General features: G+C 56.0%; 1 protein-coding gene across 1 annotated transcript; it reads right to left on the bottom strand.

The window, feature by feature from the left end:
- Positions 1-39678: 39678 nt before the first annotated feature.
- RUNX3 (RUNX family transcription factor 3) lies at positions 39679-98946 on the bottom strand (the record flags this gene model as incomplete). Its single annotated transcript, XM_079778245.1, has 6 exons — positions 98874-98946; positions 65169-65440; positions 63091-63247; positions 54680-54784; positions 45257-45415; positions 39679-40223 (listed from the first exon to the last, which is right to left on the bottom strand). The coding sequence occupies exons 1-6, from the start codon at positions 98929-98931 to the stop codon at positions 39679-39681; spliced, it is 1296 nt and encodes a 431-aa protein (XP_079634371.1). The 5' UTR covers positions 98932-98946.
- Positions 98947-132722: the final 33776 nt, after the last annotated feature.

Raw genomic sequence — 132722 nt, 5'->3', positions numbered from 1 at the left:
AAGAATGAGGAGTGACTGCTAGCGAGTATGGGGTTTGTTTTTGGAGTGATGAATATGTTCTGGAATTAAATAATGGTGATGATTGCACAACTTTGTGAATATACTAAAAACTACTGACTTGTATAGGTTGGAAGGGTGAACTCATGGTATATTAATTATATCTTTAAAAAAGTGAAGGGGGCAATTCTGCCTTGCTAAAGGTTTGGATAATCAGTGTATTGAGAGGTTGATTGGCAAAGTTAGTGATGTGTCTGAGTTAAAGTTCAAATTAAATGCCATTCAAAATATGTTCTTAAAAGGAAAAAAGCAAAGAAAGAATTATGCTAATGGTTGCTCCACTATAAATTTACTAAAAATCATGTAGTTTTCTTCACCTAAAATAGGTGAATTCTCTACAGATTATAAATTATACCTCAATAAAGCTTTCTTTTTAGAAAAAAAAAAGCACAAATCGGAAATTAAAGAGTTTATTGTATAGGTTTAAAAGAATGGACACAGCAGAAGACAGGATTGGTGCTTGAAGACAGGTCAATTGAAAAAATCCAAACTGAAGCAAAGATAGAAAAAGATTGCAAAAAACAAAACCACAACACATACTACAAGAAAAGAGCATAAGAGACAATGTGGAACACAATCTTAAGATACGCAATTGAAGTCCTGGGCAGAAAGTAATGGGGCAGAATCGATATTTGATGAAATAATAGCTGAGAATTTTCCAGAACTGTTGATAGATATTAACCCACAAATTCATAAAACTCAGCAAACTCCATATGGAATAAAAAAACCAAAAACCTAACCTAAAGAATATGATAGTCAAATTGCTAAAACCAGAGAAAATTCTAAAGACAGCCAGAGAGAAAAGACACATAAATTTTTAAAAATTTTAATTTTTTTGTTTCAGAGAGAGGAAGGGAGAGAGAGAAACATCAACGAGGAGAGAGAATTATTGATGGGCTGCCTCCTGCACTTCCCTTACTGGGGATCAAACCTGCATTGAGGGCACGTGCTCTGATGGGAATCAAACCGCAGTTTACTGGTTCATGGGTTGATGCTCAACCCCTGACTATCATACCGGCTGGGCATGGATACATAACTTTTGAAGGAGAAATAATAAAACTTATGTCTGGCTTTTCAGCAAAAACTTTGAAAGCCAGAGAACAGGGGTATTTTCAAAGTGCTGAAAAAAAAATCTGCCAACCTAGGATTCCATACTTAAATGAAAACATTCTCAAAAGTCAAGGCAACATAAAGGGATTAGAATATTGACTATTTAAATAACAACAATAATGTCTTGAAGACATACACTGTTACAAAATATATAATGAGGAATTTATAACAGTGGTAGAAGGATGGGAGGAAGGTAAGGGGAGTTAAGTACTTGCATGACCCTTACATTATTTAGCAAGTAAAATTACCAATTTAAGAAAACTATAATAAATCACAAATATTGTAATTCTAGAAAAGCAAAGATCATTACAAGAATAAATAACTTTAAAAATCTAATATAAAAAATAACAAATCTAATATTCAAGGGGAAATGGTGTTTAAAGACATATCTAGTGACTCCAGAAGAAAGCAGGGCACGAGGACTAGATGAACAGAGGGTAGGACAAACTGGAAAACTAGCAAAAGGCTCGCTATGAACCCTACACCGTTAGTAATTACACAAATGTAAGTGGACTAAACAACTTGGTGACAAGCCAGAGAGTGTCAAATTGGATTTAAAAAAAGCTAAACCCAACATATGACATTCACAAGGCACAAACTTTAAAAGGACACAGAAAGGTTGTAATTAAAGGATGACAGAGTCTATCCATTGACTGTAAACAAAAGAAAGCAGATGTAACAATTTATCACACAAAGCAGGCTTTGAAGCAAAAAGTACTACTAGAGATGAAGGACATATAGTGCATCTGTAATGTCCTTTTATAGTGACCAAAGTTTTATTCACTAGGAAGACAGCCCTGAAATTATCTGAATCTAGTAACACAGCCTTGAATACAGACAGCAAAAGTTAAGCTAAAAGGAGAATTAGGCAAATACGTCGTCACAATTGGAGATCACAGCTCTGTCAGTAACTGATCCAGCCAGCAGGGGCGCTCCTGCCCTGCACACACCCCGGAAAGGAAGAGCAGATGCGAAGAACACAGCTAACCGCTCTGACGTGACACTGGAACACTACATCCAACTACATCCAACGACTGCGAAACACACATACTTTCCAAGTGCACATGGACGTTTTAGTAGGCAGACCATATGCTGGCTCACAAAGCAAGCATCCACAAATGTCAAAGGAATGAAATCATACCAAGTGTGTTCTCCGATCACCGGGGAATTAAACTAGAAATACATGATTGAAAGCGAGAACATCCCCGGAACAAGGAATCAGTTATAGCAAATGCAAGAAGCCCGCAACCTGAACTGAAATTTAAAAAATGTAATAAACGTGATAAAGCCAGAAACTAGTCTAAGCACTTGACATAGAACTCAGTCTCTAACACTCCTGGTAGAGACTATGATTCCCATCTTATGGATCAGGAAACGGAGGCACGGGAGGGGAAGAAACTCGCTCAGGGCCACACAGCTAGCGACGGAGGCGAAACGAGAGCCCTGGAGCAAGACGCAGATCGTGATGTGCAAGCTTGAGAGGTGCTTCTGCTTTTCTCATGGGGGCGGGGGGGGGGGGGGGGCTTGGCTCTCTGACCCCTGACAGCCAAGGCGATTGGATTCCAGGTAAGCAGAGCTCCAGCGGGAGCAAATACATGCTCGTGTTTGTCCTACGGGGCAGGTGACCTTGCAAGGAGCAGAAGGCGAGGGCCCAGGCTCACCCAAACCCTGCGTCTCCCAGGCCCCCTACCAGCTGCTGCAGGAGGCACCAGCCCGCCCGGCCCCCCATGGCCAGCAGGGGGCAGGCGCCGCTCCTTTCGCCTCGCGGCTGCAAACTCCGGGGACAGCTGCAGGCCTCGCGTCGGTTTGGGGAGCTGTCAGCTCGGTTCCGCGGCCTCGCGGGCTTCCTTCCTCTTTATCAGATCGGCCGGGGCTGCTGCGCGTTGCGAAGGCACCTCCGGCCTCCTTCCCTCCTTCCCTCCTTCCGGTGCCGAACGGACGCTCTCCGGGCGCAGCACCCAGCGACACCTTCGCTCCGGCCACCGCCGCGGGCCAGTGGCAGGGGCAGGACCTCCCCTCCCTGCCCCCCCCCCCCCCTCACACACACACACACACACACACACACACACACACACACACACAACGCGCTCGCACCCCTTTATTTGGGAGGCGAGCGGGGCTTCTTTGCTTTGAGGTCTGCACGCCCTGGGCTGTGGCTTGCACGCCGGGGCGCCTGGTTCGTGCAGACCTCGACTTCACACCCTCCGTTCTCGCCGCCAACCGGGCGGCGGGGGAAGCAGACAGGTCCGGGTGGCAGTTGGGTGAGGAAGGGCGAGGGGCTGCGCTGCGGTTAGTCCGGGCTCCCCCCGCCCCGGCTCCCCCCGCCCCGCCCGGCGGCCGCGGAGGCGCCTCATCGCCCTGCGGCTGAGGCTGTGCGCCCAGGGCCCGCAGGGCGCCGCCGCCCGGTGCGGGGTCGCAGAGCGGGATCAGGATGCACCAGGAAGCCCCCGCGGGCTTGGCGCCGTGGATAGAGCCTCAGCCTGCGGACTGTAGGGTCCCAGCCTCAGCCTGCGGACTGTAGGGTCCCGGGTTCGATTCTGGTCAAGGGCACATGCCCTGGCTCATCCCCAGTGGGGGCGTGCAGGAGGCAGCCCATCAACGATTCTCTCTCATCACTGATGTTCCTATCTCTCTCCCTCTCTCTTCCTCTCTGAAATCAATAAAAATACATTTAAAAAAAGATCCACCAGGAGCTCAGGAGCCAGGGCTCTGCTAGGAGCCTGAAGGTGACCTGTCTCTGGGAGAGGGGTCCCCTCTGCAGACTCCCCGGGCCGGCCTTGGGGTCCTTTGGTGAAAACTAGGGAAAACCAGTGACCCCATTTCGTATAAACGGGTCAACTTCACTGTCTTCAAGTGCTCCCTCTTCCTCTGATTTTCTCAGTCAAATAAGAATAATTTTCTTTAAAATGTTTAAATTTTTTAAAATTGATTTCAGAGAGGAAGGGAGAGGGAGAGATAGAAACGTCAATGATGAGAGAGAATCATTGATGGGCTGCCTCCTGCACGCCCCCCACTGGGGATAGAGCCGGCAACCCGGGCCTGTGCCCTGACTGGAGTGGAATCCGGGACCTGATGCTCTATTTACTGAGCCAAACCGGCGGAAACAATAAATAATTTTCATTTAACACTATCTGTCAGGTAATGTACTAAGCTTATATACAAATATAGCTCCCCTCCCCAACCTCTCTCTCTCTCTCTCTCTCTCTCTCTCTCTCTCTCTCTCTCTCTCTCTCTCTCTCTCTCTTTCTCTCTCACTTTAGTATAGAGAGGTTCAATAATTGGCCCAGCGAACCGAGAGGCCGCCTGGCTGCACAGCTCACCAGGATGACACTGGGCCTCCCCCATGTTGGGAGGGGCTCCCCCGGGCATGGGGAAGGCTGCTCCCGGGAAGGCTGTCTGGTGGGGGGTCAGGAGGCTCACGCTGTGCGGTGCCCAGCTCCAGCCCCGAGCACACAGTGGAGCGGGGGCGATGCAAGCAGGGCCAGGCGGTGCCCTGCGCCAGGGCACGGGCCTCTGGTTTCTGTGTCACAGGGGGTCCTGTTTGGTGAGGGGGTTCTGGGGGACCAGGGAGAGCAGAGGGCCTCTCCACAACCCTGGCTCAGAGACCACGTGCAACTCGGGCTGTCTGCAGAGGTCGCTGTAAGCCAGCAAAACCATCGCTGTGGGCAAACCAAGGCTCCCAGTTCAAGGAAGGGGCAGGAGGCGCCCAGCCCGGCCCCTCTCGGTTCCCTGTCTTCCCTGGGAGCGGCTATTTCAATGATGTCACCGCACCCCCCTAAACAGAGTACTGCGGAGGAAGTGTCCCGAGTTTCTTCCAACGCTCCAAGAATTCCATGGTGCTTGCCAGAATCCAAGGTTGCCGGTTTTAATTATTTTTAAAATCGGGGAGAAAGACAAAAGTGGAAATAAAGTCAAGTGGAGTCCAATCAGCATTGCTGTGATTATTGGTAGAGTTGTGTGTGTGTGTGTTTTTTTAAAGAAAAGTTCTGCAATGTTCTTTTAAAAAAATATATGTTTTTGTTGATTTCAGAGAGAGGAAGGGGGAGGGAGAGAGAGAGAAACATCAATGATGAGAGCGAATCATTGATCAGCTGCCTCCTGTACCCCTCACACTGGGGATCGAGCCGGCAACCCGAGCGTGTGCCCTGACCGGGAATCAAACCGTGACTTCCTGGTTCGTGGGTTGAAGCACAACCACTGAGCCACACCAGCTGGGCAAGTCTCTGCAGAGTTCTAAAAACACCATCCAACCTGATCTTCTAAACCAGCTTTCCTTACCGGGCGCTTCTTAGACACCCTGGTGGCAGCGCTTGGCTCACCAATGAAGGAGCGAAGCGTCCGTGGCCTGCCCAGGGCCCCGCAGGGAGGCAGCCCCAGAATGGGGCGGCGAGGAGAGGACAGCGTTCTCAGGATGAGGTAGCAGGTGTGGCATAAACGTGTGATGACCAGCAGGGAGGGGCCGAGGGGCCACTGGAACCACCTCTTGATCCCCTCCCCTTGGCTCTCAGGGAGTTTTCTGACCACATAAGGAGTGGATGTAACAGTCCTCGGCACCCACAATCTTCATCTCATGCGAAGACGCCCTGAACCAAACGAAATGCCTAATTCCTTAAAAAAGAACACTGCGGAGCCACCTCCCGGGTGCAGGCCCTGGCTGGATGTGAGGACATGGAGAGGAGTGAATGTTGCCTTCTAGGAGCTTCCAGGATCACAAGGGAGAAAAAAACACAAACACGAATAACAGGCAAGAAACGCAGGTCAGAAACAATTCATAAAAGACCGAAAAGCGCTATTCCGTCACTCACGCGAGGAAGTGCCAGTCCGGAAGGGGACAGTGTGTCAAGGAGGAGGAATTTCTACAGTTTTAAAAAACTGTTTACCAGAGTCACTCTGCTCACTGTCGACATTTCGGAAAGTACAGAAAAGGGTAAAGACGCACACATACATATTCCCCCCAAATTCACCACCAGAGGCAAAGCATTGCGTTTTTCAGCCCGTTGGCTAGGATGGTTTCCTTTAAGAATCCGAGCTTACTTTCCATGACAAATCTATGATATCAGAAGCATTTTCCCTCCTCCTCTGGAACTCCTGATTCTCAGAGGCTGTTTACCCAACGCTGTCAGCCACATGGACGCATCATAATTGACTCACCCCTTCCCCCGATTACAGGACGTTTAGGTTATTTCCAGCTTTTCATTATTACTCAGTGGCCATCTCTGCCCATACATCCTCTGCCGTATTTCAGCTTCTAGGTTTCAGAGGAAATAATCAGAAATGTGAGCTGAAAGTGTGAACATCTTAAGATTGATAAATATCACCAAATTATTTGCCAGAAAGTTTTTTTTGTTTTTGTTTTTTTTAATATATATATCCCAAACCGGTTTGACTCAATGGATAGAGCGTTGGCCTGCAGACTCAAGGGTCCCAGGTTCGATTCCAGTCAAGGGCATGTACCTTGGTTGCGGGCACATCCCCAGTAGGGGGCATGCAGGAGGCAGCTGATTGATGTTTCTCCCTCATTGATGTTTCTGACTCTCCCTCTCCCTTCCTCTTTTTTAAAAAAAAATAAAATATATATTTAAAAAATATATTTTATTGATTTCAGAGAGGAAGGGAGAGGGAGAGAGAGAGAGAAATATTAATGATGAGAGAGAATCATTGATTGGCTGCTTCCTGGATCGAGCCTGCAACCCAGGCATGTGCCCTGATCAGGAATCAAACCGTGACCTCCTGGTTCATAGGTCGAACACTCAACCACTGAGCAACACTGGGCTGGCTATCTTTGCTGTTTATTATGCCTTTTGCCCTTTTATCCACCGGCATCTTTGTGGGGTTTTTATTGATTTATGTGGGTTCTTTATAAATTAAGGGTTCTAACCACCTATCTGTGGTATTAGCTGCAAAGGTTTCCCTCTCCAGCTGTTTGTCTTTTAATTTAGCTTGTATTTGTTCATCGCACCGGGATTTTTTGTTTTTCTGTAGCACGGATCTGTCCAACAGTTTCTTTGTGGTTTCTTCCACAGCTCTGAGGCTTAGAAAGCCCTTTGCGGTGTGAAGATCAGCCAGTGAGGGGAGCTCCCAGGTGAGGGGTACACTGGGAGTGTGGCCTGGAGGCCAGAGCTGACCCAGTCTCAGGTACATGGATTGGGTTTGTAGTTTGGGGCCAGATCAATGACACCTTTTAAGGCTGTGCTGTGGGGTGCCAGGTGGGAGCCACTGACAGAATTTTAAAAAAAATGTATTTTTTATTGATTTCAGAGAGGAAGGGAGAGGGAGAGATAGAGAAACATCAATGAAAAGAGAGAATCATCAATCGGCTGCCCGAAACCCAGGCATGTGCTCTTCACCAGAATCGAACCCAGGACCCTTCAGTCCGCAGGCCGATGCTCTATCCACTGAGCCGAACCAGCCAGGGCGCCACTGACAGACTTTGAGCTGAGTGATGGCCTACGGAGGGGCTGCCAATAGATTCTGTGTCTTCAGAACAATTTCTGATATTGGGATGTTCAAGTTCTACCCAGAACGACAAATCTATTCTGGGGAGATATTATGGAAATCCAGCGTTCAGAGCTCAGGAAACTGGAAGATTCTCTCCCCGTCCTTCTGCGTCTGCAGGTGTTTGGGGTTTGAGGGTGATGCTTCTGTCTGATCCTGTTACTCTGTCACTCCGGGCCCTGCACTGCCTTCTCCTGTCACAGCAAACGGCTGTTTGCCCACCATGTCGCCGACGCCTTCTCCCTCTGCTTGGCGTGGCTCCCTGGTGGGACCGGGGACCTTGGGAGCGGGTTCCACTTTCTGCTTCATGAACGCGATGCAGCTCCATCACCGCTCTGCCTGAGAAACAGCCCTTGACAACGTGTGAAATCTCCGGAAGGAGCTACTCCGGGGGCCAAAGTTTTGGTGAATAAAAAGCGTACTCCTTAGAGGGCTGTGTTTTTGTTTCTGGGTAGACACCCTTTGGAAACATATTATACCTCTGAGCCTTTAAAAAAATATATGTTCTTATTTACTTTTAGAGAGAGAGGAAGGGAGAGTGATAGAGAGAGAGACAGAAACATCAATGTGAGAGGAACATCATCCATCGGCTGCCTCCTGCACGCCCCCTACTGGGGATTGAACCCACAACCCGGGCATGTGCCCTGACTGGGAATCGAACTGGCGACCCCTTGGTTTCTGGGTCGACGCTCAGCCCCTGGGCCACACCAGCCGGGCATCGGCCTTTTTAAAATTCTCCTTGACAAGCCAGTCTATTACATTCTTTTAAAAAAAATTCTTTATTGTTGAAAGTATTACATATGTCCCCTTTTCCCCCTTCTAATACATTCTAAATGAAATACTTAAAGATTTTTAAATGACCTGGAATCCCTGTTTCCTAATATGAACATTTCCGGTTTTTTCCATCCTGCCTTCCTGAGCGCGTGCATTTTATTTTATTATTTAAAATATGCTTTTATTGATCTGAGAGAGGGAGGGATGAAGTAAACAGCCCGGGCATGTGCCCTGTGGCGCGAGGATGTCTGTTGCCAAGAGGGTTCCCTCGCAGTGTGTCCCCTCGTGGGCCTCGCCATGGTGTGGCCTGGGTTTTTCCATGCGGTGGCGGCTGCCTTACCCCAGAATGAGTGACCGAGAGACCACGGTGGGAGCTGCAAAAGCTTTTCTGACCTCTCCTTGGAAGTCGCACGGGCGCTTCGACAATGTCCTGGTGCTCCCCAAGTCAGCCCTGCTCACTGCCGAGAGGGACTTCTCCTTCTCCTTCTCCTTCTCCTTCTCCTTCTCCTTCTCCTTCTCCTTCTCCTTCTCCTTCTCCTTCTCCTTCTCCTTCTCCTTCTCCTTCTCCTTCTCCTTCTCCTTCTCCTTCTCCTTCTCCTTCTCCTTCTCCTTCTCCTTCTCCTTCTCCTTCTCCTTCTCCTTCTCCTTCTCCTTCTCCTTCTCCTTCTCCTTCTCCTTCTCCTTCTCCTTCTCCTTCTCCTTCTCCTTCTCCTTCTCCTTCTCCTTCTCCTTCTCCTTCTCCTTCTCCTTCTCCTTCTCCTCCTCCTCCTCCTCCTCCTCCTCCTCCTCCTCCTCCTCCTCCTCCTCCTCCTCCTCCTCCTCCTCCTCCTCCTTCTCCTCCTTCTTCTCCTTCTCCTTCTCCTTCTCCTTCTCCTTCTCCTTCTCCTCCTCCTCCTCCTCCTCCTCCTCCTCCTCCTCCTCCTCCTCCTCCTCCTCCTCCTCCTTCTCCTTCTTCTTCTTTAGCTTTCTGTTTCGGCTGAAGTAGTTTTTAGGACTATATCCCTAGGAATGGAATTCCTGAGTCGAAAGATCTCAACCTGTTCATTACTTCTAAAGGATTGCACCCATTTTCAGTGTTACTGGCAACCACATGGTAAACTGAGTCCACTTCACCTTTATCTACATTAGCCATTAATGCCACCAGATAAAATAACCCTGTCATAAAAAAAAAAAAAAGTCAAACAATAGTCCTCAGCCCTGTTCTGGGCTGCAGCACGGTGATGGCTGGAGCCGGTTGCCAAGAGCCAGTTGCTCTTCTTGAAGAGGCCCTGGGCGACAGGTCCTTCGGGTGTTTTTAAACCAAACTTGGCTTTGAAATTGCCTTTGTGCCTCCCTGTGGAAAGGTCGCATGGTGAGTGGAAAAAGCAAGTCACTTTCCTTCGACATGCCTCAGCAGCCCCATCTGTAAAATGGGCATCGAGGCACCAAACTCCCAGGTACTGTCAGGATTAAAGAGGTCACAGAGGTGGCATTGCCAGCACCACACTCACCACAGAGGGGGGTACCCAGCCAACGCTGGTCTCCTTCTCTCTCCTGGGGAGTCACCCACGGTCGCTTTGACAACGTCCTGTTGGTTTCCTTCTCGCTCCGTCTTCCTTTTCCTCTTCTTGGTTTAACGAGGGTCACACATCTTACACTCACCCACCGAAATGCTTCCTCTGATATGGCCTTGAGAAAAAAGTGCATTATTTTTTTTCTAATTATAACAGTGATGCATGTTCACTGAATAAAACTTTGGAAACTGTGGGAAAGTACAAAGAAGGAAATAAAGATTACCCGCAATTTCACGCCCCAGATCTGCCACTGCTAACACGTGGGTGTGTCTGTTCAGGGGTGATGGGCCCCTTCTTATTCTCAGAATTCTGAGGTGTGGCCCTGGGGCAGAGTGACACCTCTGTCCGGGCCCTAATGATGCTGGGGATGGGGTGAGCCTGGAGCCATCGAGTCCCAGCTGTGACTGGGGGGTCTCGGGCCGGACCCACCTTTAATGGCACGTGTGACGCAGGTAGGATTTCAACACGCAGTCCTCAGCACCTGCAAACAGCAGGCCCAGGAACCCCGCCGGTGACAGGACCGGCCTCTCTTCCCCCCAGTTCCCCAGCAAGTCCCTGGCCAAACGCACCCAGGCTTTGAGCACCTCCTGTCTCTGGGCCTCGGGGTGGCGTGACAGAGCTGTGAGGGCGCGGCTGGCGGAGAGGGACTGCCAGGTTCCAGCCCCAGCTCCGCCACTCACCGGCCCATGCCCTTGGGCAGGTCACTTAACGGTTCTGGGCCTCACTCGCCTCTACACTGAGCTCCAGGGATTGTGCCTGATAATAACAACGTGTGAGTTAAACCGTGTCGCTCAAAGGAGTTAATGTGCAGGAAGCCTTGAGAATGGTGCTTGGCACATGGTAGGTGCTCTGTGAGTATTGGGTGGCATCATCACACTGTCTGAACTGTGGGAAGTGCTGGGAGGTGTGTGCCGCTTAGCACTGTGAACAGATGCCAGAGATGCAGACGTGTCTGGCCTGAAAGGTGAAAGTTTCTCCTCCGCCTCCGCTCACTCTCCAGAAGCCAGCTCTGGGAACAGTGTGGTGGGCCATCTTCCAGACCCTTCTCTAGAAATGCACAACGACCTTAAATATCGAGTGTTTTCTTTTAAAAACATCATCTATATTATAAAAGGCCCGTGGCTGTGACGCCGTGACGCTGTAACGACCAATGAGCAGACTCACCAGGAAGTGCGTTGATGGGTCTTGCTGTGCGGTGGGACTCTGGGTCCTGGTCTGGTGCGATTTCGCACGCTGGGCCTCTAGTATTATATATATTATCCTGCAGCATCCTTGCTCACTCAGAATAGCACGGACATGAAGACGTCAGAATAAGCAGATAGATAACCGTTAAATGTACGACCCAGTCCCTCCCCATGGACAGTTAGGCTATTTCCATTTTTTAAAAAAATGCAAAATCTTTCTCTAGTTTCTCACCCCTAAGGAGCAACCTAAGCGTGAGCTGCGTTGTCACGGCTCTGGGGGCACTGGCTTCTGATTGGCTCTGGCGTGTCACCCCGGGAGGACCCCCGCACCCCCCCGAAGGGGGCAGGGGTCTGCCCAGGAGGGCGCCCCCTGGAGGCAGGGACAGCAGTGCAGGTTGGGAGAGGACAGAGAGAACGCACATGACTGGAGCCCCTGTCCACCATTTCCTTTTAAACATTTATTGTTATTCAAGTGTTTTTCTCATGAAAAAATTCAAGCATACAGGAAAGATGCAAGAATAGTCAACACATCCCTACACACTGACCATCTCAATGTGGTCATTGTCACTTGGCTGTATTTGTTTTACTTTCCATATTAGATCTCTATCTCTTCCTCTATTTTGGCTGAAACATTTCAAAGCAAGTTGTAAACATCATGATTAACAATCATTTCCTAACTATCATCTAATAAGAAATTGATTTTCAAATTTCCCAAGTTGTCCCCCAAATAGATACATATATACATACCCATATATATACATACATATCTTACCTAATAATAGACAAACATGTAAATTGACCGTACCTCCACTACGCCACCAGCCAATCAGGAGTGACATGCAAATTAACCCAACAAAGATGGTGGTTAATTTGCATACACAGGCGCCGACAGGGGCGGGATGCTTGCATCGTTGCCATGGCGATGACGCAGGCATTCTGCCCCACCCCCAGACTCTCAGGGCCTCTGGGCAGCGTGGGAAGGCGGGGCCTGAGCAGAAAGGGGCTGGGCTGGAGTGGAAAGTCGGTGCCAGCAGCCAGGGAAAGGAAAGCCCATTCTAGCATGAACCTTCTATTACATACATATGTATATATACTAGAGGCCTGGTGCACGAAATTCATGCACGGGGGAGGGTGTCCCTCAGCCCAGCCTGCACCCTCGAGGGATGTCCTATTGCCCATTTAGGCCTGATCCCGAGGATTGGGCCTAAACGGGCAGTCGCACATCCCTCTTACAATCCAGGACTGCTGGCTCCCAACTGCTCGTCTGCCTGCCTTCCTGATTGCCCCTAACTGCTGCTGCCTGCCAGCCTGATCACCCCCTAACCACTCCCCTGCCAGCCTGACTGATGCCTAACTGCTCCCCTGCCAGCCTGTTTGCCCCTAACTGCCCTCCCCTGCAGGCCTGGTCCCCCCAAACTGCTCTCCCCTGCAGGCCTGGGTCCCCCCCAACTGCCCTTCCCTGCAGGCCTGGTTGCCCTCAACTGCCCTCCTCTGCCGGCCTGGTCACCCCTAACTGCCTTCCCCTGCAGGCTTGATCGCCCCCAACTGCCCTCTCTTACAGACATGGTCCCTCCCCTTCTGGCCATCTTGTGTCCACATGGGGGCAGCCATCTTGTGTGTTGGAGTGACAGTCAATTTGCATATTACTCTTTTATTAGATAGGATAGAGGCCTGGTGCATGGGTGGGGGCCAGCTGGTTTGCCCTGAAGGGTGTCCCGGATCAGGGTGGGGGTTCCCTTGGGGCATAGGGTGGCCTGGGCAAGGGGCCTGTGTAGTTTGCAGGCCAGCCTTCCCCCCCCCTTTCCCCCCCCCCCCCCCCCCCCGGCGACCCAAGCGGAGGCCCTGGTATCTGGGATTTATTTATCTTCTATAATTGAAACTTTGTAGCCTTGAGTGGAGGCTAGGGCAGGCCAGGGTGGGCGGAAAGCTTGACTTCCTCCATCACCGGGGAAACCCAAGCCTCCTGCTCACTCAGTGGCTGCAGCCATTTTTGTTGGAATTTATTTATCTTCTATAATTGAAACTTTGTAGCCTTGAGTGGAGTCCACGGCTGGCCAGGGTGTGCGGGAAGCTTGGCTTCCTCCATTGCTAGGGAAACCCAAGCCTCCTGCTCGCTCCATGGCCGCAGCCATCTTGGTTGGGTTAATTTGCATACTCGCTCCTGATTGGCTGGTGGTCATGGCTTATGGGTGTAGCGGAGGTATGGTCAATTTGCATATTACTCTTTTATTAGATAGGATAGTACATATATCGGGCTTCTAGTACTTACATATGTATATATATAGTTTTACAAACCTAGTGGATCACCATTCTCTTCTCTTCCTACCCGAGCCTGCCCCTGCAACCTCTGTCACCACAGTGGCCATGTTGGGTAGAGACCTCAGTTTCTTCAGCCTGCAGGCCCTGTGGAGATGGAGGTGGGGTGGGGGTGGGGACAGCATTTCCCTGTTAGGGAGGGACTGGGAGCCAGACATTGGCCACCTCTTGCTCAGGGTGGCTGAGTGGGGCTGGAGGCAGAGCTGGGTAAGCATGGGTCCAGGCCCCTTGACTGGCAGTGGCTGGGCAGCTCGGCCAGGGCTCCCGAACCCCAGTCATTCCCTGTCTGGTGCTTTTGGGGACCGCTCACAGGCCAGCACCCGCCTGGCTCAGCAGGGGCCTCAGGCTGGTGTCAGCCCCAGTTCCGGCCCCAGCTGGGCAGCCTCGCGCGCCCTGGCTGGGAGGGGCAGTGTGGCCAGGAAGGCAGCGAGACTGAGATTCCAGCGCGAAAGGGGGCAGGGAGGTGTTAACAGGGCCGGCCACACAGCAGCAGCAGCAGCGATGGCTCTGGCAGGCTGGGCGCTCACGTGAGCCTGGCCTGCACGGAGAGCTGTGCCCAGTTCTCTCAGATTCTCTTCATGCCGCCTGCGGGGACTGGTGCCAGCATTGTCCTCATTTTGGGGACAGGAACAGAGGCTCAGAGAGGTTCCATTATTTGTTCAGGGCTGCACAGCTCCTAAGGGGCTGACTCAGGGCTGCATCCTGGGATTTTGGCTCCAGGGACTGTGCCTGAAGAACTGGCCCCACTGTCAGGGCCAGGAGCCCAGGTCAGGGCCGGGCACTGGGGTTCCGGTCAGCAGGTCCTGGGCGGAGCGGAACTTGATTTCAAACACGCGTGGGAATCCAGGGCCCTGCCCGCTCTCAGCCGCTGTCACTGTCGAGGGCTGTTCTCAGCCCTTCGGGTCCCCAAGCAGACGTCGTGTCACCTGGAGGAAAGGGGGCCAGGAAGGTATTGGGGTTCTGTGACTGGGGCCCCTCCCTGGCGGGAAGGAAGCGAGGTTGGGTGTGGCCCACGCGGGACCCAGCCATCCCAGCTATCCTGGCCAGGGGAGCAGTCCTGACCGGCTGGGGAACAAGACTGGCCCTGGGCTCCCCCCGAGGACGGTTGATGTCGCTGGCTCCCCTACCTTGGCTATGACTGTCAGCTTGGGCCCCTGGGCTGTGGGGCTGGATGACCTCACCGAGGATCCCCTAAAGGAGCAGGGGGTGTGGACTAGGGTGCTGGCCCTGCTGTCACCCACGGCCTGACCTTCAGACAATAGACCGCCGGCCCAGACGCTGGCTCCTGGCTCCGACCACCTTCCCGCTGGGGGAACCGGTTGTTCACGGTGACAGGTTCCCGGCAGAGGCCCTGCAGTGTGCCAGGGCTGGGTGTGCCCTGAATAACTCCAGTCTGCGCTCACCGGTCTGGGATCTGCCTGAGCACCTGTCTGGAGGGGCTGCGGCCGCCTAGAACCGGCGGGCGCTGTCCTCGGCTGGCAGCGGGGCTGTGTGTGTGTAACTGGGCCTGAAAGAGTCCAGGCCGGGCGGGAAGGAGGTCGGGCAGCAGCCCAAAGACACGCAGCCGGTGGCTCCTGCTTGTTTGTTTTGGAAGGGAAGGCAATTAGCAGGAATGGTTGGCGTTGCCCCAGCTACGGAGGCTGGCTCCGAGGTGAGGAGGGGCGGCCCTGGGTGAAGGGAGGTACAGTGGGTGGCGTCAGATGGGGCCATTGCTCTGTGACAGTGCTTCTCCACCTTCCTAACGCCGCGACCCTTTAATACGGTTCCTCATGCTGTGGTGACCCCCTACCATAAAACTATTTTCGTTGCTACTTCATAGCTGTAATTTTGCCACTGTTATGAATCGTAATGTAAATATCTGTGTTTTCCAATGGTCTTAGGCTCTACAGCAGTGGTTCTCAGCCTGTGGGTCGCGATCCCGCCGTCCCTGCTCTCATCCGCACCCAGCTTCCCTTTCTGACTGCAGGTCTGGGGGCCCCGTGACTTCGGGCCCCACAACTGCTCCCTCCCTCCGTTGCGTGGGGCCTGACCCGCGGCAGCCCCTCCCTCCCAGCCCCTCAGGCCCTGCCCCGGTCTGTGCAGGACCTGCTCGCTCTCCCTCCCTCCCTGCGGCTCCTGCTCCAGCTCCCTCCCACCCCCTCAGCACAGGCCTCATAGGTCCCTGCTGATGATAACAACGCCACAGGAAAAATAACGCTCGCGGCCCATCGACCGAGACTCTGGGGCAGGCACAGGGCTCAGTGCTCACAGCGTCATCAGGCCTCCTGCCAGCCAGGGGTGGGGAACAGGGTCTCCTCCTGCCGCAAAATGAGGAGGACCTTTTGATTAAAAAAACTTTTTTAAATTGATTTCAGAGAGGAAGGGAGAGGAAGAGAGAGATAGAAGCATCAAGGATGAGAGAGAATCATCGATCGGCTGCCTCCTGCACGCCCCACACTGGGGATCGAACCTGAAACCCAGGCATGTGCCCTTGACTGGGAATCAAACCGAACCTGGACCTCCTGGTTCATAGGTGGATGCTCACACCGGCATCCATAACTGAGCCACACCGGCTGGCCCTTTGATGGTTTTAGTAGTTGGTCAAGATGCTAGTGGTGTGTGTGTGTGTGTGTGTTTGTGTGAGTGTGTGCATGTGAGTGTGAGTGTGTATGTGTGTGTTGAGTATATGTGTGAGTGTGTTTAAGTGCGAGTACATGTGAGTATGTGTTGAGTGTGTGAGTGTGGTTTGAGTGTGCTGAGTGTGCAAGTGTGCGTGTGCAAGTGTGAGTGTGTGTTGAGTGTGTTTAAGTATGAGTGTGTAAGTGTGATTGTGATTGTGTGTTTGAGTGTGTAAGTGTGACTGTGTGGTGAGTGTGTGAGTGTGTTTAAGTATGAGTGTGTAAGTGTGATTGTGAGAGTGTGTTTGAGTGTGTAAGTGTGACTGTGTGGTGAGTGTGTGAGTGTGTTTAAGTATGAGTGTGTAAATGTGAGCGTGTGTGACTGTGTGTGTTGAGTGTGAGTGTTTGTGTGTGTCAGGCACACGTGCGTTTTTATCCACCTTTATCCGATTTCCTGCAGCTCCCCTGACTCTGTCCCCTAGACTTTCCGGAGTCCTCCTCGTTAGCGGGCGTGTGATTCATTGTGTGAGGGGAGTTAGTGCCGCTCATAAAACGCCACTTCACGTTGTTTTCTTTTCCCTCTCTCTCAGCCCCTCCGCTCCGGAGCCCGGGTCCTCCCCTCGGTTTGGCCAGATATAAAAATAAATACATCCACTGCGCAGGGGGAAGTGACCTCTGGGTTTCGGGGCCTCTTTAATGGGGCCTGAGCTGCTGACAGCTCCACGCTTCCCCTTTTACCGTTTCACGACCTGAGACTCTCTCTGCCTGGGAGTCGGCGTCTTAGATCCAGGGAGTTGGGGGCCGTCTTGCAAAGCCCTCAGTCCCCAGTTTCTCATTTGGATTCTGCTGGCTTTGTGTTTTTATTTCTTTTTAGTAACAAGAGCAATGTATGTTTGTCTCTAAAACTGTAAACAGTACAGACACGAAGGTCCTCTCGTCGTGTTCGAATCTCTCCCGAGAGGAAGGACGTGGCTTGCACCGTCTGGGAGCAGCGAGAGATTCCTCATCCTCCTTCTGGAATGTGCGCGGCTTCAGGCCGCTGTTTTGAACCCTGCCCGAGCAGGAGGCCCTACCTGTGGCAGGCCCTTGGCAAAGGTTGAATGAATGAATGAATGAATGAATGGAAAGAATGAAGCTGTGCCGAGCAATCTGTCTGGAGTGGGCAGTTCATCCCAGAAGGCACATCTGCAGCCATACCAGAGTCTGCTTGGGCATGGGCCCCGCCCCTTCCTCCTGCGTGACCTCGGGCAGGTGTCATTTCCTTTTTGGAGCTTCAGTTATTCCATCTGCAAAAGGGGGCTATTGGCTGCCAGCTCCCATCACAGACCGCGAAGGTCCGAGTAGAAGGCAGGAGGGAAGACATGGGACATCTCTGTGACAGGGCTGAGCGGGAAAATCACAGGACCGTGAGGCTTACTTTAATGCCCCAGTATCTCTCCAGATGAGGAGGGAAAGGTCTGGCAATTACTCAGCAAACCCACAGTGATTGCCAGGAGCTCTTTAGCTTTATTTGCAATGTTTTAATTTTTGTAACAAGATTGCACCGAGGTTCCACTTTTGGGTTGGAAATTATCCTATCTAATAAAGAGGGAATATGCTAATTGACCATCACTCCATCACAAAGATGGCTGCACTCACAGCTGAGGCCAAGTTCCCATAAGGAGCCTTAACCAGCAATCAGCAGGGACCTGAGGCTACGCCCTTCCCCGCCCCCGTGGGGCTTGACAGGGGACCTCAGGCTGTGTCCCTCACCCAGCAGGGCTTGACAGGGGACCTCAAGGTGCACTTCCTGTCCTGGTACTGGGCTAGGGGACCTCAGGCTGCTCCCCCCTCCCCAGCGCCAGGCCGGGGGACCTCAGGTCATGCCCCCCACCAGGTGGGGCTTGACAGGGGACTTCAGGCGGTCCCCCCACCCCCGCCCCGCACTGGCCAGGGGACCTGAGGCTGCGCCACCCTGCCTGGCTGGGCTTGACAGGGGACCTCAGGCTGCATCCCCCACCCAGCAGGGCTTAACGGGGGACCTCAAGGTACATCCCCAGTGCTGGGTCGGGGGAACTCAGGCCACGCCCCCACCCAGCGGGGCTTGATGGGACCTGAGGCTGCGCCCCCCTCCCAGTGCTGGGCTGGGGGACCTGAGGCTAGTGACCCGGTGCATGATGGGGGACCTGAGGCTACGCCCTCCCCTGCCCCTGTGGGGCTTGACAGGGGACCTCTAGTGCTAACTATATATATATATATATATATACCAGTGACTCGGTGCACAAAATTTGTGCACATTAAAAGGAGATTAATTAGAGGAAATAATTTAATATTGCTATTTGCCCTTTCTCTATAATAGAAGTGTCAGAGATGAAAGAAAATTAGTAAAATGTATATGAAAACCTTCCTCCTGTCAGAGTCTGGGGCGCACCACGGGACCCAGAGTTAAGTCCCTGCCCACCCACATGCGCCTCAAAATTGCGTGAGACCCAGACCCGGCCGGCCCCTGGCCCCATTGGGCTAGATCCAGACCTGGCCAGTCCCACCCTTGTCAAGCCCCACCAGGCAGGGGACGTAGCCTCAGGTCCTCTGGCCCAGCGCCAGGACAGGGGGCGTGGCCTCAGGTCCCCCAGCCTGGTGCCAAGGCGGGAGGCGCGGCCTGAGGTCCCCTGTCAAGCCCAGCTAGGCAGGGGGGCGCAGCCTCAGGTCCCCCATCAAGCCCCGCTGGGTGGGGGTGCGGCCTGAGGTCCCCTGTCAAGCCCCACAGGGGCGGGGGAGGGCGTAGCCTCAGGTTCCTGCTGATTGCTCGTTAAGGCTCCTTATGGGAACTTGGCCTCAGCTGTGGGTGCAGCCATCTTTGTGATGGAGTGATGGTCAATTAGCATATTCCCTCTTTATTAGATAGGATATGTGTGTGTGTGTGTGTGTGTGTGTGTGTGTGTGTGTGTGTATATATATACATATATATATACACATACATACACACACATATGTATGTATATATCTATACTAATAATAGGGTAATATGCAAATTGGTCGGGACACTGTCACAGTAACGACTGATCAGCAGGCTGCGTGCGCAGCAGGTGAGGGTGGGCGGGGACTTGTAGCGTTGAGGACGGGGGGCGGGGCCGCGCCAGAGAGGCCTCTCATCAGCTACATCGCATGAAACGTGAGTGTCCCTGTGGCTCCACCTGATTCTGGGGGGGGCGTGGAGGTTGGTGGACGGGCCTTTGCCTGCCAGTGCTGACCCCGCGTTAAAGGGAAGTTCTCTGAGGCACCTACAATGCACGAGGCCTACCAAGTGCTTTACATTATCTAATTTAATTCTCTCAACAACCCCAAAAGTAGGTTATTATTATCCCCAGCAGGAGAATCTGAGGTTCAAGAAGGAGAGTGCTCAGGGCCACTGGGCTAGTGAGGGGCAGAGCTGGGATTGGACGCAGCTGCTTCTGGCTGTGGAGGCCGAGTCCTTAGCCCTGGGGCCACGTGGTCCTGCCACGGAACAGCTGGGCACCGGGCGGGACTGCAGGAGGTTCCACGCGGGGAATGCTTTCAGTTCAGCTTTGGGTGCCTCTCCGGACCCTCTGTCCAAGCCCCCACGTCAGCCGTTTACCGACCAGGAGGCGTTCCCATGCCACTTCCCCATTCTGAAATGGCCGCGAGGCGAGGCTGGGAGGCGGGTCTAACCACGGATGGACAGATGTTTCCACGTGTGGAAGTGGGCTTTGAGCCTTGGTGCATGTTTTCCTGGTTCCCTTTTCACTCTTTCCCTGGGGTGATGGGTCCAGTCATGGTTTCGTTGCCCTGATGTTTCATGTCTATTGACCACAATCTTTGAAAAAAAAAATATTTTTACTGATTTTTAGAGAGAGAGGAAGGGAGAGGGAGAGAGAAACAGCGATGTGAGAGGGAAACATTGATCGGCTGCCTCCTGCAGGCCCACTACTGGGGGCTGAGCCCACAACCTGGGCATGTGCCCTGACTGGGAATGGAATGACAACCTTTTCGGTGCACCGGAAGATGCCCACGCACCTGAGCCACGATGGCCAGGGCTATTGCCCGCGATCTTTAGACTGCTCTTAACAATTATTTTTGTTAGCAGAGCACTTTCCAGTTTGCCTAGCGCGTTTATTAGCTCAGTGGATCTTCCCAGCAAACCTGGGACTTGGGACCATTTGATAGATGGAGACTCGGAGAGTCTAATGACGACGACGACAACATTTAGCAACTTTTATTGAGCTCTTATCTATTAAAATGGGCCAAACCACGCTATGCACCATATCTCCTGCGATCTTCCCAACAACTACATGAGGTCAGTAGTATTATTACCCTTATTTTAGAAGCAGGGAGACTGAAGCTCAGAGAGGACAACTGACTTGCTCAAGGTCACACAGCAGCAAATCCAGGCCTAGAACCCATCTCTTGAGTCTTAGGTTAATGTTCTAACCAACTCTTGAGAATAGCCATAAAACTGAAAAAAAACTACTATATTTCAAGAAATCTACAACACCATTGATTATAGACATGCCACTTTTTTATATGCCATAGGAAATAAAAATACTGTCAAATAAACTGAGACAATACTTTCTTATTTAGAAATTTTTATTAATAAAATACATTTTTATTAGACATAGATGCTAACTGTGTGCATTCATAAAAGGGATATTTATATGAAAATAAATTTATATTAAATGAAATTTATATGAACATGGACTTCTTTACATTCAAAATCTGGCTTTGACTGAGTGTGCTCATGTTTTTCACACAATGTCTTCTGTGCCATCAAGTGTTGGTTACACAGATTTCTCTCTCTGTGTTTTAAAAACATTGAGCTAGCCCTAGCCAGTTTGGCTCAGTGGATAGAGCGTCGGCCCATGGACTGGAGGGTCCCGGGTTCGATTCTGGTTAAGGTCACATGCCTCGGTTGCAGATTCTCTGGCCCTGGTTGGGGTGCGTGCAGGAAGCAACCAATCGATGTGTCTCTATCTCACGTTGATGTTTCTCTCTGTCTCTCCCTCTCCCTTCCACTCTCTCTAAAAATCAATAGAAAACTATCCTCGTGTGATGATTAAACAAACAAATAAAAAAACACAAAAAACCCCCACATTGAGCTAAAGCTGACATATAATAAAGTGCACAAACCTCAAGCATGTCTGATGAGGGTTTTTTTTTTCATGTCCATGTATATCTGTGATCAGTGGTGAGTTGATTGTTAAATAGGAATTTTGCAAGCTGGCTTTTAAACTGTCAGTCACCTAAAATCAGCTACGATAGGAATATTTACACCATGGAAATTGGCAACTGCTACAATACAGGGCTTTTTATCCCCCTCGGTGGTACACCACTGAGCTTGCTCTAACCACTGCTGTATCCAAAACTCCTTTGGGCCCTCCTCTCCCCCTCTCCACCAAAGGAGCCACTCAGAAGCAGCATTTCTTTTTTTAAAAAATTATTTTTTTAAAACATATTTTTATTGATTTCAGAGAGAGGAAGGGAGAGGGAGAGAAAGAAACATCAATAATGAGAGAGAATCATCGATCGACTTCCTCCTGCACGCCCCCCACCGGGGATGGAGCCTGCAAACTAGGCTCGTGCCCTGACCAGGAATCGAACTGTGACCTCCTGGTTCATAGGTTGGTGCCCAACCACTGAGCCACACTGGCCAGGCTGAAGCAGAGTTTCTTAAGAAAATGCAGAGCTGCACAGGGAGCCATGGCGCTGGGCCCTGACCATTGTGCAGTCCTGCCCACCTTGACACCCACGTGAGGAATGCTGCCGAACACGTCTGCTCCCCCACCTCCCCCGCCCTATACACTCTGTCTGGGTCCCAGAGGTGAAGAGAATACTCCTCTATTGTCTCCAGGATTTCCTTCTGAGCCACAGAAACCCATTCCAGAGCGATGTTTGGCCTGAGCTGGCAATGACAGCCCCATCCAGAGGCCCCTGGCCAGAAGCCATTGTAAGTAAGACACACCCCGATTTCAGAGAGAATGAAGTGAACTTGGGGCCTCTCGGAGTCGCTGAGACAGACTGCATTGCTGCCCTTCGAACGTCTTCCCAGACCGAAGTGGTTTTCTCGAGACGCAGCTCGTCTTGCTGACCACGCCCCGTTTCCTCATGGCCAGCTTGTTCCCAGACAAGTGGTGTCTGCCCATTTTTTCTGGGGTCCCCCGGGGGCCCCAGCCTGGAGAGAAGGGCCGGAACGCTGTGGGAAACCCCTGGTCCACGCTGCTGCTTCGGGACAGTCCTTTCGGGTGCAGATGAAGCCTGGGCTTGGCCCTCTGGGGGCTGATGGTTCAAGCTGTTCTTTATGGGCTTGCACCTCGGACCCACCCCTGTGAAGACTGCTGCAGGGTCAGCATGGTTTTCCCAACCTGGCTGTGACCCTGTGCAACTGGGTTTTCATCACCCATGTTCCCTGGGAGCCCAGCACCCCCTGGCCCGGGGCCAGTGGCCAGGAAATACTTGAGTGAATGAGCCCACGACAGACTTCATGAGCACATGCAGACTTCGTTCTGCGCCGCCGGACTCACTGCCCTAAAAACGTCACTTCTCCATAAAACGGACAGGAGCCCCTGAGATGACGATGCAGAATGGCTGCCCATGAGCTCGGAGGGGTTAATGCCACAGACTCTGAGGGATTCACTGCGAGTATGTCATGTGACCCCTTTGGGAACCCAGGACGCCTCTTCCTTCTGTGACTTGGTTTAGGCCGCCTTTCCTCAGCCTGTCTGCGGGGGTCAAGGCCTGGGACCCGGGGCAGGGCAGGGAGTGGCAGGGAGGGCCAGGCTGAGACCTGCTCCCGGGGCTGGACGGGGTGGCAGGAAACGGCATCCACATTGGAGTGGATCCAGACAGCAGGTTTCGATAAAACCTCAGGATGGGCAGGGAGATTGCAATGAGTTTGCGGGGGGAGGGGGGGGTTGGGGGGGGGAGGGACGGGTCCTGTGGGTGCTTCAGGGCTGTGGGAACTCAGAGGGAAGTGTGCTCCCCGCCCGCCCGTGAGGAGTCTTCCACCTGGACCAGGACGCCTGGCTCAGGTCCCAGCCTTGTCACCTCCAGTCCTCATGACTCCACGACCGCTGTCCCTGGGCCTCAGTTTCCCCAACTGGAAAACCAAGATGACGCTGGTCCTGAAAGCCTCCCGGCTATGGTTGTGGGAATAATGAAAATGTGCTCACATGCCATTGAGTCCGTGACCTGGGGCCAGGCCCAGAGCACTTTATGTGGATTAGTCCAGTGGTTCTCAGAAGCGTGGTCCAGAGGCCAGCAGAGTCCTCATCACTTGTGAACTTACCGGAAATGCAAGTTCTCGGGCTCCCGCTAAATCTGAAACCCGGGATGTGGCCAGCCTCGGCATCTTAACAAGCTCTCCAGGAGATTCCGCTGCCCCTGAAATGTGAGGAACACGGCATTAGCTCAAGAGTCAGCCTGTGCATCCTCGGAGGTGGGTATCGTTAACACGAAGAGTAAAAGCCTCAGTGGTCCCAGTGGGTCCCCATTTCTCCAGACTTGATGGCGGTTTTTTCAAAGGTTTATATACCATACAATAAACCCTTTTACAAAGTGTACAATCCAGTGTTTTTTAGTGTATTCACACCATTACCACTGGTTCCAGAATATTTTCATTGCCCACTCCCCCCACCAAATTGTACCTTTTAGTAGTCATTTCGATTTTCCCCTTCCCCGCTAGCCCTTGACAAGCACTAATTTACTTTCTGTCCTTACGGATTTGTCTACTCTGGATATCCTATATAATAAAAAGGTAGTGTGCAAATTGACCCTCATACCCTTGCATCATAAGATGGCCGCCCCCCATGTCATCACAAGATGGCCACCCCCACATTGTCACAAGATGGCTGCCCCCACATTGTCACAAGATGGCCAGCAGGGAGGGCAGTTGGGGGGGACCAGGACTGCAAGGGAGGGCAATTGGGGGTGACCAGGCCTGCAGGGGAGGGCAGTTGGGGGTGATCAGGCCAGCAGGGGAGCAGTTAGGGGTTAATCATGCTGGCAGGGGAGCAGTTAGGTGTCAATCAGGCTGGCAGGGGAGTGTTTAGGGGCAATCAGGCAGCCAGGCAGGCAAGTGGTTAGGAGCCAGCAGTCCCGTATTGTGAGAGGGATGTCCGACTGCCAGTTTAGGGATCAGGCCTAAACCAACAGGGATCAGGCCTAAACTGGCAGTCGAACATCCCCCAAGGAGTCCCAGATTGGAGAAGATGGAGACTGGGCTGAGGGACACCCCCCCGAGTGCATGAATTTCATGCACCAGGCCTCTAGTTTCATATAAATGGAATCATATAATATGTAGCCTTTTGTTTCATTTAGCATAATGCTTCGAATACTCATCCATGTTGTAGCACATATCAGCACTTCATTTTTATTGCTGAATAATAGTCTATTGTCTGGATAAACTACATTTTGTTTACCCATTTATCCACTGATGGACATTTGGGTTGTTTCCACCTTTTGGCTATTGTGAATAGTGTTACTATAAATATTCATAAACAAGTACTTGTTTGAATAGTGATTTTCAATTCTTCTGGGCATATATCTAGGAGCAGAATTGCTGGGTCATATGGTAACTTTGTGTATAACTTTTTGAGGGACTGCCAGACCTTTTCAAAGATGCTGCACCATTTTACATCTTCACAAGCAATGCATGAGGGTTCTAATTTCTTCACATTTTTGCCAACACTTGCCATTTCCTTTTTTAATTCTTTAATTATAGCCATTCTAGTGGATGTGAAGTGGTATCTCACTGTAGTTTTGATTTGCATTTCAGTAATGTTGAGCATGTTTTCATGTGCAGCTGTCTGAAGAGGCATCCTCTTTTGCTACTAGAGCTGCTTTGTTCACACAAACACCCTCATAAAATCACTTGCATAACTTCTTTGGAGAAATGTAAATCCAAGTCCTTTGCCCATTTTTTAATCAGATTGTTTATCTATTAGTTGTTGAGTTTTAGAAATTATCTATATATTCTGGATATTAATACATTATCAGATATGTACTTTGCAAATATTTTCACCCAGTCTGTAGATTGCCTTTTTACTCAGTTGATAGTGTCTATTTTTTTTTAATCCTCACCTGAGAATATTTATCCATTGATTTTTAGAGAGAATGGAAGAGAGAGGGAAAGACAGAGAGACATCGATGCGGGAGAAACACATCAATTGGTTGCCTCCTGCATGAGCCCTGACCAGGGTCCTGGCCAGGGAGGAGCCTGCAACCCAGGTAGGTGCCCTTGACTGGAATTGGACCTGGGACCCTTCAGTCCACAGGCTGACGCTCAATCCACTGAGCCAAACTGGCTCAGGCAATAGTGTCTTTTGATGCACAAAAATTTTTTATTTTCATGAAGTCCAATTTATCTATTTTTTCTTTTGTTGCTTGTGTCATATTTAAATTTATTTTTATTTTTGCCAAATTCAAGGTCATGAAGATTTAACTCCTATGTTACCTTCTGAGAGTTTTATAGCTTTAAGCCCTTGATCCATTTTGAGTTGATTTTTCTAAATGGTGTGAGATAGGGGTTCAACCTCATCCTTTTGCCTATGGATAAACAATTTGAAGAGACTCGAAAGAGGCAACGTTTTCAAGACAAATGTTGAGTAAAATACTAGTTAGCTGATATGTGCCAGAAATGGCAAAAAGCGAAAGATGGTATTTGACTGAGCGAAGTCTGGGAGATGCCATTTCTAGTGGATTCTTGTTGCTTGAGGATTTCCTCTGGCCTGGGAGATGCTCTGTTTAGTGAAAGGCAACAGAACTGAGGCGATATGGCCGCTGGTGTCCCACCCAGAGGGACAACTTGGCAAGATCCCAGCCAGGCACCCCTCCTTTGCTCTTCTTAGACCTTCATTCATGAACAAGGGGTCTCCGGGAGCAAAGGGGAGAGAACCCCTCCTTCGCTTGCTCACCTGGTACTAGCCACTCCCTCCTCTTCCCTGAACTTGGCCTTGGTCCAGCTGCCAAGCCCAACACCTCTACCATCTGGCCAGATGTGGTTCCAAAAACAACCTCAGGAGCATTTGGATATGTTTTCCAGCCCTAACTAACGGCACTCCTGGCCACAGCTTGGCCCCAGGTTCCTGTGAGCGGGGGGCAGCTCCCTCCCTCCTGGAAGACAGTGGAAGTGAGTGGTTTTCCTTTTCTCCGTTGGGAACGTACGCATCTTCCTGAGGCTCACGGGCCAAATGAAGACACGCAGGCCTTTGGCCTCCTGTCAGCCCAGCAGCGCCATGTGCTGTCTCTCGCCTGTTACCCCGATGGTCTCTCACAGCTTTGAAGACTAGAAATTTGAACTCAAGGTCTTGTCAGAGTTAGTTCCGTGCTTCCTTCTGGGTTCTGGTGGCCACTGGCAGTCCTTGGTGTCCCCTGACCTGTAGGTACATCATGCCAATCTCCGCCTTTCTCCTCACATGACCTTCTTCCTGTGTCTCTTAACTCTCTGTCTTCTCTTCTAAGGACACCAGCCATACTGGATTAAAAGCCCTCCCTACTTCAGCATGACTGCATCTTAACCTAAGTAATTACATCTGCAGTGACCCTATTTCCAAAGAAGACCCCATTCTGAAGTGTTCAGAAGGCCAGGACAGTGTTCAGAGGGGACACTATGCAACCCAGGGCACCACGAAATGCCGAGGTCACCCCATTCCTGTGAGCCCCTCCTGTGTGCCTTTGTTTCTAACAGCCTGACCTGTGGAGGCCTCTCTCCAGCTACTACAACTGCTTAGCGTGCGTGCGCGCGCGCGCACACACACACACACACACACACACAGACGCACACACACACGCACACAGAGCTAGAAGTGCCTGGCATTGGTGTCCCCTGGGGCAGCTTTAGCATGATAATGACGGACAGGCATGCATGCAGGAGTATGAAAGCCCAGCTCATTGGCCTCCCATTGGGAACAAAGCTCTGTGAGCATTGAGGTGTGTCCCACACGCCTGCCCAGTTGTCCCTTCCTCAGGCAGGCCTCCCCCAGCCACGTCATCTCAGGTCTAACCTGTCCTTTCACGCAGCTGACCAACCAACCCGGGAGTTAGTGCTGATGTGTGGCTCTTCTTCCTTCATACGAAGGGCTGACCATCGACTGCTCATTGTCCCGTGTGCCAGCCCACGAGCCAGACCTGAGTTCTTGACTCCTCTGATGGTTAGCCATCAGGAACTGTGACCCTGGGCTACCTGTGTGTGCTGAGGGATGGGTATAGATGCAACAGAAGTAGGTGACATGGGGACCTGGCTTCTCCTCGTGGAATATACTTGGATTCTTGGGACTGGCCCAGCCCCAATTCCCAATATATCATTTCCATTCTGTAATGGACTGTGGCTGTGCCCTAATATGATGACTTGCTGGATCTGATAGTACCCAGCTCACTATGGAAGGAAGCTCAGGTAGTATATCTCATGGGCAGGTGCTCAAGTCTCCATTATGACCAGTTGCGTTCCAGAAATGGTGTTTCTAAGGGAGAATAGTTCTTTGCTGTAGAAAACCCTCGGAGTCTTCGTTAGCATCCTCCTACCGGGGTTTGCCAAAGACTCCGCCCAACAGTCTTATCTGTCAGTGTGGAATCTTCTTGGTCATGTGGCTTGAATAGCAGGGCAGCTGGCACTGAAGCTTGGATCGCTGCAGAGTTATCTCTTTCTTTGTCTCAAACTGATAGCCTTCTGTGACAAATGTCGGTGAAGGTGTGGAGAGATGGGAACCCTTGTGCACCGTTGGTGGGAATGTCAAATGGTATCGCCGACTATGGAAAACAGTGTGGTGGCTCCTCAAAAAATTAAAAATAGAATTAGCATATAATCCAGCAATTCCACTTCTGGGTAGATACCCTGAAAGAATGGAAAGTGCGGTTTTAAAGAGATGGGTTTATAGCCATGTTTACAGCAATGCCATTTAAAATAGATGGATGAATGGATAAGCAAAATGTTGTATAACCATACAGTGATATGTTATTTAACCTTAGAATAAGAGAAGGAAATCCTGTCACATGCTACAACGCGGATGAACCTTGAGGGCATGATGCTAAGTGAAATCAGCTAGTCACAAAAAGACAGCAGTATGATTCCCCTACGAGATGCTTAGAGCAATCAACATCACAGAGACAGAAAGTAGAATGATGGTTGCCAGGGGCAAGAGGGAAGGGAAGTGTGTGTGTGTGTGTGGCGGGGGGAGGTTATTGCTTAATGAACATAGGGTTTCAGTTTCACAAGATGAAAAGAGTTATGGAGATGAATGGTGGTGACGGTTACGCAACAGCGTGAACGTACTTCATACCACTGAACTGTACACTTGAATGGTTAAGATGGTAATTTTTTTTTTTGCCACGTATTTTAACACAATAAAAACGGATAGCTTTATGATCTTCTAATAAGTAGGCCAGAACAGTATTCCCAAGTGTGGCATATGCTGTTCCAAAATGTCAAGAGGCCCAAGAGAGTGCTTACCATGGTAGAAATTTATTCTCCCAGAGTCCTGGAGGGCAGAGCCCGGAACCAAGGTGCTGGCAGGGCTGTGCTCCCCGGAAGGCTCGAGGGGACAAGCCATTCTGCGCCTCCACCAGCCTCTCTGGTGGCTCCAGACATCGCTTGGTCTGTGGCTTCCTTACCCCCGTCTCTGCCCCTGGGGTCACATTATAGCCTCTTCTTTCTGTGTGTCTCTTGTAAGAGCCTTTGTCAGTAAAGTTAGGACTCTCTTGGATAATCCTCATCTGGAAATCTTTAACTTCATTATATCTGTAAAGACCCACTTTCCAAGTAAGGCAATAGGCCCAGGTGTCAGGGGTTGGGGATGGGCATGCCTTTTGCAGGGGTGGGGTGGGGTGGGGTGGCCTTGCTTTGCCTCCTGTGTGGCTGAAGGTGCAAGTGCACCTGCTAGCTCCTTGCCTTTTATCTTCCAGGTGGTGGCCCGGCCTGCCTCAGCTCCGCTCCCTGGCTCCTTAATATCCTCACCCACATGGCGGACCCCTGAATCTTCACGGGGTTTGCCTTCCACCTCTGGCACACAGTTCTGCCACTTCTAGCTTCCCAAGTTCACAGCACGGAGGGAGCTTGACATTCCACGGACATCACCCCGATCCATCATGTTGACATCACGTGAGTGTTGGCTGCTGACAGCTCATAGCTACCCTTCTCTGGAGAATTGCTTTCTGCCTAATAGCAGGGATCTTACCAGGGAGGTTACACCCCTCCAGCGGGTCAGACCCATACTGTCTGGCTGGCTGACAAGGGGTGGGGGGGTGGGGTACTCAGTAGTGAACTTCATGCTCCAGAGGCCCCGGTGAGACCAGAATGAGCCCAGTCTCCAGCCCAGACATCCGCTTTCTCCCCTGCTCTGTCCCACTTCCCTCTTTTCACTTCTGAAAGCCCACCCACCAAGCCCCCAGCGCTGCTTCTGGGCAACCCGACCTCAGAGAGTCCCTGGCAATGACCTTATGATGGGAGCAGAGTCAACATGGCCCCTGGGCCAGGCCGTGGAGGTGCCCGGCTGCCCCTGCCACGGGAAGGCAAACCGCGCAGGCTCCCCTCTGCTGCTGGGGGCCACGAAGGAAGTCTTCGCCAAATCAAGAGCTGATACCACATTCCACACACTCTGCTGACTTGCCCAGTAAAGATACCGCACTTAGCCCCGTAACTGAGACTGGGCTGCTCCTGGCTAAGCTCCTGGGAATCTGCAATCCCCTCTCAGAGGGACCTTCCCTGATCACCTAGAGTCACTTTGTAACTCCCAGGCTTCCTCCATCATGTTCCCCCATTTTATTTTTATTCCTAGAGGCCCAGCGCACAGAATTCATGCATGGGTACAGTCCCTGGGCCTGGCCTGTGATCAGGGCTGTCTTCCCTGGCTGCTGGCAGCCGGCCCCACCTCCTGCCGCCACCCACTGCCACCCACACCCGGTTCCCCATTCACCATCAGGCGATCAGAGCCTGCCAGTGGAGGGGGGGGGGGAGGGGGGAAGGACCGAGAGGTTAGCCGTTCTCGCCTGCTCTCTGGCCCTGTCCCCAACTCCAGTCGCCCTCTGTGTGTGGGGCAACCAGCAGGGTGGGGGCCTTGGACTGGTGCCACCCGCATCTCCCGCCACTCACCCCCCAGTTCCCTGTTCACCATCCGGTGATCGGGGCCTGGGGGCTAGGGGCAGCTCCTGTGTTGAGCATCTGCCCCCTGGTGGTCAGTGCAAGTCATAGCAACTGGTCATTCTGCCATTTGGTTGATTTGCATATTACCCTTTTATTATATAGGATTATTATTTTAAATTATTTTTAATTTTAAATATTTTTTTATTGATTTCAGAGAGGAAGGGAGAAGGAGAGAGATAGAAACATCAATGATGAGAGAGAAAGAATTGGCTGTCTCCTGCACGCCCCCTGCTGGGGATCGAGCCTGCAACCGGACATGTGCCCTTGACTGGAATTGAATCGGGACCCTTCAGTCTGCAGGCCTAGCTCTATCCACTGAGTCTAACCGGCCGGGGCTCCCATTTTATTTCTTATAGCTCGGATTCCTATCTGACATCTTGTCACATATTTGTTTGTTTGTTTATGGTCTTTCTCCAACGGGGGTGGAAGCTCCATGGGCTGAGGACTTTGACATAATGACAGCTGCACCCCACGCCCCAACGCTGTAGAAAGCGCTTCACGGGTCTGTGTCAGACGAATACGGAAGTCGACAGACAGGCATAGAGTGCTTCCTGCAGAGATTCTGAAGTGCAGGCCATTGCTCAGGGTCCCTGGGCGGGAGAGAGCAGGCGAGGGGGGCTGTCTTCCAGGTGCTGAAAACCCCCTTGGCCCCGCCCAGCCCCTCCCTGGCTTTTTTTTTTTTTTTTTCTTGGTTGGGTCTGGCACAGACCTCAAGGAAACATAACATTTTTAATAAAACCTCAGAGTCAACAAAGCTGAATGGTCTCGGGTGACCCTCCCGCCCGCCCCAGCTGTTGACTTTAGAAGTCAAGAGGTAGGGGTGTTGCCCAATTCCTGTGTAGTTCAGGGAGATATAAGCTAGAAGGGCCTGGCCCGTTTTATATGAAGAAAAACAAAACAAAACAAAATCGCTGGGCCCTGGAAAGATTCCACCGCCAGCCAGAATCAAAGGTCCATTCAGAGCGACAGAACTCTCCACATTCGCTGCTAATGAAAACCAAACTTCTGTCCCGGAGCGTTTCCAGGGGCTGCAACTGGAAGGGGCTGCGCGGAGCTCCGGCCGCCCTCCCGCCACCCAGAGGGCCCGCTGTGCTAAAATAGTTTTATGATAATGTGGGGCTCGTATTTTTCTAATTCCAGGCGTCGGTGATTTAGGACTGAGTTGTTTTCATGGAAAAAGAACTGGAACTTGTGCGAGACGGGGAAGCCCGCCGCCTCGGCAGATAGCCCCGCGGTGTGCGGTTCCAGGCTGCGGGCGCCCCGCGCAGCGGGCCGGGCCCCTCACAGGGCGTCCCCAGGAGCCGGTCCAGAGACAGCGGTCTCTGTGTTTTGACTTCAGAATGTGTGAAATCTTAGAATCACGACTCAGAAAGGCAAACATCACTCTCAGAAGCAGAGAGAGAGCCATAAAGACTTGTGTCTTTTCTGCTTCCGCGTAAAAAAACAACATTTTCTTATTTCTCTCTCCTTTCTTTCTTTTTCCCCTTGATGACTTGTCTTTATAGCAAACTAGAGGCCCAGTGCACGAATTCGTGCATGGGTGGGGCCCACCAGCCTGCCCCGATTGGGGTGGGAGGGGCCGATGGGGGGCCGGGCCAGCTGGGGGGAGGGGCCACGGTCGAACTCCCAGTGGAGGGGACAATTTGCATATTAGCCTTTTATGATATAGGATGATATAGGATATAAGTCATGGGAAACAAACTCAGGTGTACAAGAAATTTCACCTTTTTCCTGAAGTTAACTTAATTTTTACTTTAAGCCTCTAATACCTTTAGCAAATGAGAAACTTAAACTCAGCTTCTTCAGGTATTGCTCTGCCCTTGTTAGGATTGAGAGGAGATTCTGTCCTTATTCCTCAGTTTTATCATCTGTAAAATGGGGATAATGGTAGCCCTTAATGGGCTGAGTTTAGAATGGTAAAATTTTCAACATGGGTTATCTGGGAAGGCTACCTGTAAGAGGTGACATATCAGCTAATGAGTTGGCCAAGCATGCTCTTGAACTCCACTGATTGGATATTTATCAAGATCTAGTAGTTTAATATACTATACCTCTAACAAATGTGCTCATTTTAGACAATTTGGAAAACACCAGGAAATATACTGTAAAGGACAAAACAACTATAACCCATCTTTCTAGTGATTTCATTCTAGATTACTTTTATTTCTATTTTTAAATTATATTAATTGAAATATAGTATATGCAATGTGTACCTCGCTAGAAAAAAATGTTTATTCCTATAAAAATATTTATATATGTATAGAAAATAAAGGTCTGGATGGGAAATAAAACATCCCTAAAAATATTAACAATTTTTATTTTTAGGGGGATGGGATTGTGGGTAATTCTTCTTGTTCGCTGGTTGGCAATCTGTAGTATCTACTTTTTATTCCATAATAATGTATTAGTATAGTTTTAACATGTAATATGTGAACTTGGGCACCTCAGACCCAGAGTCTTACCATCATCACGTCTCTGGGTCCCGGGGGAGAGTTGGGAGGCTGGACCGGACTCGGAGCCCTGGACCTTTTAGGCCAAGAGGCTGCATGTGGCCTCAGGTGTGGTCGGGGCTGCCATGAAGCAGGACACGAGGCTTCACTACAAATCTGTCGGGGTGAGGGCGTCAGGGAGAGGGCAGGCCTGTTGTTACTGCGCAGTCAGAAAGAGCAAAAATATTATCAAGACCTTGTCCACAATGGTTCCGTCAAATGCCAGGAACTCTGAGGAACGGAGAGACACGTAACCCTGAGGTGGGGGCACAGGGTCCTTCCTGTAACGTCAGTGCTAACGGTGCCTTAGGAACGCTGAGCTCCTCTCCACTTCGTTTGCACAAGCGCCATCCTCCTCTGCTTGGACCATTGCAGTAGCCTGTGAACGGGTCTCAGCTCTGCCGAGCGGCCCACGCTCCACTCTGCCACGGCAACCCCTCGGACACATACCCATCAGCACGTGCCTCCACCCCTCAGCTGGGCTCCCCAGTGCCCCCGGACCAAATCCAAGTCCCTCAGCTTGGCCTCAGCCCCATGACCTGAGCCTGCTCGCCTCCCCTATCCCATCGCCATGATTCCACCTTCCCCACCGTCCCCTCCAGCTCAGCCACACTCCGTCCCTCCAGGCCATGAGGTTCCCTCGACTGAGAAGGCTTCCTGCTGCCTCTCTGGGGGGTGACTGTCGGCTCACCTCTCCACCTGCCTCTCCCACCCCGTGTATCCCGGCTGAGCATTGGTTCCCGTCTGTCCCCCGTGGGCTCCTCAGGGGGAAGGCTTGGACTGCTGCGCCTCTTCTCCTGCCGTCTGGCACCTGGGGGTGGGGCACGGCTTGGGTCTCTGTTTGGTGAATGAGTGAATGAACTCTGGCCAAGGCCTCGCAGACACCAGGCCCCCAGAGCAGCGTGGGGTGGGGTGGCCCAGACCGCTGCCACCCATGGGGACACCCACGGGGCACCCTGGTCCCAGCAGTGGGCATGGGCACAGAGGGAGGGTGGCTCCCGAGAGCTGGCCCTCGGCCGGCCCCTCCCCCGCCCAGGGCTTCCTCCGAGCCGGCTGGGGCGGGCTCTCTCTGCGGGTGAATATAAATATATAAAACAAACAGTGCGCTAGCTGCAAAACTAAAAATAGGAAGCCTGGAATCCGGCCCGGCTCCGCTAGCCGCTGGACCACACAGTGCGGGTGCGAGGGTTGGGGGGTATGGCCCCTCACCTCCTCCCAGCTCCCTGCCCTCGTGGGGGGAGGTTGGGGCCCGCTGGGCTTCCATAGGGAACAGTTCATTCGTTCCCTCTGGCTCCCCCCAACCCTGTCAGTCTGACAGCTCATTTCATGAATGACCCCAAAATGAACCAACCACAGGCGCGTTCCCTGCTCACCTGGCCGAGCTGCGTGTCTGGTGGGGCGAACAGCTGCCCCCCTGCCGGCCATGCTGGGGGGACCGGGTGACTGTTTATGGGGTGTGTTCTGGGGCAAAGGAGGAGTGAGGCAGGCCAGGGCCTGGCCCCGCACTGGGACAGCCCACAGCCGTCTCCTCGGCCCTCACGGGTTCCTCCATCAGCTCAGGCCTGCGCGCCCTGCCAGGACCCGTTTCTCAGAGTCCAGGCCGAAGCCGTCTCCTTGGGAGAAGCCCAGCAGTGCAGGGCTGCTCCGGAGGCCGGGGGTGGGGGTGGGGGTGGGGGGCAGGTCCGTCTGGGGGCCACTTCACTCTTCAGGAGTGCAGGTCCCCCTGGGAGCCCCAGGGCCTGTACCACCTCTCCCAGTCTGTCTCCAGCCAGTCACGGGCTGTGGGGCTATGGGGGTGTGGGGGGGCTGTGGGGGGTGTGGGGGCTGTGGGGCTGTGGGAGTTATGGGGGCTGTGGGGCTGTGGGGGTGATGGGGGCTGTGGGGGTGATGGGGGCCGTGGGGGTGATGGGGGCCGTGGGGGTTATGGGGGCCGTGGGGGTTATGGGGGCTGTGGGGGTTATGGGGGCTGTGGGGGTTATGGGGGCTGTGGGGGTTATGGGGGTTGTGGGGCTGTGGGGGTGATGGGGGCCGTGGGGGTTATGGGGGCTGTGGGGGTGATGGGGGCTGTGGGGGTGATGGGGCTGTGGGGTTGTGGGGGTGATGGGGGCTGTGGGGGTGATGGGGGCTGTGTGGGTGATGGGGGCTGTGGGGGTGATGGGGGCTGTGGGGGTGATGGGGGCTGTGGGGGTGATGGGGGCTGTGGGGTTGTGGGGGTGATGGGGGCTGTGGGGGTGATGGGGGCTGTGGGGGTTATGGGGGCCGTGGGGGTTATGGGGGCCGTGGGGGTTATGGGGGCTGTGGGGGTTATGGGGGCTGTGGGGGTTATGGGGGTTGTGGGGCTGTGGGGGTGATGGGGGCCGTGGGGGTTATGGGGGCCGTGGGGGTTATGGGGGCTGTGGGGTTGTGGGGGTGATGGGGGCTGTGGGGGTGATGGGGGCTGTGGGGGTGATGGGGGCCGTGGGGGTTATGGGGGCTGTGGGGGTGATGGGGGCTGTGGGGGTGATGGGGGTTGTGGGGCTGTGGGGGTGATGGGGGCCGTGGGGGTTATGGGGGCTGTGGGGGTGATGGGGGCTGTGGGGGTGATGGGGGCTGTGGGGTTGTGGGGGTGATGGGGGCTGTGGGGGTGATGGGGGCTGTTGGGGTGATGGGGGCTGTGGGGGTGATGGGGGCTGTAGGGGTTATGGGGGTGTGGGGGGCTGGAGAAACTTCAGACACTGCCCAAATCGAAGCGCCTCCTGGAGCCTCTGAAATGGAGAGCTGGGTCCAAGGGCCCTGGGCTGGAACAAGGTGCCTCCTCACCTGGCCCGGCCGCTTCCTGTCTGAGCTCCTTCCTGCTGGCGGCTCCGGGAGGCTGGGGCTGCTGGGCCAGGATGCCAGCCTTCCCTTCAAGTGGAGTAAAGCCCTGCCCAGAAGCAGGACCTTAGGGAGCATGGGACCCGGCTGGCAATTCTGCTCCACACCTGGCACACAGTAGGTGCTCATGTAAGATCTGAATAAAAAGAGGCTCAGAGACGGACAGGGCCCCCACAGCCACACAGCCACACAGCCACAGGAGGAAAGAAACCCTTCCTCCACACGAAGACCTTCCCCCAGCCCTGCCAGGGGCTGGAAGTTCCAACACCCGAGCTGAATTCTGGCTGCTATGGAGGCAGCCCCTTCTCACCCTGGTCTGGAGGGGAATCCACTCTCTCCACCTGCTGCCACCTGCAGGCTGGCTGTGGTTACTGCAGTGTTTCCCCCCAGAGCCTCAAACTGTGACCTGGGGTGGGGTGGGGTAGGGGGTGGGGGGAGTCCCCGTCTTCTCTGGGCCAGTTTCCCTGAGGAAGCTGGGTGGGCTGGTCCGCGCCTGGTGGGGTGAAGGTGATGGAGCTTTGAGTCAGGGGCTCTGGAGAGCACAGCTCCTCTCCCATCAGCTGTGGCATGGAAGTGTGGCTGGGGGAGGGGCTTGAACTGTGGTCCCTTCACAATCTCCATCATCCCTACTAAGTGCCCGCAGATGAACACGTAGATGGAAGCAGAGTGTCAGCCTGCAGACACGGCTCCAGGACCAGCCCCCTCACCCAGGCCGGCGCTGCTCAGAGCACCCAGAGAGGAATTCTGCAGCCATGGGGGTCCCTCGGGCAGAGGGGTGCTGGGGCGGGGGGGGGGGGGGGGGGAGGGGGCGGGTTCAGCTGGGGAAAGGGAACTTCCTGTGGGGTGTTAGGTTTCAGGCAGACCAACCTAACCCCACAGGGCTGAATCTTGGGATGAGCTTTTGAAGTGGGTACTTTCAGTCGAAAATAAGGTCTGTTTTATGGCAACTCCCCTCCACAAGTCCTGCTGAGCCAGGCAGGCGGGCCAGGCCTCCTGCTGGCAGGGTTGTGGGGCTAACAAGGCAGGTCCCCACACCACACACCCACGGCCCCCACCAGCAGGCTGCGGCCCAGCCGCAACTCCAGGGAGATGTGAAGCCAGATGACACCCTCTCTTTGCACCTCAGTCTCTGCATCTGCAAAATGGGGGCGCTGACCCAGCTGCTCGCCGTGCAGTTGATGACTGCGAAGTCGCCGCTGTTCCAGCCAGCGGGGGCCCCAGAGTGGCTCCCACCGAGCCTGCTTTAGGCTCCACCTGCCTCTGCCCTCTCCCCAGCTCTGCGCGTGGGAACACGCTGCGAGGGGTGGTTTCTTCCATTCCCTCGTGAAAAACCACGGGCCGCTTGAGAGGGAGAAGGAGTGGTGGCACCTGAAGATCTGACATTCCCCTGGCACCCCAGGAGGCCTCACCTGCCCGGGGCGGGCTCAGTGGACATTCCCGATGGAGCGGATGCAGGGAGGCCAAGGCACTGGGGGTCTCCTCAGTGGGGGGCTTAGTCCTATTCCTGCCCAGGCCGAGGCCCTGCCCCATTCCTCCTTGGCCACAGTGTGTGTGTGTGTGTGGGGGTGGGGGGAGGGAAGGTCTCCATCCTCCCTCACCCCCTGCACACAGCCCTAGGAGCCTGGCATTGGATCCTTCAACACACCTCAGAGTTATATTATTATAAAAAACCAGTCAAAATTCCATGTTACAGTTAAATAGTACAGAAGACAGACAGTTTACTGTACAAGCAGGCTGTGCATGAAAAACAAACACACCAAGCAAATTATAGTGCAAAGCAGTTTCCACCCCTCCCACCCTCTCCCCAGCTCCGGGCGGTCTGATGGGAGATGTGAGTGTAGCAGGTACCAACACCTCAGCATGACAATATGTCACAATGGACCCACACCCACCAACAGGCTACAGCGAGGCGGTGTCCGCCCTCGGTCTCTGGGCGCTTCCGACCTCAGCGTGTCTGCCGAGCATCACTTTAAAGTAGCCTCGTCAACAAGGACCCAAGTCTACAAGCCCAGGCGGTCTGTACCCACTGTGGGCCTGAACACTCAGCATGGCGGCTGTCACTTTAAGTCAGGGGGTGGGGGAAGGGCCCATTTATTTCCTGTCCCGGCCTTGACCAGGGCTTGGAGGTCAGGAAGGGGTAGTAATCTGGGGGGACTACAAAGTGCTGGGCACTGGGGACCCGGGGGCCAGATAACCACCACCGAGAACGGGAGTGAAGACACGAAGACAATGATTTGTAGCTGCTTCCTGAGAAGGGGTGGGAGCGCCCCTGGGTGGAGGGAGTCAGCAGGACACCCCAGCAGCTCATTTGAAGAGATGGAGACTGCTTTTTCCAGTGAGGGCAGGACAGAGGGAGGAACCACAGCAGGAGGGGTTTGAATAATGAGCTCGCCAGGACTTCCTAACCTGCCACGGGTGTGTGTGTGTGTGTGTGTGTGTGTGTGGGGGGGGGGGATGGGCAGGCCAGGTGCCATGACAGAGACACATAAGGAGCCTCTCGTAGGGGACAGTTCCCATCCACAGAGGATGTGGCTGAAACGATGGCGGAAAACCACACGCTGCCGACTCCGGAGTCTTCTTGCCCTTTCCCACTCGCCCTTCTGGAGCTAAAGAACTCCGGAGCGGGAGTCCACGCGGCCTGCACCCCGGGGCCAGGCTCGCTTTCCCACCTGCGGACTGAGGGGCAGCCCGGAGGGCAGGGCGTGCTGAGCTGAGGCTGGGGAGCCCTCCCCCCGCTCTGTTCCGCCTTCACCTGGCCACGGCTCGCCCCCTCACAGCCCCCCACCGGGACGGAACACCCAGAGCATCCGCTGGGACAGACGTCCAAGAGCCACCGACGTGAGACTCACATCTCACCGGCCTTCCCCTCGGTCCCACCAGGCCCGCCGTTGGGGATGTCGGTGGGTGTTGCCAGAGGAACGTGGTGACCGCCTGTGGAGGTGCTGGGTTCACGACCACGGGCTTTACCTGTAAGAGGCCGCGTGTCTGAAAACGCTGGGAGCTTTTCTAAAATCACTTTAAAAACTGCCTTTGTGAGAGGGCTGTGGACCGCGGTTGGTTAGGCGGAGAGCTGTGTGGCAGAGGCTGGGAGGTTCGGCTGGGCCTTCCCAGGAGGCGGGGTGGGTAGGGGTGTGCACAGCCGGGCCGGCTGGGCCGAGTGGGACAGGGTCGTTGCTCTCTGAGCTCACCCAGTGCTTCCTGTCAGAACCGATCTGGCCTCTGTGCTCTCTCCAAAAACTGCAATTCTGAGACCAGCCTGGGGGTAAGGAGGGCCCATGGCCCCACCCAGAGGGCGGTGGGTGGGTGCGCTGGGCTGGGAAAGTGCACGGAGCACCCGTCTGCAGGTGCCTTCACTGGTGTCAGGAACCTGTCGCCACAGGCTGCCGCCACTGGGCCTGGGACCCGCAGGCAGCTGGATGGGGACGGGGGCTGCTTAGCTGCTAGGAATGGTGGGGGGACTGGCTAGGGGGTGCTCTCATCCCATCGGTGCCAGTGATTTTCTGGAACTCTGGACGGGCCCTTTCCCTAGAACCAGAGAACTCAGACACGGGAGTCCATGCGGCCTGTACCCTTGGGCGAGGGTACAATGAGGGGTACCCCTCTGAGGGCGGGGCACCTTCCAGTTCTGCCTCCATTTGTGTAAATGCCGAGGAAGGGCGGGGCCCATGAGGTGCAGGGGCTCTGAGGGGGGTGGGGGTGGGGGTGGGGAGGCCTGCGGCTAAGAGGCCGAAATGTGTGGGCAAACGCTGCCCCTCTCTGGAGCAGAGATGGTCTCTGTCCTCGGAGACCCGGGTCCAGTGACAACATGGGCACAGCCAGGTCACCAGGGCAGGAGACAGTGGGAGGATGCTTTTCCCACCGGGCAGTGGGATGAGATGACTAGGATCTGGGCTCGGGGTAGGGGTTCAGGGGCTGGTCCTCACCCCTCTGTACAAAGACACGGCTGGATGAGATGCTCTCGGAGCCACCCACCAGCTCCGGGCCCGGGACCTGTGGACCCTGGGCCCATGACCGCCATGCGCGTGGGTCTCACTCCGGCCTGAGCCTCGGAGCCGGGCCAGCCCCTGGCCGGGAAGGTTCCTGGGCCCCTGCCTCCATGGGGAGCAGTCCACGTCGACCCGGGAGTCAGTAGGGCCTCCACACAGCCTCGTCCATGCGGCCCGGCGTGCTCAGGGCCGTGGGCGAGTTGCTGTGGCTGCCATCGGCCTCCACGCCGTCGCTCTGGCCGCCCAGGCTGGGGTTCATGAGGTTGCCCGCGGCCACGGAGGCGGCACTGCTGGTGCAGGAGGCCAGCATGCGGGTGGGCGAGCGGTCGCCCCCGCCGCTGCTGCCGGCCACCATGGAGAACTGGTAGGAGCCGGAGGACGCACCGTAGTAGAGGTGGTAAGGGGACGGGTTGGTCTGGAAGGGCCCGCTCTGGTTCTGGGGGGCCCCCGGGTACGGTGGCGGGAGGTAGGTGGGGTGGAAGCGGCTGGTGGCTGGCATGCTGGCCACGCTGAGGCTGCTGATGCTCGTGCCCGAGGGCGTGGCACTGTAGGGGAAGGCCGCTGACATGGTCCCCGGGTAATGCATCCTGGGGTCCGGGAAGCGGCTGTCCGTGAGGGTCTGTAGCGCTGGGAAGGAGCGGTCGAACTGGCGGGGGTCAGAGAAAGGGTTCAGGTCCGAGGTGCCTGGGGGACAGCAAAGAGGATGATCAGTCACAGCTTGACACCACCCCAGCAGACTTTTTTTTTTTTAATAGATATTTTTAATTGATTTCAGAGAGGAAGGGAGAGGGGGAGAGAGAGAGAAACATCAGTGATGAGAGAGAATCACTGATTGGCTGCCTCCTGCACATCTCACACTGGGGATGGAGCCTGCAACCCAGGCATGTGCCCTGACCGGGAATTGAACCGTGACCTCCTGGTTCATAGGTCGACGCTCAACCACTGAGCTACGCAGGTGGGCCCTAGCGGAATTCTTTAAGAATGTCCTTGGTTAAGGGGGTCAAATACAGGGTGACAGAAGAAGACTGGGTTTCGGGTGGTGAGCACACAATAGAGTATATAGATGTATTATAAAGTTGTATCCCTGAAATGTATCGATCTTATTAACTAATTAGAGGCCCGGTGCATGAAATTCATGCACGGGGGCAGGGGGAGGGGCCCTCAGCCCAGCCTGTACCCCCTCCAATCCGGGACCCCTCAGGGGATGTCCGACTGCTGGTTTAGGCCCGATCCCAGAAGTTGGACATCCTTCTCATAATCCTGGACCGCTGGCTCCTAACTGCTCACCGGCCTGCCTGCCTGATCGCCCCTAACTGACCCCTCTGCTGGCCTGATCACCCCTCACTGCCGCCCCTGCTGGCCTGGTCACCCCCAACTGCCCCCCCCCACCCCCGCCGGCCTGGTCACCCCTCACGGCCCCCCTGCCAGCCTGGTCGCCCCACACAGCCTGCTTGTTCAGTCGTTTGGTCGTCCCTTACTAACCCCCGTGCTGGCCTGGTTATAGGCAGCCATCTTGTGAGTGTGTGAGGGTCAATTTGCATATCACCTCTTTATCATATAGGATGTTACCCCAATAAATTTAATTTAAAAAGAAGCTCTGGCTCTGCTCTTACTGCCTTGGCTGCTTGGGGGCGGGAGCCCTCCTGACCTGATAATGGTCCTGCCTGGGAAGCAGGTGGCAGGTACCCGGGCCGAAGGCAGCCACAGGCGCCTCCGGGCTGATAGAGAAGGGAGAGGCTCTTCTCCATCTTCTGGAATCCTCTTCACAGCCTGGCAGTGCAGAGGCCTGTCGAGGGGGTGAAGGTGGGCCCCCAGCAGGGACAGTACTGGCCTGACCAGGCAGCTTCTGCCTCCCTCTCTCCTGTTAAGAGCTGGCAAGACTGTGGGTGTGGAGAGGGTCTGCAATGGCCCTGTGAGAGAGGGATTTGGAGCCTGCTTTTACAGAAAGGGAAACTGAGGCACAGAGAAAGAATAATTTTCTGGATGCTGCAGAAAGGACTCAAACTCCTCATGAAGCCTCTGCTCTCTGCTCTGCTGGGCTGCTGTGCATGCCCGCACCTCTCCTGCCCGGTGGGGCTCGGTGAGGTTCTGTGAGCTTCTCCGTGTGGTGGGGGTTAGGCCCAGAGGAGATCTGTGTGCCCCCCACACACCTCAGCCTGGGCCTGTATCTCCAGGGCTGCCTGCTCTGCCTTGGCAGCAAAGTGAGATGCAGCCAGAGGGGCTTGGTGGTCTAGACCCTGCCCTTGCCAAAGAGACACCAGTGTCCGGCCCAGGTCCCGCCCCTGCTCCTCCAGTATGGTGTCTCACTGGACTCCAAGGCAAGCACATCTGAGCCTCTGTCCCCTACGTTTGCATTCACAGACCCCCAAAATCTCAGCATTCAAAGGGGCTCTGGGATTGAGTCTAACTCCCTCGGTAGGAAACCTGAGATCCAGAGAAGGTGAGGTACTTGCCTAAGGGTCACCTGGCACAAAAATCCTAGGATTCCAGTCCTGAGCCCCAATATGGGTCTGAGAGGCAGTTGTCCCATCCATGAGGCAGCACAGCACAAAGGTTAACTGTGTGGTCTCTGCAGCTGGGTATCTAATCGGCTTCTGACACTTACTTGCTGTGTGTCCTTAAGCAAGTCACTTAACCTCTCTGTGTTTCAATCTTCCCACATAAAAAGTGGAGACAGTAACAGATCCTAGGAATTAAACTAGTTAATGCGTGCAAAGTGCTCAGACTGGGCACAGAGTGGAGGCCTGACGAGGGCTGGCCCTGCTGTAGTGGCTGTGACACTCTTGCTCTGGGCTCCCAGGACACCTGGCCCATTGAGGGCCCTGCAGAGATGATCCTGACCCCGAGCCTTCCTTACATCCTGGCCAAGGGGTGACTCTGGCAGCGTGGGGAGGTAGGTGAGCCCCCAGCAGTGTCCTGAGGAAAAGTCTGTCTGATCCTAGCCCCTCTATGCCACCCCACCAAAGAGGATTCAGGGAGACCAGCCCCTGCCCCCAGGCAGCTCCAGGTCGGCACTGCCCACTGTGACTGGGGCTGGGCTGAGGACAGACAGCTGCAGGCGCCCTCGGGTCTCCTGCTTCCCAGATCTGCCTGAAGTGCTGGGACCTCAGGTGGGACCTGTAGGTGCTCTGGGCTCTGGGGTCTTCCCGACTCAGCTGGCGAGTGCTTCCTCAGCAGTGGGCTCGCTCTGGTCCTTGCTGTGGGTCAGAATGGAATGATGCTCCCTGCTCAAGGTGGGGGGTTTGGGGGGGCAAGGGTCCTTCTGGAATGTCTGGTACCCTCCCTACTGGGTTCCTTGGCTGGTCAGTGCTGCCTTGAAACCTAAGGGGCCAGAGGTGCCTGGCTCCCCACCCTCAGGACCCCAGAGGTCTCGTTGGCATTGCCTGGCACCCCAAACATAGCCAAGCATGAGGCTGACCCTTCAGCTCTGAGCCCAGGAAGTGAGTGCTGTCCACTGACAGGAACCCCACTCTCAAAGTGAAAGACCCCAAACAGGGACCCCAGGATGAGACACTCAGGCTGGGCAAGGTGGGCCTGGTCTGCGGTGCGTGGCCCTTGGCGTTCACATGGGCTCCAGGCTCTGAGCAGGGCCTGCCCAGACGGCCTCTGTGCCCTCCTGCCCGCCCCCCCCCCCCGCCCAGGGTGGTGGGGAAGTGTCTGCCCTCAGGACCCCTGAGGCTCCTGCCCCCCAGCCCCTCCCAGCCCAGTAGCCCCAGGAAACCGGAGCTGGCTGGCTGTCGAGCAGCCAATCCCAACACTGGAAGGAAATGTTTATTTTCTTCTCCAAATTGCCCCAGCTGCTGCGTGGTGGCTGAATGAGCCCTTTGAGCTGTTAGAAGCCCCCATTGTGGGCGGCCACAGCTGGGGGGGCTGGGGCTGGGGTATGGAGGGGACGGGGCCTCGGCACTGCCTGCCAGTGACCAAAGCCGGGGGTCAAAGCTATTAACAGGCACCAAGGGACGTGATGGTGGGGTGTCCTGAGGGGATCCCCAGGATGGAGTCTGAAGGCAGAGGCCGGCCCCACCAGAAGGGGAGGGCCGGTGAGAGGGCCCCAAACCCAGCCCTGCCAACACCCCTCTGAGGCAGGCACCTCCTTCTTCCCATTTTGCAGGTGAGAAAACTGAGCTCAGAGAGGTGAAGTGACTAGCCTAGGAACACACAGCCCGTGCCTGGCAGAGGCAGAGTTCCAAGCCCGGCCCATAGGATTGCAAAGTTCATACTCCTTCCCTGTCCTGGTTGTCAAGAGCCCTTCCGTCACACCAAAGGGGCCAGGCCTGGGAGAGGGCGGCCTGGCTGGGCCGGAGGGCCACAAGGCGGCCTGAGCCCAGTGCTGTGGGTGGTCAGGGAGGGGCTGGGGAGCCCCGCCTAGGGTGCAGCAGCAGGGGAAGGGCCGGGTCAGCTGCGTCCACACAGGCCCCACCTCAGAGCGGAGGCAGGGTCTCTACCTGCCGCCAGGCTAGACCCGGCCCTTTGGGGCTGGAGAGAGGGTGGGGAGCCTAAGGCACTGATTCCCCAGCCATGTCCACACAACTGCGGGAGGGAGAGGTGGGCTCTCCTTCCGTGGGAGCTGCTGAACAGGAAGGCACTATTCACCCCCACCTGCTGCATTCCGGGGCTCCCGGGCTGGGCCCCAGCTCTGCCCTGGCGGGGTAAGGCCTGGAGTGTTAGGCTACTGCACCCGGACAGACGCTGGCCTGAGGGAGACAGGAGCACAGCTTCCGGGCAGGGGTGGGCATGAGCCCGAGGGCAGAGCACCTCCCGCTGCCTCTTGAGGTCAGGCCTCCGCCCTGCAGCGCCCCACCCCGCCCTTCCTTCCCCGGCCCCAGAGCTGCCGACTATCTCAAACTTGCCAGCCCAGAGGCTCGGAGCAGCTGGACCTGGGGCCCCTCCCCACCTCACCAAGGCCCAGCTTCTCAGGCCAGACGAGAGGGCCTTTTCTTTATGCTACGGGGCTACGTCGTGTCTGCCACCATCACCACATGGGTTCTAATCAGGCCCTGGAGGACTGAGAAAGAGCCACACCCTCAGTGCACGGCGACAGCCCGCCCTCCTGCCTCTGTTCAGTGCTGCCGATGCGTGTAGCCGTGCACACAGCCTCCTGTGCCCAGGCGCGGGCTGACAGAGCCTGGAGAAGCGTGACTATCCGTCATCCAGGCATTTACTGAGCACATGCTCTGTGCCAGGCACCTGTCTCTCCGGAAGGCCTGCCTGAGATCTAGCTCTGATTGTGCCTGCTGTGTCCATCAGGCGATGGGGACAGAGACCCCTTTTGGGGCCTCGGCCCAGAGGCCTTTCTCCCCTGTTTGGTGGGTCCCTGGGCCACGGGACCTTTCCTAGGAGATGCTGTGTATCTCTCCGGGGCTGCAACACCCTTTACAGTTTACAAACTTTGAGGGCAGTAACAGCACTTGAACATCAGCCCACTCTCAAAGGAGAAAGCCGAAGCTTGGAGGGAGGTGTCTTCAGCAGGGACACGTCTGCCACAGGTTCCTTGGACAAGTCATACCCCAATTTCAATGGGTGCACTAGGAGATGAACCCCCGTTTCCCCAGGGATACTGAGCATGGCAGGTGGTGGGGGTCAGTAAATGCTGGCTGTGCCAATGAAGGGCCTCGCAGAGCATCACACACAGTGAATGGCCTGCGGATGGGCTTTTGGCCGGAGCCCCAGGACCACGCCCAGGTCCTGGCCCACCTCCCCCCACCGCTGGGCTGTACCTTGGATGGGGGTCTGGGCCTGGCTGTTGAAGTGGCTTGTGGTGCTGAGCGAGCCGCGGGGGCTGGGCATGCTCGGCGTCACCCGCATGCGCACCCGTTCCAGGTCCCCGAAGCGGTCGGGGAACGCCTTGGTCTGGTCCTCCAGCTTCTGCCGGTGTCCTGCAGAGCGAGGGGAGCCATCAGCCGCTGGGTCCCGAGAGTCTCGGGGGGAAAGAAACGCCTCCTCCGCCGGGATGTTCTCCCCGAGGTCGAAGCTCGGGCTTCTGCGCGGAGACCCTTCGTCACTAGCAACCTCTGCCTCGGGTCCTCCACAGGCTTTCTGACAGAAAACGGCCGGGCGGCCACACTGACCTCACCTGCCTTCCTGAGCAGGGCCACCCACTCTCACACCTGACCCTCGACAGCACACTGTTTGGCAGAAGGGGAAACTGAGGCCACAGGCATGGGCAAGGGACTCCAGCAGGCTCCCATGGGGGATCAGGGAGAGAACCCCGGAGTGCTGCCATCTTCTGCCTCCCAGCGCCCCAGGCCCCACCCCCACCCCTGGGAGGCGGCCCTGGAATGAGACTGTCACTCCATCCCGCCCTGAGTCACTCGGGACCCACAGGCCTTCTCCTGTCAGGGCCTCAGACAGAAGGAAATGGTCGCCAGGACACGGAGCAAAGGCCGTGGTGCTTCGCCGAGGGCTGGCCTCCCACCTCTGACTGGAAGGTGGGGACAGGCCCAGCGCACCTGGCCTGGGCACTGCACCTGGAGGAGCTGCCAGTGTTTCCCGTCGCCTCCTGCCACGGCCACCTCCTGCCGCGGCCACCTCCTGCCATGGCCACCTCCTGCCACGGCCACCTCCTGCCATGGCCACCTCCTGCCACGGCCACCTTCTGCCATGGCCACCCTCTGCCGTGGCCACCTCCTGCCACGGCCACCTCCTGCTGTGGCCACCTTCTGCCACGGCCACCTTCTGCCACGGCCACCTCCTGCCACGGCCTCCTTCCGCCGTGGCCACCTTCTGCCGTGGCCCGCACAGGAGGAGCCCGCCTCTGCTCCCAGGCCCAGGGTGCTGCAGGCTCAAGGTGGCCACGCCCTGCGTCGTGCAGCCAGCAGAGCCTCCCTCAGGGTCCTCGGAAGACGTGGAGCTCACAGGGACCACACGACCACACACACACACACACACACACACACACACACACACTCACACCCCACTCTTCAATGACTCACTTTACATTTCACAAGCAGCCCACGAACATCTACAAAAATAAAAGCATTGCAGACAGGGCTGCGGCTCCTGGGAGCCGCCCTAAGCCCCGTCCCAGAAGTCCCGTGTGGGGTCTTTCCTTCCAGCCTTCCGTTTCACACACATGGAAACACAGAGCGAGTTTCTCACGGAACGTTCCTGAAGGGGCTCAGCCTGGCGGTGTCGTTCTGTAATTTGCCTTCCTAGTAGCGCACCATGGAGCCCGCCTCAGTTTTCCTACCCGTCCAATGGGAGGATAAGCCAGCCCCAAGAGAACAACAGGCTTCCCACAGGAGCCCGAGGATGCCCGCTGTGCCGGGGGTGTCCTTCGCTCCCGCGCTCACTGGGCACCGAGTTCACTCAGCCCATCTGCTCAGGGGGACACTCAGGCTGTTCCCCAATTCCCTGCGTTATCCCCTCACGTGCGACACTCCCAGCACGTCCCTGTTCACACCGCGTTCCGGGGGTCTGTCCAGGCAGAGGGCTGAGCATTCCTGAGCTCTGCTGCTCAGCCAAAGGAGGTGGCCCATCCTGCTCCAGCGACCCCCGCGGGAGGGGGCCAGGCAGGCTGGTGCCCTTTCCCCTTTTACAGGCAAGAGAAACTGTGGCTCAGAGAGGTCAGAGAGGTCACAGAGCGAGGAAGGGGGAAGGAGGCCCTGGACCCGAGATCCCTTGGAAAAGAATGCGGGGAGGATCCCAGGGAGAGGGCAAGGCCTGCCTGAGTGCTTAGGTCTGCAGTGATGCGCGGAACTTTCTAGACTGACAGGGAGAGAAGAAGAGAGAAGTCGGTGGGAGTTAAGAGAGAATCCTCACCGTCCTTCCTGAGGCCTGGAAAATGGCACCTTTGGGGAAAAGTGTCGACGACCACTGGGAATGAGGGGGGAGTCAGAGGCCTAGCAACGGGCCTCACTTCTGGTTTTCAAAGTGGGGACGCAATGGGTTCCGGGACCCCAGACCCCATGCTCTCTACACCCCTGCCGCACGCTCACATGGGCCTCCGAGAGCCCCAAGAAACGGAGCAGGTGTCCTGGGAGCCACGCTGGGCTCAGCAAGACGCCAAGAGCCAGGGAACCCACTTCCTCCTCCTCCGAGGCCCCAGGCCTGGAGCCCAGGGCACACTCGACAGCTGGAATGAAACCACGAGGCCTCCAGGCAGGCCCCGCTGCTGCCTCCTAGGACCCTGGGTAACAACGGGGACCATATGGGTTTGGGGGGAGCTCAGCGGGCGCTAGGGCTGCCTATGGGGGCTGGCAAGTCCAGTAACGGAGGCACATGGGATGGGTGGGGACTGGGGCAGACCAGAGGGGATGTGCCTTGTAAGGGGGGTAGTTACCATCGAGTACAGCTGACTGGGGGTGCTCTGACGAGGGTGTGGGGGGGATATGGGCTCAGTGTTGCCAGAGCTTCCGAAACCATAAACCTGTTTTTATATGAAATCTCCCATCTTTTATATGTGGGCAATTAATCCAAATACTGAACCAAAAAAAAGCGCCAAACTCATCACTTTGTAGGATGTGTCCTGCCCAGGGGCTGCCGGTTTGTATGCTCCAAGTTCAAAACTTCATTATCTGGTTAGGTGAGTAGGCTCAGCCACGGAGAACTGGTTAACGTGGTTTCCAGGGGAGTGCCGGGAGGCTCGGCCTCACCCTGGGGGAAAGAAACACTGCTCTCGCTGCGGAAGCCACCGAAGACGGCAGCCGCGAAGTGGACAGCGGGGGGACGAATGGATTCAGAACCATCTCAAGGCAGGAAGCGGCGGTGGACCTGACAGCAGTTGGGTGCAAAGGATCCGGGTGTCTTAGCCACACGCTTGACGCGAGCCAATGGGGCTGCACAAAAGCTGGTGCAAAACCTCAGGCCTTGTTCTGATCCTCACGGCGAATCAAGTCCCGCTTCTGAGTCACACTGTGGACCAGGTGTTTACAGTAACTCTGTGGCCCCGCAGGAGGAGGGCGGGGTTCACAGCAGGCCGGGGTTCGAGGATGGGCCCTGCTGCGTGCAGCCTGGCGGCCTCACTAAAGTCACACTCCCTTCCCCCACCCCAAGCCGCAGAGTCCCCACCGTGGCACCCTCACAGGCTGTGGCGCTGGCCAAACACGTTCTGTGAGCGCGCTCCACCCACTCGGGTCTCTACCCCCGCCCGCTCCAAGGGAGGCAGGGTGATCATCCGCACGTTAGACCAGGACACCAAGGCCCTGGTAAGTCGTGTCTCTGTGTCTGGGACACAAAGCCAGGACAGCAGCGCCAGCACTGTCACCCAGAACCCAAGAACTCCAAGCGTTCTTTCTCTTGACACCTTCCCTTTTGCTCCCATTGTACAGATGGGGCCACTGAGACCTCAAGGGGAGACCTATGCTCAGTGCTTGGTCTGGGATATAATCAGGGACTCTGCCCCCCTGAGCACCTGTTCCCACCATGCGTGTCCTGCCTTCACATCGGGCAGACTTCCTGGAGGAGGGGTGTTAACACGTTGGGAATTGCTTCCTTGTTGCTGTGGAAGGCTGCAGGGAGGGGCAAAGGGAAGCCAAGGCGCTCCACATGGCCAGGGTGCCAGAGAGTCTCAGCGCCACGGGGCCCGGGCCTTCATGTCGGGAGCAGGAGGAACTTCCTGTGCCCAAGGGAGGGAGAAGACCTCTTTCATGTGGCTGCCCACAGTGGGAGCGGGCGGGGATCTCTCGCGGTGCCTCCGTTTCCCCCTGCACTGGCTGCTCACGGAGCCCCTCTGGCTCGGGAAGTCTCTGACTTAAGATCGCAGGAATCAGCCGCTGGCAAGACTGGGACCCCAGAATGGAGAAGGCAGGGCTGCTTGCTCCAGGGCAGACAGGCCGACTCCAATCACGCCCTGCTCTATCCCTCCTAGTCCCTCTTCTCCTCTGGGACTCAGTTTCCACACCTATAAATGGTTATCATATGGTCAACTCCTGAGAGTGAGGAGGGGCTGAGGACAGAGCCAGGACTGAGAAGCAGAGCACTGGGGGGGCAGGGAGCACGTTGGCGCCCAGGACCTGGCTCAGGCTGCCTGTCAGCCTCCCGAAGCTGGGCTCAAACCTCTGACAGCCCCTGCAGCGTCTCCAAGCCTGTGATGCTGCTATGCGAGACTGCTACAGTCACCCCATTTTGCAGATGGGAAAGTGGAGGCACGTGGTCAAGGTCAAACCTAGAAAGGTCAGCACATTGCATGTAACTTGGCTGCTAAGGTCTTGGCCTCCCAAGACCTCCAAGAGAGGAGAGCTGGGCTGCCTGGCATTGAGGTGTGGCTGGCAAGAGGCCAACTCAGTGTCCTGTCTCGACTGCGTGGAGGGGGCCAGGAGGCCAACACAGGCAGAGGGCAGGGAGCAGAGGAGCTGGGCAGGGCCACAGGAACGGGGTCATCTGCGGGGAACAATGTGGGCACCCAGATGAAGCCACTCGGCTGCCTGGCCAGGCTCTGGAGCGGCCACAGCCCAGACACAGCAGCCACTGTCTGCCCAGCTGAAGGGTGGGGCACCCAGGCCCTAGGCCCGCTCTGCGGCCTGTCAGGAGATTTACACCCGACTCTTAACAACCGCATGGAATCACAGGCGGGTGCTGGGCCCCGGGTGGTCTGCCGTGAATCGGCCCCCTGTGAGCAGATGAAAGCCGGTCGGTGGCTGGCGGGGGGCCAGCGGGCAGGGAGGCAAGCTTCTCCTTCCCAGGCCTGCAACTGGGGTTTCCAGCGGCCTGGGCTTGATTAGGGAGCCAGGGAGGTCTAAGGTTAACCCCTTCCCTTCTGCTGGGCACACTCCCCCGGGGATCGTGGGGTCTAGGGGGCTGGGGCCAGGAGCAGTTGGCTCTCCTCAACGGGGGCATCCCTCCGCCTCCCCACACCTGGAGCTGAGGGCAAACCCGAGGCCGCGGGAGCTTTTCCTGCCCCTGCCGCGGGAGCCTCCAGCAGCCACAGTGGCTGCTCGCTTCCTTCGGACCCCTGCTCAAGTATCACCCCTTCAGGAGGTCTCCCCTGTCCCTCACCCCTGCCATGTCTCATCCCCTACACGCTGCCTGCTCACCCCAGATTTTCTTTTCTTCATAGGACTTTATATCATCTGAACTTAAATCAGCTCATCATTTGTTTACTTCACTTATTCCATAGTATTTACCAAGCACCTACTGAGTGTTCATGTCTGTATGCCAGGGTCTATACCAGTGCCTGACAAAGCAGAGGAAACCTCCTCACCCTGTGGAACGCATGTACGAGTGGGGAGATGAGAGAGAAAAGAAATGAGTGAACTACACAGCATCTTAGAAGGTGCTCGAGGTCAAGCGAAAGCCGGGAGGTATAAGGGGATTTGGGGGGATTGCCGTGCCTGTGATTTGAAGCAGGGGGATCAGCAAAGGGCTCACTGCAAAGTTTGCGGAAAGACTTCAGGGAGGGACGCAGTGAGCCATGAATCTGGGGGTGCTGGGGGTGGGGGGTGGGTAGGGGTAGGGTTCCAGGTAGACGGAATAGCAGTGCAAAGGGCCTGAGGCAGGAGTGTGACTGCCCACTTCAAAGACCGGCCAGGAGGCCAGCGTGGGGAGATGAGGAGGAAGGCGTGTGAGAGGAAGACAGAGGAGTAATGGGCACAGATCAGGTGGGGCCTTGTTGCCATGGTGATAACAGAACTGTTTACCATCTCTCCCCACCCCTGTGTGTGAGACCCATCTGCTGGGTTCACTGCGAGTCTAGCTTCTAGAACGGTGCCTGCCTCATGGTAGGTGCCCAGGAAAATATTTGTTGAAATCCTCCATGTACGTTTTTGGGAAGGGCCCCCAGGCAAGATGCCAGGGCTGCCCTCTCTCGGCCTCGGGCAGGAGTAAGAACCTGGCACGACCCTTTCAGGGACCAGCACCTGCTAAGCCTGGAAGACGCGGAGCGCGCAGTCCCCCGTCTGCGGTCCACGACAGAGTCGCCAGGCGCTGTCCTGCCTCCTGCCCAGATCCTGGATCCCGCTCAGCCACCTGCTTTGTAACAAGCCCCCAGTGACCATGAGGGACACCAGTATCGAGAACCTCAGAAACCGAGGCCACACAGGCAGGAAGCCACCAGCCAGCCTTCAAACCCAGCCGGCCACCTGGCTGCCGATGGGGCACGCTCTGCAGGGCACTGGAGGGGAACGACCCGGCCACAGAACCCACAGCGGCCTCAGAGAGCCGCAGGCGCCACTCCTTGGCTCCCTGGACCACCTACTCCCATCCCACTCCACAAAGGCTCAGCCTCACACGGGGTCACAAAGCAGGAGAAAGGCCCAGAACGAAAATCCTGACATAAACCATGAGGGCTCCTGAGCCCTTCCTGCAGGAGGGCAGCTGTAAGCTGGGTTAATGCCCACAGGAACTCCCCAGGGGAGATGCTAACATCGTTCCCATTTTACAGATGAGCACATGAAGGTGGGAAGGCCCCTCTAAGCGGCTTGCTAGCCTGAGCCCCAGGCTGGAGCCCTGGGTGCACCGAAGCTCACCCTTGAGCAAGTGGCTTTGCCGCTTGGCCTGTCTCTTCCGGGGGCCATTAAGGGTCAGTTAACCGAGGCTTTGCACAGGGCCTGGCACTCGGGAGGGCTGGATGACCAGCAGTGGGGAAACTGAGGCCCAGAAGGTCACAGGCGGAAGGCCAGGCTGGGACTGGAACCCAGGGTGCTGGGGAGACCTGACCTGAGGCTGGGCCGGGGCAGGGGCAGGGGCAGGGGCAGGGGAGGAGGCCAGCAGGTCCTCAGCGTGGCAGACCTGGAGGACTGCCTGCCCTCCCCCCATGCCCATGGCTGCTCTTTTCCATGAATGAGCTTTTGCTAAGGTTTTATTTGAACAAGTCCCTTTAAAACCACTGATCTGGCCGGTGCCAAGGCCCAGCGAGGGCGCCATCTGCCTCAGGTCACGCAGCAAGCCTGGCCTCTGACTCCGGCTTACCTCCAGGCCTGGCTTTCCCTTCTTGCTGCCTCTTCCTGTGCCACCCACTCCCCTACCAGCTCACTCCAAGGGGCTGTCTCAGGTGTGGGGTACCCCAGGAGAGACGAGCAGGCAGGGGGAGGCCAAGTCTTCACCCTCATCCAGGGGCCTCAGTGGGGGCCGGTGAACAGCTCTGGGCTGGGCGGGCTGAACATGGAGGGCTCTGAGGGATTCCAGGTGCTGCCCAGCCCCTGGGAACCTTCCCACCAGGCTCCAAGCCCCGGCTAACACGCCTCTCCACGCTGGTGCTCACTGCTTTGTGCCGCATCAGTCACATCGAGCCCAATTGTGGCTCCCGTCCACCCTGATTCTGCCCCTGGAGACTCAGAAGAGAGTATCACCTCCTTCAACAGAAACTTAGACCTCTATTACCATGGCCCGGGGTTCTCAGCAGCCACCCCAGGGTGGTGGTGATGGGAGCCCAGGGAGACGGCCAAGTGCCAGAGATCACAGAACACAATCCAGTGACTCACAAGGAGCCTCCCTCTCTGCAGCCAGAGGCTAGCCACCTTGGGCACTGACCTCCAGGCCTGCAGGGTGGGGGGCATTATCCCGCTTCCTGGAGGAGGCAGCTGATGCCCAGAGAGGTCTGCAACCTGCCCCAGGCGCCCCCGCCAGGCAAACTGGCTTGGACTCTGCTGCCTGCACAATGGCCGGTGACACTCAAGGGCGTGCCCGCCTCTCACCCGGAGATGCTGGGGAAGCACTGACCCAGTTCCCGATGACCAAGCTGAGGCCAGAAAGGAGACATGACTTGTTGGAGCTCTGAAGCCCAAGGCCAGGGCACGGACACACCCATGTCCAATCCTAGCAGGAACCTGACCAGACCACGTGCCTGCTGGGAGCTGCCTGCCTTTGGGCCTGGTAACCGTGTGCGACAGCTCAGGGGAGGCCGCAGGAGGTCGTCCTGAGAGGCTGGAGAGAACTCTTCCAGGGCCAGCTCTGAGCCTTCCCTGGATGGGCCATGCCCGATTCCCAGTGAGGGCACCACGCACGGGGCCAGGCCTGGGCGCCCTCACTGACCACGCCCTGGTAGTCACTCTCCGTTGTGAGCCTCCTGGGCACTGAGAGACCGGGAGCTTGTCCTCCTGCCCCAGGCTTACTCCCTCCTGAGTGGGGATCAAAGGCTGTCTCTACAACCCTGGGCGCCTCCCTGAAGCTAAGACAGGGTGAGCCCCAGCCAGGATCTCAATGTCCCCAGGCCTGAATTCTCTCCTCATTGGGACTGGGTGACCCTTTGGCTCTGCTGTGATGAGGACCTTACATGAGACAATAAATGCGAGAGGGCTGTCTAAACTGCGAGGGGCCACAATTACAAAGAAAGACAAGGACAGGGCAGCTCTCAATGCACCAGCGAGTGTGTGCGCGTGAGGGGCAGTCCAGACAAGAGCTCTGCTCAGAGCTCAGGAGCAGCCAGTCCAGAGATGGCCAGCTGGTTCTCTGTTTCATTCATTCATTCATTCATTCATTCATTCATTCATTCCTCACTCACTCTTTCATCCAGTGAACACAGGTCTCTGGCCCACTCTGTGGCAGCTGCCCCTCCAGTTCCCTAATCTGAATCTGCAAACCCCAGGTCCTTCAGCAGGCAGAAGCAATGAAACACAAACTCTCTTGGATGCTAACATGCACGGACAAGGGTTCCCTACACACAGCAGGTGCTCAATAAATATCTGCAGAATCAAATTTGCTTTCCTGATCTTGACACTGGGCCCTGGGGTCAGCATGCCCTGCCTCTGGGTGCCTTGAGGAAGTCACATACTTAGATTCAAAGAGTTTCCAAGGAGGGGACCCGGCCTCCTTCAGCCACTGGCAGAGGAAGCTGGGGTGGAGCAGAGCACACCGGGCCGGCCTCCAGCTCCGAACACACACCACACATATATTCATTCTCTCCCTCCCTCCCTCCCTCCCTCCCTCTCTCTCTCCTTTTCCAGCCTCTTCCTTTCTTTAATTAAGGATGCAAGTCCATACTCCCCAGCAGGCTCCCGACCGCGTCATCCCACAGGAGCGGGTCCGCTGATCGAACGCCCTGTCCCAGCCTCCTCACTGGCCTCCTGAAGTCCAGGCCAAGCACAGAGGGGTTGGGGCTTTGCTGGCAGGCACACAGCGTGTGGGGGTGCAGAGCAGAGGACCACACTCCCCCGCCCCCAGGAGTGCTCCCAGAACCCAGTGCCATCTGTCTGACCTCGGCTGCTGCCCTTCCCCCTTTGGACCCTCCCTCCCCACCCAGGGGACTCAGTGGCTCTGGCACTTACGTCTGGGCTCCCGGGGTCCATCCACAGTCACCTTGATGGCTCGGTGGTAGGTGGCCACTTGGGTGGGGTTGGTGAACACGGTGATGGTCAGTGTGAAACTCTTCCCTGGGGGGAGCGGGGAAAAGGCAGGAGGTTGGTACCTGGAGCCACTCACAACACGGTCTCCCCAGAAGCCCCCTAACCTTCCGGAAGGGGCAGGCACTCTCCTTGGAACCTGGGCAGAAGGTGGGGCTCTGGGTGAAGTTCAAGCTGCTGGGTTGGCATTCAAGGCTCCAGGAGGTCTGGCACCAACTTTATTCTGCCCCCACCTCCCCGCTCTGCTCTGGCTTATCCCTCTCTGTTCTTATCCTGTTTGTGCTCCTTCTATGCAGAGACCCCTGTGATTTTGGGGTGGGGAGCAAGGATGGAGATATATATATATATTTCCCCCTGAAAGTAATTAATGATTTTTATAGAGAATTATGAGAACATAAGATATAAAAAAGAAGAAAATGCCCATAATCCCACTAGCCAGAGATAAACACTGTTACTACTTGGTGTTTTCTCCTCCGATCCTTTTCGTGTGGGTAGGCACATTTAAAAAGTTGCAGTGATTCCAATATATATACTAATAAAAGAGTAATATGCTAATTAGACCGGGAGACCTTCTGGACAAAGCCATGGTGGCGGGACTGAGGCAGAGGTGGTTATGGGTGATCAGGCCAGGAGGGGAGGGCAGTTGGGGGTGATCAGGCCGGCAGTGGGGTCAGTTGGGGGCAAGCAGGCCAGCAGGAGGGCCCAGTTGGGGGTGAGCAGGCCAGCAGGGGGGCAGTTGGGGGTGAGCAGGCCGGCGGGCGGTGGGGGGCAGTTGATCAGGCTGGCAGGGGAGGCAGTTGGGGGTTAGCAGGCTGGTGCGGGGGGGGGGCAGCTGGGGGAGAGCAGGCTGGTAGGCAGAGTGGTTAGGGGCGATCAGGCAGGCAGGCAGGTGAGTGGTTAGGAGCCAGCGGTCCCAGATTGCGAGGAGGATGTCCGACTGCCAGTTTAGGCCCAATCCCACAGAGATCGGGCCTAAACCAGCAGTTGGACATCCCCCAAGGGGTCCCAGATTAGAGGGGGTGCAGGCCAGGCTGAGGGACACCCGCCCTGTGCACGAATTTCGTGCACCAGGCCACTAGTGTGTGTGTGTGTGTGTGTGTGTGTGTGTGTGTGTGTGTATTTTTTTTTTTGGTACTCTGCTTTGTTTTTCATCTAACATCACATCATAAGCACTTTCCCATGTCATTAAAAATTCTTCATAAACTTCATTTTTAATGGCTGTAAAATATTTCAACTCATAGGAGCCTCATCTTTTATTCATTCATCTCCCTGCTGCTGATTTCTTATGGCGTGTGTGGCTGGGGCTGGAAAAGGGCTGATTTGGGAGCTGCAGACATTTCATTTGTAGACACAACTGTTATTTCCAGGACTCTGTTCTATTTTTAAATAGACATTTGGCTCCAAAGTCTCCATTCAAAATTCCTGAGAGGGGAAAAAACTTTTAAAATAATTTATTTTTTTACCATTTGAAATAAAACGAAAATGACCTTCTGCTTATAAGAGCCTTTGTCTGCATCTCTGCTCACTTCCTCAGCATGGATTCCAAGAAGTGGCGCCTGAGTTCATCGCAGCAGAGGGCTGGGACGTACTGAGGGCCCCGATCTCTCTTGAGAGATGGGGTGGCTCTCCAGAGAGCCATCGTGCTTGGCGTGAGGCCGCGTGTCACCCTGGTGCCATCGGCATCGTCTATTGAGGTGGAAGACCTTTTAAATGCTCCTGACTGAACTGGTCTTTTTTCTAATACTAGTGCGAATGACACTTTTTATATGTTTATTATCTGTCCTAACCCAACACAAAGTATGGCTTCATGTTCTTTTATAATTTCGTATTAAGGTTTCAGTGCCTCTAAAACATCATTCTGTAGCCCTAGCCAGTTTGGCTCAGTGGATAGAGTGTTGGCTTGGGGACCGAAGGGTCCCGGGTTCGATTCCGGTCAAGGGCATGTACCTCGGTTGCAGGCCCAGGCCCTGGCTGGGGCTCGTGCAGGAGGCAACTAATTGATGAGTTTCTCTCACATTGATATTTCTCTCTGTCTTTCCCTCTCTCTTCTACTCTTTCTAAAAATCAATGGAAAAATATCCCCGTGTCGGGGGGGGGGGGGGGGACAAAACAAAAACCATTCCTCCGTACTAGGCTTGTTAACACCTCCCTGTCCTATTTGTGGCGATCAGTTGCCCATTTTGCTCCCTGGCTCTGAGCGGGCTGGCGTTTCACTTCTTTCTCTGGTTTGTGATTTCTCCTATCGTTTTTCTGTTTAGGCAGGTTGCCCTGGGTAACAAGGCCAATAAAGGTTTGCCTCTGATGAACTGTGTCCTCTTTACTTTCTACATCTAATTCTTTGATTCTTCGGGGGATGACTGCTCTGTATGGTATAAGGGAAGGATTTTCCCTCAAAGGGCAACCCCGGTTTTCCCAGCGCCTCCCTGGAATGCGAGGACCCCCTGCCTGTTCTCCGTTACCATCAAAGCCTCCACACAGATGAGACTGGGAGGATGTGGGGGAGCTTCGCTGATCCCCCGAGTCAAACTTGGCCTCTGTCTGAGCACCCCTATCTCTGGATCCCAGTTATAGGCTTGGAGACTCCCAGGGGGCAGGGCCATTGGCTCGGGGCACCTGAGTCCCCCAGGGCGGGCTCAGGGTGGGCACTGAAGCGGCTGCCCGAATGGACCCCTCTGCTGACCCTGTGCCCCCAAGGACTCTCCAAGGCCGGCGGGCGGGTTTGACAGCCCCACCTCACAGGTGTGCGATGAAAACTCGGCGAGACTGACAGCGTGCAGTCCTCTCTACCTGGTCCTCTCTGAGTGCTGTTGGCTCAGTGCTTCTAGCCCCAGGCACAGGAGACTCCAGAACCAAGGTCACCTGCCAGCCCGCTGGGGCCACACCCAGGGACCCACGGGCTCTGAGACGTCCGGGCTGCGAGGATGGGGCTCAGTGTAAGTGACTGGAACTGGAAAGGGGGGGCCCTCGGGGAGAATTTTCCGGAGCCAGCCGGCTAAAGGCAGGGATGCAAATGCCCCCAACGGTCCCTGCCCTGGAGTCCCGGCTCAGAGGGACACACACGGCCCCTCACTCTCAGACCACAGGGCGCTTCCCTGATCTCTGCAAACAGGACGTGCAGAGGGCTCGGGAAATGCCAGGCCGGTGGGCTCAGGCTCCCGGCTCACCCTTTCCCGGGGGACCCTCCTACTGCTCTCCCTCACTCTGAGGTCACTTCCCTCCTGGGCACCCCGGCCCCCAACCCGTCAGGCACTCTCTGGGGGTCCCCGGGCCTCTCTGCCCATCGCTTCCTTGGTCCACAGGGCACCAAGTGCTGAGAGCAGCCAGAGGGCTGCCAGGCGGGTGGGCCCCAAGCCCCTGGAACCCCCCTTTAATCACCTCACCTCCCTCAGGTCTCCACTGAAAAGTCACATCCTCAGTGAGGCCCGCCCTGGTCACTTTCTCTAAAGCAGGAGTCTTTCCCTTGACATTTGCAGCCTCCTCTAGAGCTGAGTGTGCCCGAGAACTGGGGTAGGGAAGAAAAAAGCAGGCAGTGGTACTGACCCTAACCTCTAAGTGAAATTCAGCATCTCTCTCGGGCCTGAACACAGGCAACAAGCCACAAAGCATCAGAGGTCCCTGTGACCTTGTCACACAGACGTCACAGGTATCTGCGTCTCACATTACAGACGCTGCAGATTTCTCTAAATATCCTCTGCGCTCGTCACAACTTCAAAATCATGGTCGTCACTGCTAGATCTTATTGTTTAATATGCTAACCAAGTGGGCACATTTATCACAATTTTAAAAGACAGCTTGCTAACTATGTTTTAATATAATTGGGTCCCAATGTAATCTTTTGTATTTTATTTTGTTCCCTGGAAAACATTATCCCGAGGCTGTCAAAAGGGTCCACGGGGCGAAAAAAGATGCAAGAAGCTCACCCAGCAGCGTCATGAACCTTCCCTCGCTCCCCGCTTGAATTTCCCCAAATGCTTATTACTTCTAACAATTCATCTACTTATTTATCTTGTCTCCCAGTATTAGTCTGTAAGCTCCCTGGAGACCAGACTTTTTTGTGTGTTTTTCATTGCTGTTTCCTAAGCCCCTAGGACAGCACCTGGCATGTAGTAGGTGCTCAATAAATGCTTGTTAAATGGATTAAGGGCAGAGATTACTGCTCCCATTTTATAGATGAGGAAACTGAGACAGAAGGGCAATGAGTAGACCAGGTCACACAGCATCCAGGCAGAGCCCAGGAAGGATGGAATGTGATGGAGCCAGCCCCTCTACACAGATACTAAGGGCCTGTGGGAGAAGCCCCTGTCCCCATCAAGCAGCAAACCACAGGACACCCGAGGTCATCAGCCCTCCTCTACAGCTTCCTCTCAGTTTCCAGGCCTGGCACACCCTCCCAGGCACTCCCAGAGAGGAGGGAGGGGGCAGGAAGAAAGGGAGAGGCTGGGACCTGGGAGCAGGTAACAAGAGACAGGGACTCCTTGAACCAGGGGGGAGGAAAAGCTGCCCCTCTCTCTGCCTAGCAGCAAACCCATCCATCATCTCTCTTCTCCTCTTGGAGGAGGAAGCTGAGAAAACAAAGGAGGTGGACAGCTTTGTGCAGGACCCCCGGGCAAACTTGCAACCAGCCAGGAGTCTAGGAATTGTAAGTCAAGGCACTCCAAAGGCTGGCGATTGGAGGGGGAGAAGTCCTAGTGTGGAAATAGCTGTCCCCTGGGGCTCTGAGTGGCCTTAGAAGCTCCTGGGGCCCTGAACCAATCAGCACACACAACTGGGTCTGGCAGTGTGACCTTGGGCAAGTCCCCGTCCAGTCCCTCTCAGCCAGGGCTCCTGTGTGTGATGCCCCTACCATAGGGCTCTCGGGTAGTGGGAGGGGACCTGTCTCGGGAGCCTCTGGGTCTTCTCAACGTTGGCCAAGAAGCCAGCTATCTCCTCCCCACCAGTGGTCCCCCTATGCCTGCAGCTCACACCTTTCACCCCAAATCTCTCTCCACACAGTACGGCAGGATCTTTTTAACCAGTTAACGACGGTTTGGGAACGGAAGCTCTTTTCACTTTCCCCTAGGCCGGCGGCCGCCTCCTAGGGGGCTTTTGGGGGATTGTGGTGTGTGATTCTCAAGAGGTGGGGTTGGGGGTGGTGGTGTCCAGCATTGCACAGGGCCATGAAATAGTCATTCTCTCTGTGCACGAAAAACTTGCTGATAAAGACCATCTGAGCCATGAACTTAACTAAATTTTGCATAAAACAAGGTAACTTTTTTTTGGTACACTTTCAACGTCTCTTGAATTTTCCAGGAGGAAAGACATTCTTAAAAACATTTGTTCAGAACTTTACCAAGAATTGTTCACAAGTTCAGAAAATCACGTCATTGACGGCAGTGCGGGGGTCAGACTTTGAGTCATGTACACCCCACCTGCCGCCTATCAGAGGTGGAAGCACCCGTCCATCAGATGCTGTGGTCTCGCCCAATATTTACATATTCAAGTAGAGAGTTTACTACAAATCACTTTCCCCATTTTTCACTAGGGCTATGGAATTATGGAGGCTTTGAAACTGCGTAGGTAGGTGGGCTGCGTTATCTGCATGTCATTGTGAGATGGGAAAGGGCGTGAGAAATTACTGAAGCGGGTGCTGTGCCTGGGAGAGTGTGGAGCTGGGCCTTAATCGCTGCGAGAGACACCAGTGACTTGGTTTCCTTCCCTTCCTTTTCCTGTTTCACACCTTCAGGCTCATCCCCAGAGCTCGGTGCTGGTGGTGTGTGCCTGTCTTTCCTGGGAAGGCATCTCCCTGGAATTGAGAGAGAATCCAGGAATGACAGGCAAGGGAACAAGCGGAAGCTTCCATCGGGTTCCTTGGCCCCGGCAGAGGTCGGAGAGCCAGGGGCAGGCTCTGGGTCCCACATCCCAACCTGTCCCCACTCCTGAAATGGCCCACACTGTCTGTGTCAATCACTGACTCGTTCTCTCCGAGGGAATTTCCCACTGGGCAGGATGGGCAGGGCCGACCAGGGCTGCTCGCCACAGGAGCGCTTCGGCCTCCTTCCTCACAGCCACCCGCCTCCACTTCTCCCACTCAACAATTCACACCTTCTGGGTTTCCCCCGCCCCCGCCCAAACCGCACCAGAATCAGAGAATGAGTGACTGTCACCACTCAAAGGGACTTCAAAGATCTCTTCTCGTCCCAGGCATTTGAAGTAACAAAATCTCTAACATGCATCCAGCTCTCGATATCTGCCAATGGAGACACTTGTACCAAGTTCCTTAGCCCGGACAAAATCCCATGCGGTAGGTACCATAGGATCCCCATTTTACAGATGAGGAAACGGAGGCACAGAGAGATTAAGCCATTTGCCCAATGTCACCCAGCAAGTCACCAGTGGAGCTGGGACTGAAACCCAGGTCGGATGTTTTAGAGCCCAGGCTGTTGAATACCACGAGCCTCCCAGGCCTAGAAGTCCTGTCGACTCCCACAGGCATCAGAACCCCACCTGAGGCCTCTTCCTGCTTCCCAGGACCGCTGAGCCCGGGGAGAGGGGCTCAGGCTCCTGCATCTATTTTCCAGAGCCACAATGCAGCCTCCGCGGTGCCCGCTCTAAGAGCGTGCTGCCCAACAGTGCTTTGGAAGTCCATCTCCCTCCCAGCAGGCCCTGCGGGTGGGCACAGGTCTGTGGGCATCCACGCCACAAGGAAATCATTTCCAGCAGCAGAATGGCCAGGCAAGGTCTCAGGAAACTCAGAGAATCATCATCTCTTCTCTTTCTATATTGCACCTCCCAGAAGAGGGGGTACGAGGCCACGTTCCTGATGCCGTGCTGGGCCCCAGGGACTGAGCGTCCCTTCTGCCTGCCCCCAAGGGGATGCAGCCAGAGTGGGCCTCCCTCTCTGCCACCGCCACCTGAGCTGACAGACTGGGCCACCGCCCCACAGCCGAGCTGCCTCCGAGCGAGCAAGCTACCGCCAGGCAGTGGCAGCTAGCTAGCGACTCTCCGCTCAGGGCTGGGGCTGGGATTAAGTTGCAAAAGGCTTGAGATATTGGGGATGACAAAAGGGGCTTGGAGACTAATTAGGAGCAGCAATGAAAGCTTAATTCATAAAAGCAAACATTTTCCATCCATCAACCTGCAACCAGTTAAGGGCAACGTTTGAAAGAAATCTGTGCATGGGGAAGGGAGCCAACAGGAACAGGAAATGTTTGAAAGAATGTAAACTATTTCAGTTTCATAAAAAGTAACAAGTAAACAGTTATTACATGCAAATAAATGCCCTGGTTTTAATTAATGCTGAAAAGTCAAAATATGTTTGACATTTGTATGTATACATGGAACGGCTGAAGAGGAAAAAATGGTGCCCAGATGCCCACTTCCGAGCAGGGCTGGCGGCTCAGAGGGAGCTAAAACCTTGAAAAGGCCTTGTTTATTGGTGATGAAAAGTACAATTCTGCCTCGGCCTCTGTGGAGACTGGGACCAGAGGGAACCCGGCTTCCTTTCTTCCCAAAGCTGGATGGGCAGGCCAGGTGCTCAGGGGAGGGCACTCCCCAATTCTCAGCAGGCTGGTCTTAAAGGGCCAGCGAGCCCTCAAGTCTCCATTCCTCCCCTCCCCCCGCCCCCCCCCCCGCAGCCCCCCCCCCCCCCTCTCATGGCAGGGTTTCTAGGACTTCTGCATCCAGAAGTGGTGATGGGTTTCAGGTCCTCCTACTCAACAGCCCCTGGTGGCAGCCACAGCTGTGCCTGATCCTGCCCCCAGGTAGGTCAGGCAGGTAGGGTGGCACAGGGGCCTGACTCTGGGGTGGGAGAAGGCAGCCTCTGAGCTGCGCTTTCCAGTACTCAGCATCCTGTACTGCATTCGTTTCTCTTCTAAACCACGTTAAGGCTCAAAGGGCTGGGGAAATGGTGGCTTTGGGAGACCACAGCTGCGGGGAGGCAGCCCCAAAGTGTGGGGGAGAGTCCGCCCCAGTGGGGAGAGTGGCTGGGGTGCTGGGTCCCTGAAGACCAAGGATGTGTCCTCTAAACCGCCTGCCGACAGACCTAAAAGGCCCTTTTTTGAGCCTGTTCATTTCCCCCAGCATCTTTTGTGAGATCAGTGCACTTACTCAGGAAAGAGATGCGTGGTGGGCTCCAGGGGTTAGGAAGCCCCAGAGACTGGGGGGAAATTACAGCTTTTCCCCCCACATCTTCAAGGGGGTCTGTAACACCCTAAGGGGTTGCAAACCGCTGTTTTAGACAGAACTGGGCATGGACCTGTTTCTGGGGCTCCCACTGGGACCCCTCATTCTCAGCTCCCCCCTCCCTCCAACCTTTGCTACGGCCAGTGCTGGGCTGGCGCAGTCTCCCTCCCACTCACCTCGCCCACTGCGGCCCACGAAGCGAAGGTCGTTGAACCTGGCCACCTGGTTCTTCATGACGGCAGAGGCATTGCGCAGTTCGGCAGAGTAGTTCTCATCGTTGCCTGCCATCACCGTCACCACCGTGCCATCTGGCACATCCCCCAGCGCCACCACCTGAGGGCATGGAGCAAGGGGACAGCTTAGAAAGGTAGCGGGAGGCAAGGGGAAGGGGGGAGGGGCTGGGGCAGGCAGCTCCCCGAGGTCCCAGGCGCACTGCGGATTTCTCAAATGTGGAGTGGAGAGGAGGCTTACAAACAATAGAGACACCCCCCCAACACACACACACACACACACACACACACACACACACACACACACGCACGCACACATCTCTACCTTCCGTACCAAAATCCTAGACACACTGGTTAAGCCAGGCCCTGGGAAATCACCCCTTCCATTCAACTGAATCTGAGGGAGAGCTGGGCGCGAGCTCAGTCACTACGATGTAGGGAGCCGTTTCGTTTCCTTCTTCCCTTTGCTTGTGAGCAAAAGAGGAATCAACATTGCCTCTAGCAACCAAGTCTCTACGTTAAAAAAACAACATCAACAACAGTCATTAGGGGACTCAAATAGCGCAAGAGCCGTTTGGGGTATGACATGTGGCCCCGAAATGTGGCCTCAGCCCAGTGTGTCGGCCTCTGCATAGCCCGAATTCGTTATGCAGGGAAAATGCAAAATGCAAAACAAGCTGTCGTTTTGAGAGGGTTTGTCCAGAAAACCCCTTTAAAGTGCCAGAGGGGCTTTTGACAGCAGGAGGATGCACCTGCTGGGAAGTGCGGGGATTGGGGGTGGCGGTGCCCCCTAATATGTCTCCCCCCCAAGCCTCACCCCGTGGCAGAGCACGGAGAGGCAGATGCCTCTTGAGAAGGAATCCGGCTGCAAACACAGTCACAGCCATGTATTTGAACGTGGCCACCGCGTGCAGGGACGAGGGATCCAGATGGTAGAAATTTCAAGGAGAAAATGTTTGGGGTCTGATTAAAAAGGCCAGATTTCCTGTCAACATCCTGTCTTCTTTTAATTTCAAAGATTCCTTTTAAGCTCCAAGTGACAGTAAAACCCTCCGATCTGAGGATTAAAGTCACACGGGCCTCCGCCGGCCCCTCCCCAGGACAGTCTCCCCACTGGTGTTTTAAGATGTCACCCGGGAGACCTCAAAGAGCCACTCATCCTTTTTTTTTCTTTTTCTTTTTCTTTCTTTCAATTTGGAGTCGGGGACGGCCTCCGCTGCCAGAAGCCGCTGCCTGCAGCCACCTCGGGCGCCGCCACCCCCGCGCCGGCCCTGCCCGCCCAGCCCTTTCTCACGGCAGCTGCGAGAGGTTTAGGGGAAAACCAAGCCGTTTTCGTTTCATCTCGCTGCCCCCCTTAAAAAAAAAATGAAAATGAAACAGTCGCCTACTCCCCGGCAAAGAGAAGGTCCTCTGAATGACGGGGGGCTGCCAGGGGTGGGAGCACCCCCAGACTTTGCCCAACCTTTGGGATCCCCGCCGCGGCCGGTGAGGGACAGCGGCTCCGATCCCGGCCGGGGCCGCGCGGTGGAACGTTTCCGAGCGGGAGGCGGAGGGTGCGAGCAGGAAGTGTTTCTGAGGCCGTGCCGGAGGAGGGGTGCCGGCAGTGCCGGGGAGGCCCACACCCTCCGCACCCCACCGCCGGGTCCTCGCCCGGGTCCCCGGGCTCCTCTCCTCCCCTCCCCGCAGGGCTGCGTCCGAAGGATCCGGGTTGGAGGGGAGCCCCAGCGGCCCGCTTCCCTGTCCACGTTTCTCCGAAGGGCTCCCCGAAGGTGGAGGGGGCATGCCTCCCTAAAAGTCACCAGCGCGGGGTGCCCCCAAAGGAAACGCCTGAGGCTCCGGGGGGAGCGCGCCCTGAGACCCACAGGGCTGGTGGCCCAGTTGCCCGGCTCTGGCTTCGGGGTCGCGGGCGCGTCCCCTCCCCACCCCTCCCCTCCGAGGGTTCCCCGGCCCCGGCTCCGGCTCCGGCAGCTGAGACGCCCGGCGCCCCAGGGGCCGTGTCCTCCCTCCCCGGGCCCCGAGCTCACCTTAAAGGCGACCGGCAGCGTCTTGTTGCAGCGCCAGTGCGATGGCAGCACCGAGCAGAGGAAGTTGGGGCTGTCGGTGCGCACGAGCTCGCCCGCGTGGTCCGCCAGCACGTCCACCATCGAGCGCACCTCGGGCCGGGCGCGCCCGCCGGGCCCCACGGCCGCCTGCACGCTCAGCGCGCCGCTGTTCTCGCCCATCTTGCCGCCGCCGCCGCCGCCGCCGCAGGGGAAGGCCGTGGAGGGAGGTGTGAAGCGGCGGCTGGTGCTCGGGTCTACGGGAATACGCATAACAGCGGCCGTCAGGGCGCCGGCCGGGCGGCGGCGGCGGCGCGGCTCCCCCGGGGCAGCCGGCGCGGGCGCCTCCTCCGCCGCCGCGGCCGCCGCTAGAAGCGGGAAAGCAGAAGCGCCCGACCCGGGCCTCGGGGCCCAGGGGGCGGCGCCCGGGGACGCCCCGCCGAGCCCGCCCGCAGCGAAGCCTCGCAGCCCCGACGGCCGCGCAGCCAGCCCGCTAGTCCCGCATCCTGGGCGCGCGGCCCCGGTGCGGCCGCCCGGCGCGCCGGTCCCGGCAGCTTCAGCCGCGGCGGGGCCCGCGCCGACCGTGCCGCCGCCGCAGCCTCCGCCCCCGCAGCCCGCTCGCGGCCGCAGCCCCACAACAAATCCTCAAGAATCAAGTGGCGGGGCCGCGGCCGCCCGCGCGCGGGGTTAGTACCCCGGGCCCGCGGGGCGGGGCCGGCCGGAGCGACGCGTCGCGCAGCCAATCGCAGCCCCCATCGCGGGCACCTCGGCGCTCGCGGGGGGAGGACGGGGACCGCCGAAGGCCGCCCCACCCCGAGGGGCGGAAGGCCCCGCCCCGAGGAGGACGCGCGGGGTCGGGTGCCCCCACGCGATAGCCCAGGGCCCCTCGAGGGTTCCGGGGAGCGGGGCCGAGGCTGGAAATGTGTTTAAAGCACCCGAGTCCTCCCGAAGCCTCATTTGCCGCTGTCTCCGGGGCCGCGCCTCCCTTTCTGCCCCCCTTCCCCGCTGCTGGCCTGCGGTCGGGCCGCCCCAACTCCAGCTGCTTTCGGCCCGTGCAGCCCGCACCCCAGTGGGGAGCCGCGGGGGCCCCAAGGCGGGTGACATCGCGCGGGGAGCTGCCCCCCAAAAGGCTCCTCACCGCCCCGCCCGCCAATTATTTTGACCCAAGAGCTTCCACAGCGCAGGAGACGAAGCGCGCACCGGCGGCCTCTGCAGCTCTCAGCCCCGTGCGGCTGTGATGCCGGCCGGGGAGGCCCCGGTGTCAACCCGGGGACAGAGGGAAGGGTGCCCCCTCGGGCCCGCATCCGGCTTGGGGGCGACTAACCCTGCTCCTCAGCGCTCTCCTGCCACACAACCGTGGAGATGCGCAGGCCTCGCTGAGTCGTCCTTCGTTGTGGAGGCCAGCGGCTTGTGGAAAAGCAGGATGGGCCTGGAAAATGCGAGTGCTTTTCCCTGCTCCCCCCCCCCCCCCGCCCCCCAACACCAGTCCCCGTGCTGGTAACTGCGGTCCTGCGTCCTGGAAAAGGACGCTAGTTTGTAGCCAGAAGAAAACTGGTGCGGAGAACGGGAATGGCTGCGAAGTTAGGGCCCAGGCTTCCAAAGGAGGGAATGTACTTCCTCCACGTGGGTGCAAACTGGCTCCCGCGGGTCCAAGCCCACGTCTTCCCGGACGGTGCGCTCCGGCCGCCGCGCCCAAGGAGTGCAGGCAGCTCTGCCGAGGCGCGGTCTGCACGCCGGCCCTGGCTAGTCGCTCCCACTCCCCCGGCGCGGCCCAACCATTCCCGGGGCTTCACGTCAAACAATCCCTTCCTCTCCTGCCTCCTAAGCCAGGCGAGCGGGCCCAGGGACCGGCTACAGAGGAGAGGGGAACAGGAAAAGATCCAAGACCCGTTCACTCTGGATTACCGCCCGGATGCGCTCCCTGGAGGGTGGGGAACGAACTCGTGCCGGCGGACCCCGCCGTTTTGGAGACGGGGGTGAGTATTCGTTGCTCCCGGCCCCCCGACAGGTGCAAAACGACGAATTTCCAAGCCTCAGGAGCACAGCAGCGTAGACTCCGACGGTGACCGAGAGATCCCGCCCTGGATCTGACCCTGGCCCAGCGGTGGCCATTTCGTCGTAGACAAACGAAATCAAGGCCAGGGTGCACTGCAGAGCAAACGGAATCTGGGCCAACCTCGGCCACCCGGAGAGCTGGTCCCTACCCGTCTCGGAGCCTCCAGTCAGGCCCTCGGGCCATTTGGAAAGCCCGGACAAGAGAGCCCTTTGCTGGGCTTTTTAGAGCGCCTGCACCGAGGCCCGCGCGCTCTCGGGAGCGCTGGCACCAGCAGCGGGACGAGAAGAAAGCGAGGGACCGGGGCCGTGGTGCGTCCGGCCTCTCCTCTCGGAGCTTCCCAACGACAGGCCCGCTGCGTCCGAGCCAGGTAGCCCGGGCCAGGGAGGGCGGTCGGCGCGTGCTGCCCTGGAGCGGCTGTGGGGCCAGGACCCCATCATGCATGTGAAGTTTGTAAATTCAATTTGTCTAATGGTTTCGGTTTGCACCCCTTACTTGCCCCGCCGCCTGATTTCTCCCTCTCATCCGAGGGGCGGTTTACAAATGGGTTTCCTGAGAATGGGGCTCCTGTGGGCCTCGGCACATGGCACAGGACCCGGATCGGCACCAGCCCACGGAGGGCGCTCGCTGAAGGTGCGTGCGGGGAACCAGAGGAGCCCAGTTGTTGGCGATTGGGTCCCCAGCCCCAGGTCGCCGGAGCCGGCTGAGCTAGAGCAGTTCCGGGAGCCACCGCTAGTTGGCGCCTGCACGCTGCCAGCCGCGGAGTTGCCCCGCAGGCCTGCGCGCACGTGTGCGCCAGCTGCGGTCCCGGTGTCCAGGCGCGGGGGGTCTTCTCCTAAGAGCTGCCCTTTCTGGACAGACGTCTCGTCCGACTCCTCGCCGTCTGTGCGGCTACGTCTCGAACAAACCAAAGGCTTTGAGTCTTCCTGAAGGCCGCCCTCCCCGCCCCCATGGACGTAACACTTTGGCACTCGCGCATTCTGCGTTCGCATCTCAGCATCCGAGGGTCCCTGCACCCTCCGATCAGCAGAACATTCTTCCCCACAGCAAGGCAGCCCTTTCCTGTCCTGGTCCGGGGGGAGGGCGGGGGGGGGGGGAGTAGGGCGCACAGAACAGACCGATTTCGACCTACTTCTTCTCCATCCTGGACTAACAGACCTAGGGTTCTCTCTCCCTCTCCCCACTTCTTCTCCCCTCTCCCGTCTCCTTCCCTCTCTCCCTCCTCTCTTCCTCTCTCTTTACCACGGAAAGGTAGTTGGACAGTTCCTACTCCCCTACCTGGAACACGGAGATACCCTCTCCATTTTCCATCTTTATGGACAGCCATCTCTTCTCCCCCTTCCACTAGACTGATGGGCAAACACCCTGCTTTCTCTCAAATGGCTCTCACCTAAGAGCGCCCTAAGTCGTCTGCAGCAGGGTGAGGAAGACAGGAAGTCTGGTCCTACCTTGGCCAAGAGCTGGGTAAACAGGGACGCAGCCTGGGGCCTGCAGAGCCCTGGTTCTGGGGGCCACTCCCTCCCCCAGCGCCCTTCACCCCTGGGAGAGGCCGCGTGGGTGAGAAGGACCCTGTGTCAGGAAGCCCTCCTCCTGCCCCCGGAGACTCAGTGTCTAGGAGTGCGCTCTGCACGCCGTCCTGGTGCTTCCCAGGGCAGACCTGGTTCCTGGAGCGTCCTGGTGCTTGGGGAGGGTGAAGGATCCCCCATGTGTGCCAGACAATGAACATACGTGCCCTGGAGAACCTTCTAAGAGGTCCCGTGGTTGTGGGGGGAGCTTCGGTCTGCAGTTTCACTGCCCGAGTTTGACTTCTTCCACCACCTACTGGGATCTAGAAAATTGCTGAAAACCCCTCTGAGCCTCAGCTGTGTTATCTGAAAGTGGGGAGAATAATACTGGCCTCCTCGTGTGTAAGGTGCTGAGCACAGACCTGGGACCTAGGGGGTGCTCCATCCATGCGAACCGGCTGGGCTGTCGTTGTTAATAAGACCGAGTCACTCCTTGTCAGGGGCCTTTGGCAAGTCCCCTCCCCTCTCTGGGCCTCACGCTCCCCGTTGTGAAATAGCCAGTTCTCGTGTGTTCGAAGCCTGCCAGGTCTTGGAGCCTCGTCCCTGGCCATCCTGCCCCCTGGGCTCGCCTGGGGAGGTCAAGACGGTGGCCTGGCTGCTGACAGAGGCAGCCTGCAGGAGGCCTTCCAGCACCCAGCACAGGGCTGCCTGTGGAGATGGACAATTCACCTTCCTTAGGCTCAGACCCTCACTCCAGAAACCCGCTGGTCCCCGCCCCACCCCCCTCCCGCCTTCCCCCACAGGCAGACATTATTCTAAGTAGGAACTGGCCTCAGCAGACTCTGTCAGCCCCCTCCCCCTCCGGCCCTCCTGGGGGCATCTAGTCCCTTTGTCCAGAGCCTCACAGGAGCCCCGTCCAGTGGCCAGCGCAGAGGACTGTCTCCTGGAAGCTCCCACTCTGGCCTCCACACCTCAGCTCCGGAGGGATACGGATCACCGAGTCACCCTCCCGCCTGGAGCCCTAGAGCTCCAGGGGGCGCATGGCTGTGCCTCGCTGAGCCGGTTTCCTCTCTGCGAATGGAGGCTGCTCTGATAGCTCCATGTTACGAATCCGAGGGATTCAAGGCCCCATCTAGGACGGGAGAGGCATTGAGTTTCACCGGATCTAAAATCCCATCAATTGTTCCATGTGAAGGAGAAAGAAAGGCAATACCGCTAACTGAACCAGCGCTCGCCGGCTCCTGGTTTCAGATGTATATTTATACGTATACAAGTATACATGTATATTACATATAATAGAAATTATATGTAATATGATACATAAAATGTATATAAAGCTAGAAAGGGTAATAAAAACCCGTATTATGTTTGAAGAGTTGTTGCCTCCGGGTTGGGGGCCCTCACCCCAGAGAATCCAGCTCGGAGCCATCCCTCCCGGGCAGACTCTGGAAGGCTCCAGAATGTTCCAGAATGTTCAGGCAGACAAGTGTGCTTCTCAAATTACAGAGTGGGTTGTTTTTTTTTGTTTTTTTTTTTTTTTGTGTGTGTGTGTGTGTTTGTTTGGAAAGGGCCAGACTCTGAGGGGAGGAGGGGGAGCTGGGGAGAGCACTGTGGTTAGGATACAGCTACTGGCTCTGCCGTTGACGGACTGTGTGACTTTTGCATCGCCCTGGCCGGTATGATGGGAAAAACAATGACAACCAGGTGTGCTGAGGTGTCACCGTGTCAGGCACTGTTTGGGCTTTAAGTCCCATCCTCACAGCAAGTGGACGTGGTAGGTGTTAGGCCCATTTAAGTGAAGAGGCACATTGCTCAGGGCTTTCTGTGCCAGGGAGAGCCAGAGCCAGGTTAAAAGGCCCATCGGACTCACACGTCGGGGAGCTGCGGCACCGCCTGGCTAAGCACGGCCTCCTCCTTGATGGAGAAAGTAGTGGGAAGAGCCAGGTAAACAGATGTTGAAAGTGCTCAATACATGTGCCGGAGCGGGAGGGGGGGGGGGAGGAGGGAGGGCGGCAGGGGGCTAGAGGCAATACGATCGGTTGGGCAGCTGCAGATTGGGAAGTGAGCTGGCCCTTCAAACCGGGTTGGGAGACGGGGAGGGTGCTGCGGGCGTCCTCCGCTGGGCCCTCCCTCCGGGTGCTCTCCTCCAGCCTGGAACCGCGTGCGGAGGTAGACTCGGTTATGGTCCCACTTTACAGACGGGAGCATGGGAAGAAGGGAGATGGAGACTGAGGTTGGGCAAGGCCGGGGGGCTGCCTGGCGTGGCCCGCAGGGGCCTTTCTGACCTTTGCCTGCCGGACTCCTGCCCACCAGGGAGAGAAAGGCTCCTCGGAGCGGCTGTCACCTCTCACATCCCCTCCAGTGGAGGAAAGACAGAAGGACTTCCAGGTTCAAAATGCCTCCAAGCCTTAATCAGGCAGGAGGCTAGGAGCCAGTCAGAAACCGATTTTTGGAATAGGATGAACCACAGGAGCAGAATCCCGAACTCTATCGGGTTTTTTCTAACTACAGTTAAGCTCTCACGGCATGCCAGGCCTCACCCCACACTTTATACTTATTTATGCCTCAGAGTAATCTTATGGGAGAGGTACCGTTATCACCCCATCTTACAAGTAAAAAAAAAACCCTGAAGACAGAGAGGTTGAGTAATTTGCTCAAGGACACACAGCTGGGAAAGTGCGGAGCTGGGATTCCAACCAGGCCGCCTGGCCCCAGAGCCCACGTTCCTGACCACCACGCTCTGTTCTCATGGACGAGAATCGGATGCCTGAAGTTGCCGTCATGGAATAGAATTAGAATCCTGGCAGGAGAATTGTGGGCAAGATTCAGAACGGTCAGACTCCACAGGGCTCTGAGATATCACATCCCAAGCTCCTGTTTATCCGCGGGCGGAGCGGAGGCCCGGGGAGGGGAAGGGTCTCACTCCAGGTCGCAGCCTAGGCCAGGGGCAGCGTCTGGAACCCCCTCCTGCCCCCTCCTGCCATCTCCCCGATGCCTCCTTCGTCTTGAGGGCAGGCCCTCCTCACCCCACCGCCCACCCAGCGGCTGCGGGGCTCAGCCAGTCCCATTAGGGGTTTTCCACCTCCCCCCAAAGGTCCTAATGACTGTCAGTCCTTGTGAAGCCTTAATTAATCTCAGAGGCCGGTGGCTCGGAGGAGACCGGGGGCTCGGGCCTTGCGCAGATGAAGATTACGGCTCCATTTCATGTGGTGGCGAAGGAACGCCTCAGACATTCCTGCCAGCAATAAAAGCCACATGGCTTCCCAGCGTCGCCCTTGGAAAAGAAAAAAAGCGCAGCCCGCCGCGGAAAGAAGTCAGCTATGCGCTGTATGCATGGCAGGAGATAAAAACGGGCATGACGAGGCGGGGAACAGTTGGGCTTTTATGCTGCCTCCGATGGCCACGGAGGGTGGCAGGGCCCGGCAGCCACGACCCAGCTGCGGCCCTGGGGGGGGGGGGGGGGATGTCCCCGGGGAAGGGCCTCGAGCCGCCCCAGCTGTCCCACAGGCAGGACCCGCCCCCGGCCTGGCCTGGGACCCAGGCAGTCACACGGGGCCCGGCTCTCAGAAGGGTCCCATGCTTGGTTGAACGCTCTGCCATCACTGCCTTGAATTTCTTAAGACTTTTTGAACAAGGGGCCTGCGGTTTCGTTTTGCACTGGGGCCCCCCCAAATTACATAACCGGTTACCCCATCAACCAATGGCCACAGGTCTCCCGCCCCTGCCACGTGCCCAGGCCTGGGGGGTAGTGTTTCTGAGCACCTGCTTTGCTTACATGGTCTGCGATGCACTTCAGACAACCTTGTGAACTGAGCAGCTGTGGAAACTGAGGCTCAGAGAGGCTCCCAGGTGGCAAGAAAGCCCAGATTTGGAGTCGGGGACTGAAGTAAGTGTCTTACCCACTCCACATTCTGCAATAGCCCGTCTTCGCCATTTCCCGGGGGGCATGGCGGGGGGGGGGGGTGTGATGCTGCCTGTGTCAGGCTTTTTTTAATTCCCAAATGACAGAGGGATAACTGAGGCCAAGGAGGCAAAGGGCACTCAGTACCAGGCTGTGCGGCAGTGAGCCTGGGCCTGGGCCAGGTTCCATAGGGCTGGGGAGGCGGGTCCCAGTTTTACAGTTGTTTGTTCCACTTAGAAATTTATTAGCTCTCCCGCGGTGGCTCAGGGCCTCCGTCAGGCCCGGGACGTAGCAGGAGTCCTGGCCCCTGCAGCTCCCCACTCTGAGCATCTGCAAGTCCTTCTTTGTGACTCCCTCCCTCTTTCATGCTCAGTTTCCCCACCGCTCTCCTGGGTGGAGGAAACAGTTGATTGGGGCTGAATGGAGCCTAAGGGTGGTCATGACCTGTCACCTGCACGGGGCCTGAGGCTCATGGACCTAGCTGCTGGGTGGCCCTGGGAAAATCCCTTCCCTCTCTGGGCCTCAGACATCCCATCAGGGAGGTAAGTGCATCGGACACACTTGCTCCCCCAGTTCGAGAACTCCATGCTCATCTATGGCAGGTCTGGGAGAACTGAGGCCCAGGGAAGGTTAGGGACTTGCTCAGGGCCACACAAGATGCTGACTGGCAGTTGGACCGACTCGGAAGGACTGCCTGCAGGCCCAGCTCTTCTCTGCAAAAGCCTTGGTCTAGTCCCCCTCCCTCAGGCCCAGCCCACCTTGGCCTGTTAGGCACCCTAAGCACCCAAGCCTGGAATCCATGGCTAAGGGTCCTCGGTAGGAACTAAAGACTCACTTTAGAATAAAACCTGCCTGATGAGAGCAATGTCTTTTTCCCCTCATTCACACTCAGGCCTCTCCAAGCCTCAGTTTCCTGTCACTGTTTCCATAGCAAAGGCCCCTTTCCCACTGGTTATCATTCGGCTAGAAAATGGGAGGAAGCCTCAGACTCTAAGCTCTGAGGAGCAGGTGAGGGAGGGGGTGCTGGGAAGCCAGGATGGGAAAGGCTCCACTGGACCCCGGCACACGGGGTGTGCACACGCTCACACACACACACACACACACACACACACACACACACACCTCCTCTCGTGGGCACACCCACAGCACACATGCTCATGGGCATACCCTCTCACACACACTCACCGGCGACTCCTACACTTCCATGTGGACAAGCCCTCACGGAGGCCAGCACTGTTAGGATGCAGCCACACGTGTAAACACATGTAAGCGTACGTGTGGACAAACACAGTAAGGAGACATGCACAGACGCAGACGCAGGTAGGTCTTCATTTAAGGCTGTGTAGACACACACACGGGCAGAGACACATACACACGGGCAGAGACACACACACACGGGCAGAGGCACACACGGGCAGAGGCACACACACGGCAGAGGCACACGTCAAGGTCGCGTAGACAGACCAGCCTGTGGATGGATCCACACACGAACTCCGAGGCAGGTGCGGAATCAGGGCTAAGAGCGTGGCTCTGTAATCCCGGTCGGCCCTGGGCAGAGTGGAACCCTGGCCATGCAAGCTTCTGCTTCTCCTCAATTCAGGGGCATTGGCTTTCAGGCAGTTTGTACCTCAGGTTTCCAGACACTTCCCCAGCATCTGACGTTTAACCTTTCTCTCCCCTCCCCCCAAATGTCTAGGAGGCGAGGAGAGCCTGCCCTCCCGGTCCAGAGAAATGGGGCTGTTCCAAGAGGGGTGCACGTAGGGTTCCCTGAGAAGCGGGGTGTGAAGGGGCTGCTGCCATGCAGCGGGAGCTTTGAAACAATCGTCGTCACAGTTCGACAACCCCTCTGTTAGGGCCCACGTGACACCTCCAGGGACCTCCGCATGGGCAATAGTATTGAAACCATGTCACGTGATGAACTGTTAAAGCACCTGGGGACTTGGTCCTGGAGAAGAGCAGGCCTGGAGGAGGCTGAGAGCGCCACTCTCAGATCCGTGAAGAGCTCCTGGGAGGCGGGACCACATGGACGCCGGGGATGGAACTAGGGCCCGTGGGTACTGGGCAACATACGAGGAAAAGAAGCATTGAGAGCCAACCAGAGAGAGGATGAGACACATCCCTCCAGAGACAGAGAGCTTCCCGTCACGGAGATATCCAAGTGGAGGCCAGGATATTGCAGAGGGAGTTCAAAGTGTTGGAAGGGGCAGGAGGCTGGACCAGATGCTGGTGTCCAGTGCAGGGCTGGCTCTGAGCAAACATCTATTGATCAAATGAGACAGTGAAACCAAAGCTCCATTTATAACCCAATAATCTGCAATTCAGTGCATAGCAGCTCTGAGATCCCACCCTGGAGTCTTTACCTTCTAGCTGTGTGACCTTGAGCCTTCTCAAGCCTCAGTGTTTTGTGTGGTTTTTTTTTTCATCTGTAAAATGGGGAGAATGAACCATCGTTCATGCTCGTCTTCCCCCCACCCCCGCCCCGCGTAAACTTCTTTAGTAGCTTAATAGCTCACATCCCTATTGCTGTCTTTTAGTGCAGCCCACCTTGTCTGCTCTTGTAAATAGAAAATGACATTGAAAGCAAAAAGCATATACACCAGGAGAGTGGTTCCCCCCTCCCACCACTGCAGGGGGAAGGTGAAGAGGGAATGTGATTTGGGAGGGGAGACTGGTGGGAGTCCTAAGGTCCTACCAGAGGGGTTTTAAAAAATGTATTTTTATTGACTTCAGAGAGGAAGGTAGAGGGAGAAAGAGATATACAGAAACATCAGTGATAAGAGAGAATCATTGATCGGCAGCCTCCTGCACGCCCCACACTGGGAATCGAATCCTGACCTCCTGGTTCCTAGGTGGATGCTCAACCACTGAGCCATGCCAGCCAGGCTGGAGGGGTTTTGTAAAGCTAAGTGGTGGGTAGATGAATATCTGTTTTATTATTTTTCTCTAAACAATCTTGACATTTATACAGTTACTATATTTTACAATAAGATATTTTAAAAGGAAAACAAGAGATAAGACAGAAAGAAAGCTCCCTTCCCCCGAACCTCTGAAGAAAGAGTGGACAAAAAAGCTCCATTTGCATAGTCACAGCCGAGCCCGCGGTGCAGCCGAGCTGTGAGTGCTTATTCTCCGCCAAAGCACTGTTTCAACCAGCTGGTCCTGTCCGCCAGGCCCCTCTCCGCCGAATCACCTGGTGGCCCTGAAGCCATCCTCATGATGGCAACCCCTCATGTGGGGCATTCCTGGGTACCCGGCCCCGCTGAGCACGCTCCCTGAGAGCCTCTTAAATCTTACCAAAGCCTTTCAGGTACATCATTGGACTAGTTCAGTGGTCGGCAAACTCATTAGTCAACAGAGCCAAATATCAACAGTACAACGATTGGAATTTCTTTCGAGAGCCACATTTTTTAAACTTAAACTTCTTCTAACGCCACTTCTTCAAAATAGACTCGCCCCGGCCGTGGTATTTTGTGGAAGAGCCACACTCAAGGGGCCAAAGAGCCGCATGTGGCTTGCGAGCCGCAGTTTGCCGACCACGGGACTAGTTTATAGGTGAGGAACTGAAGTTCATCCAGTAAGTCTCCTGAACCCACCTAGGAAGGGGCAGAACTGGGATTCGAACCACGATCTATTGATGCTGAAATTGTGCCCTGCTGCGGACAGGCCCCTCAATCATAATAGCTAATGCTATCTACGCTTGACTTGTATTAATTCATTTAATCCTCTCAGCCACCTTATGTGTAAGGCACTCTTATTATCGCTGCCATTATAACACGAGGAACACTGAGGCACAGAGAGGTTAGTATCTTGTCCCAGTTTACACAGCAGGTGAATGTCAGAGCTGAGCTTTGAACCTAGGCAGCCTGTGCTGCCCGGCCTGGCCCGTGGGGAGCACAGACACCATGGAAACAAGACACAGCTGTTACCCAGAGTCCACAGATGACCCATGGGCACCAAAGGTCAGCAAGGGTGGATGGCCGGGGTGGAGGCCTGCAGCTAGGGAGATCTGCTCCCAGAGTGACGCCAGCCCTATGCCATGAGCTGTATCCCCCGCTTGCTGGCGAGGCCTGGGGCCCGTGGGGAGGTGCTGAGGATGTGGGCAGAGCCGAACAGACACTAGAGCAGGCCCATAAATCGCGCCTGGCATGTCTAGGCCACAGGCTCAGACACAGGGCACTCTTTGTCATTTGCTGTTGGCCCGACTGTGTCACCGGCAGGAATGTGACGCTCATCATGTGTGTGTCTCTGGCTGAGCTGGCTTCCGGAAGGGGATCATAGGGTGTGCTCAGACCCAGGGTCGGGGCTGGGCCCTCTGACTGCCCCATTCCTGACCCTCCGTCAAATCAGGGTGACCTTGAGAGTCTCAAGGTCTGTAGCTCACAGGGGCCTAGCCCCCTCTCAAGAACACAGGGGACAATGTTCCAGTCCTGTCCCCTGGGAGCCCGGTACTTGATGGGGGAAGGGCTGGGATGGGCCGGAAAAGGAGAAACAAGACACACATGGAGGAGGAGGCACCAGATTCATTCAGTCAACAAGCATTCATTGAGCACCTACTATGCGCCAGGGGTTATTTCAGGTGCGGGAGTTGCAGCAGTGGACAAGGCAGCCACGGCGCTCCATGGAGCTTGGATCCCAGCAGAGAAGGCAGCAGATAGAGAGGAGGCAGATGAACAAACACGCCAAAACTCGACAGCGTCTTGCGACGGTGAGAAAACAGACTGAGCAAAGGGGTAGTGGGGTGACTGGATGGGTGGGTGTGGCGGGCGGGTGGTCACTAATACTTTAGCCAAGGTGGCCAGGGAAGGTCTCTCAGAGGAGCTGACATCGAAGCTGAGACCGGAAGGTTGAGAAGGACGTGGGTAGAGGAAGGGAGGGGGATCCGCCGGGAGGGTCCATGCTTGGCGGTGGGAACTGGCTTCTCCCACAGGTTTTCTCTCCCCTCCTCTTCACCGCGCACACCCACCATGTCTAAAGCTTTCTTCTCCCTTTTATCTCTTTTGCTTCTCCCACAATAGCCCCAGATGGGGTGAATTTTTTAAAAAAAACCTCACCAGAGGATATGTTTTATTGATTTTTAGAGAGAAAGGAGTGGGGTGGGGGGAGAAACATTGATGTGAGAGAGAAATATCGATCAGTTGCCTCCTGTATATGCCCTGACTGAGGGTTGAACCTGCAACCTAGCTATGTGCTCAGATGGGGAATCAGACTGCCACCTTTCAGTGTACGGGGCAGCGCTCCAACCAACTGAGCCACCCGGCCAGGGCCAGATGGGGTGAATGTAAGTAGCCCCCTGGCTGCTGAGGAAACTGAGGCTAGAGATGGGAGGGGCTCCTAGAGCATCACTTGGTGTCTGGATGCCCGGTCCCCACCATGACCTGTAGCTGCTCTAGTCACCCCATCATCTAGCACGTTCTTCACCCGCCCAAGCCCAGGCAAGCTGCAGCCAGAACGGAGCCAGGCTGTGGGCACCGCTCCTCAGGGGTCACGGGGCTGGGAACGTGGGCTGCTGGGCAGGGCCTGGGAGGGGCTGGGCGGGGGTCCGGAGCGGAAGGCGCCCAGCGCTGATTGGAACAAGGTGGCGGCACTGGGAGCCCAGCCGGGCTTCATTGATCTTGCCCGGTGTTCCAGCCACCAGGCGGGGCCAGGGCCGGGCAGGCTGCCGGCTTTCCCAGGTGTGGGGACACCCTGGGGGAACGGCTTTTCATGTGGTTATGGGGTAGGTCTGCCACCCAGCACGTGGGGGAGGCCAGGGCGTTGGGGGCATGCTGCGGTAGGGGGGTCTGGAGACCCAGAATCCTACAGCCTGCCAATGTCAGGCTCCTGGAGACAAGGTCATGACTCTGGGCTCCGAGGATGTTCGGATCTCGGTGGTCAGAGCTCACGTTTATCTGAGCGCCCGCTGTGTGCCAGGCACAGCTCTGAGCCCTTTCTGAGGCTTAGCTCCTCGTCCTCACGCCACCCTAGGAGGTGGGTGCTACGATCATCCCCACTTACAGACGGGGAAACTGAGGCTCAGCAGGGTTAAGCAACCTGCCTAGGGTCACGCAGATATGAGGTTTTGTCTGGACTGTAAGATCCCTAGCTCAGAGAGTCTGAGAGTGTGGGAAGCGCTGTGGCCAGTGCTGGGAGGACCTTGAAGATCCTTGACTCCAACTCGCTCATGCTGGAGAAACAGGTCGGGGTGGGGGTGGGGTGGGGGGTGGCTTCTCAGGTCACAGGTGACCAGTAGCCAAGGGGAGTCCAACATCAGGACCCAGGACTCCCCCACATCATCTCGGGAGCTTGGCTGGTCCCTGAATGCAAGGTCCCTGCGGGCACTGGCCCCCTTGACCCTCAGCCAAGACCTAGTCTCCTACGGGTTACCAACCTTCCTGGTTAGTAGCCAACAGTTTCCTGCTAGCACACCAGAAGGTCTTTTAAACCCCCAGTCCTAACCCCTCATGTGCAGGGGAACCCTCTTCCTTCTCCTCTTGCAATCAGAGGAATTGGGCCTTTGATGTGAACACTCTTGGAGTGGGTGTCAGCTTAGCAGAACGGGATGGTGCTGAGGGCAGGGGTTGGGGCCGTTGAAGGCCAGGAGTGGGGCGGGGCATCCCCGATTCTTCCTTCCCATCAGCCCTGTGGGGCTCTGCATGACCAGCCCCTTCCAGCTCTCTGTCCTCATCCCCTTCCATTCTCCCCTTCCCTCCTCCTGCCCTAGCCACACTGGCCTCCTCTCTGGTTCTTGACACACCAATCACACCCCCATCGTAGGGTCTTTGCGCATCCTGTCCTCCTCCTCCTCCTTCTTCTTTTAAAAATATTTTTATTGCCGAAACCGGTTTGGCTCAGTGGATAGAGCTTCGGCCTGCAGACTGAAAGGTCCCAGGTTCGATTCCGGTCAAGGGCATGTACCTTGGATGCGGGCACATCTCCAGTGGGGGGTGTGCAGGAGGCAGCTGGTCGATGTTTCTCTCTCATCGATGTTTCTAGCTCTCTATCTCTCTCCCTTCCTCTCTGTAAAAAATCAATAAAATATATTTAAAAAAAATATTTTTATTGATTCAGAGAGGAAAGGAGAGGGAGAGAGAGAGATAGAAACATCAATGATGAAAAGGAATCCTCGATCGGCTGCCTCCTACACGCCCCACACTGGGGATCAAGCCCCCAATCTGGGCATGTGCCCTGACTGGGAATCGAACCATGACCTCCTGGTTCATAGGTTGACACTCAACCACTGAGCCACGTCGGCCGGGATGTCCTTATTAGTCTGTCTGCATGGCTCAACTGTCCACCTCATTCAGGTCCCTGTACCCCCTGTGAGATGCCTCCTGGGAGCTTCTGTGGTAGGCAGAATAATGGCCCCCAAAGACATCCACACCCCAACCCCTGAAACCTGTGAATAGGCCACCTCCCATGGCAAAGGGGACTTTGCGGGTATGATGAAGGCTCAGGACGTGGAGCTGGGAGGATGGCTCTGGATTGTCTGGGTGGCCCCAGCATCTCATGAGGGTTCTTACAGTGGAAGAGGAGGCAGACCGAGGGAGATGTGATATGGAAAACTGATCGGAGAAGCAGAGAGACGAGGACTTGACCCAGAGGTGCTGGCTGTGAAGACAGAGCAAGAGGCCACCAACCAAGAAGCTGGATCAGGTGAGGAAACGCGTTCTCCCAGAAACTCCAGAACACAGCCCTGCCAACACCTGCATCTGAGCTCAGAGAGACTCCCTCAGGGCTTCTGTCCCCCACGCTGTGAGGTAAGAACTCTGTTGTATTAAAGCTCGGTGATTTGTTACAGCAGCGACCGGAAACAAATGCCCCCTTCCCTGGTTTCTGTTTCGTCAGCACGTTCGTCACCGCCTGATAGTCACACTTTACGTAGGGATCGTTGTCTCTTTCCCCCGTTCAAGCAGGGCAGGGGTTTTGTTTTGCCATTGGTATTTCATTCCCGGTTAGAGTTGTATTAAATTGAAATACAGAACACCCAGTCAAATTTGAATTTCAGATAACCAGCGAACACTTTTTTTTTTTTGTATCACATAGTCTCAAATGCTGCAATGATTCATCATTTGTCTGAAATTCAAGCATTTTGAGTGTCTTGTATTTTGTCTGGAAACTCTATCCCCGGTGCCTAAAAAAGTGCTTGGGTTCATTCTAGGATCTCAATAAATATACCTGTTGAAATAAATAAATGAACGGATGAACACTAATTTCTAGCTTAAAAATCCTTTTGGCTTTCAGAATGCCTGCAGTATAACAGCACACAATAAAAGCAAACACCTTCATAGCCCTTCGTACACACCAGACACTGGTCTGTGTGCATTGCAATTATTTACTCGCTCAGGTCTTGCAGGAACCCAATGAGGTCATTAGGCCATTTTCCAGATGAGGAAACGGAGGCCCAGGAGGTTGGGTGACTTGCTCAGTCACACAACCAGGAAGTGACAGAGCCAGGCAGTTCAAGACCCTTGGAGAGCCTGGCTCACCGGACATTCTAGCTTTATCTCCGGACACACTCCCTGCACACGGCAGGTTCTTCAAAGGCCCCGGCGCCTCTGCCAGGGGAGCCCTCCCGGTCTCTGGCTGCAGAACTCGCGCTTGCACACCAAAGCCCTGTCCTCGTGTCCCTTTGGTGAGACCATCTCCGACACTCCCAGGAGGATGTGCCCCCACCCCCCCTCTCTCCTACCCCCTCGGCCCCTTGTTGGAAGGCATTTTAAGGACTTGCTGTTGCGTCCTTTTCTCCCCCAGACGGTGACCGCCCTCTGGACAGACATGGGTCACTTTCAGGTCTTCGGCCATCGGACGTAGAACTGAGCCTGGCTCTAGGGGGGTTCCAGGAGCCTTTGAGGATGAACCAATGAGTGAATGAGTGAGTGAGTGAGCGAGTGAGTGAATGAATGGACATCTTTCCCACTCAGGGCCTCAGTTTTAGAGTCTATGAAAGGGGGAGAACAATCTCTAACAATCCCCCCCACCTCTTAAAACAAAACACATTGTTTTCCGATTATAAGAATAATACACATTCATTAAAGAAAACATTGGAAAAATAATAAAATTATGAAGAAGAAAATTAAAACCACCCCTAGTCCTGCCACCCAGAACAGTTGTTAACATTTTGGTTTTTAGCCTTCTGGTATTCTCACTCTATGTATAGATTTAATTTCTTCCCTCCCTCCCTCCCTCCCTCCCTCCCTCCCTCCCTCCCTCCCTCCCTCCCTCCCTTCTTATATGATGTTGGGATCATATAGGATATGCTGTTTTGAACCTGCTTTTGAACATGCTTTTGAAATGCAACATATAGTATGCATCTCCCCATGTCGTGAATCCTGTTCCTGATGGCAGGGGATGTGCCTGCACTGATTGGGCATGATGGGGATACAAATGGGGAGACCCCCCCCCAACACCGGCTGGCCCATTGTGGGGTTCCCTCATGGTGGGCTTTTTAGCGTGTTCCTGGATTTCAGTCATGGAGACACTGCCGGGAGCACCCTGGCATGGATGTCTCAGCCACGTCCCCGATTCCTCCCGGAGGACAAGTTCCGGGGGGCCCAGTGTGGCCTTGTGGGGCTCTGCAGCCCCACTCCCACCAGCAGCCTTGGCCTCCTGGGCTTGGCAGGAAACCGCGGACATCATTTGACCTCCTTTGAAGAAAAGCCCCATTTACACCCAAGGCCTCCCTGGTTCCATCTTGGCTGAAAATATCCATTTATTCAGCCATTTGTTCACATTATGGTCTCAGGCTCATGGTTTCCGTCTCAGACACTCGGTTCCAGCCTCAGAGAGGACCACAGACTGAGGGTGCTCGTGACCTCAGGCCTGTGTAGTCATCACGCTGGTTCATAATTCACCGAGCGCCCCTCGGACCAGGCCCTGCGCCTCCCAGGGTGTCCTCACGGTCACCCTCAGAAGTAGGCGGCCTCATCTTGCGGATGGGACACTGAGGGTCTGAGAACTTAGCGGCTTGGCTGAGGTCACGGAGCAGGGAAGCAGGGCCTTGGGACCCCCCCAGGCTGGGCTGACTCGGCGTGCGGCTGACGCTCCCGCCCTCCCAGGGCTGCGCCTGCTCAGACCACTGATTCTGCCCATGGAGATCACTGAGCTGTGCGCCTTGTCATCTGGGGGTGCAGCGACCCTGCCCCATTACATCTGCTACCCAAGGAGGACACAGTTCCAGCATCACCGGGCAGCAAGGACTGAGCTTGGTCCTAAAAGCTGTCCCCTGTCCCGACTCCACATGTGTCTTGGGAGGTCACTGTGCCTCATCTTCTCCATCTGTAAAATGGGAGCTCAGGGACTCAGGCGGCTTGAGCAGAGCCGTGGTGATGCTAAGCGCTGAGTCAAAGGGGGAAGAACTCGGTCAGACGGCCACCTCACCACAGGCAGCCAAGCCTGGTCTTTGGGGGGTTGGAGTGGGCAAGTCTCAGACCCAGGCTAGGCTGGGAGGACCTGACAACCCCAGATGGAGCCCGCCCCCCTGCCCAGCCTCCCCAGATGGGAAGCTATTTTTTAACCGGCCCCACAGGAAGAAGAGGCCAGAAATTAGTTCAAGGGGTTAACCCAGGCCCCTGGGGACCCTCCCTATTTGCATCCTCTTTCCCCTGCCAGCCAGGGAGCTGTGTGGCCTTCGCCCGGAGCCCCTCGAGCCTTCCGGAGCTCCCAGGACACCAGCCTGTTGGAGCCGGAAGGTCCCGGGTTGGCCCAAGTGTGATGGGTGAGGAAACTGAAGCCCACAGAGGGCTGGCCAGGCCTGCCTTCCCCACTGCCATCTCTGCTGCGCGCTCCCACAGGGCCAGGTCACATCCCTCTCCACCTTCCTGGGGTGACCCCGCCCCTCCCAGCCTCAGTTTCCCCACCTGAGGCCTCTCCCAGACAGGAAACCTCCCGGGGCAGGGCCTCCACAGTCCCGTCGGTTCTGGGTCTCCTCCAGCAGCAGCAGCCCAGTGGACAGGGGCCCGGGGACAGTGACTGGGGACCCCCAGGAAGAAGAGGCACTTCCTGAGCAGAGAAGCGGGGACCAGCCTGGGCAGGGAAAGCAGCTTCAGGCTGCGGCCTCCCTCAGACCACACCACCAGGTGTCCCTGGGTCCCCACAGGCAGGGGTTCCTGAAAAGTTGGTTGTCTGTCGCCGTGGGTGCGGCCTCTGATGTGTGTTATCCTGTGTGAGGGTGTGTGCTCTCAAGCGGGGAGGGGTGGGTGAGCATGGGGGGTTGGTGGGCACCAGGTGAGGGCGGGACCAGCCTTTGGTTGCTAAGCTGGCGACAGAGGCCCCATCACACCCATGGTTCCTACCCAGAACCTCTCTGCCGGTGCTGGTCTAGCCTGGAGGTGGGATGCAGAGGGGCGAGGGGTGTATGTAAGGGAGAGGCATGTGTGGGAGAGGGGTGTGTGCAGGGGAGAGACATGTGTGAGAGAGGGGTGCGTGCAGGGGAGAGGCATGTGTTTGAGAGGGGTGCGTGCAGGGGAGAGGGGTGTATGCAGGGGAGAGGCATGTGTGAGAGCGGGGTGCATGCAGGGGAGAGGCATGTGTGGGAGAGGGGTGCGTGCAGGGGAGAGGCATGTGTGGGAGAGGGGTGTATGCAGGGGAGAGGGGTGTATGCAGGGGAGAGGCATGTGTGGGAGAGGGGTGCGTGCAGGGGAGAGGCATGTGTGGGAGAGGGGTGCGTGCAGGGGAGAGGCATGTGTGGGAGAGGGGTGCATGCAGGGGAGGGGCATGTGTGGGAGAGGGGTGCGTGCAGGGGAGAGGCATGTGTGGGAGAGGGGTGCGTGCAGGGGAGAGGCATGTGTGGGAGAGGGGTGCGTGCAGGGGAGAGGCATGTGTGGGAGAGGGGTGCGTGCAGGGGAGAGGCATGTGTGGGAGAGGGGTGCGTGCAGGGAAGGGGTGCATGTTGGGAGGGCACAGAATCCAAATGCTGTGAGGGCTTCTAGAAAACTGGAACCCCAGTGAATGCTTGAGGGGAACTGACTTGCCTCCTTTCATTTATTGTCTATTTAAAACAATACTGGTAATAAATAACATTAATTGAACCTCACACACATATACACACACACACACATGCCCGTGTGATACAAGTAATATGAGCACAATGAAAAAACCTTGGAAAACACAGAAAAACACTTAAAAAACGTTGAAGCCTGAAATCTTAGAGCCAGAGTGAGTATGTTTGAAGGGGTTGGGGGTGTTCAGGGTCTTAGTAGAATCACACTTATTCTCTCACACTGAGCATTTCACATGGGCTGCCCGGCGGAGCTAAGCACTCTCAATATTGCCCTACTTCTCCCCATTGTACAGATGAGTAAACTGAGTGGAAGGGAGGGGCAAGATATCCCTCGGGGAGTAAGTGGCAGAGCCAAGATTTGAACTCAGGTCTGGCTAATTGGAAGGTAAGCTAGCTGTTCTCAGGGCCCAGGCCTTGGATCTCTGGGCAAATGTGTTCCCTTATTCTTCCTCCTGCAGTATTTGCCAAGCACTCCTATGCGTCAGATCTGGCTCAGCCCTGGGTACTCAGCCGTGAACAAGACAGACACAGCCCCAGTCTCAGCCCCCATATGGCCACCGACCGAGCCCCACCCTTTACCACAGCTTGATTCCAAATCCAGGTTGTGGCTGACTTAGCTATGGTCCCGCCCTCCCCCATTCAGCAGAGACCTCTATGAGCTTTTCATGGGCCATGATGTGTCTAAAAGCCAAGGTCAGGTGATCCACCTCACCAGGTCCATGGTACACATGGACAGGGAGACCATTCCCCCACCCCCTCAGGCCCATTACTCTGGGCCAAGACTCCCGGGGTAGGGGCTGAGCTGGGCCTGCCCCAGGCCACCGACCAGGGCGGGCATTAGAAGCTCAGCTCCCCTCTCACATTTGGCCAAATGCACCTCTGCGCGGGCTGCCTGGGGAGCATGAACAGGTGCACACCCCGAGCAGCCCCAGGCAGCATTGCTGAGCTCAGGGCAGCCACTGGGGGGCTTCCCTGTCCCCAAGGCCTCAACCTGGGTCTCCTCTTCCTGACCAAGTCCCCGAGACCCCAGGACACCGGGGAACTGAGCCTCCTTCACTCACTTGGAAAAAAGCAGCAGGGCGGGTCTGGTCGGGACTCCTTTCCCACCTGCACCGTGTCTTTGGGGGCCCTGCGTGTGCTCCCCCATCCTCAGTCAGGACCAGCTGCCTAGTTGGGGGCACCCAGTGCAAAATGAAAATATGGGACCTCTGACCAAAAAGAAGGAAACAAGCCTTTTGCGTTCTCCCGCCGTCCCCAGGCCGCCTCCGTGTTTTGTGTGCCGCACTTCCCTGGAGCTGGGATGCTTGTGGAGAGGGTGCAGAGCCTCACAGACTCCTGGGTCCCCGCCCCAAACGGGGGCAGATGGGTCCCAAGCCCCTGTCTTCCCCAAACCCGCACTCACGCCCAGGCCCTGCCCAAGGTGGGGGTCGCTGCTGCCTCAGACATCACTTCCAAATCACCAATCCAGAGATAAAATTATTAGGATGGCACCTGCAGAGCTTTGAACCCAAGGGTGGGGCCCCCTTCTGGGCTTGGAGCCCTGTGACACCCCCTGGGTTGCAGCCTGTGGCCCTGGTCGGCCTGGGGGAGGGACCCGGCTCAGACAGGAGGGCCCGCCGCTCCCAGGCTGCGGGGGGCGGGGTGTGCTCAGGCACGTGTTCTGGAGCTGCGCTCGTGCACAGGGCTGTGCCCGTGGGGCCCCTGTGGCAGGGGGAGCAGAGCCGGGCTTGAACCCCAGCTCCACCACTTACAGGCCGTGTGAACTCGGGCTCGTGGCTTTGCTTTGCTGGGCTTCCCTTTCCTCTCCTGCAAAACGGGGACAAAAATACTGACCCTGGGCTGTGAGAACCAGCAGTGATGCATACAGAGGGCCCGCCTTGATGCTGGCCCTCACTCAGTTTCAGAGGTGACTCGGGCAGAGGAATGCCCTCCCCCGGGCCAGCACGGGGGCCCATGAACAGGGGCAGAGGCCTGTCTGTGTGCGTGTCCCTCATCACAGGCGGGGGACCTGAGAGGGGACTTCCCAGGGACTTCAGCAGAACGCCCAGGGCATAGGCCCTGGACATGATACTGGACCAGACAGAACCTGCACCAGGTGGGAGGGACCCCGGGAGACCTGGGGGGGCCCAGGGAGAGGGGCCCAGGGGGTAGGGCCCCCACCACGGTGCTGCTGTGAGAAGGACAATGAGAAGGAAGCCCTTTGCCGTGGGCCTGGGCAGCCACGGGAGTGTTGCCTGGCTTCTTGGGGTGCTCTCCAAGCTCAGCCCTGACCATGTCCCCTCTCAGTGCCTCAGTTTCCCACACTGTGCTCTGGCGAAGGAGAGGACCACCAGACATCGAGGGCCTGCTGCGGGACCGCGCATGTGGTGTGCAAATCTCCCCTCTCTTGCTCCTCACATGATGACTGGCCCACTTCCCCCGTGAGGAAGCTGATTCTGATTGGCCAGGCTCCTGGAAGCACCACCTTCTTCCCAGGAAGGGGCCCGAGGGAGGAGAGGGATGGCTCCCTGATCCAGAAAAACCTGGATGAACTCATGCACTCGAGGTTGTTGAACTTCTCTGGACTTCAGTTTCCTCGTCTGTAAAAGGGGCTGCATCATAGCCATCGGTCTTACAGGGCTGTGAGGAGGAAATGATCAAAGACGCGTGAAGCGCTTAGACCAGTGGTTCTCCACCTTCCTAATGCCGAGGCCCTTTCATACAGCTCCTCATGTTGTGGTGACCCCCAACCATAAAACTATTTTCGTTGCTACTTCATAGCTGTAATTTTGCTACTGTTATGAATCGTAATGTAAATATCTGGGTTTTTCGATGGTCTCAGGCGACCCCTGTGAAAGGGGTCGCGACCCACAGGTTGAGAACCACTGTTTAGGGTCGCCTAAGACCATCGGAAAACACAGATATTTACATTATGATTCATAACAGTAGCAAAATTGCAGCTATGAAGTAGCAACGAAAATAGTTTTATGGTTGGGGGTCACCACAAGGTGAGGAGCTGTATGAAAGGGTCGCGGCATCAGGAAGGTGGAGAACCACTGGCTTAGACTGTGCCTGCCCCTAGCAGGAGCCATGCAGGTGTTGACGGTTGCTATGACTACCGCATTTAAGCGTTGAGTTGTCACAATGTCTACTTCCCGGACAATTATGCATTTACTCATTCCAATTTTGTACTTTTCCTTTTTGTAGTTAGGACCCAGAATATTTCCCTTTCAAGTCTCAAGACGGTTTCTTAGGTCCTTGGGAAGGTAATTCTCTGCCGTCACGGTGCCTGTCGCTGCGCTGGATTCCATGGCTCTCCCTAGAGCAGCTTTTCCCAAAGTGGGCTCCCGGAGGCACCCCAGCCCAGGGGGAGAAGCCTAGGTTCATTAGCATATCAGAGGCTCTGAAAAGTTCTGCAGCAAAACACCCTGTCGAACAATGCGCGGTACAGCCATTCCCAGTCTTGTTCGGCCTCAGAGCCCCTGAGTTTCTGCTTAACACCTGATAACATCTGCTGAACACACGTTGGGAGATGCCCCCCTCACTTCCTTGTTTCTAGGAAACGGCAGAGAGGAGCGAGAGCCGCGAGTCCCTCCCTTCGCAGAGATAAGAGGCTCCCTTCCACAGGAACCGTCTCCAGAACACCCCGCTCCATGGCTCCGCTGGGCCCCTGCGCTCCCACCTGCACTGTCTGATCCGGTCCCCACCGCAGCCTGGGGAGGTCACCGGCGTCGATATCCCCATCTCGCAGATGAGGAAATTGAGGTGCACGGAGGTTAAGTGGCCACACAGCCAGTCAGTGGCAGATCCGGGAGACAAACCCACAGCTTCTGATTCTAAACGCCACATTCTTTCTGCTGTACATTCATAGGAGAAATAAAAACAGATCCCGTTCTGCCGGGACCAGTCCTCCCGGGCGACATGCCTTTAAAAAGTCTATTTTCTCCCCCCATAACATGGACTGTGCCAAACACGTACAACCTTCAGGAGCTGTCTTCTGATTGCTAAAAGCGCCCATTCCTGTTGTAGATAAGACTGTTCAAGCATGTCGAGTTGGCACATGAGAAACTCCATAATCTCACCCCAAGAGGTAGCCTGGGTCAACAGTTGGACAAGTACCCTTTCCAGATCCAGCACGGTAGCTGTTAGCCACGCGTGGCTATTTCAATTAAACGAATTAAAATGAAACGACTGAAAATTCAGTCCTGGGCCGGGACATTCCAAGGACTGGGTATGCACACGCTGTAAGTGACTGCAGTATGGGGCGGTATGGACACAAAACGCTGCCGTCCTCACAGAACGCGCTATGGGACCGTGCTGCTCCGCAGCGATTATTAATAGTCTTGATGAGGTTAGTGGATGCGTCATACGTGTCTGTATGGCCCCACCCACGGAGGGAAGAGAGCCTCCACACGCAAAGGCCAGGCCCTCGGAAAACGGGCCTGGAAGGAAATCGGCCCCATGCTCGCGGTTTTCCCTGGGTGTTGAGATAACAGACTTTCATTTTAAATGGCCCCGGCCCTTCCGGCGAGCTGCAGCCCAAGTGCAGGTGTGGTGGGATGTCGTGGCTTGTATTTCCCCCAGTGTTCTTGCTTGTCTAAAATCTTCAAGGCATGATTTTGCCCAAGGCTTAAGTCATTATTATTATTTTTTAAATTGTGGACTCATGAAGAATGGGAGCCTGCACCAGTCAAAGACATAAAGACCAACGAAGGAAAGGCAGGCAGGGGTTTGCTCTCAGGCCCGGGGCCCCTCCAGCCCAGGGCTGGTGGAGGCAGGACCCTTTCTGGGCAGACAAGCCGTGCGATCACACGGGGTCCCGGGCTTAGAAGAGCCCCGTGCTCCATTTAATGTTCTGCTGGAACCATCCGGAAATTCTTAATGTTTGAACCCGGGGCCCTGCATTTGCCCTTTGCACTGTGCCCTGCAAATTGTGCTGTGGGCACTGGTCCTGGGGTTGTCCTCAGGACAGGTCTCATTTTGACTGCTCGAACCGCTGCCCTTGTCCTCGTCAGACCACAGACGTGCTCGCCCGTGGCGCACTCCACACGCCTGAGAACAAGTGCGCTTCGGCTGCTCGGATGTGTGTCTAGAGAGTGATAAAAATAGGGCTTGCAACTGGTGCAGGAGGGCCTGTGGTCTCTGTTCACACACACACACACACACACACACACACACACACACACACATTCAAGGTGCACATCTACACTGGCCTATTTCAGAGAGCAGCACAGTGCATCATGGGATTCTCTGCCCCACATCACTGCCCAGCTCAGATCCTGTCTGGACCTCCACTGCCCAACCTCCAGGCCTGGCCCACCTCCTCCCCAACCTCTTCCATCCCTCTGCCATGCCATTCATTCTATCTGGACCACCAATGTTTCTTCCTTCTCAGATGTTCCTATTCTAGACCTATATCAGAGTCCGCCCTTTCTGGGGAGCCTTCTGGAGGTATTTGAGAAGGGCCTGATGGTGCTTTGGTGGCATACAGGAGGATATGAATCACCTTGCCTGGAGGAATCAGGGAGGGCTTCGTGGAGGTGGTGAGTCTGGGCCTTGAGAAAGAAGAAATGTCTGCCAGGTAGAAGGGAGAGTTTTGTTGGGTGGCTTGGAAGTCAGACAGACCCTGGCATGAATCTGGGCTTTGCCTGTTATTAGTTGCATGAGTTACTCCCCTTTGCTGAGCCTCAGTTTGCCCATCTATGAAATGGGGATATTCACAATAACACCTACTGCATGGATTATTGTAGAGATTTAGTGAAAGGAGATATGCTTGCAAAGGAACCGCCAGTGCCTGGTTAAGTCATCAACAAATATGGTCCCCTTCTCCCTCCCTCATCGCCTTTTCTCCTCTTAAATGTTAGTTTCATCAGGTTACCGCATTCCTCTGAGCCTATTTGTTAATTCATCTCTGCAGAGGAGGCATCTTAGAAGGCCCAGAAGGCTGAGATTCTACATCGATAGAAAGGCCTCTCTCACGGGGTGCTTTCCTGAGACAAACTCTCCACTGTCACTAGTATGTCAGCTCACGGAGGAGAGCCCTCGGTCAGTTTTGTTTGCTCCCGGATCCCCTGTGTAGAACAGTGCGTGGCATGCAGTCGACGTTCAATAAATGTCTATTGAGAGATCAGCAGCACCAACTGGCCCGTATCACATCCTCAGCCCTGAGCACTGGGAAGGTGAGAATCCAGGGAGATCAGCCCTTCCCGGGGAGACTGTCTCCAGACTGGGGGCACATTGCAAGCCACGAGCATTTCCTGAGCACCTGCTGTGTGCACGGCAGACCCTTGTTCCACAGCCCGATAGGGCAGGGCCAGGAGTAAAAGGCAGACACAGCGGCCTGGGAAGAGGAAGGGGGAGGAGGGGTGGCCAGCAGGGCCCTGGATGAGCAGGAGCAGGCCCAGCTGCAGTCCCGAGGGGAGGCCTCGCTCACCTGCTCCTGGGGGTGGGGGGTGGGGCTGCCTCTTCCTCTTTCTTTCTTTGAAAAAATACAAGTTTTCTCCCTAAACCTACAAGTCCTACACGTTCGGTGTTTAGAGGTTCGGAAAACACACCATCGCCGAAAGAATTAGGAACAAGGCGCTAGTGCACGTGTGGCTTAACTATGATATTTCAGTGTTTTCCTTCCCGTCTTTTTCCTCAGGTGGCCTGTTCTCTTCCCCTTGGGAAGGGAGATGGCTGCTTGTAGAGAGGGACCAGGCTCTCCCCCGGGCCTCCAGCCACCCCTAGGATGGGGCTCCTGACTCCAACCATCCTGGGCTTGACACGTCTTCCTAAGACAGGAGGCGAGCTGGGGGGGGGGGGGGGGGGGGGGGGGCGTGTCAGCGGGTCTAGCCTCCTGTCCCACTTCCTCCATCAGGGACAGCAGGTCTGGCCTCCGCCCCTGCTCTCCCATGGGGGGCGGCAGAACGTGGGTTCCCTGAGGGAGGCCGAAGGCAGACTCCCAGGGAGTGCTGGCCCTCAGGCACCGGGCACCAGGCAAGCCGAGTGTGGCGCACGGCCCTCTCTTCGCCCCTTCCATCTCACCCTCGGGGCTGTTCGAGCGCCCCCGGATCCCAGCCACCTTCCCCCCCTTAACGCAGGTGAGCAGACCAGGCGCGCTCGGCGGCGTCGAGGACGCGCGAGAGAGGCCCTGCGTGTTGAACAGAGCCCAGCGGGGCAGTGCTCCGGTCCACAGGGGCCGGTGCTCACGGCGGGATTTTAGCCACCGTGTCACAGGGAAGGATGGTGTGAGGGGGGCCCCGACGTGGGTCACCTCGGCAAATCGAAAGTTATGGCACCCGCCCTTTCCGCCCACACGTAAGTCTGAACCTTTTGCCAAAAACATTTTTCCCAGACGCACAAGAAAACCCCAAAGAGGAACCTAAACCTTCCTGCTGCTGCACCGATTGGACGATGGGGACGTGAGAGCTCAGGCTCTCACCAGCAAGCGTTTCAAAGAACGAGCCAGACGGCGAAGGGGGAAGTGAAGGGAGAAGCTGGAAGCCTCTGCGGCTGCTCAGTCGTTGGTTCATTCACTTATTCGCCCATTCACCCTCCCTCCCTCCCTCCTGCTGCCCGGGGCTGCCCTCCTGACAAGGGGGCCGTGAGGGGTGTGTGAGGGCCGGGTGGGCGCTCCGAGGCCTGGAGGGGAGAAGGAGCAGGACCTGGGAAGCTCCCCCGAGGGGCTGGGCCTCGGGAGGAGGGGGCCCGGTTCCTCACCTTCCCCATTCTGCTCAGAGGCGGAGAGCCTCTTTTGCCAGGAGGAGGGCGAACACAAAACAGTCAATTATTAAACAGTGAATATAGCATTTCTGGAGGGCTTGCCTCTGCGTCCGGCCCGGTAGAAGCACATAATGTACATTATTGCATTAAATCCACCCAACCAGCCTTGAGGGGGATACTGTTGGTTCTCCCCATTTAACAGATGAGAAGACTGAGCCCCGAGAAGGGAAGCACTCCGTCTAAGGCCACGCAGTGAGAAAGCAGCGGGGCCTGGGTCTCAAACAGGCGTTTCCTGTTGCCTCCTCCCCAAAAAGCACCCTCTTCTTCACCCCCATCTCTGGAAGCCATTGACAAGGGCCTGGCAGTCCCTCTACAGTCTCCCCTGTGCCCACCGGGGGGTCAGTATTGGGGAGGGAGCAGGAGGCTGAGCCAAGGGAACATCTGCCAAGTGGCAAGCGATCAGCTGGAGGCACGCCGCGGGGCCCGAGGGGCTGACCCCGCTGCGTGAGCGCTCACTGCCCACCAGGTGCCACCTCAGGGCGCCTGGGCAGGTCACATTCACTCTGTGCCACCCCCTTTGAGGTCAGTGCCCCGGCCTCACCTCATAGAGGAGGAAACAGGCCCAAAGAGGGGAATTAGCAGGTCGGGTCACCCAGGTATAAACAGCTTAAGTCTGGTCCGACTCCACAACCACCTGCCAAGCAGAGGGCGGGGCCCAGGGAGCTGAGGAAAGTCCGCTTTCCTGCTGCCGAACGCGACCCCTGGTTGGAACTCCCAGCCTCTCCTGAACTTGCTCACGGTTCCTGATTCCTGTGATTCTCAAGGTCTGACGGAGTCTCACTCCCAGCCCAGTCCCAGTTCCTGAGCCCTGCTCGCCACCCACCCAACAATGTTAGGTGCTTCCTCCAGGAGGTGCTATTTCAAGGCCGGTGATGGAGGCCTGGCTTCCAAATCCACCCAGGGCTCAAGCCGGCCCCTCCCTCCCCTGTGTACTCAGCACTGAGGTGGGAACGGCTGGCTGGCGAGTCCCAGGCTGGCCCGGGGACTGGAAGCTGGGAGCCAGGGCTCCCTGTGGCCGCAGGTGGGCCTGGGGAGACTCCCGCCGAAGGGTGTGGAGCTCAGTCGTGGAGACTGGGTGAGCCCCCACCACTCTGAGTGGTGGCCTGGAGGCAGGGTCTGCAGATGAGGCATCCCCAGGACCTGGAGTGAGAGCTGGTGTTGCAGCTGCCGCACTGAGCCCCGAGCCCAGGCCTCAGCTACCCCGTGATGGAGGCGTCTGGACGGGCCGGCGTCAGGGCCGGTGCTCTCCCCTGCCTCTCAGAGCCTCTGGAAGATCAGGGTTTCAGGCCCAGTTGCTCAGGGGCATCACCTCGCAGCCCCCCTCCCCTCTGTAAACTGCCCCCCCCCCCCTCAGGTAACCGAGCAAGCCTGCGCTTTGATGCGGCCACCTCAAGGCCGCACCGTCAATGGGCCCTCTATGTGCCCAGTGGGGCCGCTGGCCGTCGTGGGCGCGGCGAGCCTGGACACACAGTCCCACTGTGTGGGGCCCGCTCCTGCCCGCCCAGACCCTGTGGCTGGTGGGGGGCTCTCAGGAATGCCCTTCCAGCCCGGGGGGCTCTTTGGACAGGCAGGGTGGTCCGGGGGGACGGATGTGTGCAGGGCGGCCTAGGGAGCGGCCATCAAAGGGGCCGGGCAGAGGTGGCGCCAGGCGAGCGCCATGGTGGTCGTGGGGTGGCCGGCGGTCGGTCCATTCATCGCCCGGGGTGGGTGGGGGATGGGGAGGCTGCCACGGACGCGCTCAGGGTGACCCACCATGTTGGGGTGCCCGGGACTCGAGACTTTCCACGTTAGAACCGGGCGAGTCCCTGCTGTTGGCCGCCGCCCAGAGTTCAGGAAGGGACACAGTGACTGACCCCTCTGGTCTGGACAGCTTCCTTCCTGTCCAGCGACCCCTGAGTCAGACCATCCAGCGAGGCCTGCGGGGCCATTCCGTGCACCCCTGCCTGCCTCCACGCAGGCCTGCCTCACCCCCAGAGGCCATTCTCCGTTTCTCCCAGGCACCTTCGGGGAGGAGCGGCCGGCGACTACCCAGCAGCTGCTCAGAGAGCCTTGGCCCGACAGCAGAGCCACCCCCCGTCCCCCACCCTATGCCATGCCCTCAGCCATCCCAGGGGGCACCCAGAGTCTTTACTGCCTCCATGCCTCTGCCCAGGCCATTCCGCTGCCTGGGACAGCCTCCCCCCACCCCACCCCGCCCCCCAACTGTCACTTCCTACTCTGCAAGGCTCAGCCAAGTGTCACTACTCCAGGAAAATTATTCTCTGCCCCAATGTGGGTTCATACCCCTCTTTGATCTCCGGCCCCCACCCCCCCATAAGATGTATTACACCCCAGTGCAGTTTCCAGTTTACCCATCTCTTTCCATACCAGCCCAGGAGCTCTTCAAGGGCAGGGCCTGGCCCAGTCCACCTCCCTAGAACCCGAGCCCCCAGCACAAGGCCAGGCTCAGAGTGATGGAAACACTGACTGAGCGCTTACTCTGTGCCGGGCGGCCCACTCATTTCATTCTCTCCAGGGCTCCATGAGGTTGGTAGAATCATCACCCCCATTTTACAGATGGACAAACAGAGGCACGCAGAGGTGAAGTGACTTGCCCCAGGCTACACAGCGAGTGAAAGGCAGAGTCAAGACTTGAACCAGGAGAGTCTGATTCTAGAGCCCAAGCTTAAATCTCGCCCCTCGACTCCTTCATCAGCTTTTGTGGAATTAATGAATAAATGAACACCTTTGCCTCCCCAGGGTCTTCTAAATCCTGCCCGTGGCAGGTGAGGGCCATTGTCTCTGGTTCTCTGTCCTGGGGAGAGCACTTTTGCCTCTGGGGGTGAGCTAAGGGGTGCTGTCAGGGGACCTGCCGTGAGGGGTCGCCCCAGGGGATGCAGAGAAGAGCCTCATGGGCCTTCAGGATAAAGGTGCTGGCCCTCACGAGCTGTGGACGGGCCCTCGGGCATCCTAAGGCCGTTGCCTACTTTGTCAGATGGGGAAACCGAGGCCCGAAGGGAGGAGGGGACTTGCCCGTAGACAGTCACAGTGTGGCCGAGCCACAGCCGTGAGGTCTCAGCTTCCCATTTGTCAAAGAGAAGAATGGGTCCCGCCGGTCCCGCCTGGGAGAGGCCTGGGAGCAGAGATGGGAGGAGGACGCAGTGCTGAGGGCCCAGCGGCTCCCCGGGCCGCCCTGCTCTCCCAGGCCTTCCATCGCAGGGTCTGGAATTCTGCCATCCGTCTGCCCACGCGTGGGCTTAAGCCTTGCTCTCTGCTGTCTCCTCCTCACCCTCTGCTGCAGGGAGGAATCCCTGCCTCTCCACCTCTTCCCAAACCTCCTCTCCACGGTGAGCTGAGGGGAGCTCTGGTCCCTGACTCCAAATGAATGCTCCTTGCTCTCCCGAGTTAGACAACCCCGGGGGGCGGCGGGGGGGGGGGGGAGGGCAGTTGTTGGATGTTACTCACAAGGAGTCAGACTCGGCAGGGGGTCCAGGGGTCTGCCTTGCTGCTTCTGAGACGTGTGCAGGGCGGCGGCCTCGGGAGCTGCCATCAAAGGGGCCGGGCAGAGGTGCCGCCGAGACCCCTTGTCACTAGTTGGGTGTGAAGGCAGGGGGATGGGTAAGATGCTAGAGCATCACCCCCCAGTGCAAGCAAAAGAGCAGTCACCTCCCTCTGGTCTGTGGGGACATGGGAAGCAGGAGGCTGGTGATGGTGCTGGCGACCAGGCTGGTGGGGGTGGGGGGCTGGGGGAATGAAGACAGAGAAGGCCACACAGGGCTGGCATCAAATCCAGCTCACTGCTCCCCTTTTACCGACGAAAGTATGGCAGCCCAGAGAGGTCAAGTGACTCAGACGGAGTCACACAGCACATGGGTGGCTGAGGCAGGCAGGTACAGGGCTCCTGGTCAGTGGTAGAGGGGGTTTCAAAACCACCCACGCCAACTCAATAGATTCTGATTCCACAGTCAGGGGTGGGAGGTGGGAATCCAGGAGGTTGAAAGCTCTCTGGGTGACGTCCCAGACCCACTGGCTCCATCACCGCCTCCTGAGGGACCGGAGTTTCTGCTCACTCAGAATTCAGGGGTCTGGGAACTTGGGCAGGAAACACACAGACTTCTTTCCTTCCCCTGACCTCTACCTGAAATTTAGCACCTTTTCCCACAGGGTCTTTGTCACAGTGGAAAGCACAGATGTTCTGCAGCCTCATTAGGGTTGTCACAGACGATCTCGACCTACTGTTTACGCTCCTCACTCGTCACCGCTGTGTCGCGGCAGTCGATGGAGCTCTGTGAGATCTCTTCGCTCCCCGTGTGACTCACGGGTCACGTGGTCACGATCGCGCATGCTTGCTTTTTTACAGTCTGCTGGCTACCTTTCCAAAGGTTGGGTTTCCTCTGAAATCCTATGGAGGTGGTCTTATGCATTTAAAAATGCAATTCCGAGGAGCCCGTAGACTTCCCGAGACCCCAGAGAGGCCCGTGGGCCAGAACAGGTTAAGGACCCTGCGTGGGGCAGTGTGGAGCCGAGCTCGGCAGGGGCAGGAGCCAGAGCTCAGATCTCCTTGGGGACCAAGGGGCAGCTGCAGCCCGGTGAGCCTCGGGAGGCAGGATCCGGGAGACGGATCCCTGACGTGAGCTGTGAGCGGAACCTGGAGAGCAGACGTGGGCAGGACAGAACCGCTGACCCAGACCCCAGACCCAGGCCTAGAAAACACACCCGTGTCCCTGTGACCAGGGACCAGCCTGCTCTGCCAGGACCTCCTGCCTCTGGCGCACACGGGGCACCACCCGCCAGCTTCCCCCTCCCTCTCCCTGCGTCTGCCATCTCCCATCTCCTGGGCTCCACGGCGTCAGGAGCCCATCCTAGGTGGGTCAGCCCTTTCATCCCGGCTCCCAGGCTCCTTTGTTTTAGACTCCACATTTCTTCATCTTGCTCGTGGAGGGGGAAGTAAACACAGATTACAAAGACCCAGCAAATGGTTTTTATAAACTCTTATTTTCTTGCCACAGAACTGCCTTTAATTAGCTCCAAGGACTACAAAGGGAACAGCGTTATAATAGGAGCAGCTTAAAGGAGAGAGCCCACGGCTCTTGGCTCCTGGACGGGCTGCTGCTGTCAGCAGCCACCGGCAGGTTTGGAGGGAGTGCCCCCGCTGCAGGGACGGCAGCCCCCCCCCCCTTCCCCCCGCTCAGCACAGCCTGCCTCAGCTTCTCTCCCGGGCGGAGGGACCGGCCTGCCACCAGGCAAGCCCTCTGGACAATAAGCCCCGAATGAGCCCCGGTCCCTGCCCAGAGCCAGCCGCCCCGGCCCGGTCCGTAGCTAGCAGCGGGCAGAAGGGCAGACGGACAGTCAGACTGACTTTACCATCTCAGCCGGGAGACAGCAACACAGCCCCCCAAACCCTGGGCTTCTAGGGCCTACTCAGCCCCTCGCTTGGGAGGGAAGCCGGTCTCCATGTCCGGCCCAGAGGCACTGCCTTCAGACACAGTCCACTCCTAGCCTCAGACCTTCAGCATGTCACAGCCAGAGGGGCCTCTGTTTTTGGCACAGAGAGGTTAAGTAACCTGACTAAGGACACTCAGCAAGGCAGCAACCGAGTTGGGACCCACGCTCAGGGACTCTTGACCCCCAATCTCAGGTGCCTCACGCCCATCTGGGCTCCCGCTTGGGAAGGGGTGGGGGCAAGGCAGTAGGGGGCTGTCTGAGGTCACAGCACATCAACCCCACAGACCAGAAAGAATCAGAGAAAGGCTCCCCCCCGAGTTCCAGCCTCAATCAGAGGTTCTACATTGGGGGTCCCGGACCCCTATCCTTGTTGAAGGACTCAACCCAGACATGTGGGTCTCTTTGGGAATGAATGGAGGCATAAGCTGCCCAGAAACACTTTCTCGTCCTCTGTCACCACGTTTGCACACCGTCCCGAGGCCGGCTCCCCCCACCCCCCACGAGGCCGTTTCAGTGCCATCCAGGGCGACGCGGTTCTCAGTGAAAGCCTGCCGCCTCCCGCCCCTCCCGCTGCTCCCTCACCCCAGGGACCATCCGGAGGACGGGGGAGAAGGCCCTCAGGAGGGTCTCAGGCAGGGCAGCCTGGCTGCTGCCTGCCCCACGGCTCTCAGAAGCCGGCCTGCGTCCGTGGCTGCCTGAGCCCAGGTGGGGGGTCCAAGCTCTCCGGAGGGCCAGAGGCTGGGGCTGCAGGACCCAGGAGCCCCGTGAGGGAGGCAGGAAGCCACGGGTCACAGGGACACCCCCCCAAATCCTCTACCCCAGTACCCTCTAAGATCTGCCCTTTGAGGTCTTGCGATATCCGTTGCCCCCACCACCAACTGTCCCCCACGGGCTGAGGGTAAAAGTCTACTTTGCTCCAGGAGACCACCCACCCCTCTTCCCACCTCAGATTTAGGTCGCGGATTTAGGTGGACAGGCTGTGCCCTGAAAGGCAGCCGGGATCGCCGGTGGAGGGATGTGATCCGGGGCCTGGCCACAGCTCCCACCCGCAAGAACCAGCCCGGCGCCCTGGGCAATAGTTACTCACCGCGGATGAAGGTCGGCGTGTAGGTCGGGAAGGAATCGAAGATGCTGTTTGATGCCATGCCCCGCGCTGAGGAAGGCGAGAACTCGGCCCTTCAGGGGGGTGGGTTGGGATTGATTTGGTTGGCTGTTGTTTTATTTTTTCCTAGCTACTTTTGAAAATAAAGGGGTGGTGGTGTTGCTTTTAGGTTTTTTTGTTTTGTTTTGTTTTGTTTTGTCTCCCCCCCCCCCTCCAACCCCCCTACTGTTACAAAAAAGAAAAAAGGAAAGAACGCGAGAGTGTGTGTGAGCGAGAGAGGGAAAAAAAAATCCCCAAGGAAAGTAAGTTTCTGTTTGTACCCAAGAATTTGGATTCTCGGTCCCACAGGAATGTCTAGCCACAAATTTTCAACAGAAGCGTATGCAGAGTGTATCATTAGATGGCGGGAAGGGGCCTCGGGCAGCCAGGCGGAGAGCTCGCAGGGCCGCGGGAGGAAAGCACACCAGCACCAGCGCCACGGGGAATGAATGAATGAGGCTCAGCCCCCGACGGAGCCCAGGCTCCAGTGGGTGCGAGGGTGGCCCGGGGGTGGGGAGGCCCGGGAGCCAACCAGCTCCCGCGCAGGGCCCCGAAGGCAGCCGAGGGCCTGGCCTTGTGGTTCTGTGGTTGAGGGACCAGGCCTTCACAGTGTCAACCCAACCTCAGCTCACAGGATGCAAGAAGCCAGCTCGCGGCCTTGGCCCATTGGCTGGGCGGCGGTCACCTGGGCCGTGATGTCACGGCCTCTTAGAGGATCTTGTGGCTGCCTTTCTCTCTTTTGGGGAAAAGAAAAAAAAAAATAATAAAGAAAGGGAAAAAGAGAGAGAAAAGTGATGGCTTTTATTTGTGGGGCTGGCCTCAGCACGCGGCCCAGAAACAGAACTGAGAGCAGTTGGCGTGGGGGCGGCGGGGCGGTGGTTTGGATCCTGTGGGAGACTCCTTTTTAATGAAGGCCAGCGATGGCCTGGGCGGCGAGGAGCCCCGCAGGGCCCTCACCGGGCACCGGGAGCCTGGACCCAAGGGGGGGTGGGGGGGGTAGAGGGCTTCCCTCCCTGCCCCCCCCCTCGTCCTGGCTGCAGCCGACACCACCACTGTCCACCACCACCATTGCCAGAGAGGCGTCCACATGTGTGGCTGGGTGGCGCTTCAGGGGGGGTTTTATGGGAGCTGGGATTAAGTACAAATGGGAAACACATGAGCGGCATCTCCAGCGCTCACGCCTCCCGCGGCCTGCCCACCGAGAAAGGGCTTCCTCGGGAAAGCCGGCAGCACGGGGGCCCCGGGGCCTTCCGGGAGCTGGGTCCTGGCCCGGCGCGGTATTGAAGGCCCTTTGCTCATTTTGCTCCCCTGTGCATCCCCTCTGGGTTCCCAGCTCCCACCTACTGTGCCTGGGCTTTCCTGCCTCCGGGCCTTTGCTCAGGCTGTGCCCCCTCAGCGTGCCTTTGTCAGCCCCTTTTCGAGTCCTTCATGTCCCAGAGGGTTTGAGGCCCAGAGGGACTCAAAAATAGGCAACACGTGGAAGATGATTCAACCCTACACTTCGATGTTCCCAGAAGCTTGGTCAGGCCTGGGGGGAGGGTGGTGGCTTATACTATTTCCCTTGCAAGCTCTACTCTCCCATTTCACAGGCCAGGCCACTGAGGCCCAGGACGTTGAAGTCAGCTTGTCCAAGGCCATAGAACTCTGAGTGGGACCAGAACACCAGTCTCTGACGCGCCAGCCCCCGCCTCAGCCATGACCACAGCACCCTCCTGTGTCCTCTAAGCTCAGTCCTGAGCCTTCAGAGACCCCCTGCAGCCAGCACTGCCCCCGGGCCTCTCCAGGGAGCCCACACTTGGGGCTAGGCCCCAGCACCAGCCTCGGGCTCATGGTGGTCTCCAAAGGCTCATGGAGCAGGAGGAGCATCTGGGAGGAGAACAGACACCGGGTTCTGCCCACAGCTGCACGGAGCCCCCTGGGAGCAGGGCAACCTGGTCACTTGCTGTCTGTGCCTCACATGGAGCTCCACGAAGGCTCAGTCTTCGGACCCTGAATGGCGAGATGGTGGTGATGGGGTCCTAACGTGTCCAGGGAGGAAGCAGGTTTATGGCGAAAACCATGGGGTCCAGGAGCCACATTTCTGGGTTCCAGTCCCAGCTCTGCTGACTCCCAGCTGCAAGACCACGGGGCAAGCCACTTCCTTTCTCGGCCTGTTTCCTTCCCTGTGAAATGGGGATAACACATTTCTCGGAGGGACAGGCAGCGGGGCGAGGACACCGTCAGCGTCAGTTTCCTTGCCTGCGTCTCAGTGACGTCGTTCGGGCCCCGTTATGAGTCAGCGCAGGTAAGGAACCATCGCAGCCGTAGGAGGACAGGCTGTTCCCATGCAAGCTTGCCAGCTGGCCCGGCCCGGGCAGGGGGTGGGCTCGGTCGCACGGACGGTCGGAACCTGCCAGGGGGCCTCGCCTCCTGGTGAAATGTGGAGCCTTTGGAGCCTGCCATGTTGTGGACAGAGGCTCCATGACTGGGAAGACCCCCTTTAACAGAAGCAGAAACTGAGGCTCCTGGAGGGGCAGAGACTTGCTCCAGGCACAGTGAGTCAGTGGAACCCCCCTTCCCCGCCACCACCCCCCACCCCGCCTCCCCCCTCGGGCCCTGCTTCCCGGCCCAGGAGTTCTTTCCGCTTCACCGCCACCACCTCCAGTTTCTGACATACCGCCCTACGCACTTGGCTGGTTTTTCCACACGTAAGAGTGGGCCCCCCTAACACCTATAACTTGGTTACCCCGAGGGACTCTCCCTCCCTGGGAAACTGAGTCCAGGCCTAGGAACAGGAGGGGCCCAGGGGTGGTTGAGGGCGTTCCTGGGGCGAGGTAGCAGACACGGACTGGTGGCCAGGGTTCATCCTTCCCTCAAGAGGCTCCTAATCTCCACTTGCCCCCTCAAAAGCGTGTGCCAGACTTTGAACTAACCCCTGCAGCCTGCCTGGGAAGCAGAAAGAACATTCCGGAAGCCTGGCCCTGGTGCCTATGCGTTAGATGGTGAGCAAGAGGCTTTCTTCTTCTGAAGCTGCTCGTGACAGAACCTGGGACGTGGGGCCAGTCGCAGGACCCACCTTCCAGAATTGCCCAGAGGACTAAGTGAGGACACGCCCTGGGGGTGCCCGGTTCCCGGGGGTCCCTGTCCCTCACCTCTGACTGTGCCTTCTCTTGGCAGGCAGTGGGCAGCTGGGTTCCCCTGTTCTCCATTGGAAAAAGTTACCTGCCACCACGGAAATATCTGGGCCAACTAGATTGATTAGGTTCATCCCCAAATCTGGCTGAATAAGAGAATCACAAAAAAATAGTACTTGTGTTCCTTAAACTTTTAATTTTAACTTCAAACTTCTAAATGTGCCGCACATGGCCTTCCTCCTGTCCGTCTGGCTCAAGGCAACCCCGATGGCCTCTCCTACAGCTGCCAGTGTCGGCTTCTTCCACGTGGACCGTGAACGTCAAGACGCTCGTGAAGCCATCAGCATCCGGTAGCACCTGGAGGTGGCTGTCTCCCCCAGTCTTTTACCATGTCCCGCCCAGACTTCACTCAATTAACTTTTTTCTTTTTCTTTAAAAAAATATTTTCATTGATTTTTTACAGAGAGGAAGGGGGAGGGATAGAGAGTTAGAAACACTGATGAGAGAGAAACATTGATCAGCTGCCTCCTGCACACCCCCCACTGGGGATGTGCCCGCAACCAAGGCACATGCCCTTGACCAGAATCGAACCTGGGACCTTTCAGTCCGCAGGCCGATGCTCTATCCACTGAGCCAAACCGGTTAGGGCTAATTTTTTTCTTTTTCTGAGTAACTTGCCTTTACTGAGTCTTTCCAATGTATTCCACCTAGTTTCCATGGAAACAGACACTGTGGTTTTGTGTGGTATCATCGATAGTGGGTCAGGAAAAGGGAAGCCGCGTTGAGTATTGGAAACTGAGGACGTTAAATCCGGGGTTATAGGCAACCCAAGTGATGGAAGAGCTCTTCCCCCCAAAAGACGGCGAGGAGCCCCGAGATTAGCCACCGCAGAGTCACTGCCCCCTTTGGCAAGAGGGACACAAGGAGAGGCGTGTTGCCAGGGACCCCCAGTGCAGGAAGGATGTGGTGGGAGAGTCTAGCATTTGCTGGAGCCACAGAGGAGACCCAGCCACTACCGAGGTGGCCCGGGGACAAAGCGTAAAGGGGCATCTCTCCTCCTCCCACCCGCCAGGCCCTCCCAGCGCCTCCCGTCGGTCAAATGGAGCGGGAACCAGCTGACTGTGTGAAATCAGACCCCGGAATTATAGAGCTAAGTGGGGGGGTGGGGTAGAATGGATCTGAGGGCAAGCTGGCCTCGGACTGGCATACTATCCAAGGAAGTTCTGTAACCATGAAAACCGAACGGGCATGAACAGGCTTGGAAGCAAACCCAACGGATGTTTGACGAGCTGACCGCTGAGGGGCTGGTGGGAGCAGAGGGTACGGGTCCCCGTGAGGGACCTGCTCAAGGCCACCCCGTTTGCAGGTGGTGGAGGCAGGACTCAAACCCAGCCTCCCTCTGCCTGCTCTCTGGCTCCTCTCCCCTCCCCACCCCCAGCCTCTCTCTTTCCTGTTGTTTACTTTGAGAACTGCTCACGGTGCCCCCTTCAGAAGCAAACCCCACCCCTCTCCCGCTCCACCTTCCTGCCTCGGCCCCGTCTCCAGGACCCTCCGCTGTTGGCCTCACTGCCATCCCAGGGTAGCTGCCTCCTCGCACACCGCAGTGGCATTGAGGGTAATCTGAAGACAGTTTTAACCCCTGTACCTGCCTCCCCAGGGACCCCAATGGCTCCATTCATGGCCTCTCCTCCTGCCTGAAATCCCACCATTAGTCACATTTGGGTTTGGATGCATAAATCCAAATATGGGTTCAGCCATAAGTCTTCTGTTAAAAAGACAGGGGAGCAACGGAGTCGTTGAGGGGGGTCAGCCAACATGGGAGAAGAGCACAGGCTGGGCTCCCCCTCCCCCCAGGTCCCCCTCAGTGGGCATGCTGCCTCTCTCTCTCTGCAGACTTTCCCCAATTCTTAAAATCATGATCCACGGGCCCCTCCATGCCACTACCACTACACACAGAGAAAACCAGGCAGACAGATCGAGATGGGTCTGCCCATTTTACAGCCAGGCAAACTGAGGCTCGCAGAGGGAAGGGCCTCACACAGTCACATGGTGAGTAAGGAGATCCAACTGCAGGCCGGCTGCTGCCACACCCAGCCGTGCCGGGGGCCTTTCCCTTCTCTCGCCATCGAGGTGGAGGAGCTGAGCCGTGGGGTTGGGTGAGCCGGGTTCAGATCCCAGCTTTGGCACGTCCTACCTGTGCAAGGTCAAGGGGCCTAGCAGAACCTCGCTGCGCTTACCTGCAAGATGGGGACAAAGTCTTCTCTTCTCCCAGGGTGTGCCGTGGGGAGGGACCTCGGGCAGGGCAGCAGGCCCGCAGCCGGGTAAGCTCTCCTGCTGCTTTTTGGTTGCTAATAGCCTGAGAGCCTGCGTGTAAGGGGTTACGTGTGTGTGTGTGTGTGTGTGTGTGTGTGTGTGTGTGTGTGTGTAGGGGAGAAGGGCAAAGCTGGGCAGTGGGAGGGCATGTGGCTGATTCACAACTTCCAGGGTCCTTGGTGCCCCCCCCCCCTGCCCCCAGTTGTCCTCCCACCCAGTCCCACCTACTGTGTGAGGCCTGACTCTCTGGGCTCCTGGAGGCTGATGCCAGCACAGGGCTGTGGGAACCGGGTCCCGGCTGTAGGACAGGGCCCCGGGGCGGCCAGCATGTCCTCCCTAAGATCCTGGTCAGCCCAGAGGCCTCCCTGTTCCTTTGAGACCCGGAAAGTCTTGCCCATCAGACACGCCCTCCCTCAGAGCCCAGGCCCTGCCGAGGAAGAAAGCAACCCCAAGCGGCAGCTCCTTCTGGCTCATAAAATGGATCTTTCTCTGGGTCTTCTGGTGGAATAACCTATTTTTAGCATCAAAGAACTCTGCTAGGGGCTTAGACCTGCTGAGGGACCAGCTTTGTGTGACCACAGACCCGGTGGAGGCGGGCACTGCCCAGGGGTGGGGCAGGAGGGCCACCACCCACAGGGCCAGCAGGGGGCGGGCCCTCGGAGGCCAGACTGGCCCAGAGCTCCTTCCCTTCCATTCAGGGTTGGGGGCCGGGCCAGTGCCTCTGCCCCCCACCTTCACCCCATTTCCTCTCAGTGCATTTCCCTACAAACCTAATAATAATAACCATAGCAAGAATCATAAACGAGCACTCACCATGTGCCAGGCACTCTTCCAAGAACCTCGCATAAACCAACTCCCTTCATTCTCACAATAACCTGATCTGTGAACAGATGAGGAGACCGAGACTCCGAGGGAACTGACTGGCCCAGGTCGGCTCAGAGGGGCGGCTCAGGATTTGAACCCAGGCAGTCCATTTGATCATGAGTTAGTCTCACTTCACAGCTGAGAACACAGAGACTCAGGGAAATGGGTGAAGCTGCTCAAAAGAACCTAGATCCCAGATGGTGAGGCCAAGGTCCCTGACACGGGGGTGTGACCCAGGACCTCTGCCCCGAACACTCCCCCCACTGACCTCTGGATTTCCAGGGCATGGCACCTATGACCTCAGCGAATGCTCCCAACAAAGGGTGTGTGCGTGTGTGTGTGTGTGTGTGTGTGTGTGTGTGTGTGTGTTCTATCCTTCTCCCACCTCTCATTTTACTGAGGGGGAAACTGAGGCTCCAAGAGGAAAAGGGACTCTCCCGAGGCTGCCGAGCTAGGAAGTGGTGGAGTTGGGATTTGAGCCTCATCTTCTGGAGTTCCTGAAGCTGTTGCTACAAGCTGCCATCCCAGTCCCCGCCTCCCATCGCCCCAGCCCCTGCTGCTTTCCTAGGGGAGGGGGCGAAGGGGGTGGGCTCCAGGACAGGCATGAATTGGGCTGTACTTAAAAAAAAAAAAAGATTTGGTCTTAATGTCCCCCCCCTCCCTTTCTGTCTTTCATAATGACCCTGTTTGCAGGGGTGTGCCGGCCAGCAAATCTGCTGACCCAGGCAAAAGGAAGGGGGTGTCATTATGTGGTTGGGAAATGGTGGGGCGTTTTGTATGCCACCGATCTAGCATCCCAGGAATTTCAGCAGCCCTCAAGAAAATTAGAGAATTAGCTACTATGCAGGCCCTGGCTACCTTGTCACTGTGTGTGTGTGTGTGTGTGTGTGTGTGTGTGTGTGTGTGTGACGCGTGTGCGCGCGCGCGCGCGCTTGTGCTTTTCTTGACTGTAAACGAGGACGCTTTCAGATCTGCATGTAAGAAGCGCTGTAGGAAGAGGAGCTGCCTAGGGTAAGAAGAGAGCCGGGCCAACGAGGCCACAGGCCACGGCTGACACGTGGGAGAACCGGGCTCAGAGAGGGGCAGGAACTTGCCCGAGGCCACACAGCTAAGGGCAAGCTCAGTATCGCCTGACTTGTGGCCCAATGCTCTTTCCAAGATGCCGGGCTCTGCAAGCCACTTGCTGTGTGAAACCAGACAAGTTCTCTCTCCTCTCCGGGTCACTTTTCCTCATCTGTGAAGGAGGGGTGAGATCATTGTCTTCGTTTGGGTTCCCCAAAGACAGACCTGAATCTAAGGAATAGGGTACAAGCAGTTTATTGGGGAGGTGATCCCAGGAAGCAGGGGTGAGGGAGAGGAGGAAGTGCCGCGGGGAAGGGAAGGCAGCCCATCCAAGGTGCCAGGAGCAAGCCGCTGCCTGCTCTGGGCGGCCGGAGCTCAACCCTCCTGGGGTCCCTCTGAGGAACTGGGTGGGGCACCACACAGAACTGCTGCCCAGGGGCCAAGCGGGTGGGTGTGTGCCCACCAGCTCCCATCTCTCATGGGTTGTGGGTTGCTCTAGAAATGATGACTCTGCTAGAATTCCAGCCGCTCCCCCTGGGCAAAGCTCCCTCGGGGCCAGAGGACATCCTCAGGCCGACCTGTCCTTAAGGGGAACTGTCTATTCGGTGGGTCTGTGATTTCTAAGGTGTCTCCCGGCTCCCACAGGTCAGGCTTCATCATTTCACAAGCATCTTCATCAACCCTTGCGAGGTGCCATGCCATCAGGGAAGCCATGTGTTGGCACGGTAGGTGGGTACAGAATCACGTCCTCACCCCTTGGGCCAGGGCTGCCTCTGTCCATGCTTCAGCGTGTTGGCCACTGGTTTTTAAATAGGGTCTTTGGAAAACCTGGGGGTCAGTGCCTGTGGGTGCCCCCTGAGGAGGGATGTGCCAAGGACTAGGCTGAATGGAGGGAGTGGGACTCGGTCCTCTCCACCACTTCCAACTTTGCGCTTTTATTTTAGCTTTCTTCCCCCCTCAAAGTTATACATGCTCATAGTTTAAATCGTCAGATATTTTTATAAGGCCCTTTACCACCCCTCGGAGAAAACCACTTCTAACTCCTCTAACTGTTTCTTGGAGTATTTACACCATTTCCCTAAATAACATGCTTACTACGCTCATGGCGATTTTTTACTTCTGGACATTGTATGTTGGCTCTCCTGGAGGAGGATTTGGTTCCTTGGCCCAGCCCTCTCCTTACCATGCACCCTTTCTCTCTTCCCAGGATTGTGGTTATTTGGGTTAGATTAACTGCTAGTGTTGACCTTTTTACAACTGGATAAACGCTTTTCACAGCTGAGTCACATAGTCTGCTCTGATTGCACTTCCTTGACTGCACAGCTTTTGTTTTTCCTGGAGTTGTAATTTGTTTAGCTTTTCATTTGCATAATTTTGTGTGTATTTACCACGAATTCATCCCCAGACTGTCCAGTGGTTGTTCACATGTCCTATTGGGAAATTCAGTATCAGCGGGTATTCTATCCATTTTGTCTTTTTGGAGTCATCTCTCCTGGAATTCCCTTACCTGCTCCAGTCTGAACTGGTTGCTCTCTCTCCAGCCTACTGCCCAGCTGTCAACCTGATGGTCTCCCTTCACTGTCATCTTGGGACTCTTTTTGGTCCCTCTTACATTGGAGCCCTTGTTTCCTGGATTCTTTCTCAGTTTGCTTCCTTGTTTTGATGGAGCACATCTTCCAGAAGCTTCCTAAGAAAGTGTGCATAGGAGGTAGATTTATTTGCGAATTTGTTACATTTGATGATACCTTTAGTTATACTTCATGGGTAGTTTGGCTGGGTATAGAAATCATGGTTAAATTAATTTTCTCTCCTTAAAGGTATTTTTCCATTGTCTTCTTGCTTCTTGTGCTGCTATTGGTAGGTCTGAAGACAATCTGTTCTTAATCTTTGAAAATAGCTTGTATTTTTCTATCTTTCTGAAAGCTTTGAAGTTATTTTTGTTGTTGTTGTTCCAAGTGTTCTGAAATTACACAATGAGATGCCTTTGTGTAATTCTATTTTTATTCATTGTTCTGGACACTTAATCAATCCTATGATCTGGACAGTCATGGTGATCAATCCTGGGTAGTTTTCATGGATTACTTATTTGATCATTTTCTTCCTTCCTTTTTAACTGTTTTCTCTTCCTGCTGAGACTTGTAAAATTCTAAGTAATTTAAGATTCTAATAAATTCTAAAATTCTTATCCCTTTTATTGTTTATTTCTTTGTACTGTGTTTTTGGGAAGAGATACCTTCATCTTTTTCTTTTAGTGTTTCTACTGAGTTTCTCATTTCTGTTATAATAATCTAAATTTGTACTTTTTGCCTTTGTAATTATTATATTTCATAACTACCTATTCTTGTTATATAGATGCTGTACTTTCCTCTTATCTCTCTGAGGATATTGATAGAATATTTCAAAAAGATTTAATCTCCCACCCAGCGTGCGTCCTTTAATTTACTCCCCCCCCCCCCCCCTTTTATTTTGTCTGGTCTTTCCTGGCAGAGGCTTTCTTCATATGGCTAATGATCTGTCTGTCTGCCCTCTTGAATAGCAGGGTACTGAACTCTGATTGGAAGCTCCGTGTAACTGTGTGGGACTGCCCAACTCTGAAGTTCACAGAGGGGTCTGGCTAGGTCAGTGGTCGGCAAACTCATTAGTCAACAGAGCCAAATATCAACAGTACAACGATTGAAATTTCTTTTGAGAGCCAACTTTTTTAAACTTAAACTTCTTCTAACGCCACTTCTTCAAAATAGACTCACCCAGGCCGTGGTATTTTGTGGAAGAGCCACACTCAAGGGGCCAAAGAGCCGCATGTGGCTTGCGAGCCGTGGTTTGCCGACCACTGTTCTGGGGCAAGGGGGTTGCCATTGCTTGAGTGTTATGTTCACTTGATCCTCTATTTACAGTGCCGTAGCCTTTGCCCCCTCCTGTCCAGGGACCCTCTGTTTTTCTTTCTCCAAAAAATAAACTTCAAATATTCTTCTGGGGTGGGGAAGAGTATCTGGGGGTCCAGCTGCTTCCTATAGACTTTCAAATATCCCTCCCGTTCTCAGTCACGTCTTCAACCCCGTTCTGGACAAGTCTCGTTGCCAATCCTTGGGTCTTTGGCGGTTTTGCTGTGTAAGGAGCTGCGATGCTTTCTGGCTTTCCCCTGTGCTGTGTCTGTGGGTTCATGTCTCTTTGGCCGGCCAAGTCCGTGCTTCTCACACAGACGCTTTCCAGGTTCCTACACTCTGTTGTTGTTACCCTTCCCCTGTTCTCATTGACCTTGTAGACTTATGCCTTAGAAAAACCCAAAACCAAAACACACACACACACCACCACCACTAACCAACCAACCAACCAACCAACCAACCAACCAACCAACCAGAACAACACTCTATAGATAGAAGGCAGCGGTCAGTGCACACCTTCCATCTACCACTGTCTGTTCCCTAGACTGTGGGGAAGAGTTTGTTTGAAATAAGGATTCCAGAATATATCTTGTTTGTGTTTGAGAAGACTCAATTTTTAAAAGAGGTGAATTCTCCCAAATTAATTTATAAATTATATTAGCAATTCCAATGGAAACTCCAATAGGATTTTTTAAAAATGTGTTTTTATTGATTTTTTTTAGAGAGAAAGGAAGGGAGATGGATAGAGAGATAGAAACATCGATGAGAGAGAAACATCATTGATCAGCTGCCTCTCGCACACCCGATTCTGGGGATCAAGCCCGCAACCCAGGCATGTGCCCTGACTAGGAATCCAACCGTGACCTCCCGGTTCATAGGTTGACATCCAGCCACTGAGCCATGCTGGCTGGGCCCCAATAGGATTTTTTATATGACCCGACAAACTGTTTCTAAAGCTTATGTAAAAGAATAACAGGCCAAGAAAAGCCAGTTATATAAAAGAGAAGCAAGAAAGGGTGGGGGTGGGGTTACTCCGCCAAATACTGGGACCCAGGATACATTAAGTCATAAAGTCAGAGAGGTACCAGCATGGGACTATACAATGGGCCCATGACACAGAACAAAGAACCCAGAAACCGATGCCCTAAGAGGGTGCCTCAGTCAGGGTCCTGCCGGAAACAGATGGAACCCTCAAAGGCCTAACTGAGGAGCGTTTGGGGAAGCAGCTCTTTAGGGATGTGTGTGCAGGGTTCATGGAGCCAGCAAGGGATGCTGATGCGTCCCGGTTCTAGCAGCAGCGGGAAACTATCACCCCAGGGCACGGAGACCAGACGAGGCAGGCCACAGATGCCAGCCTTCGGGTGCCCAAGGCAGGGGAGAGAAAGGCAGAGAGCAGATCTGAGAGGGAATGAATGGAGAATAACCAACACACATGGAAATAGCCAAGAACATATAGGCACTCCACTCAGAGGTCCCACAGACAACACACATGTCACCGCTCCCCAAGTGACTTCATCAGATCCCCCTTCCCCTTCCACGGATGGCACTGCCATCCACCCAGTCACCACGCTGGACCCTGGCTCACTCTCCGCTCCACCTTTACTATGTAACTTACCTTCAGAATAAGCCCTACACCGCTTCTTGTCTGGTGGTCTGAGCACCTCATCGTGGCTGACAGATGTCCAACAACCTCCCATGGCCCACAGGAAAGCCCTGGTCTTTCCCTCAACCTGTTCCTCCCAGCTCCAGCCTTCCAGACCACGTGTGGTGTCTCCATCTCTCTAATCAGCTACCCATCCCCGAGACTTTGACCCTCCTGTCTCCTCCCTGCCCTGCTTCCTATCCATGGCGAAGTCCTCCATGAAACCACTCCTGCTCCAGGCTCCTTCCCCTCTCCGTTCACAGTTCTAGCTGCTTCTGTCCCATGTCAGGCCCCCTCCACTGGTCCATGAGTTTCAACAATAGGAAGTGTGCCCCCAGCTCCCAGGAAAGGCATCACGAATGCTTGTTGAATGAATATATGGTTGAGTGACCAAATTAGGGATCAAAGGTATGCCCTCCTTTTCCGAAACACTGAAGACAAGGGAGTGTGGGCGGTTGGGCTTGACAGTCAATGTCATTTACTCCACAGCTATGTGGCCTGCAGTTCCCATGGGTCACCCCCGTGCTGGTGCTAAGGATACAGCAGTTAACACAGCAGATGTGATCTCTCTCCTCGTGGGACTGAGCGTCTGATGGGGGAAATAGCTTCCAACAACCGATTTCACAAATAATTATTTAATTTTAGTCATGAAGTGACATTCAGACAGAGTCAGGAGTGGTGGCAACCCAAGTGTGGGGCAAGGTCTGTGCAGCGTGGGCCTGGTGGCCGGAACTGCGTGGGCCTAGGGCTGGAGGAGGGCATGAGAGGGAGAGGAGAGGCAGAGCAGGTAGGCAGGGCCAGCTCTGGGTCGGGGGCAGGGTGTTGAAGGCAACCAGAGGGATAGACAGGGTTGGTAAGTCTTGGAGTGGGGGTGTCACATGATCAGATTTGCATATTTTAAGTTTTCTCTGGTGAACGAGTTGAAGGGGGACTGAGGACTGGGGTCCCTAGACCTGTGCCCCCTCACATAGCATGGGTGCCAAGGACTCTCAGAAAAGGGTCCCGTCCCTGGCGTGGAAGGTGCCCTCCAAGTTTCTTGAGGGGCTGAGAGGAAGTTGCCCTCCATCGCCAGCTCCCACCCCACCCCTGTCCCTCAAGCACAGATGTTTGATTTCCCGCTTTCAAGGAAACAGGATGGATCCATTGAAGACGCTGAAGTTGCCTCCCTGAGGCCCGGGGCAGGAGGAGGGAGCTGACAGGTGGGGGGTGAGCTCTGTGCTTGGTGCACACACTTCACCTTCACACGTCTTATCCCTCGTCCTCAGCCCCACCCACTGACCAAGGTGTCCCCATCTGTCCCCCTTTAAAAGGTGGAAACGGAAGGCTCAGGCCAGGCCCGTCAGTGACCTGAGGGCTGGGGAGGAGGGGCTGCCTCACAGGCCCGAGCACAGGAGCCGGCTCTGGCCCCGGGGGCTCCCTCCCAGCCTGGAGCCCCTGCCTGGGCCCGGCCTGAACCGGCCCTCCTCCCCTTAGTTAGGTTCCTCTCCCTCCCTAGTGACAGAGGTAACACGTGTCCAATGTGGACCGTTGAAAAGACTACAGAAAAACTGTAAGTTACCCCAGTCCTATGATGACCCAGAATTAAATACTGCCAAACTTTGCTGTTTTTTTCTCCTGAGTCACTGTCTTTTCCCTTCTCCCTTCCCCGCACCCTTCCCCCCGCAAAATGGCATCACCACGCCTACATTTTCAGGAATCTTCTTCCATATGGAAGATACTGTTCTACAACAGGCATTTCTACCCGGAGGGCACAGCTTCGAGGGGTCCAGGGGCCCCTGGAAACCCCAAGGAAAACCATGCAAGATGTGCAGTTTCCAGGAAGAGGGTCTCTAGCTTTTATAAAATTCCCAAAGGAGCCTGGGGCCCAACTAAAGGTTAAGAACCCCTCCTCCACCCACAGGCCCATATCAGAGACGGGAGCTATGATGGCGAAAGGCCAATCATTTGAGCCAAGAATGACTCTGGGTTTTGGGCCTGGAGCCTGGGGGGCTGGTGGTGAGGAACACAGGGGTGGAGCCTGCTAGGTGGAGGGCCTGGGGTAGAGCCTTGAGGAAGATGTCATCTTCATGCCCACATTCTCATGAGCCTCCTCCCACATGGAGAGATGCTATTCCACACCTGGCACTCGTTTAAAATATATATATTTTATTGATTTTTGACAGAGAGGAAGGGAGAAGGATAGAGAGTTAGAAACATCGATGAGAGAGAAACATCGATCAGCTGCCTCCTGCACACCCCCTACTGGGGATGTGCCCACAACCAAGAACATGCCCTTGACCGGAATCGAACCTGGGACCCTTCAGTCCGCAGGCCGACGCTCTATCCACTGAGCCAAACCGGTTAGGGCCGCCCCTGGCACTCTTGTCTGGAGTGCACAAGCTCTGGAGCCTGGGAAGTTCAGTGTTGTGAGGGGTCCGGGTTGGCCCTGCCATCTCTGAGAAGGCTTCCCGGAGGAGGTGCCCAGCAGGCAGGGAGATGCGCAGCTCTGGAGCCCAAGAGAGAAGACAGGAACGTGGGCACCACCTGCCCACACACAGCCGTGGAAATGGTGGGGTAAAGAGGTTCACCAGCTGTCTGGAGACTCAAGATCTTCAGGGAATTCTTTTTTCACCTCCCACCTGCCCCAAGCCTGGCTCTCCCACAGGACACGCCTCGTGCCGCCCTCCCCGAGGGCCTGCCGCTGTCCACTCGCCACGGTCGAGGCTGTTTCCAGATGCTGCCCTCTCTCCGCCCATGGAACCCTCTGCTCCTCTGGGCCATCTCCTCCCCGGGGCCCCTCCCGTCTCCTGGCCACACCCCTTCAGCCCTTCCAGCCCTGGGCTTCGGGAGGGCCTTGTCCTCTCTGCCCCAAGTCTGAAAGATGGATAAACCGATGAATGGAGGAGTGAATAAATGAGTATGGTCTGCCTTCTACAGCCCCTCCCCACACTCACCTGAAATCACACCTAATTAATTACCAACAACATCCTGGTCACCAAAACCCAATGGTCACATCTCAGACTCTCTCCGCAGCAGCTCACCCCCATTGACGATGCCTTCCCTCCAAACCCTCCCCGGGACCAACCCCCACCCCCCCCAGTCATCCCTCTGGACTCACCTTCCCTCCCCATCCTTCGCTGAGACGGCAATAGTGTTTCCAAGGCAGCGGAGCCAGAAACAAGAGAGAAATCAAGACACTTCCCTCATCGGCTCTGTCAGCTGTGCACATTCAGGCACATCAGATAAGCATCTTGTCTTGTATGTGGTCGAGGTGTCAGACGGGCCGGCAGCTGTCTGCTTCCCTCCGTGGTTCTCGCTGCTCCGCTGGGCCTCAGGGGAGCCAGGGGAGGCATGGGCACAGCCCACTCACTCATGGAGCCTGGGCTGGGGTGGCATCCTCAGCCCCGCTGCAGCCCCAGGAGATGCAAAATGCCTGGCTCTCTCCCGGTCTGCAATCTCTCCTGGCTCCCTAGGACCCACAGCACCACCTCCACGCTCCTCAGCCTCGAGCCTGAGGCCTTCCGGGCACTCCTCTTGCTGCTTCTCATCACGCATCGCACTCTGGCCGGGATGGAGTGTGGTCTGCGCTTTTCAACCTCCAGATCCTTCTTCACGGGGATTTCTCCTTCTGGGGTCCCTTCCTTCCTTCTGCCAGGTGTTGTCAATTGTCTAAATCCTGCTCACCCTGCATGGTCCGGCTTCAATGCCCCTCCTCCTAGAGGCTCCGAGCTGCCAACCTCATTCTTCTGTTCTTTTTGCAGCCGAGATGTCAGTTGCTGCTTCTGTCTGCCCCGCAGCTCCTGGCACAGTGTGGCATGTGGCATGAGCATCAGTACATGCTCTCACTGAATCTTCTACCCTGTTCCGATTTAGCTGGCATACATTAAGCACCACCACACGCACATACTCGGCCTCACTAAATCTGCATGAGGATGTGGTGATGTCCGAACCACTGCCCCATGTTTCGTGTCGGGAAATGGAGGCTCAGAGACACTCAGGAACACCCCATAGTCACACAGCCAACAAGGACCAGAGCTGGGATCACTCTGAGACCGCGTGAGCTCAGAATCCGGATATTTCGACTCCAGGCCTTGTCCTTCCAGCTAGAACATCTGGGACTCTCCTGCCCAATGGGGTCTTAGAGGAAGCAGACAGGAGCCGTCTGCTGCTTCCACATGGACTTTGCTTTCAACCTATTCGTTCTTTATTATTTTTTTCTTAAAACAAAAGAAATGTGTGTTCAGGTCTGACTTTTCAATCCAGTGTTCTTTTCAAGACACTGCACTGTCTCTGTTGCAGGTTGAGTCCCTGAGCCAGAGAAGGACATAAGGGTCACCTTCAGTCAGGACTCTTGATTCTTTCAAGCAACAGAAACCCAACTGTGATGGCTCATTTATATGCCAACGTGGCGAGGTGACAGTACCCAGATATTTGGTCAGACACAGGTCTAGATGTGGCTGGGAAGGTAGTTTTTAGATGAGAGTAACACTTAAGTCAGTAGCCTTAAAGCAGATTGCTCTCCATAATGTGGGTGGGCCTCATTCAATCAGTTGAAGGCATTAAGAGGGGCGGAGAGAAAAAAAATACTGATCTCCCCTAAGGAAGAGAGAATTTTACCAGCCAACTGCCTTTGGACTTGAGCTGCAACATTAGCTCCTCCCTAGGTGTCCAGCCTGCTGACCCACCCTGCAGATTTGGGACTTGCCAGCCTTCAGATAGAGTGAGCTGATCTCTCTCTCTCTCTCTCTCTCTCTCTCTCTCTCTCTCTCGTTGGCTTCATTCTTTTTTTTTTTTTTTTGGCTTCATTCTTGAGCAGGCTCTCCTCAAGAGGTGCAAAAACAACTGCCCACAGTTCTAACATTGTCTAAGCTTAGCAAACCATAAAAAGGGAGGGCTTTAAATATATATATATATTTCTAGTAAAAGTTCTGGGGTTGACACTCATTGGCGTGGCTCAGGGCATGTGACTATTCCGGAGCCAACTGCTGAGACTGGCTGACCAGGAGGCGAGGTGGCCCTCTTTCCTGTGGTCTGACCGTGATGCCTACATATTTGCTTGCTTCCTGCCTTGAGGCAGATCCAGGGAACGGAATCAGCCTGAAATCAGCACTGCAGATCTGGAGAAAAAGCAGCTAGTGTGAGGGAGCCAGGGGTTCCTCTGAATGGGGTCAGGGTGGAGCTAAGCTTTCACCATTTCTTTGGGGAACGTTTGGCTGAAATTGAAATCTCCAGGGAACTGGCTCCTCCCCACCCCTCGTGGGACTCAGGAGTCCTTTGGATCCTGCCTCTGCCCAAGGCTTGAATCCCTTTTATAACTTTCCCGAGTGGTTGTATACCTCCAGGGACAGGGAGCTCATCACCCATCCAGGCAGCTCATGTCATGCTTGGCTAGCTCTGACCAGAAGAAAGGTCTCCCTTAAGTTGAGCTAAAGTCTACTCTGGACCTCCACCCCTCCTCTTCTCCTCTCTCCCTGCTCCCTGTTCTGCCCCCTCCTCCCTTCCTGCCCCAGACCGGCACGGTGCTAACCCCGCACCCACACCAGGGTCCTCCAGGCCGCTAAGTCAGCCATTCTACCAGCTGTTCTCCAAATGCTGTGCTGAACACACGACTCATACCATCTCACGTCCACCTCTGTGAGGTGGACACTATTGTTGTGCCCTTTGTGTGGAGAAGGAAACCGAGCCTCCGAGATGCGCAGGGGCTTGCAGGGTCACCTGACTAACATGGGGCTGAGCAAGAGGCCTTCTCTGACTCCGAAGCCCCTGTTCTTTACCATCAGGCTGCCCTGCTTTCAACTGTTCCTCAAATGACATGGTTTCAACAAGCCTCACTCTCCTTGGAGCTTTCTCCTGGCCCTGGCCCAGTGGGTCAAAGCTTCCCAAAGTTGGGTACCCAGGATGGAATGGTATCGGTCAGGGCGCATATAGCTCCATATGATGGAAATAACTCTCCAATGGCTTAATTATTGGCTCCTAGAGCTAAAATCCCAGGGGGGTACGGCTTCAGGTCTGGCTGGATCCAGAAACTCAAATAATATTATCAGAACTCAGGCTTATTCTCCTTCTGCAGCTCTCCATAACGCTGTCCTCCATCTTGGCCTCGTTTTCAGCCAGGCCTCTCCCCGTAGTAGCCTTCAGAAACCAAAGGTTTACGTTTTATCCATTTGGCAATCCCAAGAGGAAGCACTACCCTTCTCATCTCATCGTTCCAGGCGAAGTCCCAGGACCGGCTCTCCTTGACTTGGCCTGGGCCATGTGCGCGCCCTTAGCCAATGGTTCGATGCAGGGGCCAGCGCTCTGACTGGCCAGGCCTGGGTCGTGTGCACATCTCTGGAGCTGTTTCTGTCCATCCAAACCACACGGACTGAAAATATGTGTGTGTGTTGGGGCGGGGGGGCGGGGGGGGGGGGGGAAGCTCCCCAAAGAATAAAGGTGCTGGTTTCAGAAGAAGTGAGAATGTTGGGCAGTCGGCACAGACATAGAGGTTCACTGATGAACCAAACCTTCCCTGTTGTTGCTCTGGGGGTATGTGTGAGCATTGCAGGAAAGAATGTGACTCTCACCTCCTTCCCCTGGGGGCCCTACCTTCACTCACGCAACCAAAAATTCCCGTATCAACTTTAGCAGCCATGTCACCCCATCAATGCACCTCTGAGCCCTGGCTCCCTGCCTCACACACCGCAGCCCAGGCCAGCCGCTTCCTGCTGCACTGGGGACCCAAGCCCAGCAGCTTTACACGTATCCCTCTGACATCTGTCTGGTTACATCACGTAAAAGCTCCACAGAGACTAGAGGCTGGGGTCTACGCCTGTCTTGTTCTCCCTCGTGTCCCTAGCACCGAGACCAGGGCCGGCCCATACAGACACTCCATGAGTGCTTGCCGAATGAATGAAGGAGACCAGCTTGTGGCTGCAGCCAGATGGGACCATATGGTCACTTCGGGCGTCTGTAGGCTTGGTCCCTCCCTGTCAGGGTGCTCATCACAGTTGAATACCAGCAGCTACCACGTGCTGAGCACACGCCACCCCCCTCACGGCCAACTTCTCACTCAGTCCTCCAGCCCCCCAGAGCCCTGTGAAGCAGCTGTTACTTCCTTCATGGGCAGAAGAGGAACACAGGGCTAAGATATGGACCCAAACAGAGGGGCAGGCCGGACTGCTATCCCAGTGGCTGCCAGGGGTAATCGCGGCAAACACAGACCGAGGGGGTTGTACCTGCATCGTCTCCGTTCTTTATTCTTTACAGCAACTCCGAAGGGTGGATGCTGTTCTATCCCACTTAACGGAGGAGGAAACGGAAGCTCAGAGATGCCCAGAGACGTTGCCAAGGTCACAGAGTGGGAAGCGGCTGAGCTGGGATTTGAATCCAGGATTGTTGGATTCCAGCTTCTTCATGACTCCCCGGTGCTGCCGCCCCAGCCGTGTCTCCCCCACCAGCCCACCCTGATCTGACCACCACAACAGGCACCGATCTGGACACGGGGGATGCAGCCGAATCCCGGGGGCCTGTGGACTGGACGGGAGGGTGAAGGGAAGGAGTCGGAGAGTGACGCAGGCCAGACCGGGCAGGGCCTGAAGCCCATGGTGAGGGTTTCATCTCCTCTTCCCAGGGCGGGGGGAGCCACTGGAGGGTTTTGAGCAGAGGCAGGGCCTGATCTGCTCACGATCAGGTGATGTAGCAGGAGGGGGAATGGGGGACGGGAGGCTCCTCCAAGGAAAATCCAGAGACTGTTTTCCAAGGGTGGGAGCAGGGGCGCTGAGGGTGCCCAAACCACAGGTGTCCATGGCGGAGGGCGGCAGCCGCCTAGCTGTGCAGAGGGGGCTGGTGTGTGGGACGAGGGGCTGTTCTGGGGTAAGGCAGCCTGGTCTCCAGTGACCCTCCCACCCCTCTTGCTCCCTGCACCCTGCCAGTCCTTGGAGACAGGCCTGCCGGATGCTATGACAGTGCCCTGTCTCAGGTACTCAAGGGCCTGACCTCTTTCCAGCTCTCCTGACCACCCCCCGGCCACGCCGGCTCCTCACTGCTTCTGCACATGCTCGGCCCAGTCCAACCTCAGGGCCTTCGCTCGCCCCATTTCCTCCTCCTTGCACGTCCTCCTCACCATCTCCACGTGGTACAAGTCTGCCAGCCTGCCCAGGGGACCCCACTACATTGGCACTGGCTGCTGTGGGCCGGTCCCCACCCCCGACTTGCCCATGAGCTCCTAGAGGGCAAGGGAACGTTGTTTTTCTGCATCCTCATCACCTCGTCTGGGCAGGAAATATTGCCTGAATAACGAATGATGGGTGAATAAGTTATATTGAATGATGGAAGGGAGGCGCAAGGAATGGAGGGAGGGGAGCAGGAAGGAGGAAAGGAGGGAGGGAAGGGCAACCCAGTTCAAATGGGCCCTTCCCTGGGAGCCCCCGGGCTTCCCTGCTCCAAAGCCACGTGTCAGTTCTGTCTTGGCATCATTCACACATGTGCTCCCTCACCTCTGCTCCTGGGATCCCAGGAGATGCGTCTCATCTCTTGCCGCCCCATCACCTTTCCAGGGTGTGAATACAAAGGATTAATAAGAATTATTATTATGCATAATAAGAATTAACGTGACTTAAAGGTCTTATAAACATACCGTGTCCTCCCTTACCAGGAAGCCAGGATTCTTCTACTGAGTGAGTGGAAGGCTTAAACCCATTTTCCTATAGCAGGGGAAGCCTTAGACGCGAAGGGGACGTGGAGAGGGTAAAGGACAGGCTTCCGCGTTCTCAGGGGAAGAAGGGGGTAGACGTTGGTTGCCTGGGGTGTGCAGGTACTTCATACAGACTCGAAGCTCATTTCCCAGCATTCCCGGGAGAGGGTATCAGTCTTCCGATTGAACAGGCAGAGAAACGGAGGATCAGGGGGGTGGAGTGACAAGACCCAGGCCACACAGCTGTTAGAAATGTGGCGAGCATGGGACCCCAGGCAGTGGCATGCTGGTGGTAAACTGGCTCTCACACCAACCAACCAAACAAAGCCCTGATTTGTGGTGTTTTCCAATGTCTGTGGTGTCAATGCTCCCACCAAGACCAATTTCAAGCGACCGACAACAGGCCTGCAAAATTCCCAAATGTTTCCCAGTTGCCTCCTGCAAGCTAGCCGCGGCCAGCACCAGCCGTCTCCAGCAACCCTGAAGGGCTGTCTCACCCCCAGGTGAGGCCCTGGACCAGGTGGGGGTGGGAGAACAGGCCAGCAGAGCTGAGATGGGGTGAGGGAGACCCTGGAGATGGGGGTAGGGACCCCCACCAGCCTCACATTTCTCCATGCCTCTCTTGGTCGTGCCGACTCCCCTTCGCCCTCTCTGCTGGCTATTTCTGATGCTTTCCCACACCGGTCTCTCTCCCAGAAGCCTCTCTGCCTGGTCTCTCTCTCTGTTTCTTTGTCCCTCGGATATGTTTCTCCTCCCATTTCTATCTGCAGGTTTCTCTACCTCTCCTTTTCTTGAACTCTCCCTCCCTCTCAGGAAATATTTCAAAGCCTGTTTAAAAAACAACTCAGCGACTGACTTTACAGGTTTTTTTCCCCTCCTCTTGAGAACAGGACGTGAGAAGGCCAGGCTGAGTTTCCTGTGTGAAATGATGTGTGGGGTTTCTGAGCAAAACAAGGGTCAGGCTGTGGTCCTGGAGGAGCCCAGGCCAAGATCACCTGGAATCACGCCTCACGCAGCGCGGCCCACGGGGTGCCCCGGCCACTCCCGCGCGCCCTGGGGACAGGTGTTCCAGACCTGTGCTGGGACAGAGCTGGGACAGGCAGCAGCACATTCCTCCCCACGCCGCAGTCCCGCCCCATTTACTCAGGCTCTCACCACAGGGCAGGAGGGAGCCCCTGCCAGCCCAGGCCCTGCTCCACCTCTCCCCGCTGTGGGTGTGACCCCAGGGCAAGTCACTCCGCCGCTCTGAGCCTCAGTTTCCTCACCTGTGAAATGGGGGTGAGGAGGAGGACGTCGGGGTCTCGCTAGGGAGGCTAACTGTAGGTGACACACCCAGCAGAATGCCTGGCAAGTAGGTGGAGCTGAGGTCACATTAGAAATCCGTCCAGAGGGGAGGAGGCGGAAGAGAGGCACTCTATGTGAAGGCTAACTGAAGTCTACCCTGTCCTAAGGCAAAACCACGATAAACTGAAATTCTCTTTAGAAACTTCCAGTAATTGGCTGCACGGCCTTAGTTCCTTAACCCTCCCGTGCCTCAGTTTCCTCACCTTTAAAGTGGAGTTTTTAATTGGACCTACCACATAGGAGTATTGCATGAATCCAATGAGTTAATGCATGAAAAGTGCTTGAAACCATGCCTTTTGCATAGTACATACTTCATCAGTGTCAGCTGTTCTTACACCCGACACAGTCACTGAGTGTCCCAGAACATGGTGACATGTCTCAGTTATATGTAAGGAGGCGGATGATGGGGACCCTCTCCATACATTCAACCTTCACCGGACATCATCGAGAGGCTCTGAACCCCGCGGTATGACTTGGGGGCAGTAACAGTCCCCCCCTGCAGGGCGTGGCTGAGCAGCGTGGGCAGTGCTTGGCAGCCATGGCGGGGATTATTCTTTCTCTTCCTGGTGGCTCGGATTCCTCGTGCGTGCGGTGAGCACCAGGGTGTTGCCTCTCTGTGCCACATCCTGACCGGGGGTGGTCCAGTTCCTGGGGCTCAGAAGGACCTGACCACGCCCCCATCTCCAGGGCGGCACCTGACCCAGACCTGGCCACCCAGGACTCCCCTGATTGGGTTCTGGCTGGGCATGTGACCCAAGCAGGGCCAATGAGAGCTTGACCCTGTGTCGAGGCGCAGGAATCCAAGTAAGCATGAGGGCTGACCCCTGTTGAGCCTGGCATTGTTCAAGCAAGTTTATGCATGATGTTGATCCTTCTCAGCGTTTTTTCTCCCCGTTTTGCAGATGGAAACAGGAGTCAAGAAGCCTCATTTGTGACACTGACTCCCTCTGTGATCTCGGGGAGGCCCTCTCATTTATTTCTCAGCAGTTACTTAAGTGGCAAGTACTGGGGATTAATAACCGCTAACATTTATTGGGCCCTCATGATGCGCCCAGTGCTGCTCTAAACAATTTACATCTACGAGAAATGCTATTCCCATTTTACAGGTAGGATAACTGAGGCATCAAGAGTTCACACAACTGACAGTGGTAGAGCTGCAGTTTAAACCCAGGTATCTGATTTGCTGTCCACGCCCTTACACTACTAACTATGCCCCCTCTCCTGAGCTGGGGCCTGCATGCTGCCCTCACAGAGCAAGGGTGGTGGTGGCTCTTGGCCCTCTCTCTGTTTCCCTGGTTAGTTCTGGCTTTAAGGAGGGAGAAAGAGCTGTGTCCCAGATCTGTGAATCCAGCTGTGTGGAGCCTGGTGGTCTCGCCTCCGCTCTGAGCCTCAGTTTTCCTTTATCAATGAGATGGGTTCTCGGTGAAAATGCTGCACATCCTTTCCACCTCCTTGGAATGGCTGGCTCGTAGCACCCCTCCGCCATCCACCCCTGCCCCAGGCTGTTCATTCCTCCCTCCCCAAACCCTGGTCCCTCCTCTGAAGACCCACTCCTAGTATACGTGGGCTGTACATCTCCTGGCCTCCCTCCCCTATTGGGGAGAGGAAGACAGCTGAGGCCGGCGGGATCCAAAGGTCCACGGTTGGTATAGATCCACCGCCCACCAGCCACGCAAGCCTGTCTGGCCTGGTGAGGGGCAGGGCTGTGTCTATTGATCGGTACTGTCAGCATGGGGAAAGCAGTTGTTTTCCACCAAATCTGAAATCGATGGAACTCAGCTTAGCAGATGAGGATGGAGGGTGTGGAGCCAGGAAATAGTTACCCTTGAGTTTCGGAAACAGTTTCCTTGGAGGGTCAGCTGGCATGGCAGGACCGCAGAGCATGCTGGGAAGCCCCTGAGGCCCGGGCCAGGGGGCACCTTCTCAGTTCAGGGCCAATCCAGATGCTTTGACAACTTTGTGCTTCAACTCTTTGCTATTCTCCTTCAGCCCTTGACCCTGAACCTGGTGAGTAGCTTGGTTGTAGCTCCAGCTCTGACATTGACCTGCTAGTCTCTGTTCCTCTCTGGGACTCAATTTCCCCAAGGGTCAAAGGAGGAGGTCAGACCAAAGAGTAGTCAGGATAGGCCAGCTCTGTCCTTGGTGATGGTGGTGACAGTATTCCCTCCTGTCTGGGAATATTGCACTTCCCAGGGAGGGTTCATGGAGTGAGCATGGCCTTTCCGAGGGGCGTAACTGGCCCATTTCACACCCTGGCCTTTGCCATCCCAGAATGTCAATTACTATCCTTTCTACACTTCCCCTCCTGGCAAGTTCTCTTCAAAAGGCCTATGATATCCAACCCCTAACCACCAACCCCCATCACTAAGGCCTGCCCACGTCTCTCAAGGAGGCGTAGCTCTCTGTGGGGCCAGGGACTGAGCCCTGGGTCTTTAGCTGTCCTTGTGGGAGTGGGGCTACCCCTAGGAGGAAGGGGACATTAGGAGTTGGGCCTGCAGACAGGGTCCCTATGATGGTCTTCGGAGCTGGGCTCCGGTATTTGCTGGATGAAGACCACTGGGCTGGTGGCCTGGGCTGGGTCCTAAGCCTTGGACACACCCTCGTTCCTGGCCCTCAGTGTTCCTGTCTGCAAAAGGGGCTCCCTGAGCTGGGACAGCATTGAGGGCCCTTCCAGGCTGATGTTCTCACACGTGTTCTCTCTCTCTCTTCTCTCCACATTGTCTTGACTCCCCTCCTTCCTCCTCTCTCTGCTGCTGATCCCCTCTAGACATATCCTCTCACATCCTCCTGCTGACTCCTCATGGCCTCCGGACCCGCACTAGCCCTTCTCTCCCCTGCTCCACTCTGTACTTTAAGGTGAACCTTTAAAATCACATGCCTGGTCAGATCCTACCCTGCTCAGAAACCTCCCTGGCTTCCTGGTGCCCAAGACATAGAGATCCAGTCCTCCAGGCTACGTTCAAGGCCCTCTATGCTCCTGCCCAGCTCACTCCTCCGTTCCCATCCCCCACCCTCCCACTGTGCCGCCAGCTCTCCAGCCACAACACACTGCTTCCTCTTGTCAGGTAGGGCCCAGGCTTCCCCAGCTCTGGGTCTTTGCTCTTGCCTCTCCATCTGCCTATAATGCCTTTCCTCCCTTTTCCTCCTGTCAAAAATCCCGCCCCTTCTTCAAGATGGGCACGTAGGTCATGTTGCCATTGTTCCTGCTGTGGCCCCTCAGAGCTCCCACAGCCCTGGCTAGAGCCTCTCGCACCCTGTGGGCCTGGGTCAGATTCGAGGGGGCCCCCACAATAGGGGATCTCTCCATGGCATGAGGCTGCTGTCTCCTCCCAAACTCTGGGAGATGGAGAGAGCCCTGAGGACAGGGCCCAGGCACCCCTCTTCATCACTCTCTTCGGCTTGTTTAATATAGAAGAAAACTGGCTGCTTAATGTTGAGTGACACTGGGCTGGGGTGCCCTCTCAAGAGAGAGCATGAGTGGTCTGAAACTGGATTGAGTTAAATAGGAATGAGCTGGTTTGGGAGGATTTGTCCTAAACCAGACAGATTTAAGTTGAGTGAATTGGGCTGGATTAAGCTGGGGTCAGTTGGATTAGTCAAACTGAGTTAGTGGGGTTGGCTTAGTTGGTTTGGACTGGTTAGGGGAAGTGGCCTGTTTAGTTGCATTGTGTTGAATTACTTGGCCTGGGTTCCCAGCTGGCAGGGGAAACTGGGTTTGCTTGAGTTGGTAAATTGGATTGGTCTGGACTAGTTAAGCTGGACTATTAGGTTGGCTTTGTTTAGGTTAGTTCAGTTGGGTTGGGTGAGTTAGGTTGATTTGGGCTGGTTTGGTTGGATTTGGCTGGTTAGTTGGATTCAGCTAAGTTAGTTGTGTTAGGCTGATGAAATGAGGCTTAGTTAGTTTGGGCCAATAATAACAAAATGCCATGGACTGCGTGGCTGAAACAACAAACATTTATTTCTCATAGTCCTGGGGGCTGGAAATCCAAGGTCAGGGTGCCAGCATGGTCCGGTTCTCGGTGAGCGGAAGACCTTCTTCCTGATTTGCAGACGACCATCTTCTTGTTGTATCTTCCCAAGATGGAGAGAGAGCTCTGCTTTCTTCATCCCTTAGGAGGGCACTAATCTCACGGTGAGGGCCCCAACTTCATGACCTCATTATCTCCCAAAGGCCCACCTCTAAATAGCACCACGTTGGGGATTTAAGCTTCAACATATGAGTTTAAGGAGGGGATACAAACGTTCAATCAATAACGAGTCGGGTTGGCTGACTTGGGATGGGTCAGTTGAGTTGGGCTAACTAGTTGAGTACGCTGGATTAGGTTGGTGGGGCAGTGCTACTTGAGTTGGTCTGGTTGGTTAAAATAGGCTTGGTTAGATGGACTGAGCTCATTAACTTGGGTTGGGTTAGTTGGTCAGGTGATTGGTTTGTGTTGGTATGGGCAGGGTTAGTTGGGTAGAGTTAGTGGGATGGGATAAGTCATGTGGGTTTCTAGAACTGGGCTAGTAAATAGATTGGGTTTGTTGGCTTGTCTGGCTTGGGATAGGCTGTCTTGGCGGCTGGGTTATGGCTGGCCGGGGCTGGCCCGGGTTCCCAGCTGGTGGGGGATTAGCCGCAGTGCTCTGAGTTCTGCTCAGTCTCCAGCGCTGAGCGGGCTGGGTGGGTGGGGTGGTGGGCGCCTTGGCCACAAATAGCTGTGGGGAACACAAACAGTTTGGTGTTCAAAGACCTCAGTGGTGGCGGCTGTAACTTTCCACACGGCCCCAGCAAGCACGTCTCTAGGCCTCATGTTCGGGCCCAGCTGCTGCTTCCTCTGTTAGCAAACCACAATGTGGGGGGCGGGCGAGGTGGGGAGCATGGGGGCTCTAAGCCCCTCCTTGCCAGGCATCCCCCAGCCTACACGCTAGGTGTTCTCTGTTTGAGAGAGGGAGATTGACCCCATGAAGCGGGGGAGGGGCGTGTATTCCCTCTCTGCAGCCCTGTGCAGCTGGTGTGCCAGGCCTGGCAGGGGAGGGTCAGACCAGGAAGGACCTTAGGGAGGAAGGAGCAGAGGTGGGTGATGGTTAAACTATGGGCCTGGGAGAGCTCGAGGGGCCCTGGGACGTTGGTTTCTGCACAGCTGTGGTGGGAGCTGGGCTGGACATACATTCATTATTCATTCATTCATTCATTCATTCATTCATTCAAAAAACGATTTCTTGAGCACTCACTGAGTGCAAAGACCTGGCATGCAGAAGTCAAAGGCAGGTGTGATGGCGATGGCTACAAAGACAGGCTTAGGCTCCTGAAGGGCTGCTCGACCTTGCCAACCCCTGTTTCCTCTCTGCCTCTGCTCAGCCCCCTCTGTTCTCCTTTGAAGGCACCCACTGTGAGCAGCTCAGAGCCCTCCTGTGCCCAGACAAGATAGACTCTGTGGGCAGAGGTGTGAGCGTGGCCAAACCCAGACAGCAGGCCCTGGCACTCACCACCTAACACTCCCCTCCCTGCCTCCCCTCCCCTGTCCCTGCCTCGGGCCTTGCACCACACCGCACCTTCCCCCCCCCCCTGCCAGCCGGTCCTCGGGAAGGCAGAGCAACTAAAGCAAAGGGCCTCACAGGTTGTCAAGTCGAAGCCCACACTCTAGAGGTGAGGAAACTGGGCCCAGAGTTGGGGCGTGCTTTGCCTGGGACACACAGCACATCGGAGGCAGAACGGGGACTTGGGCCCAAATGTCTTGATTTCCCGAGGCCAGGAGCAGCCACGGGGCTCAGTGGAAATTCCGTGTCTTTTCTACCTCCATAGCCCTAGGCTTGCTGTTCACCTCGCTGTGGCCGTGACTAAGTGTCTGAGTCTCTTGGCCTCAGGTTCCTCCAGGCCCAGGGTTCTCAGGCCTGGGGGGGTTTGCCCTTCAGGGGAGCATTTGGAAACGACAATTTTCAGTCGTCACAACCAGGGCATGCGACTGGCACCGAGTGGGCAGAGGCCGGGGGTATTCGTAAACACCCGCTAGTGCACGGACAGTCCCGCGACCGGGAGTGAGCGGTTCCAAAGGTCATGGTGCCGACGCTGAGCAACTCTGCTCTACGATGAGCAACTGTCCTGGGCTGAGGGGTTTCCCGGGACAAGGGACTTTCTGTCCTAAAGCTGGGACAGTCCAGGGCACCCAGGTGGTTGGTCACACCAGCTCCCTCCTCTGGAAAATGGCACCATCATTCCCTCCCCACAGGCTCTGCATGTCGAGGGCTCAGCACAAGGCCAGGCCCGGGTCTGCACTCAGAAACCCGAGCGGGTATCCCTGTCCAGGCGCGGTGCCTACCAGGCTCCTTCCTCCGGAGGGTCTTGGCTCACTCTCCCTGGTGGACGTGACTTCTCCCTCCTCTGTGCCTGGACCATCCCCAGAGGCTCTCGGACTGCGCCCCTCCAAGAGGCTGTCTCGGAGCGGTCCATCGAGAGACCTCTCCCCACTGGGGCCTCCCATCACTCTGCCTGCCCCACCCAGCAGAGCACCGGCCCATCGGGGGTCCTGTTCGCTGTAGGGGGCCTGAAGGTTAAGGGTCTTTCTTCTTCCCGGGTAGTGTAAGTCGTTGTCCTGCAATTATCTGACTCCTGCTCGTGCCCTCACTAGACGAGAGCTTCCAAGTGTCTGTGCCTGAAGCCCAGCTCGAGGCCTGGCACAGATGAGATGAGCGGATGCCCACTGGCCACATTTCACCAGGTGCCAGGTTCCACCCTCTGCAAGTCCTGGAGACACTATCTTTTCTCCCCACTCCTCCTGGCGTGCCTGGCATGGGGCTGGGCACACGGCAGAGGCCCAACGGGGGCTGGGTCCTAGCAGCCTTAAGAGATGGCAGAGTGGAGGCCAGTGATGTGGCAAGCGGTCTGCAGTACCCGATGGGTGTGAGCGCGTCCGGGGAGATGGCATTCACATGTAGAACATGTTTTCTTTATGTAAAAATGCACGTTGGCTCTTGAGGGTGGAGGTGACTGCTAGACGTTGGCAGGGCCTGGCCGCTTCCCTGCTGTGTAACTCTGGGCAAGTGTTTTTGAACTTATCTGGGCCTCAGTTTCCGGTCTTGCACCCCGGGGAGTCGGGAGGATCGGATGAGATCTTGCTGTGGAGGGCCCCGCACGCTCAGGGCTCCATGGTGTCAGCCGCTCTGATCATTACCACTCTCAGGAGGAGCCCAGGAGCCGTGAATTCCTCTCCTTTTCCTTTCCCATCCTGCTCTCCGCCCACCTGCAGCTCCCTCCACCCAGGGCCTCCCCAACAAGTCACCGGCTCTGAGCACCCGTGTGGTCCCTGGCACGGACCTGGCAGGGGACAGGGGCTGCGGGCTTGTCCTCGGGCACCTTGAAGGGGCCCCCCAGGACCTCCATAGCCTCTGCTGGCTCCTGAGTTGCCCCGCCCCGTGCTCCGCCATGCCCACTGGAGACAGGGTGAGCCTCTGCCCCGGCTCGGGCAGGGAGGGCGGACTTATTTACTCTCTGCCCACGCTGGTTTTTCTGTACCTGAGGGGAAGGCCTGCTGGTTACCCATGTTTCCGGCCCGGTGCTGGGGTGACATGTCTTCCAGCCACCCTGCCCTGGAACGCGCCCCCCCCCCACCCCCCCCCCTACCTTCGCCACAAGCTTTCCTTCCGAGTCCCCTCCCCGGGTACCAGAAATCAGACTCAGGAGCCTCCAGGGCCTCTCAGTCTTCCTTGGCGAAGTTGGCACCCACCGCCGCTGGCCCGGTGGAGGTGGCCGCAGACTCCACACTGGTCAGCTTTATGGAGCACAGCAGGCCGCTGTCCTGCGGGCCCAGCCAGGCCCTGATCTACAAAGAGATGCTTCTGTGCCTCTGCCTCTGCCCATTGTCGGGAGGCGCACCCTCGCTTGGCTGGGCCGGGGCCGCCTGGAGCGCCCTGGCTTTTGGCTTGATGACTCAGGAAGAAACAGCCACACCCCACAGGCTTGGGCGGCGGGCTGCTCTGTGGCGAACTGTCCTCCCAAAGACGCTTGTTTTCCAAATTTCAGTCATTCCGGTAACAACTTTGCAACTTTTCTTACTCTAAACTCATGCCGTACGTAATAATTCCTTATATGTGTTTTCTTAGCATACGTTTTAAAACGTATTCATTCTTTTTTACTTAAACTTAGTCTAATCCTAACAGATCTTACCTGTGGAATCAGAGGTTTGATTCCCTAGACTTTGCCCCTAAAGCATATTAAGTAACTGAAATAGCAAATGTGGGCGGTGCACCAGGTATTACCAGTCCTTCGGAGGGTTATCCCCAGGGGCGTCCCTGAGCCCATCTCTTGTCCTGAGAAGACACAGCCTGGCCCCTCTGAGCCACTTTCAACGACAGGAGCCCCCAAAGCTACTTAAAATCGTAAGCATGGATCGGGAGCCGAGCCCCATGCTGCACAGCCGCGCGGAGTCCCGCGGAAGTTGGGGAGTCCAAAGTGCCTTAGCTCAGAAGCAGGACTGATCGTCGTCACCCCACCTTGACAAGTACCGGCACAGCACTGACAGTTTGCAGAGCCCAGGCTCAAATCTTCGCTCACCGTGACCAGCCCAAGCCCACAGGATCCCAAAGGACGGGGCTGAGATGGAGGGTCCAGGTCACAGACTGTTCTCACCGGAAGGGCCCCGCGGCTGTCTGGCCTGTCCTCGTAGAGACCGCTCTGTGGGGCGATGTTGGTGGGGCCCCCTTTCCCACTCCTGCGCACGCTGTGATCACCACCAGGGCAGAAGTCTCAGAGGTTCCCATCCACACAGAAAGCCTCGGGTCAGACCACAGGACCCAGCTGGAGTTTCATAACGTTTGTGGTAGACAGCATGCTAAGGTGGCCCCCGAGATTCCCACCCCAGAATGCAGGCCTGAGTAATCCCGTTCCCCTGAATATGGGCAGAGCCTGTGCATGTGGCCTGGAGCTCATCAAAGGGAGTTTTCCTGACCTAATCAGAGGAACCTTTGCAAGAGGGTGAAGTGTCAAGAGGTGCACGCCTTCCGGCCCGGAGGACAGCAAACAGCCACATTGTGACTTGCTTGTGGGCCGCCATGTGGCAAGGATGCGGGCAACCTCTGGGAGCTGAGGGCAGTCCCTGAGTGACAGCTAGCAAGAAAACAGAGCACCATCACACGGTTACAACAAGCTTAATTCTGCCACCATCAGTGAGTTTGGAAATGGGACTTGAGCCCCATTGAGATTTCGGCTCCGCCCATACCTCGGTTTGAGCCTGTGAGACCCCGAGCAGAGGGTCCAGCTAGCCCCTGTCTGGACTCCTGACCCCGGGGCGACTGTGAGATAATAAATGTGTCTTGATTTAAGCTGCTCAACTTGTTGCACAGCAATAGGAAAGTAACACAAAGTTTTTGTTTCCTTATATTTATTTTTGTACTTTCTTGACATTGGTGTGGACTTGACTAGTGTGGAGATGGGTTTCCTTAAATTTTAAAAAAAAGTTAAATGCATTCAATTGTAAAATAGCATGGCAGATTTCAAAATGGCCCAAATCCTTTGGCGCTCATGTCATCAAGAGGTGGCTCTGTGTCTCCTGTCATTGAATCTGGGTGGGCCTGTGTCTGTGTCCACCAATCTACACTAATAAAAGAGTAAGATACAAATTGACCGTACCTTAGCAACGCCCACCAGCCAATCAGGAGTGAGTATGCAAATTGACCCAACAAAGGTAGCAGGTTAATTTGCATACTTGAGCAGCCTGGGGCAGGGCAAGACACTTCCGCACCGCCCCAGCCTCTCCAGGCTTCTGGGCAGCGTGGGAAGGCGGAAAGGCGGCTCCGGCCAGAGCGAAGGCCGTGCCAGCAGCCAGGGGAAGGAAGGCCCATTCTTGCACAAATCTTTGTGCATCAGGCCTCTAGTAGAGTATAATGAAAGTGACACAATGTGACTTTCATTTTAGGTCCTAAAAGGCCATAGTTTCTGCCTGGTTCTCTTGGGACAATAGTGTTTGAGAAGCCAACTTTCGTGAAAGCCGTCTGACTACCCCGAGGCCACCACGCTGCAGAGGCCACTGGTGCTCCAGTCGCCAGCCCAGCTGAGCTGCCTGCCGTGGGAGTGGGCCAGCTGGGACGTCCAGCCCGGCCACACCTTCGGATGAGTGCAGCCCCGGCCGGCATCCGACTGCAACTGCATAGGAGACCCCCAGCGAGAAGGGCCCTGCTCAGCCCTCCCTGGACTCCTGACCGCAGCATCACGAACAAAATAGCCTGGCTGTTGTAAGCTGTTACGTTTTAGGGTAATTCGTTATGCAGCAAGAGCAACTGGAACAATTAGCGACACATGCACGTGGTTCAAAAATCAAAAAGTACACGACTGTCTGGGATCAGCTGTGGCTGAGGCCTGTTCAGAGGCTGGGGCTTTGATGAGTGGCTGCAGCCACTCACCCCACAGCCTCATCGATGACAAACATTCACCCAGCGTTTACCGCAGGCCCTGCCTTGTGGGCAACTGAGGCATTGCTAACAGAGGCGGCTCAGAGGTGGGTCAGGGAGGCTCAGGGTCTAATTTGAGAGAAGGGCGCATAGACGAAGCTAAGAAATCCCAGCATGGGGTGCACTGCAGGCCCATCAATGTTTCTTGCAATGAACTGGCTTGCAGGTCAGCCATGCTGAGTACTCATTCATTCATTCATTCATTCATTCACTCATACACCCTGTGGGGCACTGTGCTGGACCCTGTGTTCACTGAATCCTGGCATTGGCACCCCCATGCTGTATGGAGAGTCAGACTGCCGAGTGAGGCCAGACAGAGGTGGGAGCCTCGTGGGCTGGGGAGTCAGCAAAGGCTGTCAGTGGGGCATGTGTGGACGCATCATCATTTAGTAGCTAATTCCTTAAAGTTATGTGGTCAGTGTATACCAGACACCATTCCACGTACTTCAGAGCACTTCATTTAAACCTCCCCAAGCCAGCAGACGGTGTTACTATTATCTCTGTTTTCAGGTAGGGAATCGAGGCTTCCGTTGGTGAAGTAACTTGCAGGAAGGTGGCAGAGGAAGGACTGGAAGCCAGACCTTTCTGAGCCCAGAGCCCAAACCCTTATCTGCCACCCTGTTCCACCTTCCCGAGGAGCAGCAGGACTGAGCGGGCAGAGAGGACGCTCCAGATGGCGGGAGACGGCACCATCATTCCCTCCCCACATGCCGGGATTCCAGGAGCTAAGGCCTGGAGGCTGGCGTCTGCTCCCTAGAGCGGGGAAGGGGAAGAGGAGGAGTGGGAAGTAGAGCAAGGCCTGATGCCCATCAGGACGTCTGCATGTGGTTGTGACGTGACGGGCATGCCCAGGTCACCAAAGTCCAGTTCTCCTCCCTCCCTTCCTCCCTCTTTTTCTTTCTGTCTGTCTCTCTCCTGGATCCTGCCTTTCTTTGCAGGGATGATTTTTTAAAATATAATGTAAATGAGTATACACACACATAATGTATATGTGTGTGTTTGTACATATATATTTAACTAAGTAAATGTCTGCAATCAAAACTGGCATCCCCCCACTCTAACCCGCCATCCCTGATTTGTTAAATGCATAGCGAAGCCAGATTGTTTTCTGGTTTCCAGCTTATGGATCACTTGTCCCCGCAAGGCCCTGGAGACAGTTGGGTTTAGGAGGAACAGCCTCCCTGGAGGCCAGGGACACGCCACCCAGAAGGAGGGGGCTTGAGAACTGGGCTAAGAGGCCAGGCCCTCAGGGCAGGGCACCGTGGGGCCCATCTCCACCCCCGTGAGACAGTCCCAGGCCTCCCCCTCTCCTGGGAGGCATGAATGTGCCTCGTCTATTGGAGCTGGAGGGGTCCTTCGATTTCCTGTGCAGACGAGGCCCAGGGAGGATGAAGCCCTGGTCCCAGGTCACAAAGTCGGGGTATGCGACTTAGACCCCCAATCCAGGGCTCTTTTCTTGGCCCTGGGCTAGTTCATGCTTAAGGGTTAAGGCTCATAAGAGCTCCA

Source organism: Cnephaeus nilssonii (genome assembly GCF_951640355.1).
Source record: "Cnephaeus nilssonii genome assembly, chromosome: 7".
In the NCBI taxonomy this organism is placed as follows: Eukaryota; Metazoa; Chordata; class Mammalia; order Chiroptera; family Vespertilionidae; genus Cnephaeus; species Cnephaeus nilssonii.
This window is presented reverse-complemented; position numbering and strand designations above follow the sequence as displayed.